Source organism: Condylostylus longicornis, unplaced genomic scaffold (genome assembly GCF_029603195.1).
Source record: "Condylostylus longicornis isolate FDR11 unplaced genomic scaffold, ASM2960319v2 ptg000009l, whole genome shotgun sequence".
Lineage (NCBI taxonomy): Eukaryota > Metazoa > Arthropoda > Insecta > Diptera > Dolichopodidae > Condylostylus > Condylostylus longicornis.
In genome coordinates, this window is record NW_026577978.1 from 2528612 (window position 1) to 2672790 (window position 144179).

A 144179-nucleotide genomic window follows, 5' to 3' on the forward strand; every position below is an offset into this window, starting at 1 on the left:
TTAATTAACTATTACAAACGTATTTACTAATATCCAATTAATTTCTAACAAATTTCTAAATTTTATAGCTAAAAAAAAACTCGAACGTTAATTAACCTAATAAAAATTATTATTTTTTCCTCGTAACAATAATTAAAAATACCGAAGTCTATTTGGTATTTTTTATTTCTCTTTATAAGTCACATTAATCTTAGCTAATTATTATTTACTTAGCAGTATACAATCAACAACACCACGATATTATTACATACATCTTGATTAATTCAAAATAAATCATTGTAAATGATCATCGATTCACCTAATCATCTGATCAAATAGTAAAAGTGTTAACAATTGAGACTATCTCAGATAATTCAAAAAACATTTCCAATTACAATAAAGAAGAGATGAGTGAAGTGTAGGCATATATATATATTTTCCAAAGATAGTCAACCATATGGCTATTGTACGTCTTTAATTAGTCCTACAAAAAAGAAAAAAGGTAAGTTGTTAGAAGCTTGTAAACTAAATTTTTTTATATACAAATAAGATAATCAAGCAATAACTTGAAGCATTCATTTTATTTCATCTTATTAATTGTAGTTCATCCCTATTTTTCATTAAAAATTTCAACTATAATTCAAAAGATAATAATTATGATCGGAACTAATTGGGTAAATAAAGATTTTATTGCGTGTTTCTCATATATTAGAGTCAAGTTTTTTTTTGAAATTCAAAGAATAAGAAAAAAAAACAAAGAAATTTGAAAGTTGATCCAAGCCAATTATGGCATTCATGCTATACAGCAAACTTTTTTAATATTAATTTAATTTCATGAATTTATTTCCAAGTTAAGCAAATGCTTTTGAATAAAAATTGGAATTCAAATTAACCTTATTTCATTACTCTAGTTATTTGATCCTAAGAGAAAAAAGATGGGAAAAAATATTGTGTCGAAGAGCCGCGACTTTTAATTTAGAATGTAGAGTCAAAGCAGAGGAATGAGAAAATTAAAGTTTCTTTCATAACTGGATTTATAAACGAAATTCAATTCAGAGTCAGAGCAAGAGTCAGAGTTGAAACCAGAATGATAGTCACAATCAGAGTTAATGTAAGAGTTAAAATCAGAATAGGAATTATATTCAAAATTGATGTTTGACTCAAAGTCGAAATCAGAGTCAGTACAGAGTAAGAATCAGATTCAAAGCAAACAAACAGAGATAGAATCACTGTAAGAGTCAGATTAAGAATATAAAAAATTATAATTAGAATAAGAAACGAAGACACTGTTAGTACCAAATATACAGAGTCGGAGTCAGAGCAAAAGTGAGATTCATAGTCAGAAATTAGAAGATGAAACAGATTTAAAGTGAAAACTATATTCAGAGTTGAAATCACAACCAAATTTAGAACAAGAGTAGATTTAGAGTAAAGATCAGACCGGAGCTCTCAGAATTAGAAACGAAGTTACTTTCAGAATTAGATTCAGATTCGTAGTCAGAGTCAGAATCAGATATAGAATCAGAATCAAAACAGAAACAAAATTAGAGTCGAAATCAAAGTTACCAGAATAATGGTCAGAGTCAGAATTCAAAACTAGAATCAGAATTAGCAGAGTTGGGTAAAATTTTTTCTAATATACTTTTTTTTTCATTATAATACGATTGCCAAGCTTACAGCCTTATGAATGGAAAAACAAATTTCGAAATACTCGCAAATAACATTGTACTACAATATAAATAAGCGTACAATACTCAACTAAATATATACAAAAGAGTTAAATTAAAAGTGTCTAGCGTACTTATATAAAATGACATTGTGGTCAAATTCTATTTAAGTTGCTTTTGATCTTCTTTTCTTCCTTATACACTATAGTCATTTAGAATTTCTAATCAGTTGAACAATAGAATTGAATCTTGTTTGATAGAAAAAATGTCTTTTTTTTTCACTTCATAGTGGATGAAAGAACGTTTCCTTTTTTTTTAACTCAATCACAATAACTTGAATTGTTAGTTTCTTTTTGTTCTCCTTTTCTTTTATTATTTTATAGAAACTGTTTCTTTATTCTGTTTAAATGACTAATATTATACCCAATCGTCATTTAAACGTTCTATTGAAATGCTAGTTATAAAAATATCAAAAAAAGTTTTTTGTTGGGTTTTGTTATTTTTGGTTTTTTCTAGGTGTCAGAATTCATTTGTCTAATTTTAATAGCAATTAAATATTTATTATACGATATAGTTAACTATATGGTGTGACCCTTTTCTCTAAAAAGATTTTTGATTTCATAGTTTAAAATCATAGTTAGAAGAAAAAACAGTTAATGATGAACAAATAATGTAACAAATTTTTTTATAAATAGAACTGATTAGATAATTATAGTTATAAATCTTTGTCAAAGAGTTTTTTTTATATATAATATTTAAATTTAGATTTGAAATAAGATTCCCGCATTCATTATGAGAATAGTTAAATTAACTTATATTAAATATGTTATTCTAAAGCATAAGTGATAAAATTAACAATCGTTTTTAATATTAAATTTGTACACAATGATAGTTAATAATTAAGAAATGAAAAATTTCTATAGAGGAACAAGATTAAATAAATTATTTTTGACTATAATAAGTATAAAGCATAATTATTAGAGTCAGGGTTTGAGTTAAAAGTCAAGGCTTGAGTCAGAAATATATAACTTTAAAATTTGAAGCAATTTGCGCGACCTATTAATTTATTTTTAGATTAAGTTCTCCGTTAACTGTTTCTCAACTGTGTATGTACTTTAAAATGACTTAAATAACTTCTGTGAATGGTGTTCTTACAACAATTTAAAGTTAAATCTAAGAAAATGTGCTCACGTCGAAAATACCCTTTTCTTGCGGATTCTTTTAATGGTGATGGTCTAAAAAAAAAAATTATTTAATTAGTAAGCTTTATGAGTTTACTTCGACTCTAAATAATAATCTTTGTGCAATTACAATTATATTATAAACAAGGCAAGCTTCTAATTGGGGTTAATTAAACGATAGTCAAAATATTTTAATAATTTGTAACTCAATAAGCAGTTGCCTTAATTCCTGCGGCGTTATATACGTATGTACCTAGTTATCAAGAAAAATTTCAAGAAGAACTTCTGAAATACAAAATGATAATTTAGAAATTATTTTGGCACGAAATTCATATTTGTAATTGAAAATATTAATAAAAAAAAATAAATAATAGATTTTAATTAATTAAAATTTTTGATTCGAAATCATGGAAATATTTTTTTATAGTATTTGCTAATATTTAATTATTTTTGTCAAAAAACATCAAAAATAATTGATAAAAATTAGATAAATTAGATAAACGTCATATGTGTTTATCTATTAAATTTCAAAAAAATTTTATAATTAATTCGGTGAAAAATAATAGAAGCAATTAATTATAACTTATAAACTATAAATAAAAATAAATAAAAGCGTGGCGGAATATTAAGAAATAATTTTAAAAAAAAATTTAAAATTGTGATAAAAATTTTTATTTTAATTAAAAATTAATAATATTTATTAAGTACTTAAGTAATTTGAATAAGGTAGAAAATTGTACTAGGAAAATAAAACCAAAAACAAAACGCTTAAGAAAAAATTCTTAATGAATTCTTTCCAAAATGCGATTTCTATAGAACTTCTTAATCAGTCGATCAGATAGAGAATCGGTCGATCACTCCTATACATAATCATACAAGAGAACCAAATGTTATTCTTACACAAACTCGTAAACTTTTTGTTAAATTACTTGCATAATCTTAATTCGAATTTCGAAAAATTAATTATTACTCGCTTATATTCTAGAAATTAATTCCGGAAAGCTTAGATTATGTAATAGAATAAGACAAATGAACAAGGTTTTCTTTGGATTAAAACCGAAATCAATAGTTTGCGTTATAACTAAAACAAATCTACTCTTTCTTAAAATTAAAAACTTATTCACAGATTTTATCAATTACTTAATTTAAAACTGAGGCATCTACTTTTTTCCAAAATAAATTTTATCTTATCACGCCTTATCTTTTTATATCTGATATTACTTTTACAATTTCCGCCAATCTACCGAATTTGTTTATATAACACACTTTCTGCTTCTTAATTTTATTTCGTTTATCTATATTAACAAATATTATTAATTTAGTTGCTTTTTTACTGATAACATAAATTTTTTTTTATTCTAACATCTAATATTGTTGCAATGGAAGTAATACTATGTTTATAGAAAATCAGAAAAATTTCTATTACTTATTGCTCTTTAGGTTCTTTATAAGAAATTTCATGCCTTTAAGAAGCTTCCGAAATTAATCAGTTAGGATTGGTTATATTAAAATAGTGTTGACTAGAACTATTTTATTATTAATTTCTTTCAAATTTACGAGAAAGTTATTACTAAATTTGATGTTGATATTTTGAGATTTGAACCCCGAGGTATGTAATTGCAAGCTATGCATTATTCATAAAATTGAAACAGTATAAAGAACTGCAATTAAAAAATTATTTTTAAAGTTGGAATAAAAATAGAATGAAATTAGATTTTATATACATATATAGCGATTTATGGAACAGAAATGCACCCCTGCATATTAAAGAATTTAAGAGAAAAGAAATATTTTTAACGAAATTTAAATTTGCCTGCTAGAGTGACGCTTTATTAGGTCTTAAATTTAAATTTGGGTTAAGCCAGTTTTTACAAAACAAAGATTTATTGGTTTCTTGACATTGGACTAAATGCCTATAATATTTACTGAGGCTCAGTTTTGCATTTTTCACCATGTCTATTTGTGAAATTTAAAATTTGTAAGAAATGAAGTATGACACAAATTTGTAAATTTTTCTGGCAAATCGGCTTCTTAGAACTGATTTCCTAATAAATACCCATTTTACACTTGTATAAAGAGATATCTAAGTTCTTTATATACAATATTTGTTCAATGAAAATTTCCTCCATTTTATGCAATTCTTTTACTTAACTAAACGCAACAGATTATATCATTTTGCAAACTCCAAAAACTCACAATATCCCGAACACATTGATGACGATATGTTATCTACATATTACATTGAGCAATTCTATTCAAAATTATATAGTTCAACATTCTCACTACAGAGGTCAATAATCTTACGAGCGACTATAATTAAATAATTATCAAAATAATCACTTTAATTTACTATCATAATAGTAGTGAATCACAAAAATAATATTAAAAAATAATTACCTACTTATTATGATTATATTAAATTAAAATACTTTATTAGATAGTTGAAAAGAGAAAGAAATAATAAAATAAAATAACAAAAAAAAATAATTATTTACAATTTTACTTTTTAGTTTTTTTTTTGCCGGCGTTTTCAATTACGCAATTTTCGCCTCTTTTCGCTGTATAACGTTTTTGTTTTACTAATTTTTTTTTTTATTTTTAATACCGTTGAAAATACTTTTTTTTAATATTTGTTTATAAACAAATAAAACCTTCAACTTTACCCTCATATAAACAAAGTAGCATAGTCAGTTTATAAAACAATAACAATAAATAAATATAAAATTAAATAATAGTTACAAATAGCTATATAATATAATATATAAGATACTATCAACAAATTAACATATGGTAAAGAGAGCCGCCGAAAAACAAACACAAAAAAAAATCGGAAAAAAAACGCAAAACATGAGAGCGATAATAATGACAAGAAAAAAGAACAACAGAGAGAAGAAATCAAAAACTGTAAAAAAAACACTAAAAGTAAACCTGATTTTAATTTTTGAGGTTATGTTCGAAATTATAAGGATAATATGTAAAATTTTTAAAAATAAATAAAATATATTCAATTAAAAAATTACCTAATAATCGCATTACTTCATGAAGATTTAAATAAACATTTAAATGGCAATTAATTGCCAATGTAAATAAAGTTAATGTTAATCCAAATATTAAAATCCAATTAGATGTCATTTTTGAAAATTTTTTACTCTATTTTATTCTCTCAGACACACAAAATTTCTATATTTATGCTCTTTTTTTTATCTCTTTTTATTCAATAATAGCACTTTTTTTTTATTTTTGACAGTTCACGTAAACAACTCACTCCAAAGTAATGAAAAAACTGAAATGTTCTTGTGCCTAAACAATATATTTTAATTGAATATTTTACACTTTTTATTTATTAAAACATTATCAATTTATATTAAATAATCAAATTAAATTATTAAATATTTTATTTCAAAATCAATTTAATTATTTTATAATCTAAATTATACAAAATCCTTTGATTTTATATTTTGTTGAATTGAATCAAGAATATTTTAAGTTAAATACAATTATTTAAATACAAATTAACTAATTTATTATAAATTTTTTTTCAAAATTAATTAGAAAATAATTTAAATTTTTTAATTTTAATTAATAATTATATAGTTTTAATATAAAATTCTCTTATAAAATATACGTAAATTTGAGATGATTTACAAAAGATTCTAATTTGGAATTAAAATGCTTTTAAAAATTAGCGAAAAAATTTCTTTAATACATCTACACCGTTCCACGATTTTAAGAAGACTGTCAATTTTAATTTCTGACATTCTTACATTTTTTTGATTTTTCTTTTTCTATTTCTATCACACTTTTTTATTTTCTTATATGCATTCACTCTTCACTCCATTAAACCATTTCTTTTACATGTTTATAGAGCGGTTTAATGTTCTTGTTTTTTTGTTTTTATTTTTTCTGAAATTTTATTTTTCATTGTTTGTTATTTTTTCTCTTATTTTTATTCTATTTATTTTTATATACATATTATTTTTTATGAGATTGTACTAAAATGTCAAATTCAATATGTCAAAATCATATGGAAAAAAAGTACTGTTAGAGCGCTATATTCAATAAAATTAATTAAAATTTACTGTGTACAGAGCATTCTTGTGGTCAATGTTAAAAATTTAAGAGTTTTATTTGGATGAATTTTTGTATAACAGTTTTAAAGTGGAGAAAATTAAGGGGAAATATAATGAAAATTCATCGTTGTTGAGTTTTTTTTACAATATTTTGACAATTCAGAATTTTTACGTTATTCATTTGAATTTTAAAATGACAGTGTATTTTGAAATGGTAGTTAATTTTAAAATGAAAGTTAAGGATTTTTTAATTGTTAAAGAGAATTACGAGTGTTTATTGTTTCTAAATAATTTGTATAAAAATTATTTAAAAAATATAAACTCTATATTTTTAATTTTAAAAATAATATTAATATTTTTCAATGTTAAGCTTTCAACATTATCTTGTTTAATAAGAACACGCACATTATAGATTTTCTACACACCCGAACCGTTATAAATATAATGTACTATTTATTTCTCTTACCATGTCAAATGAGATCATATCTCGATTTAATTTATATTAAATTTTATATTTTACAGTAAATTATAAGAAGTATTTATTAAAATAGCTAAAATATGCTCAAAAATCTTAGTATTAGTAAATATACATAAGTATTAAGACTTTTAAGTCAACTTTTCAATTGTTTAATTTACATTTCAGCCACTAAAATCATTAAAAAATTATTTTTAGATTTTTTCAAAGTGTCTTGATATAAAAAATATATCAATTTCCGTCCTTTAAAATCTCCTTCTTAAGATGTTTACAAAACTGTTTTTAGCCATAAAAAAAATTCTTGTAGGTGCGGCTCTTAATATTTTCAATATTCAATTATGATTCGATTTGATTCTGGTCATGGACAAGATTTTAAATTTAGTAGGAAACCTCAAGCAAAATTACATTTTGGAATAAATCATTTTGACGATTTTGAAAATCCAATTGAGATTTTGAAAATCTAATTACTATTCGTATTTCGAAAAAAGTGAAAAAGAGTAAACTTGGTCTATTTTTGAAATCTTTTCAAAATTTGAATCAATCCCAACTGTAAATCGTTACATTTAATAATCATTGTGTCCAATAATATTAAAATATAGAATAAAATTCATTTAAAAATTTTCTAATATTCTACAATAATTGATTTACAAACAAAATTTTTCATCCCCTAAAATATTCACTTGTATAGAGACAAAACAACTAAAATTATAAATAAATAATCAGGATTTCTAAATAAATAATCAGGTGTTCTATAAATATATCTTCTATAAAAAAAATAGACCTAAATAATATTATATACATTTACATATACATATACGGATCTATACACAATGCACAGCACATTTTAGCACCTCATCAATTTAAATATTGATTATACACACACAATATTTTCACAATCACCGCGTTTTTATACACTTCTCGCATATCAAATCTAAAAAGTATACAGACGTCTAATATAGGATTATGAACAAATAAAACTAAAGTATAATTTCAATCAAAACTAATATACATTCACACATATAACACAATAAATTTACATTAATGTAAGTAATGGGTAATAATAAGTATATCGCATTATCACGTAATCAGAGGAAAAGACACTATATACACGTTATAAATTCAGGGTTAAAGGAAAGATTGGTTACAAAACAAATTTACTTAGAATGCCGTATGTGCCACCTTTTTTATAAAAGTTAACTACTGCACAATATACAAATTATGGACAGGTGATAATATTTACAATATCATATATATTTACCTCTTGTATTTTAATAATAAGAGGATATCTAACAACAAAATAAAAAGGACAATGCGTGTCTGAATTCAATATAAACATAAAAAATTTTTATACTTATTATATTGGGGAAGGATAATTATGTCAGTAAATAACTACTTTTGTATTTGATATACTTACAAATTAAAAGTAAACGTAGTAATATTGAATATATTTTGAATTTGGTATTGTACAAATGCATTTAAAAAGGGGTAAAACTCAAAGTATTGCATTCAAGAAATCATAAAAAATGTGTAATTTGTTTTTAGAAATCGGAAATGAACGAAAGAGAAAAAAATTCAAAAGTCATGAATCATGATAAATCATTAAAGTGTAATTAAAGTTTCCTTTAAAAGGATACAAAAAAGGATATACAAAATTCTGGAATTCTTGTGGTATTGAAATGTTAGTGCAAGAAATGCATAAAATAACTCTTTTACTTTATGAGAAATAACTTTTAAAAGTTAATGTTGAAAGGGTTAAATAGATGTATAATACTGTGCATAATTTGGAATACCTTTAATAGGCAACAAATTGGCCCTTACTAATTATGTTCATGAGTTTGACTTTTGATTAAATGCAACTGTTGTTTTAAATATTTCAAAGTGAATTTTACTTTTTCAAATAGTATGCAATTGTGCTAAGGGTAGCAGCAACTTGTTTGTTTTACCATTTAGAGCAAAAATTTCTAAATAGAAATTTTTTTCACTTGAATTTTGTTCAAGCACATTGTTATAAATTTGATTTTTAAGAATAAGTTGAAAGAAGAAATACAAGAATGCTAAAGACAAGATATACAAAACTTTTAATAATTTTTAAAGTTCAAAATTCAAAGCAACTGTAGTTTGCATACAATTACATAAATATGAATCTTGTTGAAAATTTAATGACTATGAAATTTATCAAATTTTTATCGTTCAACAATTATCATACATATATCAAAACATTCTATCCAATAGTTCAAAGAAATTGAGCCAGAAATATAATAAAAAAAAAAAGTTGAGTACAAATCGAATCCTTGCTGTCTCATAGGATAGATACTTTATTCTTAGTTATGGCCTTCTTTTTCCAAAACATGTTGACATTCTTAAATTTTTTCTACAAAAAAAATAAATAATATAAGTATTTTCTTTAAGAATTGTATTTTATTAAAATATTAGAATTTTAAAAAAACTACAAAATTATTTCAAATTTATGGTCAAATTAAAGATTCCACAATTCAAACTTTAAAGAGAATCGCATTCTCACTGATTCGTATTTTAGTGTCATTAAGAAACAGTCAAAATAACATATTAAATGTGAATTACAATCAAAATCTCGAACATTTCTATATTAACAAGCTCTAAAACTTCTATTATAAACCGTATTGGAATCAAATCTGAAAAATTAAGTTCAGAAAGGATTTTCGATTGTTATCATGAAATAAAACCTATCACATATTTTTGAATGTTTCGATAAATTAAAGTGATTAAAAATTTCTTAGATAATACTTTAGTGTAACCCACCCTGACCACTCTCTACAGGCTTTGAATGGAAGCATCAAATGAAAATTACTTTCCCAACAATTTTACACTTAAGCAGTAATCTTAATATATTAAAATAATTATCAAAGTTTAAAACTTTACTCAGTTACTTAAATTTTGCTATGATGCTATTGGATCCATCCGTATTATTTATACCTTTACAACAAAAACTAATAGAAATTTTCTTATAAAAACTTTTTAATACTTATATAAAATTTTAATTCATTTCTTTAACCAAAGTTACTCTGAAATAATTTTCGAACGTAAGAGTAATAATCGATTTATTGATATTGCAATTAAGGAAATTTCTATGATTTTAATATCAACTTGTTAATAACCTCACTTCATCATCGCGCATAATAAACTTTCAATAACTTCAAATAAAGAATTAAAAGAAAATTTTTAAGAAATGCTTCTTAAAATTCTTCCAAGAAAACTTTATATCAGTAATTAATATAGCTAAATACCGTGATAGTAACTCGCTGAACAACCATTATGTACATAAGATTTAAGAATCATTATTCATGATTATTTACAAAATATTTATCAAAGGAACTTAAGGAAAATTTCAAAACGGAAATTAATCATGCATTTCATCTTCTCTTTATCCCCATCCACAAATATACGCACACATACATTTATAACAATAATGGTAATATTTTATAAAAGTATGTTTTTTTTTTTAGTATAACACAAGAATAATAGTTAATTTAAGAAGTAATGAGCCATTTAAACAATTTGTCTTGACATTTTATTTACTCAATAAGCACACGATCAATCAATAAAATTTATCACAAAATAATTTACTATATGTGCGGTAATATTATGCTCCCTTACAAATTATATACGTTTCTTATAACATAATATAAAAATCTTTAACAGACCCACCGCAATGAATTTTAAAGTAGGTACAGTATGTGTAAAGTAAATGTATTGTTGCATAACAGTATTAATAATATAAATTATTACTGTTACCATTCAATAAAATAACTTTTTAAATTATAATTTGTTAAAATGTCAATATAATGACAAATAAACTGTCATTAAAAATATTTGAAATGTAATAAATTTCTATAGATTTCTAAGAAATAGGGAATTTTGTTCATTCGTGGAAAATTATTTACTATACAGCTGTTATACTATATAATTTATTTTTAGGAATAAAATTTAAGTGAATAGCATGACTATATAAAATTAAGAGAGAATGACGTTAATGATTGGCTACCAAAATTATTACTATTTAACCAACCGAAATTTTAGTTCAGTTAAAAAATTTTACTAAATTTTTCATTACAATTTTAATGTTTCTCTATAGGAATATCAATGAGAGTTCTGGATTTTCTGGATATGTGCACATGTAAATGGGAAAGCAAAAATAAACATTAAAACCGAAATGTTGTAGAAATGAGGTGCATCTAGCTTAAACGACTGTAACATACCGAGTAAACAAAATTAAGCTAAAAGTGAAAATCGACTAGATAAGTTAATTTCTATCTTTCTAAGTATACTCAACTTCTATCTTTTCCTTAACATTTCTAATAAAACTTAATAAAATGATGACACGTTTGGAAAACTTCTAAGATGATATTCATGTGAGTCAAATTTTGACAAAGATTTTTTTGCACTTAATTTATAAACAAAATACAAAACTGCCACGGAACGCTCCAGGAATTTCAGAAATGTCCTTTGTACTTCGGCGAGGCACACAGGGGCACACACAACTTAGAAAACGAAGTTATAGAAATTTCTGTTATGAACTTTGGAAGATCCTCACGCCTGCTCAAAGATTTGTTAAAATTATTTTGGGAATTTTATATTACTAACTTACTATGCAGGTACGTACATAAATTTACTATTTTTGTGTAAAGTTTCAGTTAAATCTTTACGTTTTTTCTAATTCCTAATATTTGTTATTATATTAACCTCTAACGATTATCAAGCTTTAAATATAAAAGAAAGATATAATTAAAAAAGAGACTATAGAAAAATTATTAGGGGATACAAAAGCAGATTAACAATCAACAATAACAGCTACTACGAAATGCATTACTCCAAATAAAGTACGAAAAATACATAGTTTTGCACATAAATCGAACAACTTTATTAGATAATATAAAAAATATTAATCAAACGTATATTAGCGGATCTCAATATTCAAATTCAAGTTAAATTTTAATTCATTTAACAATAAAATCCATAAAAATCAATCGAAAATCTTCTAAATTAATCTTGCAAATATCACAATATCATACAAAGAATACACCATGCTATACAATATTCTTACAATACAATCCTTTCTCTTAACAAGACCTTTTACCTCACCTCCCCCAATATTTCTTTACGAGACTATATGAACTCTTTTACTACAATATTTTATTAGTTAATAATGTCCTTCTATATATACAACAAAAATATTATAATCCTTTTTTTGTGTATACATTGAATAGAGGTGAATAGAATTAAAATAGGAAAAGGCTCAATTAAAAGGATATTTATATTTTCTCATATATGCATGCACTCAATATAACTCTTTCTAACCCTTAATATGTTTGTTTAACTATATAATATATTTTCTTTAAATTTCTAATGAATTTTATTAAGAGTTGATGAGAAACCAAAAAGTTGAATAATAAATAAAAGTAAAAGGGGTAAATTACAAAAATATTTATTATTTAAACTTATGTTTTAAATAAAACATGGACTCATGTTAAAATTAATATACAAATATGTAGATAATGGGTCAGAGTAAATATAAAATAGAAAGTGGGGTTCCATTATTAAGCCATAAAACTGTCAAATTGGCAAATTAATGACTCTCTACATAATATCTACTAAACAACCATGTTAACTCAACAATATCTTATTTATATTGTTGGCTATGCTAATCTAAAACTGCATTCAATAGAAGTTTTTTAGAAAAATTAAACAAATTTTTCCTTTTCTTTTCATTAGAAAATTTTCTAATATTGCAATGGATGTGTGATGAATTAATAGATTTTTAGCCGACGATAAGAAAACGAATGTAATTACGGACAAAAACAAAAACCAGTTTAAAGGAGTAAAAGGATTTCTTATTTAACTTTTGTCTCATTTTATTTTATTATGAAATCAGAAAAAAACTGGAATTGAAATATCATAAATTTTATAATAATAATAGTAATGTTTTCGACAAGGGTCTTTTTTGTTTCTTACAACCTTTTATATTTACAATATTTCGAGAATGGGCGCCCAAATTTATTATGCAGCTTTTATGCTTTTATTCGATAGCATTAATAAATTCTAATGTAAAATAAGAAAAATTTGAACAGAGTCAAAAGTATTTATGATTAAATAATTCTTTCAAATTCTTTGATACTATTAATAAATTTCTTTATCTGAATGTCCTTAATTATGGGGTGAATTATAACATTATAGCCATAGTAATATTATATGAAATATTAAAACGGACAACTTGCAATCTATGAATAAAAATTGTATTAATATTATCACTGATAACTAATAAGTTAAAAGTTATGTACCTATAAAAATGTTATGCTAAGGGAAATAGAAACTTTTGTCATTTTCCCAAATCTTTACCACAAAACAATCGGATTTCATTTAAACAGAAAGGGAAAAAAAAACACCAAAAACGAGGCAATAACATAGAAGCATCTAGAATTCTATAATATATTATTCAAATTCTTAAGTGCCACAGAAAAACTACAAAATCTCAATAATTTCTTAAGAATACCTTCAATTAATTTAGGAAATTCTTTTTGAAACACATTGCGATAAGTTTTTATTTAAAACTTGTGTGCGTATAAGTCTATATAAGTTTCTATTTCAATACGTTTATCCCGAAGATACCCAAATATTTTGGCGCAAAAGGCATTAGGCATTTACACACAACTTAAGGTTAAGGTAACAATGCCCTAAACCTCAATAATATCAATATTTTAAATATTTTCTTGTGAGATAAACTTGGAATCTATAAGCGAAAAATAGCTACTAAAATGGTTAGTTTTGTATTTTTGCTGGATATTTGAGAAAAGTATGAAAGTTTAAGGAAATATTATCACATGTTATTCAAATAAAAAATGATAGTACAAAAGCAGTAATAAATGTTATCGGAACTACCTACAAATATTAATAAAAAGCTTTTAAATTCATATATTTTCACAAAATATTGCAAAAGTTAAAACTGACCACAAAATCCTGACCTAAAGATATTTCCTTTTTATCTAAAGGTCCTAAATTTCATATTGTAAAACTAATTTAAATTTTATTAATTCAATATTTTTAATTACTGCTTTCTCAAAAATAATTGTTTATAGTTATAGCTAAGATGCCAACAAAAACAAAAGGTATACCTAAATTACATGAAATTTTACAAAGGTATTAAATTATTAATCAGCCTAAACATATGCAAAATATTTTTATTTTAAAATAACCATAAACCAAACGATACCGTAATTTTAGAAGAAAAAAATCCAAGTAAAAAAAATTAAGCATTATCCTAAATTTATGCAAATATTTTTATATTGAATTTTTTTTGGAAAAGCAATGTTCTAGAAGTAATGAAAATTATTTTCATAGAAAAATACAGAATTTTGTACTATTATTACAAAAATACTTGGATTTAATGCTAATGAGCTTAATAAATAACATAATATTAAATTCATTATTAATATGAACATACCATATTTTTGGAAATAACAATGTAATGAACCTATAATAGTCCTTTAAACAACTTTTTACACACTTTCGTTTATTTCATTTCTTCATGCAATTATTACTGATTTTCGCTTGTTATTACCTTATCACTTAATCAAAAATAATGTCAACTAAAACCCTATAATTTATAGTTAACAACAATTCTTCTTCAATTTCGTGAACAATTGCATGATTATAATATAATAATTCAGTCTTTTTCAAGAATGAGATGTTTAAAGACCTTAAAGTCCTTTAAGGTTTTAAAATCCTTTAAGACATTAAAGAACTTAAGGGATGTTATCGCAAAATTTAAAATAAGAAAAAAACCTAAAAGTAAAAGAATAAAAAAATTTAAAATTAGTAATTTAAAACGTTTAAAATTCAATTTTAAAAATAAATTAAAAAAAAGGAATAAAATTTCCGATGAACAAAAGGATAATGAAAATCAAGAGCAGAATGAACGTGATTATATAATAAATGAAATGAAATCATTACAACGTAAACCAAAATGGTATCATCCGTTCTTAGATTGTGTAATTGTATTTTGTGATGTAACTGGTATACACGGGGCATGTCATATTACAAATAAATCATTACCTAGAAGTGAGAATATTGCATGGTTTGTTATTGTTCTGACAGCTCTAACAATTAGTTCAATATTATTGTATGTAAGTTGGAAATGGAATGATGAAACACCAACAAAACAACTAATTGATAGTATGCATGCTCCAGTTTGGAGAATACCATTCCCAGCTGTTACAATTTGTAGTAATAATCGAATATCTAAGGAAAAAGTTACAAAATTAGCAAATGAAATGTAAGTACATATATGTGTTAGGGAATAAATTTGTACAGTCAACTGTTTTCAAATTTTTAATTATAATGAATTATTAGTCAGGTTTAATTTATTAAACGTATTTTTTATATAGGCTTCGTATAATTCTTGAATTTTATTAATAAAATAGGAAAAAAAGTACATAAACAATATATACATAAACGCCTATATTTAATCATTAAAAAAAAAATAATTTTCTTTTACAGGAAATTCACCAATTACACTCCTCCCGACTTCTTGAAATTATTTAAGTTAACAATGGGTGTTAAAGGTGGTCTAGCTGAAAATAATGATAAATATTTACTTTTTGATCGTATATTAAGAAGTAATAATCATACATTTTATACATTAATGGATTTATTAACACCAAAATGTACAGATTTAATAAGACGTTGTATGTGGAAAGGTGAAACACGTAAATGTGAGGCGATTTTTCAAGAAATTGAAACATCATCAGGAAAATGTTGTGCATTCAATTATTTTGCAATAAATACAACAACATTTCCACAACGTGTTATATTACGTAATGAAATATTTAAAGTACCACAAAGAGTAACAAGTTGTGGTTCAAAAACTGGTTTAACATTATTAATTGAACCCAAAACAACTGATTATTTTGGAACACATTTTAGTTTTCCAGGTTTAAAAATTTATTTACATGATTCATATGATTTTCCAGATGAAAATTCAATAATAACATTAATACCGGCACGTACAGAAGCTCATGTACAAATAACATCAAAACAAACATTTGCAACAAGTGATGTTAGAGAAATTAAACCAAAAATTCGTAATTGTTTATTTGCTGATGAAAAAAAATTAAATTTTACACAAAAATATTCATTAATTAATTGTTTAGCTGAATGTCGTAGTACATTCATTTATAGTTTATGTAATTGTATACCAGATTCATTACCACGAAATGATTCAATGAGATTATGTCAAATTGCTGATACACCTTGTATATTAAAACATCGTTGTAAGTACAATATTGATTAAATTAGGAATTTTCTTTTATTGGCTATTTTTAAATTAAATTTTAAATTAATTACTGTTTAGCTCGTTATATTTCATCAGCATTACCCAGTTTCATTCTATCAAATAAAACTAATGAAACAAAATCAAATTTAAATGAACATCCTTGTGATTGTCTACCAGATTGCCAAATAAATCAATATTCAGTGCTATCGTATGCAAATTATTTGGATAGAAATTTTTCATATTCATTAATGAATTTATTGTAAGTATTAGAGAGCGAAATGAGTGTACATTAAATAAAGTTGCGTTTTTCTGATCATTTGAATATAAATTGAAATTTAGAATTCTTTTACAATTTATTTATAAAATGTAAAAAATATTATTAAATAATTATTAATTAAATATTAACTTAAGTATAAATTTTCAATTTGGACAATTTGACATTGTTTTATATTCTCTAAATTACTCATAACTATTTTTGAAATACAACCCAAAAATAAGGTGGGCAAAAAAATTGTGTTTTTTTACAAAATCTAATTAATATTTTAGCATTAGAAAACTTAAACTAAATCTCTGTCTCTTTTTAACATTTCTACTTTATATTTACAGCAAAGGAGTTGAAATCACGGATCAAATTTTATTACATGTTTATAAATCTGATATACTTGTAACACGATATAGAACAACAGCTTTTCAAACATGGTTTGAAATTTTAGGTAAAACAAAAAATTTCTTATTATTACCGTAAGATTTAAATGAGAAAAATTTAAAAAACATTCTCCTTACAGCATCATTTGGAGGACTTTTAGGATTTGTAATTGGTTTTAGTATAGTAACTGTTGGTGAATTTATATTTGCAGTAATATTAAGTCCAATTTTGAATAAATTTAATGTTTGAATTGGAAATAACGTATATGTATAACATTAAAAGAATGGAGCGGAAAATTAAGAATCTAAAATTATTTTTTGTATTTTTGGTTTTGCTTGTTGTGTGAAATAGAATTTTCAATTAGATTTATTAATAATTATTCAAATTTTGCTTTTAATTATATTTGAAATTGTATTATTTTGCTTTTAATTATTAAAAGTTTTTGCTAAATAAAATTAAATGCAATATTGTATTCATCGCAGTCACAAAATTTTAATTTTAAGTATGTATAGAATTTACAAATGTTTATTTGACAGTATTTAAATAATGTTGCCGCATAATAAAAGCCTAATCCCTAACTTGAATAGATACCTACCTAAAATTAAAGCAGTATTAAAATAGTGTACAAAAATGATAAATTTTCAGTCACTTTTGCTGCCTGAATCAATAAATATTTAACAGAAAAGTATGTTAAATGAATACAAAACAAAATAATCACTAAATTTTAATTTTTATAACTCATAAAATTTAATATTAAACATATTTTTTATAATACGTTAATTAAAACTACGATTAAGTGACAAAAATTAAATTTCAAACTTAATTTTCGAAATACTAGCCGTCATTAATAATAGAAAATTGTGTAAATATCACCTGCATAAGCGTAAGTTACTTACTTATGTATGTATGTATGTCTAAATGAATAAATATTTGCAAATTTTCCATATTAAATTATACAACAAGTTGTAACGGTAATTCACACAAATTGTGTAACTGAAAACGTATGATCTAAAGAGCAAATATTATTAAAAATAAAAGCAGAAAATAATAAAAAATAAAAAACGCTGTAGTAAAATGAAGTGACCGTTACAGATTGAAAGAGATAGATAGAGAGAGAGATGATAGAGCAAAAACTTCTTCTGACGTCAATTAATTGAAATTGAGATGATTAACGAGATGACTCGGCTTTTATTTGTTGTTTTTTTATTGTCTGCTTTTTACTATTTTGAAGAGGAGAGAAAAAGACATAAAAGTATGACAAACAAACACATACGTTCATTTACTAACACAATAAAATATAAGAATGTTCGGTTTTACTGTTTTCTTATTTTATTTTTTCTTTTTTCTTGCTCCGGTTTCCTTTAACGGAAATATTCAATTAGTCTCCCGCAAAAATAGCAATAATGAAAGTTTTTTAAATTAACTTTCTTGTATAAACAAACAATTATGATGCCAGAATAAAATTTAATATTATTTAAAATTTTAAACAGTTATTCATATTTAATTTAATTATTCATGCAATTACATTTATGTATTGTGTAATTATAAATGACTCTTACTATAGATAGGGAAATAAAAACTCGAAAGTGAAAATTCTTAAAGAAAATTGTAAATGAAATAATGAGGATCTTCAATAGAATTTAACCAACTAAAAAATAGGAATTAAAAAGGCTAGAAGCTATCATTAGAAAATTAAGTTTCGAGTAAATTGGAGTAAAACTTTTGAATTATTCAAAACAATTTTTATGGCAACAATATTTAAAATTACTTTTACCTGTCAAATCAGTATTAAAATAAAATTAATTTCACATGAGCAGTCGGTATGGCAACACTTTTTCAGTTATACACTTTATGTACATACACTTATGTTAATAACAATATTGCTAATCAAAGGAAATTACAAATCAAGAGAACAATCTAGATTATTTTCCTAAAATTTTTGAAATTTTTCAATTACCGGTTGAAAATAATTATTTTATATTTATAATATTACAATAACTATCTTTAAATATGATGCAAATGTTATTAAAAAAACTAGGTACTAACTATAATTTCATTTAATAACTTTTTTTATATTATAAATTTAATGGTAACTTTCAAAACTTAGATTGTGTGTCATTTAAAATTGTAAACGTGTTTTTTTGCACGAAGTATTCATATGAAATCATATGAAATATTTGCAATGGATTATAAGTGATTGACAGACAATTATTAGAATTGGAGTTTAAACATTATGGAAAGGAAAAGTGAAAGACAGTATGTCTAGATTGAAATTGAAATTGTATTAATCTTATGGATAATTGAAATATAATTATAGGAAATTTATTATCAGCGGTTAGCAGATTAATATGACTTATTATTGCAATTTATTGAAAAATTAACAAAAGATTTGGATTCATTTGGAATTTGAATAATAATATATTGAAATCTACACATATAATTTAAATATTATTAATTGCACTAATAAATTTTGTATAGAAAGTAGAATATAGTTTTGTATTTTTCTAGAATAATCTATGTATATATAACAAAGAAATTCAATCGTAAAGAGTTATAAATGGGGACCAAGCATTTTCAAAAAAGGCCAATTGGCTTAGTATTCAGTTATTAATTTAGTAAGTAATTTAAAAGATAATTATTACATCATTGTTATGGTTTGTAACAAATTTTTTAATATTCTATCTTACTCATCATAAAGTACCTATATTATGGCGGTGATAACGAACAGCAATGGGAGATGAAACCAAATTTACCAAAGAATTCATATTTTATTATAAATTTTTCAAACACTTTTTTGGTTCGCACCTTACCCGTAACATTAATAAGTTTTTTAATATTCTTGATTTTGGCCCACATTTTTCGTTGCATTTAATGCGAAAAAAGAACATAAACACATTATGTATTCAAACTTTCTTATTGACATTTTAAAAAACGTGCCAAACATAATCAATCTTAAAAAAGACACTCAAAATTCTTCAACAATGATGTCACGTCAGTGTATTTTATAGAAAATTTCATTATTGTTGCAGATACATCCAAATATCAGTAATATAGAATTCAAATTACGGCTATTGTTATTCATATCACGATTACAATAAATATAAAAAACTTATTGATCTAATGATATTAATTAATTCTAAGAATTTAAAATCTTACGATACATACTTTCAACATGTTTATCATAAATTCCATTCGGCACGTGTTAAAATTTATGAATGAAAACATTTAGTTTTAAAAAACAATAATAAGATTTCGAAAATATTTTCTCATAATACGTTAATCAATAATTAATTAATATTATTGAAATATATCGATTAAATGCGTCAATTGAAAATTCCAAAACACAAAACAAAAATTAACGTTAACGCACTTAAAAATTAACACTAATAAAAACAATATCACAGACCAAGTAAATCCGGAAATTTCATTCCAAATTTTCACACTTCTTACTTTTTTTCTCTCCATCTAAATTTTTTTTATATTTTTCTAGGTAAAAAAAAACGTCAGTGTTATTACCACCATCATAATTAGATTTAGCAATAATAGTGAAAGGTAAAACTTTTCCCACTATTAAAAATGATACCAAATAACTTTGACGTATCTCCTATCTACTTCGCTATACTGGAATATTCAAAAATTTTCGGATTTTTCTTGAATTTAAGTGAAAATTCAAAGAATTATTTAATTTCATCTGAAAAAAAATGGTTGGAGGTTAATTAAAATTTTTCAAAGTAATAAATTTTATGTCATTTGACAATTGTAAATTATAAATGCGCAAGCAAACATGAATAACAAAAATCCGAAGAAACGAACTTAATTTTCTGTCTTAGGTACGCATCAACAATAACCCAAATTTTCAATTTCGTTAAAACACATCAATGAAATAATTTGATAATTGAATTATTTTTTAAACTATTTTGCACCACACTGACAAGTGATTGGAGATTAATTAGCGAAATTATAAACCGGAGGTTGCCATACATTTAGAATATTGTCTAATTTAACAAAATTTTAAGTTATGCTATTTTACACTAGTGTAATTTTAAACTTTTCAAAAAATCAATAAATAACAATTTTGCTGCATCTCTATTTTTGAAAAACGAATACTTTTACTTTTAACTTCCAAACACACTGAAATCAAATTTATATCGATCAAATTTTCTTAAAATACATACATACATGTGAAAATGAAATTATAGGCAATTGAAATTCAAAGTAAACTTAAAAATTCAAAAACTCGACTTAATCAATTTTCGCTACAACAATCCCTAAAATTGTGTGCATGAATTTGTAATTGTAACAGCTAAGCCATAATTATGTGTAAATAAAATTTTTTTTATTATAGCGAACTGGGTGGTTCTAGTGAATTTCTTATTAGGAATATTCAACTTATTTACAACCATTTTGATCTATTATTGATTTTGATTGATAATTCTAAAAATAAAATAAGAATTTAATTCTTAATTTGGAATATAATTAAACTATTATTGATATTAAGGTGCGTATATATGTAGCTCTGGATATTAACATTTTCAATTTATAGCTTCATTTGTCAACGATAATTATTATTTCCTAATTATTACAATACAATTCAATTAAAATACTTTAGAAATAGAAAAATACAATTTTGCTTTTAATATTTTGATAATTTACAATTACACATTACCTTATAAAGGATCCCCTTAAGATTAAATTAATTCTGAGAAAATAAATAAGATTTTGAGAAAGTTAATTAAAATTCCCAAAGTGATTCACTTTTAAATTTTATTTTGACAGTAAAATGTTGTCAAATAAAATGTTACAATTCTTGTCAAAGTCTATTATCGTTGATGTAAAAGTCGTCGTGTAAACACAGGTATTCACAAATCACAATGTGTCACTAAAGAACAATAGCACAACTATGTGAATGCAATTCCCTTATATATTAAGTGTAATACATACAATATGTTTTGAGGGTGAAATTTATAACTATTTCAATATTTATCCGGTTTAAAACTTTTTCTTAGCCCATATTCAAAACCATTATTTCAAAAAGACCATTTGTGCAACTGAAACCTTCAAAACATTTGAAACACAAAATACGAGTACATTGTTGTAGTTGTACTATTTATATAGTACACTGTTTTGCGTTATACGAACGTGCATTGTGCAAAAGTTCCCATTTTAAAAATAATTTAAAAAAAACCAAACATTTTTTAGAATTCTATAAAAATTAATTAATTTTTTTATTTATTTGCTGATTACCTATAAATAGTACAAAACAGTTTTCGCTTTCCCTTTTATTTTCTTTATTTTTTTTCTATATTATTTAATTGTACTCGCAACTTCAATATAAAAATTATCAATTACGAAAAATAATGACTGACACAATCATTCGTTTAATGTTACACAAGACGTGTAAGAGTATATTATGCCTGCGTCAGTGGTTAACTTTGTATAAAAAAAAACGTATACTCGTACTGCGTTGAAATCAATCATTGAGATTGAATCATTATAGATGATATAGAATGTATCTTTGACATGTTATAATAAATTTATTCCTTTATTTATAATGTAAAATAAAAGAAATGATTTCAAGTGGATCGTGAATAGGTTTTTATGAATTACAGCAAACTTTGTGGGTTTCTTTAAGCAATTTAAGATAAAGTAACAAATATTTAACTTTGCTCTTAAAATTCTTAAAAAGTCAAAATTTCCGAACATGACATTTACCTAAAAATTTAGATATTTCTATAATCTCTATACAACGGTATTTGAAAAATATTTCAAAATATTTCAATTAAGTATCTTAAATGGACATGTGAAATTTTTAATAGAAGATAGAGAATGATGTAACTTCAAAATTTGTTAGGAAATTTTAAAAATTAGGCAAAATAAATATTTTAATACGCTTTCGAGGAAATTAATAATTAATGAATCAGCGGTACCAATTACCAATAAATGGTTCAACTAAGACAACATTCACTTCTTTTCAAAAAAGTATAGTATAATTTTGTCAAGCAAAAAAAAAAGCTTTTTAGCACATTCATATCTTACAGTTTCAGGGAATACCTCCAAAAAATTTACTAATTTTAATGTTATTATTTATGTTTTGATTCTTTCGTACACATATGTATGTATATAACAATGAAAATATTATAATTTTAATTATATTTTAATATATTCGACACTAAAGGTTCATAATTATATTTTGAAATTCAAGTAGGTATAATAAAAAAAAATTAAGTTGGATTATTTTGAAATTTACTCATTAAATAAACAAAAATAGGTCGAAATTGCCGTCATAGATGAACGAATATGATTATTATAGTGTAAGAAAGAATAATAATAATAATAACTATTATTATTGCATACTAATAAAAAGATAATCTTTAATCTCCTTGAAAAATATGAGATTACAAAATGTGGGGTACTTTGGAAACATGACATTAAACTTTGATTTTGACACTTTCTGTCTTCTTAATGTCAAATGTAAATACAAAACACTGCATATTGCTTGCATGGATTTTGAATTAATGAAAAATAAATATATAAACGCAATAATAATAATATTTCAGTGAAGCATCAACTATTCCCTACAAAGCAAAATTAGCCATATCAATTGAGCTTACTATTTCACTTGCAGTACACAAAATAACACAATATCGACCATTTAATATCATCACTAGCGTGGACAATAGTGTTGACGATCATTGTATCTTACCTATAATTATCAATGTATTTTGCAATCATTTCGTTTACCCATCATTATTTAACAAATCTCGCGTGACTGCGAAATAGACCTCAAATTTAATTCTTTAGTTAAGATCTATTGTATTCTATTGTACCGTTTTTTTTAATAATATTTTTCAATTTTCTAAAAAACGAATATTTACTTATTCTTAAAAGCAAACGCAATATTTATTTACTCCTAATTTACACTATTCTTATATGTATATACATATGTAGGCTTGTAACATAATTTTTAATAATTATTATGAAACAAAAAAATATGAATTCAAAGAACTTTTTGAGTCAAAATAAAAAATAACAAAAATATTTACTTTTCATTTTTTTTTGTTTTCTTAAATCGAATGCGTTTTTTTTTTTTTAGAATTAGAATTTCAAATGAATTTTTCGTAAATAGGTAATTATTTTTAATGGAAAAATTTCAAACTGGTGCGAGCATTTCCTAGCAAGCAAATGTGATTTCAACGTAATACTGAAAAATAAGTTTAGCGTAATCCATAAATTGAGTGCGATATAGTAACCTACAAATAAACACAGACTTGCTAATAGAGGCAAAATAGCAAAGATGTGTAATAGTATGCTTAAACATAATTTATTTTCTATTATTATGTAGGAGGCAAATATTTAAAAAAATACCTACCCCAAATTATTCTATATACAGGATGATTTAGAAAGGTATGCAATTATGTATTATTTTGAGTACCAATAAACGGTAACATTTTAGTGCCGGAGTGAGTATCAAATTTCTACGGCTTTTAAGATATAAGTATTTTAAGAAAATATCAGAAAATTTTTACATACTTAAGTTTTTTGCTTATTCCGCTTAAAAAAAGATGATATCTTCAAACAAACATTTTTGAAGGGATTAATAAAGTTCCCACGCCCATATTATTATTGCTTATTCATATTCTTTCGGAAAGACAAGCATTCATAATTCCATTTTACCAAAAATGTTTTGCTTTTATCTTGGAAATTTAATAAGAAATTCTTCGAAACTTCCAAAAATTTTTAACGAATTTTTCCGTTATATGTACTTTAACTCACAAACAACGAAATATATGAATGCACATTTTAAGCAATTACATATACATACATATACATAGTATGTATGTATGTACATATGTACGCACTTACAATGTACTAAGGTTAAAAAGAGCTACACTAAACACTACGTACGCTATATAAGAAATTTGTATGCACTTACCTTACGTAAGATTTATTAATGCATAGATCCACCTTGCTCGAACTCATATTTATTGTAAATCTTGCTGGATCCATTTAGTTATTTAGGTCGGTTCCAGTTTTTGAATCGTTGAGGGGATCCACCTAGCTCGAATCCACTCGTTGTAAATCTTGTTAGATCCACTTATGTAGCTGGGATATTCTTATTTAATCAGTTGAAGGGATCCACCTAGCTCGGATCCACTCGTTGTAAATCTTGTTAGATCCACCTATGTAGCTGAGACCCTCTTATTTAATCAGTTAAAGGGATCCACCTAGCTCGGATTCCTGTTCTCTATCCAATTCACAAAATAAAAAATTTGAGCTCATTTTAAAATTTTATAATTTTTTAATTGTAAAAAAATTTGAAAATTATCTTGGCTTGCTTTAAAAAAGCGCCTAAAAGAAATTAATACAATGGGCTAGTGTTTACATAGGCAAGTAATTAGCAAACAAACTGCTAGTGCTGCCGTAGTGCTAATTCTCTTTAACGTATACGTTCAACCAGTTCATTTTTAAAATATCTAAGAATTTTTTCATTTTTTTGCTCAAAAGTTGAATCAGATCAGATTCAGTTATCAGGTACGTTCTGATGAAATAACAAAACAAACCTTGAATTCTGACTTTCGAGACTATTTATACATTCGACGAAATCTGTTTTTTCTATTAAAATAAGTGAATAATGTGAAAGTTGTATTTGTCAACAATGTTTTATTTTAACCTAGTTTCACGGCAATTACTAGGAAGTAGGTGCTATTGATTCATAAATCTCAGAACATACTTTATTTTTTTTTTTAGATAAACCGGCAGCACCATTATTTAGAAAGTTGAAAAGAAATTAAAACTAAATATTATTGTAATTTGCTTTAAGCTCGCTATCTACTGCTGCGTCTTAAACACAGTTAATTTTATTATAGCTGTCAAAGTAAATAACCCTTAAACATTTTTCATTGGTACGGTTCATTGGTTTAAAATGATTTTAAAAAAAATTTAATTCTAATATCTCGTTTTTTTATTGTTGTAATGTTGAAATAATTTTTTTTCTTAATTCATAGTTACAATTTTGTAGTTTAATTTAAATTAAACTCGAGTCCAAAAACATCAGCTATTTTACTTAGTCAAATAACTTTTTTAGCATTTATAACATGGCTAGAGAATGAAGTCGAAGCCTAAAATAACTACATTTCAAACGCGGCATATCATGTATGATAATATGGTCTGATGCCTAAGAAATACCCATAATTAGAAAAAAAATAATAATTAGAAAAGAAAATCTGATTTTAGCTATTGGGCCTATATCTCATTTCAGTATTTAATGTCACTTTTGACATAAAATGTCTTTCTACACCTTGCCGAGCGTTTACTTGGGCAGGTTTATGGCAAAAAAAATTGTGATACTGAATTCATACCTAAACTAAAATATTTCAATTTACCAGACTATTACTGGTTCATAATAAAATATTAAACTTACTGTCGAACTTCTGCAAGTATTTCAACAAAATATTTTCTAGTAAGCAGTGTTGACATATAAGACTTGCACCACGTTTAGATTGAAAGAGATTTTGTTGCTTATGTATTTATTCCAATCAGATTCAGTCTCTGAGGTAAAAAGCGAAAACAACTGCAGATATTCTTAAAACAAACTGGTTAAACGCTTACGTTATTATAGCCATCAATTTGCCGTTTCTTAAAACTAAATGACAATTAGATAAATAGTACTACACCAACACTGGCAATTTCTTTGCCAATAAATTGCCTATGTAAACACTGGGTATCGCATTTCATTATTTTAAGCGCTCTTTTTAAAGCAAGCCAGAATAATTTTCAAAAATTAAATTTTATGATTTCAAATTACTCATTTTGTTGATTTAATTCAGAATAGGGATCCGAGCTAGGTGGATCCCTTTAACAGACTTCATAACAGGATCCGAGCTAGGTGGATCTTGCAACATTTACAGCGAGTGGATCCGAGCAGGGTGGATCCCTTCAACGATTCAACAACCGAATCCGAGTTAAATGGATCCTGCAACATTAACAACCAGTATGAATCCGAGCAAGATGGATCTAGATATCATAATGTATGTTTCGTAAGGTAAGTGCATACAAATTTGTTACTGCAGTGTTGTGTTTTTTTTTTACTACGTACATACATACATGCATATGTACATAAGAAGTATGTACGTTGTATGTATTTATACTTAAGTATGTATCTATGTATATTAGATATGAAAAAAATTCCTTCGGAAAGCCGCGACATCGAAATAATGTGATATATTAGTTTATAAAACTTTAATGACAACCCTTTAGAATATGTACATATACATATGTACATTTTCACAGACAAATAAGTATGCGCGTATGCGATGGCATATCTACTTATGTATGTTAAATTAAAACAACGGGAAAAAAAATCTAAGAGTTTCAGAAAACTTCCTATAAAATTGCTATAATTTAATTATGCTATTAGTTCTAACATACTTGTATTTCTTAAAGAACATGACAACCAAGTAATATGGTTGTTAGCTCTTTATTAATTCGTTTAAAAATTCGGCGTTCACCCTGTAGAACAATAGTGTGTGGAAATATTGCTTTGTAGGTACTACTCGGAAATTAAATATTTGAATAGTTGATAATCTTTTAACTATAAAATTTTCGCTTTCGATAATAAATATTTGATTAGGTACATTTTTCTTAAATTATTTTTCTAAGATTTTGTTTTTGAGCAAAAATTTTAGAATAAGTATGTATGTAGTTACATTCATACCCTTTATGCACCTACATAGACTTAATGTATAATATATACCTATGTAATAAGTGTTATAGTAAGAAAGAATAATTTAATATAAATTAGTCATTATGATTTTTGAGGTAATCTAGGTCATTATGATTTTTCAGGTAATTTTTTGATTTCACCCAACCATGGCAGTTTTTTTGTTTTATTTAAATGTAGTAGAAAACGAGAGATATAGTAGATAAAAATAGTACATTAATTAGTTATATTTAGGTATATTTTAAATCGTTATCAACATGCTACCTTATACTATGGAAGTATAATAATCCTGACGAGATTTCCTATCTATATTCTCTAATAATATAACATAAATTTCCTTTTGTCTTATAATTCATATTAGGAGTAATAAAGCAAGTCCTTTGTCATTAATTTATAAATTAAACTATTGCGTCTACAAGTTCACCCGCTGTAATGACTCAGTAGATTTTTTATAGAACAATATTGTACTTTAGTTGAGTTGATTTACCATTATTTCTTTTAACTTTTAATTGTTGAAGTAAATTTAAAAAGTTTTCAGTGAATTATTCTACAAATTAATTTAATTTGTTTGACCCTCAACTCCCTTAATTTTAATGCTTTTTTTTTGTGTTCAAAAGAATGTTTATTTTATTTTTCATGTACAATATAGTCAAATTAATGGCAGCTCTTAAATTAATACTTAAATGCACTTAAATCATTTTCATTTTTAAATTTATTATTTATTTAAATAATTTTTTTAAAAAGTTTGTTTTTTAAATCGTTTGCCTTCATCATTTCTTAAATCTATAATAAATACAGAAACCATATGGAATTTTTCCTATCATAATAATATCGCACATGAATTTTCAAAAGCAGATGAAAAATTAATTTATTTATTCAAAAAATTTTAAGAAGTCTCTACTATTATATTTTTAAATGCGGGAGCAGTTCTTTAAAATTTTCATGTTTTGATTTTTTAATATTATTTTAAAACACCAATCATTATTGTGAATTATAAATAAATCTTCCCATATAATCGAAGGATTTCCTTGTACTGATTGTTTCATCTATAAAGCAAATACTGGCATATAACAATATATTGTTATATTACATTATACAATATATTATTATATTTATGTTCAACAAAATGTATATATTCTTGTCATATTTATGATGATGAGATGATTTCAAGGAGCCCACTTTAAAAAAAAGTCAATGAAATGATTCTACAAAAGAAAAGGAATAATAATAATAAAATGCTAAAATAAAAGAAAATTTTTATGAATATTTGACCGTAGCAAGGTTAAAAAATAAAATAAAATAAATGAAATCGAAATTGTTTTGATTCATAAAAGGAAAGAAAATAAAATATTGTACTAAAAGAAAATATCGAAAAAAATTATTGGTGATAGATACTTCCGATACTGAACGAATTTTGAACTCCAGCTTTTTTAAAAACACGACGAGCATGTTCCATTTTTGAAGGCACTATTTTTTTGAATTTATTGATGTATTGTTTGATATACTGGTAAATTTAGTTGATATACTGCCATTGTCGAACCGATTCAGAGTTGGCACCAACATGAAAAACACCTTAACTCACTGAAATTTCTTTATACACAATTCTAAATGGATATATTTTATTCATAAATTTGCAATATAACAAACCTAAATACCTTTAGACTTATTTCTTTACTTTGTTTTGAATAAGAACTTGAATATAAATTCCTCTTAACAAAAAAAAAATAAATTTGACCTTAACATTTCTAAACTTATATTTGTGTATAACTAAAATTACCCAACAAAATTTGAATAAAATATCCTTGAGTTCTTACTCATCTTTTGAAAAATTTTAAATATTCGTGTATGTACATAATAAAGCAATAAAATGTCTGTCAAAATAAGAAAATATTTCTTTTTTCCGTAATTTAAAATTTATCAAGACGTACGTAAGCATTTCCATTAAATATAAATAATATCTAAGGTTTAAAATTTCGATAGTTCAACATTTTGCAATCTAAAAGGAAATTTTTTAAAAATATTATTAAACTAAAAAAATTATATTAGTTTAGAATAAGTTCAAGATTTGAAAATTTTTTTATGATTTAATAAGATAATTTTGCAGTATTTGGATATTTTAAATTATGGCCTATTAGATATTAATTAGGGTCTATTGAAGTACCTACAAAGTACATGCAATTACTATATACCAGAAATTGTACTTTAATAAGAAATTGCCTCATTAATATTTTCTTAGTAAATGCAAATGTTGAGTGCACTGTTTCAATCTCCTGTATACATATAAGTTATAAATTAATTTTTTCAATAATATACTGACGCATTCTGGAATTTTTTATGATTTATGTAAATTTACGTTATACTTAAAACAATATGTTATTAAAAATTTATATATAGGATTAGTTCATTAATTAGTTCACACTAAAATTTCAAATTCTCAGAAATTCTATTTAGGAATGTGCCTGTATGAAATTTGCGCATTTTGCAATTGAATTTTTGAAATTTCGTTTATATTTATTATTAAGGCGTAGTTATCGAGTAAATGGAATGAAATCAGAAAATATAACCGATCTTGACAAAGAAAATGCCATACAATTTTCGATGGAGAAAATTCTCGATTTTCTAAATCGAAAATTGTGCGGTGTTGGCAGTAGATGTCGATTTTTAATTTTGAATTTTTATATTTACTTTAATTAATTAGTTATGTATCCACCCATTTTGTATTGAGTTATTGACCAATAATTTGGATCCATTAATTTTTATTTTCGTTTTGCAACAACATAAAGTGAGTGCGCAACTATAGTCAAACAGAAAGAAAAAAACTGAATTGAAAAAAATATGTATGATTATTTAATTTTGACAAACCCGGGTCCTGATAATTATCCGTTCCACATTCCATTCTTTTGGTATTCCATTTTTCTTGCCAACTTAGTTTAGACTTTAAATAAATAAAGTTTTCATGTTTAAACGACAATATTTTTTTATAAAATTAATGTTTGTTTACTATGTGACTGTTTCAAAATAATTTGACAAATAAATACTGCTTAATGTTCATAAAATATTTCTTAAAATGTCAGAAATATTTGAAAATATTTTTTTCATATTTAAAATATTTTTCATTAGAAATATTATTTTTCAAAAGGAAATTTCAATATTGTATTTGCGCTTCTCAATAATTTTAATATTTATTACGAAATTGAAAATATACACATGTGGTATACAGAATGTGGATACATCTCTGTAAATAAAATAATAAACAAAAAATTTTCTATTGAGCAAATAATGAATTGAAAACTTCATTCTTTCTTTTAAAATTATATTAGGCGGTAAGCTTAATAGAAATGCAGTTTACAATGGATTGCCTTTTGTTTGTAATTCAATTCATTGTTAAAATGAAAAAAATAAAATCATAAAAATATTTAAATGGAAAGAAACTTGTCAATTAATTACATACACATTTACATTAGCAGTTAAAACGGATTTGTAACAATTAATGAATCATACATCCTTAAAAAAAAACATGTGCACCTACATACTGATAATTACTGACATTCGAAATTATTGTGTTCTTTTGTTACCGATAAAATAACAAAGAGACTTTCAGACCAGACTTCCATTGTTTCATAAATTAAACAATTTATTTCACATCTTATCTTAATTTTTTATTTACTTTAACAATAGTTATACATATTTTAATAGAATATTTTTTTAATTTTCATGGAAATACACAAGTTATACAATTCAATTTGTTCTAAAATATTTTGTACCTATGTATGTTTTTACTTGTATGTACATATGTATGTAAATTGTAGTTTTATTAAAACACATACCTTTTCTTTGTCAAAGAAATTATCAATTACACAATTCTGTTTTTCTTTTCTTAAATTTTTTGTTTTTTTCTTTTTAGATTAATACCGACTCGACTGACGTCTTTCAATTTCAAATAGAACTGAAATAAAAAAAAAATAAAAACAAGAAAAAAAAACCAATGAATAATATGCAAGAATTTTTTTTTACGTTCTAGTAAAAATTATCTGAAATTCAGTTTAGATTTAAAAAAAAAATTTAGGATCCGCATTCAAAAAAACAAAAAACAGGCAAGTATAGTTTTTAAAATAGAAAATCTTGTCATTTAATTTAGATCCGTATAATAATAAAAATCGAACGTGAAATAAATTATAATGAAATCTAAAATAATTCATTAAAACGGAGCAAAATTGCTTAAGTTGGGTCATCAAAAAGGTATTGCATAGCCAAACAATAATGATCCAAAAAAATTCTGCAATAATAAATTCAAAACAATTTTTCTAAGTTGAAAAAATTAAAATTAAAGAAACGTTTCTCAAAAAAAAAATTGGATAATTTATTCTGGGACACATCATATAATTTCGAAATCTGATACATGCTTATCAAATCCCTAAGAAGAAGTGATTAAAAATGTGCTTGTAAATTAAAAATACTAAGTAATGATTACAGTATACTCACTAGACTTTAGTCAGCATCTTCAAAAAGTTTCTTCAATTAAATTATATTACCTTAAAAAATTTTATGGCATTCATCCGCCTGGTTTGATTCACTACTAATTGCAAAGTACTTATAACTTGCTTAATAAATGTGCTATGTTAATTTTTTTGTATTATAAATGGAAGATTAATTCTTCTATAACCGCTAAATTGTGTTTGTAGGAAGAAATAATTTCAGATATTTAGTCATTTTGAGAATGAAAAATTCGATTTTAAAAAAATTAATTAAATTTCGAGTAAATCAAATTAGATTTTATTATGGTGATATAAGAGAGTTATAAAAAACAATTTGCTGATTTTTAACGCGGCTGTTCTAATTTTTTTTAATTATAATATTAATTACCTTTACAGGAATTTTTTAAATAACTTAAAAACATTATTTAAATAGAAACACAAAATTTTAAATAAAGTATTTTATGTGCATATCAAATTAAAATTCACGTTTCATGTACTTACTTTCTTTTTACATGAAAATTTACAATTTTCATAATTTCAATAATTTTTGTAAAACATATGGAATTAGAAATTTACTTGAGTTTTGTTCTTTTCATTTAATGTGTTTCTAACATTAATTTATTAATTATTTTGTAAATAAGCTGACAAATCCATGAACATACCAGAAACACGAGTTATAGAATCAATTCTAGATTTAAAAAATTATTTCTATTTTCGAATTACAAATTTTAGATTTCTAAAAGGCAACAGTTATATATGATATTTAGTCTGGTAATTGTATATGATATTTAGCTGTAAAAAATTTTATTTTTAAGATATAGAGAGACAGTATTGAAATATAAACAACCCTATAATCTAAAGATAGAATTATTTAATAGAGTTCTTTTCTCTAAATACCTTTTCCAAATAATTTACTTTTTGATTACAAAATCATAGTTTTGCAAATTACAGGTATTTTAAAAAATCATAGAATTTTTTAAGTTACATAATTTTGACAGACGTTAATACTTATTTTATGAAAATAAATTATAAAATGAAATAATTAACTCATATATGTATGTTTGTGTAAATTATGAGAAATAAATAATAGTCAAATAAAAAGTAATTAGGCTTAAACTTTAACATACATACAATAATTTAACTTAAACGAAGTTTAATCTTACTTAATTCACATTTAATAGTTTTAATAATTAATTTAACAGATGTAATAACATTCCGCAATATTATTAATATTTTATATATGATATTCTAAAATTTATTTTAATTATTACAATTAACAGTATATAATAAAAATGTGTTTTATATGTAGTTAACTGTTAACTAATTGAATTGCAAACGAAACTCAATGCTAGTAACTTATAATACTGTCAATCTTTATCAAATACTGTGAAAAGTAATAAATATGGTTGTAGTAAAAAGTGTTATACAATTTTCTCTAATTGTTATTGAAGTATATAATAATATTTTAAAATCATCTACATATTTAATTAATTATAAAACAAATTCATTCTTTAATTTATTTAATTGTTTTTTTTTATTTGTTTTGAATTTTCTCTTCTCGTATTAAAAATTCATTCATTTTACAACTCATATTTTGTATAACATTTACGTCAATGAATACTATTGAATTAATAAAGCGCAATTTGAAAAGAAGGAAAAAATTAAGAGCACGTTAACATTTTTAAATTTTTTTTTATTTTTAATTTTAATTGTTTTAAAAATCTTGGGTTTTTTATAAAAAAAAATGTTACTATATTTATAACAATTTCAGATTAATTTTAATCGCGTATAAAATAAATGCAATTATGTCTACATAATAATATTTGTATTATACAGGGTGAATCATAAATAAATTTATTTAATTAAAAGATATCAAAATTTGAAAAAAATTAAACTTTAATTAAAGCGGACTTGGCTTGAAGGAGAAAAATTATTTCAATAACAAAATATTAAAATGAAATAATTGTTTATTTGAAGTAACTGTTTATTTACGACAAAAAACTAAATAAGTACGTTATCTGGTCACAAATATTCACGACTTTTCAACATTTACGGATGTAAAACTTTTGTTAACATACGAACAGAAATATTGAAAGTAATAAGTACACCATTTTTCCAAAATTTTTTGAAAATGTTCCAAGCAATTTTAGAAAAATTTGTTATTTTTTTTTTATTATTTTTCTTTTAATATAATATTTTCTATTATATATATATATATATATATATATATATATATATATATATATATATATATATATTAATTTTAATGATTCACCCTGTATGCAAATATACAATGTGGGTCCGATTGGAATATTGTGAGATAACAAAAATCTATAAATGATGCCCCCCTTTTCGTAATCATATTCTGGGGTCTTCTTCTTTTTCTTCTAATTGTTGTAATAGTTATTAATATTTTTTGTTATCATGAAATCGAATCAAAATAATCGTAAATTTTAAATTAAACATAAATGTTTTTTCTTCCCTCTTTTTTTGTATAATAATAAACCCTACAAATAATTAAAGTATTATCAGCTATATAAAACTATATTCATTGATATAAGTTAACTTATATATGTAGATAAAGTAATTAAACTAGGATAGACGATTTGAAATAGGTTCTACTATATTAATTAGAAAATATAATTAATAGAGTGAAATCTCAAAAACTCACAATTCTTGCCTCAAAAGCATTGTAACTTCATAACAAATGAAAATTAGACATAACAAACGTTTTCGACTGCAAGAAAACTTTAAGAACCGTTAATAAAAACATATGTCAATTTAGATTTAAAGAAATATTTAAAATATATCTGTGATAATTAAGCAAAACTGCTTAAGTCAAATGAGTAAAAAATTAAGAAATTACCATTCAATCAAATATTGTTTTTATTCCAACATGGAGGTCAAATTTTGACCTAATTAGACAGATATTAACCAATGTTAGATCTTATCAGGCTATATATCAGTTTTGTATAAATTTTCGCGCCATAAATGTTTGTTACTCTTGAAATTCCATATTCTTTTTTAAAATAAATTATAATTTTTCAATTTAGCCTGAAAGTTTGATGTAAATCGAAATCTACGGATATGTCCTAAAGTGTAACTCAAAATAATTTCACATCTGTCAATAAATTCAACGCAAAATAATATTGTTCGAAAAAAATCAATCCCTCATTTGAGGACATTATAACACTTTTACTTTATGTTAATAACGTAAATAAATCATATTCATACATACAAACGCGCAAATTTGAAATAATTGAGGAAATTAAAAATATAATTTCATATTTTAATTACGTTAAAACTTTAATTTTTTTTATTTTTAATTTTTAAAAATAAAATGTATAATTAAATTTTCATTAATAATTAAACGAGATTAAAAAATTTTTAATTAATAACAGCTATGTCCCCAAAATCGATTTAAAAATAGAACAATTTGAGAAAGAAAAAATTTATAAAATAAACGTTGACAAAATTTAAATTTCGAACATTTTTTTGTTTAAGAATTTTGAACTTATTCCTATATTTTACATATGTATATATATTTTTTTACGATATTCTAAATTATGCATAGAAGGCACCGAACTCATTCTTTATTAAAATTAATCTTAATAGAAATTATTAATTACACAAGTTCATACAAGTTTATTTAAGACAAAGTGAAGAGAATTACTTTTCATTTGTCTTAACTACTGTAGGATATTCTTGTTACTTTTCTAAAAATGTTATAATTTTATATTTTTTTTACTTGTTGTTTTTTCTTGATTTTAAATTATTAAAGTAACATTGTAATGTTATTTGCATGATGTTAAGTAAAATGTGTTATGATTATAATTTAAAAATACAGTCGTCAGCCATATTACATCTAAATTTCGTAATTGAAGTATTCCTATCTAAACATATGTAACCAAGAAAACCTGTTCCAACATTTATTCCCATCCTAAGACCTGCAATAAAATGATAAACGTCTTTGATATTTGCCTATAACTAAAGGTAGATTTTGAGGCAAGGATTCTTTAAAAATAAATAAAACCCTCCGATATTTTTATGAAACAGAAGCGCAACAAGTTGCAAAAATCACCAATTAGGCGAATTGTATTCTTTGGAATCCAAAAAATATAAAACTTAATAGATAATAATTTTTTAAGTTCATTATAATTGGAAAAACAATACCATATTGTGAATAAAATATAACAATATAAAGAAACAAGTCTGTCGACAGATTCTAAACAAATATTTTGTCAATTTTTTATACATAATATTGTATATGAACAGTGTTTGGCAATTACTGACGTCAATTTTATTATTATTTTGACAGTTTTGACAAATAAAATATTGTAAATAATTAAATTTAAAAATAAATTCTTCGAAAATTAAATATTGACCTTTAACTACTTTCTGTTTTTTTGTTTTTTTTTTTTTTTTTTGGGAATTCGAATGAAATCGAATTTTTCTGTATATAATTAAGTATCAAATTATTATTTTTTTTTCTTTAAATTTATTTTATGACAAATTTAATTGTTATACAAAGATGCGCAATGATAAATATAAGTTAAATATACAAAATATTGAAGGTTAATTAATCTAAATATAAAATTTTCTGCGCTACAATACATAAATTAATAATTATTTGAAAAGAAATATTAATAAAAATTTTAATTTATTTTATTAATAATTGAAATTCACTCATTCATATACATAAATATCCTCTGGTTGACCAGAATATGAACAATATTTGAACAATTGTGAATATTTCATTAAAATTTTTTGGTAATTTTTGTTACGCACTCACAAGTTTATATATTTTTTTTTAATTGCGCATTATTTATTTTAACTGTTTTTGGTATTCTATATAGACCTATTTTGATCAGTTTCGAAGATGTGATGGGAATTTTTCAGACAGAATGTTTTTTATATGTGATTTTCTTTAGCCATCCCAAACTACTCCTAGAAAGTAATTTTAATTAAAACTATATTATAATTAAGATTATTAAAATTTCATTCACAATTGTAAGGCCATAAAGATTGCAACTCTTTATATAATTTTATTTTTAAACATTTTAAATAACGTAACCTAATTATAAAAGTAGCACGTTAGCTCTTATTTTATATTATGATTCATAACACATAAATAATTGTTGTTTTACTTTTATGGTGTAAAAATTAATAAATAATAAATTTATTATGAATTTTAGATTTAAAAATTTTCAACATTAATCTTACGTACAAATAAACTCTCAAAGAAGAAGGATGTGGTTAAATTCTAAGAAAAATTTTTACTTACACAATACAATTATAAATTGAACCATGAAACTGTAAGGTGAAATGTTGATGTTAATAGAAATGCTTAAACATTTTGATTCCTTAGTGAGAAGCACATAATGCAAATCTGTTTTTCTGAGATATGAGTATGTATATGATTTTAAAATTTTAAAATTTATACCTTCTGCTTAGAAAGACTTCTGTTAATAGCACGATGTCTGCTTAGAAAGTTATATAGAACTTTAATTATAATAACAATGCAAATTTTTATAGCCTTTATTTAAAATGTTTAAATTACTGAAGATATTACGGATTTTCTACTTTCATTTAGTAAAATAATTTTCTTTTTATTTACTCATACATGAATAATTACACAAAAACATAGGTACATAATATTTCTATATACTTAAAATTATTTTTTATTTTATTAGCTTACGTGTATAAAATAACGTAGAGCCTAAATAATATTTGTATTATATTGAAAATTATAATAAATTGCTGATGGCATATTTCTTAGAATACCATAACCTTTATTTAAAATGTTTACCTACGTCATAATGACTGCTGAAAACCGCAAATTAAAAATTCTCTGAATTTATATTTAGAAAATTAAGGTAATGTAAGTAACTATATAACACCATATTATATGTTTGTACATTTGCATACGTTTATTTACTCATATTTATACATACCTATGCATATTAATTGTAGAATTTACAGTTAAAAAAATTAATATTTCAATATAATTATCGCGATAATTAAATAATAAAATCGAAAAATTTTCAACCAATTTTAAATTCACCTACTTTAACGCCTCTTTCTTTTTTTCCAAAGATGCGAATAACATTTTATAACATTGGCACGTTTGGGATTTTCTATATTATCTTGATGCCTAAATTAATAATAAGATTTCTTTGAATAAAAATTGTTTTGTTATTTTTATTTGGTTTTTTGTTCCAGAGTTGGAAATTCCCAAGAAATAATCTAGAATATATAATAAAGGCGAAATAATTTGGATATAGTGACCAATTATATTGTATTATAAATGGTGACACAATATAGAATATTAATAATAAATTATCTTATATTTTTGCTTAAAATGAAAAATTTTGAATTTGATTTAAAATTTGAATTTCTAAAATTTATAATCCTAGTTTATTACAATCTTCACCTAATCATAATTTATATGAGTATGATTATTAAAGCATAATAAACAATTATAATATAGTATAGGAAAATATTTTTTTTATGCAAATATGATCGACTATCGTAGAATATACACTTACTTTTAAAAATCTATTTGTAAATAGTATATATAATGGAGCAGAAAAAGCTCTTGAAACTTTCATTGATAAAATTTTTGGAAATTTACGAATTTTTCTTTATTTTAGAATAAAGTTGTTGAGGGAGCTAATACAAACAGTAAAATGGCAATAAGGGAAACCACCTCTTAAATACAAGAAACTGTAAATATTATAAAACATAAAATTTCTGAAAGAGTCTGAAGCACTCATCAACACTTAGCAAATCGAAGAATGAATTCTTTGGCGAATAACATGATTTTTCCGAAAACTCCAAATGTTCAATCTTTTCTTAGAAGATTCTGTCAATGTAAGCACCGATTTAATCATAATTAGTAAGAAACAAATATATTTTCTTATTATTGCAAATTCTTTTGTTCATCCTATAATTAACAAGAATTTTATATAATAATTAAGTTAATTATTTCGGTTTATAATTAAAATCTTAAAAAAGCTGGGCGCCTTATTCGAATTTTTTTATTTGAATAAGTCTGATAATGATAGTATAGGTCAATTAATACGAAAATTACATTTAATCAAGCCTATCATAAATCTTTCCAATTAAACAAACATTTGTAAAAGTTTTGACAAAGTATTATTGAAAGCAATATTGAAATAACCAACAAAAAAATTCCACTATTACATAGGAAAAATAGTACAAATTTTGGAAAGATTATAACAAAACCAAAATTGGTTTAAAATCAAATTCAATTTATCACACACAAATTTATGTGTGAGGTTTATAATTTACAATAAGAGAAAATTTTATTAATAATGTTGCGGTTTTTGAATACAACATTCCATCACCATTAAGTGATACTTTCTTTGACGTCATTCGCATATCTGAATGTCTTCAATATATTAATATGAAATGGCTAAAGAATGGAAAATACGTTAATATCTACCTACTAATATATATATGATAAAGAAATTTACCTTGCTGAAGTGGGATAAAAACTAAAAAAAATATTTATAAGTTTGTTTTTGTCAATCCTAGGAACCAAAAACTGAATTTTAATTTTAATGGCAACTACACATGTATTTCAACTAAAATTTTTCTTATATTATAACATTCTTGCATTTTAACTTTAGGAGATTTATGTTTAAGAAAATTATTAAAATCATACTTTCAAAGGAATAATAAACGAAAGTTTTTCAATGGAAAATTTTCAAAAATCAATAAAAAAATTTTATAAACCTTTTAGCAACCGCAGTAGGTTAAATTATTTTATTACCCTCCTCTAGAAGTTTGGGAGTTCTTAGTACATAATTAATATTAGGAAATTTATAATTTAAATATAGTTTTCTTTTTAAATATTTGCAAATTTAAATTTGCTCTAATGGTCACGTAAATGTTTTTTTTTTTCACATCTTTTACTCGAATTATAAGCTATATACTAATTTTCTCTTTTGCTAAAAATAGTTGGAAATTCCGCAAAATTTTAAAGTTGCCTATACAAGAACAGCAATTTTTTTAAATTAAAATTTATGAAGATGAATAAAAATCTTATATAATTTTTAATTGATACCAGCAAGAAGTTGAATTCAAAATATAGAAACACATATTATTAACGCATATAGCTATTTATTTTGCTTTAACATGCATTTTCCCAGTAAACGCAATTTATTCATGTAGAAATTAACAAACAAATTATAGTTTGATCAAACAACTTACGTGAAGTAAAAATCATTCGACAACATTATATTCATTTCATATACTTTATCAATCACACTTAAACTTATCTTGTATGCAAACAAACATGTATGATTTATCATAATAATTAATCTTATACCTATTTAAAATATAAATGTACTTGCTCATATTAAACTAGAATTAAAAATTTAATATCATAATAAATTAAAAATTTTCATGCTAATTTTGAAAATGTTACAGTGGTCAGATCAGATTAATACTTAATTTTATTGGGTTATCAAAAAAAAAAATTAACAATAAAAACATAACGAAAAAAACCTTTAATACATGACATACAATTTGTGTATAGGTGAATATTTACACGTACACCATAATTTTAATTCGAAAACTCAAACTATATTGAATAATTCCGAGAAGCGCCACTTAAAAAGCTTTTATTAAATTGTATTTCCCGCATATAAAATAAATGATAGCTTAACAAATTTATTTCTCATCTTGTATGAATAACATTTCGTTATATTAGTTGCTTTAGTATACTCCAAATGAAATTTGATTCTAAGAAAATTATTAAATTTTCTAAGAAAATCTCATATGATTTGTAATAAATGTGCAAATTTTTTTTTCCATACCGAAAAAATTGAAAAATCAAATAAAAATGTCGCTAAATAATTTAGATTAAAAAGGAAATTATTAATTTATTACTCAAAATATAAATATATCACAAATATATCTTAGTAGTATGATTCAAACCAGCAATGGGACGTTATTTTTGGTATTACATACTAGCATTTGTAGATTAATCAAAAGTCTAAATGTCATACCAAAGTAATAAGCGGTAGATTTATACAAAGTTACAGTAAAACTTTTGACTGAGTTTATTTATTTCCATAAGAATTTTGCAGTAGGTTAAGAAAAGTTGAAACAACAAAATTAACTTGCGAGCAGATAAAATGTGTAGCTACAAAACCAATGCAGTGAGTTACATTGCGATAGTTGAATGAACTTTAACGCACGAGATTTCAAGAAGATGAACATATTTTGATTCACCTTGAAAGTTTGATAGCTATAATAGGTATGAAAGTAGTATATATTAATAAATCTTCTAACTTTAGTTGCTGCGTTTCTAAAAAATTACCAAATGACCAAATAAAATATATGCCTTTCAAACTTGATTTAAAATGGCAAAAAATGTAAATTAAAACCAAGATTTAGTAAAAATAAAAAATGATATCATTTTATTAAATTTATAATAAATAATAGAATCTTGCTGAACATCTAGCCCTAACCGATATCTTACTTTGTATTTCTTTTAAACTGCAATAATTATATTTATTTTTATTTAAAATACTCTTGTGAAAAATGCGTCAATTATTTTAACAATTACTGTTATACATTTTTTCAAGTGTTATAAATTATCATAGAAATTTAAATAATTATTAAACAACATTTTATATTAAACATGTGATTTTAATTAAATGAGCACATTATAAAAATAATACACATGTATGTATGTCTTGTTAAACAGGATTTTTACTACTTTTAATATGTCATTTTTAAAATATATGACATAAAATTACGTTGTACTTGGCTAAAGGAAAAAATTTATTATTAATTATGAATTTTATTTGAACCGGTTTAATTTTGTATATGTATATTAAATGTGGTATAGCTACATATATACAAGACTATTAATTTTTTAATAAATAATAATAGAAGTGATAAATTTTAAAATTATTCTTTATTATTTTGTATACTAGTAGTTAATTTTGAAAATCAAATGTTATTACTATTACATTTAAATTTTATTATTAATTTTAATTAACTTAATTGTCTTGTGTCCCATTATTCTTTATATATCGGCAAACCGTTAAGTTTGCTTGCAAGAATACAATAAATCGCCTTCTTAATTTATCTTTTCAAAGTGTATTGCTATAATAATTGTTAATATTTTATTAAAAATTTATTATTGACAGAAAATCGCTTTATAACTCTGCTGTTAGGGAAATTAAATTCTATAAATTGTTATGTATATCATTTTCAGCTCTTTTTCAAAAAAATATTTGAAGATGTGTTCTCATTCTAACCGTATGTCCGTCCATCCACCCGATCCCTTATAAAACTTCGAAATATTGAGCTGATATTTCACAAAAAAATGCAGTTGTTAGTTATAGAAATACATTTTTCTAAAAAAAAAATTTTGACTCATCTTTCATGTACCGGAATAACAGCCTCATACACCCCATATTTCTCAGTTTTTGATTTGATGTTTTTTTACTAAACAGCAAATTTAAGTTTTTTAAAATTTTAATATTAAATTCCATTTAATTATTTATATACATATATGCAGGTAAAATAAATAATGTTAAATAAGACCGAAAATTAATATTAATTCACCATTCAAAAAACAAATTTAAATAAATTAAATAAAAAAGAATTTAAAATATTAAATCTTATTTACTTTACTAAAAGTGACATCTCACGATTTTTTTTAATAAAGCAAGGATTTTCTTTTAATATGAACTTAAAAATGGTATAACAAGGAAAAAAATAATTCAAAAAGGTTGTGTCAACTTATTTAACTTTCGTCACATCATCAGACACTCATCACATCTATAACACAATAACATTTCTTTATACTGAATTTTATATTAAAAGGTCTGCTAGAGAACTTTTCAATATTAAATATCTCGGAATTAAATCTGCCGGAAATACCGTAAATGTGATTAATCATAAGTATTATGCGTATACATGTATGTATAACATTTAACTGTCAGAATTGTCAGTCCTATATTTAACAATATTTACATAATATTATTGTGAATTATATATTTTTTTGCAGTTGTAAAGCCGAATTTCATAACACAATATTATGTACTTAAGAGAATAATATCTTAAAATAAAAATTTTAATTTGTTCTCATTTCTCACCTTTACATTATAATCACTCATTACCTTACCTTATTTACGCATTTTTTCTCAAATCATAAAATTAATTATACAATAATAAAATGAATGCTCCCTTTAAATTTAATCATGCGTTATCTTATCACTAATTAAAATATAAAGCTGAAAACCTGGAAATTTAAATACATCTGTTTTCTAGATCTTTTTTTTTTGAATTTTATTTATTTAACAATTATTTTATTATAAAGTAATAATGACATTGTGCAATTTTTAATTTCTATATTATGATAATCTAGAATAGTACATTATCTTATATATTTAAGCAAGTTATCAAAAAAATATACGATATTTGTTATATCGAACATTAATATTGTGTATATAATGAATTTAATAACGTAATATTTTATTGAATTTATATTTTAATACCGGAAGAATAAAGATTATTTATATTTTTATATGTAAATATATGCATTTATTTTAAAATCAGCTTTTTATTTCATTCAACTTTATTTAACAGTACTGGTATATTTAAAATCGAATAATAATTCATAAAATCACACAATAAATGCGCAATGCATTAAAGTAATCAAAAAAAGGCAAAAAAAAAAAAATTAAAGAAATTGATTTCCTGTATCTTTTTACACCTACCCGACTTTACTTAAATCAATATACATATGCAAATATATATATATATACATATAAATAAATGTGCTTTTACGTTAATGCACAAATAAGCAGCAAGGTTGCCAGACGAACTTGTAACTCGAACAGTTCTATGTAAAGTATGAGTGACTGGAAATTTTTGAAATTAATTTACAATATAAGAAGAAACCACTATACATATATATATATAAATAATATTCTATTTTTTTCACTTTTAGGTAGGAGAAACGAGAAATTCTTACAGTTCCATCCTAGTAGCAGGTGTATGAACTTCCAAAATTTTCGAATAAAAAGCAATAACATATGTAAATGAAATACATTTGAATCCAAACAGTGGCAGTCTTCTTCATGCCAAGGCATAGACAATGTTAAAATAAAGAGCTGAAATTTCACCGACAAATATAGTTATATTTATGTAAAATAAAATATGGTTCAACCAGACGACGTTAAGTAAACTAAGAAATGGCAACCCTTACACAATATCTATATCGCATTGTAAGAGATGGCAACCACTATACTCGTATTATATAAACATAAGAAATATCACAATGGTTAATTAATTAGGTAATTTAAATATTCTTTAAATACGACTTTAAAACACATTCGTCTGCCTTATATACACATTTTTCATATAAATACATTATTTACATGCATACAATTGTTAAATTAAGAATCTTAATTACTTAAATACTCAAAATTACTTGTACGTATATAAATTTTTTTAAAGAGAGAAGGTTACTGATCTAAATTTATTGCATTTCATCATGAATTGTTTGCATTTTGAATAACTCTTTTCTTTAATGTTCTAGATCTTTAATCTACTGATTTCTTAATATTTCACCCAACATGATATCATTATTTTATATCTTATATTTTTTTATTTAATATTGAATTTATTTTATATACCGTGTACATAAGTATGTTGGAATACAGAAGCTATATTTAAAAGTACATTAAATAAATCCTTTCATAAATATTTTTACTAAAATTTACAATATACAAGAAGATAAGAGAAAAGAAATTTTTGAAATTTACTTAGCGCGTCTTTTTGATTTTTGAATTTTTTTTTTAATTAAAGAAAAAAACGAAACGCTAAAATGCTAAATAAATTCAATTAATTTTTTTATTTCTATAGCTTTTATTTTTTCTTTAATTTTATTTGTGGTTTTTTTTAATTGAGTGAATGAACTTGAAATTTTAGAAACCTTTATTTTAAAAATCAATAAAAAAATACTAATGATAATAAACACACAATAATAAATATTATACATATGATTTATAATTTCTAAAAAAAAAAACAAAACTAAATAAACATTTACAAATCATCCAATAACATCTGTTTATAATCTAAATTAAGAACAATGATTAAAACAATTTTATCATAAGATTTCCAAAGTTTATTAATAATCGTATTATAATTAATTTGTACAATTGTAATTTCAAATTGATTTTGAATTTTAGAAATCATATCATTGTTGAATGGCGACAAATAATTTTGAAATTTAGTTTATACTGTGATTTTAAAGCATAAACTTGTCGAGTCCAAAAACAAATTTCCTTAAAAAATTCGCATACCAAAACATTAAGGATGAATGAGATAAGTTCTTTAGAAGAACGGGGCGGATCTGATAGAAAACCTGTAGTTGAATCGTATAAAGTGGTATTGAAATTATTCTATTTATGCTATTTTTTAGACATAGGTATAAAATAAATTTAAACCTATTACTAAATTGAAAAAAGAAATAACTATATGTAGCTTTTTATACTTCCATCAATTTAAAATTAAATCGTTGGCTAATATAAATTTTATTAAATAATTGTAAAAATCAACTTAAATTATTTGTGTTTCTAAAAACATTAGAAAAATCACATAAAAACTACCAAAATATATTTTTTCTAATTAAAAATTTCACTCATTCATTACTATATTTAAATAAAAAATTTTATTGAGTAAATAATTTCTATTATTAATTACTGCAATAACTTTAACACTAATGTATGTAGAAAAAGTTGAAAAAAATTCTTTGAGCAGGGTAAACATAGATAAAATTAATCAAACAATACCTATTTTAATTACAAATTTTATAGATTCAAGTACATATCTAGTTTATATATTATGAACATGTGTCTGATAACTTTTTAATTGATTTTCATATGATAAAATATAAATAAAACCCAAGTAAAATTAATTTATTGACTGATAAAAATATAATTGGTAAATTTAGTGAAAAAATACCAAATAAGCATGTACTTATTTGTATATTTTTGTAAAAAGGAGATTTAAACCAAATCAAAATCTCTTAAATATGAAAATATTTTTAATTCATCATGACTATTTCTAAGATTTTTAACGGGAATTCTGTTATACTAGTATACAAACTCCATAAATTTGTACATTATTTGTACATTATTTTCCGCATAAGAATTTAAAGTCTTCTACCACATTGACAATGTGTAATTTACGGTTCTTCTTAAGTACTAAGCCCAATATTGGCTGAAATAGCTTTAAATCCTAATAAAACCGGATTTTAATAAAGAAATAGATATCACTTCCGTATCAGGAATTCAAATTACCATACTTTATTAATTTGCTTAAAGTAATATATTAAAATGCAAAAAACTAGATACAATAACTTAATAATATACTTTTCATTTGTGATTAATTTTTATAACATTGTAAATAATAAATTATAAAATCAAATAATTCATATATTACTTTCAATTATATAATTTTGACAAATTCATGTCAACTTACACGTTAAACTTTAACCACAAATAATAATTTATTAAATACCATAGAGTTTAATTATATTTTTTTCAAGAACCTAGTCTCATTAAGTACAGTATAATTTATAGAGCTTTTAGTAAATTTTACTAGTAATAAATATTATTTAAAATTTTAACCCGGAATTTATTTCATTACTCTTCATTCAAAAAAATTACAATTAAATTTTCATTTTTTTTTTTTTTAAACGTTAATATTGAAAGTGAATCATTCAGAAAGGTTAACCCTATTTTTTGAAGAAAAAGTTAAACTGTTTAATAAGGTGATTTATAGTTTTATTTTTAGTTCAGTTTATGAAAAAATATTTTAATGTTAAATAAATTTCATTTTCTTTATCAAAAAAATTAATAAAAGTTTATCAAATAAAATCTTTTATGTGTCAAAATATTTACTGAAATGTCAATAAAAAATACTTCGGGTAATATGAAGAAAATGTACAGTTCTGTGTACTATGTACACTTCTAATGCATAATGAACTATAATACCATAGAGCTATTGTAGAAAATGAAAATTTACTAGATATTTTGGAATTCAAATTTGCAGGTGAATTAGAGCTATTAACACGAACCAGATCATATGCTTAACTTACTCACTACATCTGTCACCATATTCTTTCTTCTCTTACTTATGAAAGTGTGTGTAAAATAAGTATTTCTGTGTGAAAACAGATATCGTTTTTTTAAACTAAATTAGGAGCGCTTCATCTGCATTATTGTTTTTTACTGAAATTTAATCAAAAGTATTTGGATTTCGTAATTTTTTCCTCATTTTTACATTCTCGTAACTGCTCAATTTACACGATTTTTGCTATAAGAAACATGGTTTTAAAAAAATTATTCATAGTAATTAAAATATTATATAATTTTCATATCATTAAAATTTATTTATTTTAGTGTTATATAAATTTCATATCATTAAAAAAGAAGCCATTTCGTTACATGAAGTCTCCTCACAATTACTTTTTCTAAAAATAATTGTAATCAACTAAAAAATATTTGATCAAATACGCTCCACATATTCAAAAACAAATTGTTAGTTTAGTTTAGTAGATAAACGCAAATATTTTCATATTTTTAAAATTATAAAAATTGCAATTTTTATCTTACATATGTCAAGATTAAAAAAAAATATTTACGGTATGTTACATTTAAAAGTAATTTATTTTCTTTGTACATATGTAGTTTTATTTGCTTAACCACATGATTTACTGATCTGCAAAATAATATTTCATTAAAGATGTAAATTGTTATATGTATGTATTTAATTAAAGGCGCAATAATACAAACTTGCTTCTATTTTGTGTTCTCTTCTTGTAGTATGTACAAATAGAAGAAAATAAATAAATTATAATATGATGTTGTCAACTCCATGTCATTTTTGGCAAATATTTTCAAAATGAAAGAAAAAAAACGAATAGTATTTTAACTATTCACCTAAGTATACATATTTGGATAGCTAGTATTGTGATTAACTAATTCTGTCTAGAATTTTGAAGAATTTACTAGTGTAAAAAGTCAAGTCACCATATTTTAACCGAATTATCTAGATTTAACTTGAATATATTAAATAATGAAATTAACATTTATTATTCTTTTTCTCTTTTTTTTATAAGTACTAATTGTTTTAGTTGTCAATGACTTTAAGTTTTCTACGTCAATATTCAATACGAATAGAAAAAATATTTTAAAATGTCACGATTTTCCAAAAAAAAAGAAATCTTGATACCTTACAAATTTTAATAAAAATTATTTCATCATTATTAATTTCAAATCAAATGTTCACAATTCGATTACATTCTTATTAATAATTTTGCGATTTATTTTGCACATGTGTACAGTATGGTATATAATTTTACAAACAAAAAAATATTAAAGAATAAATTTCAATGAAATTCTTACTAAACATTATCTAAAATCATTTCTTGCAATACTAATCCTTTTGTATTTCCAAAATATGCATATTATAAGAAGATGTTAATACAAGAGAATAATTCTGCTAGACCCTATTGTTGAAACCCATCCATTTACAAGGTAATTACAATTTTTTCAAATATGTCTGGAAAGCCTAATAGAAAGCGATCAGTAGGAGAAAGTTAGTTAAGCCATTCATTTGAAAGACCGAAAAAATATTTGATAGATGGACGCAACGTCGTTAGTATTATTATTTCCAATAAAATTTTTTGATAAAATTTAATATTTATTCATAATTATTTAAAATTTTAACACTCACAATTTTTGTTATTTTTTAGTCTTCTTTTTCAACTGATGCCAACTAATGCCACCACATATTCTACCTAGATCACACGGAGAGTAATTTGATGGCCTATAATACACAATGGCACAAGATATGACTACGCCGTGTGGTCGCTACATAAAATAAGTCAACTAAAAATGGAAAATGCTCTGTTTAGTATTGAAGTAATCAAAAATTTATTCAAGTGGTTAATTGCTTTCTGGAATACATACTTATTTTTCTATCCGACTACAAGAGTTTCAATTCCAACTATTGACATTATCATTGCTTTGGAAATAGAGAAGTCTTGAAATTGCAAATGGACTTAGGTTGCTAACAAGTTCAACATTCCAAATAGACAGAGGAAAGAAAATCAAAATTCATATTAATATCAAATTTATTTATTGTCACATCAAAATTAACACTTTAATATGTTAATATAATATACACTAGGATAATGTAGACAGTATGACCGCGACAATAATTAAAAGTTATGTTAATCTATTGTCACAAAAATCCGCATATTAACTAAAACTGAAATCTGCCACGCAGCTCAGCTACTTATACTACTAAAGCATCTACAAAAATTAAGGTAATATGCATACATGATATAATATATAAGTAGGTAAATACATGTTGTTAGTATGTAAGTTCAAACGTGTTTTTGATTACGTATTCGAGAAGATACGAAAGTTAAGACATTATGATTTCCAAAAATATTTTTCGCTAAATTGTCATTAAATTTTATGCAAAAATTTTAATTCAAAAAATAACGAAACCGAAAATGAATTATAAAAAAGAAAAGTAAAAAAAAAAGCAATTTTAAAAAGTAATCTTCATAATGTCGTCTTAACTATTATCGAATACCAAATGCATGAAGCAATATATATATTATCTGCAAACATATGTACATATTATGTCCATACACAATTAACATTTGAATAATATTTAAGTAAGTTACGTTAAACAATTTTCGATTTTGAAAATAAACCGGTTTTTAAATAGCAAATTGATCGTGACTTATAAATTTTTAATTATTAATGTATTAGTTTTGTTTTTATTAAATCAAACATCTATGTTATTCTATTGTAATTGTAGATATACATTGTATTAAAAATTTTATTGCTATAACCCAGGCCTGCTCGACCGTTTTGTACTATACATCGGCTTTTTTAACAGATTTCTCCATCTAAAAAAATTTAGATATTTAAATTAATTCGATTTCACTTTCATTTTTGAAAAAAGAACAAAGCAAATAAAAATCTGAAATTTGACAAGGCATTATAAGTGACAGCACGTCAAAGAAACTACAACGAATATTAAATGTCGCGTCAATTTAAAAATGTGGCGATGTCATCAATCAGTTACTTAATTCCAATATAACGAATTGCGATAAAATAATTTAATTCCAAGTATTTTAATTCCAATTTAATATTGCTAGCTTCTTAGGGTTTCGTTCGTTTTCATATTTTACGATTTTGTTATAGATCGACTGAAAATCAATGTGAATACGCCTAGTTGGACAGGCCTGATAGTCTATGGCTACTATTAACTACTGTTTATGTTTGTATCATAAAACAAACTTAAAAAAAAAAAATTAAAAAATAATAAAAATTCGATGGTATTTTTTTTATAAAAAATGACAAGTGCGTTTATTATACTAAGCGCAACAAAACAACTTAAAAGTAATTTTTCATTTCCGTTTTGAAAATATTCATTCATTGGCTAACCAACCCATAAGAAATCGTCATCATTAAAATTGTTGTAGTTATGCTTGATTCTATAATATGAGAATATATGTACATATGTATGGGTTTAAATTCAATAACATTCTTCCAATATTTTAAAATTTTTTATACATCTTTTATAGAAATTTTTTAAAAACATTATGAAGTCCAAAATGTGCGCACCTTTAATAAAGTCAAAAAATCACTGATAGTGACTATACATACTTAAACAAGCAGTTGTGCAAATATTTATCCAAAATAGGAAATATTTTAATTCCAATTTAATATCGCTAACTTCTTAGGGTTTCGTTCGTTTACTAACTCATGTTTGGTGCTGTGGAATTCATTAATTTTTAAAAACAATTTTTATATACCCGATCCCAGCCTCAATATATATTGTTGTAACTTCACTTGCTTATTGGTGTAGTGTACAAAAATGTATAATTATAATACCCTTCTTAATATTTCATTATGAAGGCATTTGTATGTATAGCAATCTTTGTTTATATTATTTCAGTACAATTTAAGTGCAAAAAATACTTCAAATGTTTAGAAAAGCTAAAAAAAAATTTTGGTATAAGAATAATAAATTTTTCCTATTGCTTTTTATTTTATTTACTGATAAAAACATTTGCAATAAAAACCACCTATTCGAAATATTCTTCTATTGAAATAAAACAATCTACTACTACCGTAGCACACTTATACACCTAGAAAAATTTATGACCTTAATTTTGTTTGTATTAAAAATTTTTCGCAATTATTTTTCTATGGTAAACTTTAACCCGATTTACCGGTTTTTTCTTTCATTTTTCACAAAAATGTTCTTATTTATTTAATTTATATTAAAAATTTACTTAAGATTTAATTTATTTTATCATAATTCGTTATATTGGAATTAAGTTTTAATTCATAATAAGTAATTTAAATTTAGGATAGGATTTATTTGAAAAAAACATACATAATTAAAAAATGAACATGTTTTTCTTTTTGTGAGCTTCCAACCTAGCATGAAAAAAACAAATAATTAGAGGCCTTAACCTGCTTCCATGTGTGATTCATATGAAAATGGAGATATAAAATTCGAGCCAAAACAGAAGTTCGAGATAGAAAACCAGATCTATTTGACCTTAGTGTAACTTATAGCGGCTTCTATTAATAACTTTAGTATTTATAGAAAGTACATTCAGCAAGTCTAAAATCATAAGCTCTCAACATATGGACATAAAAAATATGAGACTATAAAACTAATTTTATCTGAAAAATAGATTAAAGCATAAGCTGTTTAGATCGATTGCCTCTGATTTAATATTATGTCATGATATAATTATGTTAATTTTAAGTTTTTATATTAAAAGTTTATGTTTAGAATTCATGTTTTACATTATTTTGATAAATACATATGTATGTTAGTTTTCGATTTCGTTTTGTTCGCTCACACTTTGATAGAATGTTACCTTCACTTTATAACACATAATTCTATTATTGAATAAAAAGCATAGAACATATATTGAATATACAATGTAATATTGTTATATCACACCTATACATTTATAAAAATTCAATGATAAGAAAAAAAAATTGAATATCATTTTTAATTATTGTTTATTTTAGTTTATTGAAAAAGTAGGGTAGACAAACTGTCTACTATTATAAAAATGTTTATAACATATTATAAAATAAACACATAGATAATATTAAAAAAGGTATTTATTACATTTGATAATTAAATTTATTGTCATATAAGGAAAAAACATAATTATAAATATGTTAAAATTATTAACCAAATATACTTGAGCTCATAAATAAATTAAATAATAAAACATTTTTATGCAGCCTTTGTTTGTAAATAATGAACAAACTAAACAAATTAAAATCTGTTTTCGTAATTATAAATTCTGTGCTGAAAAATCGGGCCACGGACATGCATAAATATTCGTTAATAATTCAATATTTTTATTTGAATTAGCACACGTAAAAATAGCTCGGATAGTTTGAAAATTGTCACAACTGTGTTACTTAACAAAAATAATGAAATTACTTAGTATTTATACTTTAACGTGTTACTTAAATTATTTTAATTGTTATATGTACCAACATAATATGTGCACAGTAGTTCCCTATTTAAAAGTAAAATTGGCTGGCAAAATTATTTTAATTGTTATATCTACCTAAAATTGGCCCCAACCAATTTTACTTTTGCTTCTATATTTTAAGTTTTTTTTATTAGGAAAATTACTAAGAACTTTTATTCTGGTTGCAAAAGAAACTTTACAAATTTTTTGATTAAAAAATTAAAGTTTTTAATGCAATGGGACCCTGATTCTTATTATTTAGTAATTAATTATTCCATATTTTTAGGATGATAACAGAAACTGAAAGAAGCGTTCACATGGTCATCGAATTTGCCAACTAATTGGATCAGTTAGATTGAAATTACATTATTATAATTTGTGATAACAAGATATTTACATCTAGTTTCGTACACCTATGTATATAGAAATTTAAAATTGCACACCTATTTGGAAATATGTATAAGGAACTGCAAATTTTAGAGGTAATAACTTGAAATGGCAAATAAACGTAAGGAGTAAAGCTGACGAGCACATTTTTTTCATATCAAAAAAGTATTCATTCGTGGAAAAGAACCGAAAGGTACTACACAGATATCGAAATATCAAAACTTTTCTAAATTGAAACCATACACTCCCACATAATTCTCACTAGAAAATCAAACAAAATATTTATGTGTTTATAAAAGCTAAAAAAATTCATACATACATACAACTTAAAAAAGATCCAGACAGAAATTATTGTGAAGAATAAATTTATATTATTATTATTATGGAAAAGTTGTTTTGTCAAAAAAGCAAAATAATAGTTAAAAAAACCAGTTAACAAAAGTGTTAACACTAATTTAAACATTAATGTTTACTTTCTTCTCATACATTATTTAATATTTATATAATAAATAAATAAAATTATCTTTTCATCTTAAATCCTTAGCACTTATCGCAATCTACATATAAATTAAATGAGCATTGTAGGCGAAAGATTTTTAAAATTCCCTGACACATATAAAATGTTTAATATTTTTGAAGATAATTTTAGGTAGAATTCAGCACATTAAAAAAAAATTATAATTTTTATAACCTTAAATTAATATTCTTATTCACATAGTTTGAAAGCGAGTTAAATTTAAAGTTCTTTACAATATAAAACAGAATATTATAAAGTGTATGGGAACTACTAATTTTCAAAAATTCCATTATTATAAGACGTCATAATTCAAAAGTCCGATTTATAATGTTAATTCCTAAAGTTTTTGGTAATTCACCTTGTAAAAAAACCTTATAAAGTTTACTATAACAATAATCAATATTATTACGTTTCTAACGATAATTATTACGTCATAATTATTATAAATTTTATGACGTCTTAAGAAGCTTTACGATGACAAATCAACAGATATATTTGCTTATAAGTAATAATAACATGAATATGTGTATATAAAAATTATAATATAAAAATAAGAAAATCTAGCCGTATACAATAATGTTTTATTAATGTTATATTAATTTATTTTGATTACTATTTGATATGATAGTAGCTTTTTAAATGACAATCGAATAGTAAATGCATAATATTAAAGAATATTTCAATTGCCATTCGTTCATATATATGTATGTCTCCAATGAGAAATTGAAAAGACAAAATATATGGTATACAGGAATTTATACATTGAATATCATTATTAATAGTCCATTATTAATGTTAATTGTTATATAATATTAAAAGTCATCATTTTTGTGCTGTTCTTAAATTATATCATTGAATTCATAATGGTGGGTGATTGGCATAAATTCTTTCAAATGGAAATAGCTCATTCAGCATAATAATAACAAAATTCTTAAATAATAAAATGAAAATTATTAATGAATATTTAAGTTAATAATTAATATATAAAGCAAAGAATTAAATGCTACTTGAATACAAGCAATTGATGTGTCGTAAATTTTTATATTGAAATGGCCTTGCATTTAAAATCAAGATTTAAATTAGATCTGAACAAATTAAAAAAAATATACATTTTTTGGAATAACCATAATCAACTCTTATAATAAATTTTATTACATATTTAATAGAACTTTCTGTGTGTTGGGAATAATTAAATAATTGAAGTATGCATGAATGAAAAAATATGTGTATATTGTATATTGGCCTCTCAATAAATATAGGATATCTAATAAAGAGGTATATTTTTAAGCTATAGTTTTATTTACAGCAAAATCTTCATTTTATTATGATATTTATATTTCAGAAATCTCTACTCATTTGGATAATTCTTTGGTAATTTCTGAAAACTATTCTTTTTCCTGGAAAATATTTCTTTTTCCTGGACATGTTTATGGCAGCTGACACCCAGGCTCAAGAAATCTCTAGATGGTAGTGAAGAAACTCAAAATGTAATTTTAATTATTTAGTAATTATTCATTACTCATCACTAATGACGTATCTTTCATCAAATGACGTACTTACATTCATACATTTACATGTGTAAGCTTAATGCAGTTCTCATTTACAGTTTACCAAAAGGGAATTGTTAATTGGACTATTAAAACTAATATATAGGGCTATTAATTACAAATATTACAGTTCCCATATCGATTACTCAACTTTTAAAGAATAGTAATTACTAAAATTCTAGCCTAATAATTATTATATTAACATTATTAAATTATTTTTTTAAGTTGCATCATACAAAATTTTCATTAAAATATATTAAATTTATTATATGTACATATGTACATCATGTCGCATACCCTCTATATAATATTAATTTTTTTGAAAAAGTATAAATTAATCCCATCTTACGGTATATTTTACTACAAATAAAATTATTTGTAATATATGTATATTTTGTATATGTATACATTTATATACATATACGACTAGACAAATACATTCATAAATTATATGCATTAAAAAATTTTTTTGATTTTAAAACACACCGTTTGCTAGCCTAAATCTAATAACTAAAACCTTTTCCTGAGTTCATATCATATTTTTCTGTTTTTAAAATATAAAATTATATACATAAATATGTGTGTATTACAATTTATTATACATGTATTCATATAATTTTCAATGATATATGATTGAGTATAAATTTTTTTCGCTACAAAGCTGATTGCGTCGTCTCTACGCGCCTCCATATTTTCTTTTCTAGTCAATTCATTTCACTAAACTATATTTTATATTTATGTATATAAATTTTATATTGTGAATTGTTGTGAATTGTGATGCCTGATGCGATGATAATGCGATCTTTAGTGCTAGTCTTTTATTACAATAACATTAAAATTTTTTAATTTTTTTTTTATTATTTACTACTACAATGGAAATTAATTTCACACACATTTAAAAAACTTACCACTACATTATTAATATTAAATATTCCTTTATGGTAAAAACTGGTATTCACATTTGTAAAGCAATTCAGTTTTTCTGGGACTGCTTAACAGTTAAGAAGACTTTGTTTTAATAAATGTTGATTAGTAAATAAAATTAATTAAAAATAATAAGGAAAATTGAAAGAAAAAAATTTTTTAAAATAGAAAATTTATAATTAAGCGTGTAATAATTTTTATTTGTTCCGTAAATAAGTTTTTAAAGGAAAAATTTAGTAAAATAGAAAAAAAAAGAAAGTTATTTAAGTTTTAATCTAATTTATTTATTTTTTTTTAAATAAATAATACAAAAAATTCATGTTTTGTTTGTTTTGTAAATAAAAATAAAATAAAGAAATAGAAAGTTAGATTATTTTGACAAAAAATAAATGAAAAATTTATTTTAATAATTTTTGAAAATTTTACAAATTATGTAAAATACGATCGGAAACTAGAGAGTTGTTTTTTAAAAAATTACCTATGTACATTGTACGTTTGTAAGAACAGAACATAGCGTTTTTGCTTATATTGAAAAATAACATTTAACTGGAGATACTTAAACGTAATAAAACAAGTTTTGTTAGTTAAAAGAAATTTAAGACAAATAATAAATATATTCAAAAAATTATTATAAAATTTAAAGAAAAAAACTCAAAAGTGAATCATAATTTAAGTTTAAAAGTTTTTTAAACGCATAAAAATATTTAAAAACAAAAAGGAATATAATGTTACTTTGCATATACTAGAAAGTTTATGACGAGAATTTATTTAAAATATTCGAAATAAAATTTAATCATAGTGTTTAATTTGATTTTTCAATCAAATTTTTGTATTTTATTATAATCGAAAAATTAAATTAAAAAAGAATTCATTAACAAAATTTCAAGATTTTAAGAATATTAAAAAAAAACAAAGAGAGAATACAAAAATAGTTTAAACTTAAAAAACAAAAAAACTGTAAATAATAATTAAAATACAACATTATTAATAATAACGGTATTAAATTACCGGAATACATACATTTGGATAATATAAAAATATAAAATAAAAATTTTATTTTATTTTAAAATAAAATAATTATTGTATACTTGAAATACATAACAATTTCTGGATAATAATATTAATCAAGTATGTCTTCAAAAGTTTTACCACCAGCTGCATCAATTATTTTACCACCATCATCAAAAAAATCAACAACAACTACAACAAGTACAACAAAATCAACCACATTTAATATTATTAAGAATTCAACAATTAAATTACAAGAATCAAATAATTTAAAATCAACAACAAGATCATTATCATCTAATACAGCTAATAAAACTATTACAACGACAACAGCAACAGCAACAATGGATTGGTCTAATGAGAAAATACGTTTAAATTGTGGTATTGATAATATTAGTTTAAGACAATTATGGAAATTAATTGTATTAAATAGTAATAGCAATAATAATAATAATAGTAATAGCAATAATGATGATAGTAATCATAATATGGATAACAATGATAATAATGATCATTTAAAACAACAACAACAACAGCAACAATTAAATATTGAACAATATCAACAACAAAAGGATAATTTAAATAATAAAAAGAATAATGTAAGTATTTTTGTTTTAATTTATACTTAAGTATTGTCTATTTCTTATATCTTTTCATAAAAATATTAAATTACAACAAGTTTCTTTTGGAATATCATAATAGGTTAGGAAACTAAACAGTTTTTTTTTTGTTTTTTTATCATTATTATAATTTTCTGTTTTGTCTGTTTTCTACTCAAAACTCCAATATCAATATTTAAAATGTACAGCAAAGCAATTTTTGACTTGGATATGACATAAGCGGTGAAGTAGTTTTATATTAGCATATTTGAGCTATATGAATAGCTGTTCAAAATATGTATGTGAATTTATATTCAAGTATAATCAAATTTTATCAGTATAAACAAATAAACAAACAGATAAACAAATATTTTATAAGGATAAACAAAGAAATTATAAAAATTGAGATCAAAATTCAATCGTATAATTTTTTTTTGTTTTTAACTTTAACGCCTTCAATACAATATTAGATAAATAGCGATTTCGATCGTGATCGCGATAATTCTTCCTCAAACAGTGTTCAATATGAATTGATCTTGATTACTAAATTTTTAGTCTCATTCTACATTTATATTGAGCATAACATAAGTTGTAGCAACTTAAAATTTTGTAGCATTATTGTAAAATCTAATTGGAAAAATTTGTACTCTTATAAAAATTGGAATAAGTACAATTATAATGCATCTCTTTTACTATTATATGTATCATATAACAAGAGAACTAGTTATACCTCTTTAAATACCTGTACCTATATTTATATTAAAAAAAAAATATTCAACTTGACAAAAAAACTATTATAAAATTAGAAAAAAATTTATCTAAAATGGGGAAAAACTGTTCGAACTTCTATTCATCATGGCCAGATAAAAGAATATATGACGCAAATTCCAATTACCAATTCCAAGTAGTTATGACTGGATCGTGATCCAAGTATTTCGTAATGGTACTCAAGTTTTGCCAACATTCTTATTATTTTGGGGGATTACTTGCGCTTATTTTCATTATGATCTGGTAAAAATAATAAAATTGTAGTAATCAAACACAAAATTAATAATTTTTGATAACATGATAAATAAGGTAAATAACTTGATAATCTACTTTTAACAAATTTTTAACAGGACGCCTTCAATTTCAACACCACAAATAAAACAAAATCTTTTGATTTACTTATTTTCATTTTGGAAATAAAAAAAATCAATGATCTAAGTCACGTATTCCAGACACTAGATATGACCATTTTTGAGGGAAATTCATTTATTCCAGATTATTCTATTGTGCTCATAAGTATTTATATGCTTATGAATACTTTTTATTCATATACTTATATATTTACAAATTATAACACTCACAAAAAATTAAAGTGGTATAAGTAACAAAATCTTGATATTCCATTTGTTTTTTTATTAAATATTTTTTCCACCCACTTACAAAAATTAAAATAATTAAAAACAATTTATTGAATTAAAGTACAATAATTAAATAAGAAAAATAAATAAAATACTTAATACACAGAGAAAAACATTCACATATGAAAATTTTAATTTTCGAATTCGAGGTTAAAAAGAATCTTGAATGTGAAAACAATTTTTTGATTTTTATTTTTTCTTTGATCAATTTTGGTGTGATGGCAATGAATGTGGTGAATCTTTCTTGTTTTTTTGGAAATTTAGTTATACTTTCACTGAAAGAAAGTTTTCATGTTAAAAAATTGTTGCTTGTTATTAAAAATGAAAAAGAAAAAAAAAATAAATTCACTTTTATATTTTAATTTGTTTTTTTTGTAGATTTTATTGATATAACCTGTATAAAAACCAAAAACAGAAGAAATATTATACTGAAGCGGTTTTATTACATACTTACAAACTTATAGTTTGTTTCTTAACAAAAAAATATTGTAAATTTTTGTTTTTGTATTTCGATTGTAAAATTTTTCCGTTAAAAAACCACAAGAATTTTTTTTTTAAAATTCCACAACACATGCATGAAAAAATGTAGTAGATTATAAAATTCCCAAATGGTTATTATTTATATTTTTATAAATACAATCAAAATATTTTTTTAAGGAGGAGAGAGGGGTTTGGTTATTTACACCGCACTCAAAGTTCTATACATTAGGACTTAAATTTCTTAAGTTTTTTTAAGTTTACGCAGTCTGCAAATAATCAGTCGTTCGAAAATGACATATGTACTAAAATGACATTGGTATGAAAATTAAAATTTTTATTAAAATTAGATTGATTGTACGTAGACATACTTATGTAATTGAAAAGATTTAAAGAATCCTTCAATATCTGAATCTGACACTTAGAAATTTCAAGTGAAAAATTTAAACTAAATGTCTACACTACATTTCTGACATTTCTTTAAACTACAAAATTATTTTCGGAGCGTAAATTCGCATTTACTTACAAAATTACTCATTACCTGAACGAATTATATTTTCAGTGTGCAAAGCATACAATTCTGGAATATATGCTAAAAATTAGGATTACTCTAGAACTGAATTAACGAAAACCCTCCAAGTATATTAAATAAATTATTACAATATTTATACATTACATATTTATTCACATACTTTCTACCTATCTCTGTTGTGTTAAAAATACTCTCGGTTCTTTACCTTATCTTAAACTCCCATGGGCAATTTCAAATATTAATAAAAAAAATTTCATTTTATATATGTAATTGTACATACACATTTAAGTATACATTTGAAAATATTTAATTAACTGATCACTTGGGTAAGCACTTATGTATGAAAATAATAAAGTTAATTATTTCACTCTACAATGTTTACTCTATTTAAGAGTAAGAGCTCTTCTCTCCATGGGTTCTAAAATTTGATAATTTATTGTATTTAAGTTGAATAATTATTATTGTAATAACAACAGGAAAAAAACATTCTATGTACATACTATATTTTGCTTTTAGAATAATTTATTGATGCCTACATTTAAGTATTCAAAACATAATCATTTTAAATATTTTCAACTTGGAAACAAAAATTTATGCATTGCTAGTGCTTACATTTTGCACGTATTCACCATTTTTTTTTTTTTAATTCAGAAATTTATTGACGTAACTCAAAAACTTTTACAAAACAAAAAAAAATTGATATCATTTTATAAATTTTCAATTTGCCGGTCCTTTATATAAGCTTATTTTTATTTCTTATGCTTATTTATTATTTATAATAATAATAATGATTGTATATAAAAATGATAATTAGCAAAATGACCCCCCATAGACACTATTAAATTCTAATCAAAATTTTAATTTTTTTTTTTTTACTTTGTTTTCTATAAATAAAATTATTTCAAAATATTTTGATAAAATTTACAATAATATGAAATTGAAGAGAAATTTGAAACAAAAATTAAATAATGAGATATTTTTGAATAAAAACTTCCGATTTTAATAATGAAATTAAAATAACTTGAAAAAAAAAATCAATTATTATCGCGAAAAGAACAATTAATTAATTATATTAAAATAAATGTAGGTGCTTTTATATACACAAAATTTAGGTTTAGAATCATTCCATACACTTATTTATTTGATATTTAATTTTTGGTTTGATAACCTTTTTGTTTAAAATATTTTAATGAGAAATTTTTGATTTTTTAATTACAAAGGTTAATTAAATGTCTTCAATTTTTAAATTATAAGTATATTATTACTCTTCAAAAATATTTTGGACTTTTGGTTCGAAATTAATGTTATTGTATTTTGAAAAAAAATTTTAATTTGAGATTTTTAATAAGCATTCTTGAAAATGGCAAGAAATATTGAGAATCTTATCAAAAACAAATATGTAAATTTTGTAAATTTTACCAAATATATTTTTCTAGAGGGCTCTATTTTCTTAAAATAGCGGAACAGCCTAAGACGGTGGTCACATTCTCTAAATACTTTCAAACTTAATTTAACAAAAGTAATCAACTACATATTCTGGTGTTACAATTTATGATATTCGGCTGCATTTTGCGGTCAGAATGTATACTTCAGTGCAACCAACATTAAAATGACGCTTTCGATTACTGAAAATGTTTTCGAGAACTTCAATATCATAATAATTATTGTGTCGAACATAATTAAAATACCTTCTAAATAATTCGTAATTTTTGTTATTTCGGGAATTAAAGTATTAATCAAAATATATTTTTAGTAAATAAATAATTGCATTAATTAATTTTATACTTACATAAGCTTCATAACTTTAATTTTAATTCTGGCAATGAGATTATTAAATTAAATATATACCCACTTCTAATCTTAACATTAATATGAAATGCGTGTTTAAAATCAGAGTACTTATTTTATTTAATAAAATTACATCATCTCTATAATATTTTGGGTTTAACCAGACAACTTATTATTAAATAAATTGCTAAATTACTTATACATACATATATAAAATAATACTTACTTATTATACAAGTGAGTATTTATAATATAATAAATTTTAAATTAATTAGATAATTATACTTAATAAGTATCATATATTTAAAGAATAAATACAATTTTTTTTTGTAAAATAACCTTAATTATACATAAAAACAATGAAATAAACTTAATAAAATAAAATTGTTTTAAATGAGAAAATGTCAAAAATAAAAAAAAAAATATAATTTAGCTTTAAATTTTATTAATTTTATTTGATTTTGACCTTTAATGTATCATCCTGTATATTATGTATTGGTCATTGAACTACGCTCCTAAGTATGTATACGATTTATTAGATTAAATATTGTTATCTTAGAACAACCACTTTGAAATATAAGCAAGTCGAAAAAATATTTTTATAATATTTAAACATGATCTCGATTTTCCGGCAAAATTATTATTATCTGGTACTAACTTTGATTATTAATTACGTTCATATATATAAATATTGTAAATCTTATATATTTTTGTGTTAAGATGGCGCTGATTTCAATTTATAATTTACTTATAGCTTGCCTTTTTTAACAGTTAAAAATTTGAAAATTTGACAACGATTTATCAAATCTCATATACATATATAAATATATATGTGTTTATTGAAAATTATTGAAAAATTTTATTTAAAAAACAGTCTTGTGTACTGCGTATATTTAAATTTTGTCTCAGATTTTATTGAAAATAAATATCAATAAAATGAATGAAAAAGCTCTTAAATTCAAATAATATTTTACTTACTTAGTAATCAAAAAAAAATTTTTTTTTACTTAACCACATTATATTTCCATTTTTATATAAAGTGAGTACCATATTTTTCTTAAAAATAAAGAAAAGTTGTTTTAATTCTTATTGATTTTTAAAATTATGCAATCAATCAAAATATTGAAATTTTTAATATTCAAGTTGACAAATACATGACTACATAATATGCTATACAAACTGTGTAAACATATTGACATTTAAATGACATTTTATTTCAATATATGTTTAAGTATTTTCAGTTACATAATTTACATATCAACAAAATATCCTAAAATTTATTGTTTATATTAAAAAATGTGTTTTATTAAACTTATTAAACTGATTATCTAATTATTTAATTTTTCATATTTTTCTTATACGAGTATATGTATATATATTAAGTAGTAAATAAATATACATATATTTACTTAATATGAAATTTAATTTCGAAAACAGTTTAAATTGCAAAATTATTCTATGTCATTAAATTGTTAAACTGGGGATGCGATTTTAGGTGTAAGTATAGTTAAGCAATATATTAGGCATTCAAGAATACAAAATGTTTCTTACTCATTTGCAATGTTAAGATATTGTAGAGAAGCTATGTTATATTTCTATAAATAATTGATAGCGGCAACACTTTATATTTAAGTCATAAATTGTTAACAATAACAATACATAATTTTTGCATATTATATATAAAAAACAATATTGTAACTATTGTAGTTACAAACAAAATCTTAATATACGTAAACACTATTAATTAATAAATAAATAATAATTATTAAAATTTTATTATTATTAACGATTAATTAGTAATTTATTATTCAAAAATCATACGTACCAAAGTATATTATGCATTTATTCTTGCTGATTCACTCAAAAAAAAAAAAATTAAACTTTTTGCCTTTTGTTTATTAAAAAAACAAAAAAAACTCATGCACGTGTGAACCTATTGAATAATTACAATATATTAAAGTATTTATATGTTTAATTTTATTTAATTTAAAATTTAATGACGCCATATAAAAATTTTTTGAAATGTCAGCAATTTGCGTTTTTCCAATATCCATAAATACGTACATTACGTCTTCAAAAATAGCAGTATTTCTAAAAATTTATTTTCTTAAGAATTACTTTATTTGATTTAACAATATTATACGTCATTTCTTATTTGTAGATGATCGAATATACGCTTATTTTTTCATCAGCAATTGAGGGCCTGTCCCAACTTATATAATATAAATTATATATAACTATAATATTGATTAATTAAATTTCGTATTAAAATAAAAGCTGATAATTTAGATTAAAATTTTATTTTTGAATTTAGAGGTCAAAATAGAATTATATTTAGATTTTGTTTTATTATACAAAAATTATTAATTAACACTCAAGTAAAGCATAAAAACAAAAGCTAAATCCATATTAATTCTGTATTTTGTATACTCAGTTGTTTATTTCAATAACAATTTTTTAAAATCAATTTAATACTTAAATTTTGGTAAAATTGCGAATCATTTCTAAATAAAATATTTAAAAATAAAATAAAATACATAATCTAAACTTCGATTTCTGGGTTTTTTTTTTTATTTGGTTGTAAATATAAGAAATCTTTGAACTTAAATATTATGACATTTTATATATTAAAAATACGAGAAAAAACGCAAATAATTTAATGATTAATACAAAATTAATTATAAATTTTTTACTTAATTATCAAAAAAAATATCGTTTCAATATAAAATAATTTCTAGTTACATTCAGAATATGAATTCTATGGAAACCTTTTAATATATTTATAAATTAAAAAAAAGGTTAAACGATCGAACTAGTTTCGATCTTTATTATGAGTGTTAATTACAAAATTTTTATTGTATAACAGTTTTCAATTATGTATGTATTGCGTACATGACAAACAGTTTAAAGACTATGACACCAATATCTTTCAAGGCGCATCACATTATATGGTAGAACATTGTTCAATAATATTGTGATTTTAGTAAAAAAAAATGGCAAATTTCAATATGGAATTCAATATTCATCTATGGTTCGATACCAAAAATATACGTATTGGACTTAATTTAAAAAAAAAAATCTATATTTTCGCTACCAATAACGAAAAATTAATCAGAAACACCAAAATCGAATTACCAAATACAGAACAATTTAATAAAAATATTTTATATAAATGACCTTATAAATTACATTCAAGATTTTTGTTATCCTAAAAATAAAATTTATTTCCATAACTAACTTGAAACTTAAATTTTATATACACGTAACGTATGTATATATACAATTTGATTTAATTAAAAAAATTCTGTTCTTGATATTTTAATTTATATTTAGTACTTTTTAAAAGAAAATAAAATTATTTTATCACATAAATTTCATATAACACAAAATTAATTGATTTTATTGTTTAATTACTTCTTTAAATAAATATAGAATAAATTAATTGAAATATTTTAAAACACACTTACAATCTTAAAACATATTTACAAACACACACGTACATAATATACTCGAATATTACACTCCTATAACCTTATACTATAAGTATAAGGTTATAGAAGGAGAGCACATTGTACTTCGAACATTGAAGAATTTCATACGTTAATCAAAAATATTATTTAATTAAATTTCATATATACGCATATTTAAAAATATATATACATATATATATATTTTAAAAATAGAATTTTAAAATAAACAATTTATTTAATAATTAATTAATTAATGGAATTTCATTTTTGAATACATAATTTGTGACGAATGAAATTGGAAAAATAAATGAAAATAAAATTGTACCTTAATTGTACTATAGTACTATTTAAAAATTGTACTAAAAAAAATTGGTTTTACATTTCTAATACAAAATTAATTAATTTTCTTTGTTTACTGGAACATAGCAAAAATCATTTTAAAAACACATGTTTTTTTAATGTTTTATTAAAATACTTGAATACCTATACAAACTTGATTTTGTTCCCATGAGGAAAATGGAATTTTTTCAATTTTATTTTTTTTATAATAAAAAAATTTTTTTAAATACATTGAGATTACACATTTTCTGTTCATTTACTTTATTCCCCCATATTTCAACACTATTTTTAACACTATAGTTTTAATGAGTATGTTTGGTGGAATAATTAAATCCTCTCTATATATTTTCAACATTTGTGTCAGATCAATTAAAATAATTTACACATAATAAAATGTAAATATGTACTTAAGTGCTCAATCAATTTTGCGGATTTTCCCCAAATCTATAATTTTTTTTTTTCATTGTTTTTCTATTAATTCTTCTATATATAAGAAAATAATTCCTATATACATTTTTTAGTTTATAGTTCATTAGCATTGAAATGGAAATTTTGTATATGCAATGAAATCCACGTATATGTGTGTATGTATATGTATATAAGCAATGGTAATTAACAAAAACTGAAAAAAACAATCAATGAAACAAATAATTGGTAATTAAAATAACGTTTTGTTATAGGAAATTTAATAGAATAACTGTGTTTTACGATAAAAATCACGTTCTTTGAAATTAAAATTAAAAAACAAGAAAAAAACTTTTATATATTTTAAAAAGGAAGTACTTGAGTACTAAATAAAATAAAAAATTAATTTCATAAAACCCTGTATGTACTTACTTACTTCAAGTACAATAGAACAAGTATAAATGTTATATTGTTTGGACGTTTGTATTTAGTAATATATATACGAGTACATTCCAAAAAAAAAATGCTGGTGTCTCAAGGAAAATGTTTAGATATGTTTGGGAATTTCCGTCACTTTTATTATAGATTACAACTAGCTATATTGGAACAAAATTTATTTTTATATTATAATTAAATTTTCCTTTTTCTTTTCAATTCAATTGAAAATCTTGAAATTTGGGAATATACAAACAAATATATTGTATATTATCCGGTTTGATCTCAAACTTGTTGTCTTTACTATACTAATTAATTATTAGACTAGTAGAGGATTAAAATATGTTTAAAAAACCAGTTTATATTTAAAATTTTTGCAATTTATTATAAATTTATAATATTTAATATAAAAAATAATATGGATATACTTAATTAATAAATTCTATTAAATGAAATTCTAAGAATTACTTATCAAAAGCGAAAATAGGGGATGAACTAAAATTTTAATATTAGCTATTTTTGATAATATTAGAATATTCGTATTAAAATATTTGAAATATTTTAAGTGAAATTATAATTTTCACTTGTTCACTTTTATTAACACTTTAAATTGATTTGATTTATTAGTTAGTTTAAACAACTAAATTAGGGTATAACGTATAACATAAATTTTCTTTAAAATTTTTAAAATTTCTCTTTAACGTGTCATACACAGACCTCCCCGTATATGTATATGTATATGATAGAACAATGTGTTATGAATACGGTTTGAAAATACTCGAAAGTTTAAATTATTTTTTGAAATTCATTTAACATAACTGTAGTGAAGTTAATTGACATCATTCAAATTCTGAACAGCAAACATTTGCACTACATTCATATGGAGAATATCTGCTAACAATTTGAATTTGACAAAAAAAAAAAACTGTTAAAATGTAATTAACACATTTGCTTTGTATATGTATGTAAAAAAAATTAGACACTCACAAATACAATATACATTTATTGTTTCGCCCAAAGCTTATGCAAAACCTTATTATTTATTAATAATATTTTGTCAAACAAACCTATATATAATAACTAAATAAAATTAATTTACAATTTAATAGTGTCTTTCTTCAATACCAATAAATTCCAATTCATTTTATAATTCTTATGTGTGTATGTATGTATAATGTATGTGACATCTTCATATATAAAGTGTTGAAATTTTTATAATTTTATTATAAATTATTAAGCGAAAAACATCATGGTTTTCTCCCCTTATTATGCTTAACAATAATTTTATTCTAAAATCTAAACATCTTTTGTGTTAAATACACGCAAAACTTGCATAACACAAATTCAATTTACAATTAATATTTTGTTTATTTGTTTGTTTACCTAATGAAAGGTCATAATCATAATTTGAATGCTTTTTATATTACCTCTTAAAAATAATAAAAGGAATTCCTGCTACATATAGCTACTTACAAGAACAAACAGCAAATTTTTTTTATTATACATTACTTACTTAAGAAGTATCTGCTGTTACGCATAAAATGTGACGTGTTACAAATATTTATAGTTGTAGACGTGTTGTATATTAAAAATTATCGAAATATTTATTCACACACACATTACAGAAACAGAAGTTCAATACTATAGAAAGAAGATTTCAATCTAGATAATAAGTTTAAAATTTTCTATTTTGCTTAGAATTTTATTCAGTATGCATGCTTATATTGAATTTTTAATATTTAAATTTGAGTACGTAGGCACTATTGTAAATAATAATACAAAATTTTAAATTCGTAGTATGAAATTTTTATTTTCTTTTAAAATTTCGTAAAATTGTTATTGTTATATACACGATTTATATAACGAAATATTTATAATAAAAACAAAAAAACAACGATTAAAAATAAGATTATATTTTGTAAAAGGGTATGATTTTTGTGGTTACTAAATTGTTGCAGGGGCACCCGGGCAATACCATTTTTTTTTTGTTTTTGTAATAATTGTGGAAAACAAAAAATTCGTTGTGGTTTGAAACAAATTCATTGAATCATGTGTTTTTTCCGCATATTATTTATGAATGGATTACTTTATATTATGATATTCAATGAGAATTTTGAAAGTAATAATGAACTTTGAATTATCATTAGACTATCCCGCTATATTCAACCACTAATAAGAAATATTTATTAAAGATTCTTATAAATTATTAATTATTTAATGAGAATAATTCCAACTAACATTACAAATTCAGTAAAATATTATTTAATACTTAAAATAATAATTACTTATTACTTAAAAATTATATTTCTTTTGTAAAAATACAATTTGTTTAAAATATGATATTCAATATCAAAATTTTGAACTATAATTATATGTTCATGATATTATTTATTGACATAATTACAATGTATGTATGTGTATTACAGTCAAAAGAAATTAATTAATTGCAATAGATAATTCATACTCAATGATGAATTCATACTCAATTACATGATCGCAAAATGTGGTTAATTATTTTGTTTCCAAAAAAATTAAAAATTAATTATTAAAAAAAAATATAATATCGTGCTTATAAGGGCTCCTATGTCATATTTCGATTATTTTTTATATTGACGTAAATTTGTAATTATTAAATATTTTAAATACATACATATATTTCTAATGATTAATACTACAATTACTAGTTTAATGAACTTGAATAAAAAAAGCCAATGTTATTATAATTATAATTATATAATTCTTATTAAGTATATTATAATTATTATTGGAAATTTATTTAAATAATTAAATTTATTAAGATAAATAAGTAAAATGTTTTACGTATTTCAGTGATTACATTTACAACACATATGATATATTAATTAAATATTTATTAGTAATTAATTTAATTAATAACTATTTAAAATAATTATTCAATATTTAATTATCAGGATTCGAACAAAAAAAATCAATATTTAATTAAAAGCAACATATGATACTCATATATTTGCCTTAATTATGAATTCGCCGCGAAATAATTTTCATAAAATAATAAAAATTATTTAATAATTCTTCAAGTATATTGTTATAAAATCGAAATTTTACTAAAACTATTAAGATTTTTGATGTTTAATTTGATTTTTATTATAATTTTTCTAATTCGCCGTAAAATAATATTTTTTTGTTTGTAAAATTTTCACGAAAATATAATATATTCTTATTGAATGCATGTGTGTACATATACAAATTTTCTTTCTATGCTTGTGGTTAAGCTCTTTAAAATTCATAGCGCACATCAAACGCATTATCACTTTTGTAAATTATGGCATGATCATTATGAGTGATAATCTACATATGTATGAATACTGTGTATACATATAACCTCATTTTCTCTCTATTTATGAGCATAGAAGCATAAAAACTAATCAAAATAAAAAAATGTAAGAAATTTAACAAACATTGCCTAGTATAATGCATTTACAAAAAACAAATGTATACATTATACGGAAAATATATGATATTGTAAACTGTAATACGCCGCGAATTTTAATACCTATACAGTGAAATAACATACACAATTAGTATTAAATGTAATTTGCTATTTAGTTCATTGACATGTTTGGCTTGTGTTTTTATTTCTTTCTATCTGCTTTTAAAATGAATAAAAATGTATATATGTATGTACAGTCTTATGAAGACATTTTATATTTCAAATCGCATGTTAAGTCGGTATATAATTTATTATACATAAATTCATATATAAGTATTATATGAAATTTGTTGCGCTGTATATTTTTTCAATAAACAATGGGTTTGTTTCATATTTATTTTTTCTTCTTTTACTCAATTTTTATTTCTTTCCAACTCGAATGACGTCAAAAGAAACGATTTTACTATTGTAAAATTTATAACTATATATTCGTGTATACATACGCACATGTATAATTTGTATAATAAAACAAAAAATGCCTACGTTTGAAAATAAAGAAAGTATTATACAAAAGTAAATTTTTAATATGCACAGCAATTTCTCATTTAAAAAAAAAATCACAAATTATAATGCTAATAGATGAAATTTCTGTTATACTATTTTGCTTAATCTTTACTCTTTGTTTACTCTTATCATTTAGAAATCATAGCATTTTTATTGAAGGTACATGCTTAAACAATTAGCAAACAAAATATTCATATTGAATTTCACGTGAAAGTTTTTCAATTAGGTAAAAGCGGCAAGAGTCATACATATTGCATGTCCTACGTAATTTGTCACATATACATGCATACTAAAAGTAAATTCTGTGTTTGCAATGAAAACGAACAAAATTTCTTATTTTTCTTTTTATTTTTCTTTAATTAATTTATTTTGGAATTGAAATTTTTATTGAAAAATCCCATGTATACTTTTATTTTATTTCTTTTTATTCTTTTTGTGTAATATTATAAGTTCCTTTTTGTTATACTCTTTTGTTTATAATATATTTATTATATTGTTATTATTATATTTTTATTATATTATATTGTCGTTTTACTTTTTATGGTATAAAAATAATGAATTTGGGTCAATGTACACATCGGATGATCGTCGATCGATGATAATCCATCATATCATCAGCTACATTATACATGTTTGGATGTATATACAACATGTTGTTACGTACATGCATTATTTGCATGTTCAACATTAGTTGCAATAGAAATTGGTTATGGAAATGGAATTCAACGCAACTGTACAAAAGAAATACAATTTGTTTGGATTTTAGCGTCGTTTTCATTAATACATATTTACATTATGTACAATCATACATATGTATATATGTGCATGTGTATCTAGTTTAGCAAAAATTTGTCGTTACATGATCATAAAATTTATTTTGCTGCCATAAAATGTGAAAAAAATTCAAGTCTACGATAACATAACCTAATATGGAAGAAAAGCAAAAAAAAAAACTGTATGCTGTTATAAAATGTATGTGATACATGATGTATGAATGAATGTTAGGTGTAGATCCATATATGTATGTACATACACAGTTATACATACATGCATAAAATTAATATATTTGTTTGACGTCAATGCAGACATATTTTCTTTTTGTTTTGTTGCGTTTTCTTTATATTTTTTGTTGTTTTCTTAACAATTTTAACGTCTTTTTAAAAACTTTTCTGTTATATTTTCTTATTTTTTTTTTATATTTTATTGGTTATATGATTATATTTTTATAATAAATACATTTTATAATATGCGAATGCGAATATAATGTTCATGACAAGAAATATAAAATAAAGATAAATAATATTATAAAATTATTTAAAAAACAAAATATAAATATAATTTTACGAGAGGTATTAGAAAAGTTTAATATTAATATTGTTAATTAATAAAAACTAATTGTAAATTAAATAATGATTAGATTTTGTAGTTATTTTATAATTCACTATTAATTAATTCTCTTTCATCCAATTCGGTCATATAAAATTTTGAATCAATTCTTGCTAAAAATATCATTTAATTTAATAATGAATTGAGACAGTTGAAAAATTTAATTTGATTTAATTTTTATTAATTCGACTTGAATATTTGTTCATAAAGTCAACTTAAGTTCAAATTTCTATGGAAAATATGATAGTTTCGATTATTTAATCATTTTTTGTCGGATAATTGGCAATTTTTTGATAAAAACTTGAATAATGATTCTATTTGCAAAAAAAATCAATTAAATTAGCATAAAATTAATATAGAACAAATAATTTATGATATAATATTAAAATCCAATTTTTTCCTATATTATTTTCACATTAATTAAATAATTATTTTTATGATGTTGGCAATCGAACATGTTCTTGCTCTAATGAACAATCAAACATGTTTCGCTTCAAAGATTAGTCAATTTCAATGATATTAATAATTATGACATTTTCTATATGCTAAAGAGAATTTTTAACGTCTTATATATAAAAAATGCTAGTGTTACGTAATTTATACGATAATTAAAAAAATTATTATTTAATATGATATGATAATTTATCATATTTTTTTTTTAAATTATATACTTAGGTTCTATTAACTTGTTTGATGCGTTTTATCTTAAAACAATTTTTAAAATTAATATTCATAAATTATAGACGTTTAGAATATTATTAATTAATTTTTCATTAATAACATTTTAAAAGTTACACTCGTTTTAAACAATTTGAACTATTATCCTTTCTATATGACCATAAATAAATATTGGTGTTTTTGCGTAATTTTTAATTTATAATGTGTATATTTATTTTCAATAAAATATAAAACTTATTGTTGTCAGCGTAGTTTTTTTAAATCAAGTAAAACGTCATATTTAACCTTGTTTTAAGCATTATTTTTTTGCTGTTTTATATTATTTTATAATATACAAGTACGTAATCAAATTTTTTAGTGAAACTAACTAATTTAAATTATTCATTAATATGTAGTTAGTATAGGATATGAATTTTTGTAGGTGGCCCATTACTGATACTTGTATTGTCAATAATTACTTTCAACTCTCTTTTCATTTACATGTGAATACAACTGGTATACAAGATTTAATTAAAATTATAAATTGAGAATTTAATAATTTTTATGTAGTTCATTCCAAAATTATCTAGGTAATTAAATCAAGTATTAAAAATCTGTGACTATTTGAGATTATGTACAAATATGCTGATTTTATAATACTGTTATAATTATTGTTTTGTTATAACAATTAATATTTTTCATTCTGTATAGCATTTAAATACATTATAAGATGAAAAAACTCGATAATTATTTTGTAATAATTTTTATGTCACGGTTTAATAATTTAAAATTTTCCCTTAATATTTTATTTTCATAATTTTTATAAATATTCTTACGCTTGAACAACATTATTTTCTTTTAATTTTTAATAATTTACTATTTATACATATGTATATATGTACACAGAGTGATGCCGCATCGAATTTCATGACTCACGATCTTTTATACATCATTCGTTTCAATTGAAATTCTTTTACCCAGTTTCCTTAAACATATAAAAAGATAGAAGGTATTCATATACCTATGAGTTTCATGGTCGCAATAATATAATCAATATAAAGAAAATTTTCATTAAAACTTTATGTTTAATAATACTGTAAGTATTATTATACAATAACGGTATTATAGTTAGATTTTAAACTATAAATAAAAGTGTTATAATGTTAAATTATTGTAAGAAAATTTAATACTTTTAAATATATTTATATACTTATAAAATTGAAATCAAATTCTTTTAAAACAAATTGATTGAAAAAATCTGATATATAGTAATTTGATATATATGTAATTTAATATGCTATTAATAATTATAAATATTTTAAGCTCATTTTACTTAAATATGCTAAATGTGATCATGATTATCGATGCGAAAATATTAAGAGTAAGGCTATAAAGAAGAGCACTACAACAATTTTAAATAATTATGAAAATATTAAGTTTTATTTTTTTTTTGAAAATATTAATATAAAACTTAAAATTTTTAAACAAATAATTAAATTTTCAATATTTAGTAAAATTTGTGTATATATTATATATACCATTTGTAATCAAATATTTCCAATATTTCAATAGTATACCAATTTGTTTTATATTTTTATTGAAAATATTAATTAATGAAAATATTCTATTAAAAAAACTTAAAGCTTATAAATATTCCAATATTAATTTAAGTATTTTTAAAAATATTTCTGATGCTACTAAGCTAATAACCTATAATATTACTTATAAGGTTAACATTGAAAATATTAATAAATAAAGTTTTAAAATTGGAACTGATACAATACAACATATTACACTGTATAACATTTATATGTGTTTTCAAGTAATATCACCTGCACTTGTTATGTTCATGGCAATAGCACAATATTTAATACTCTATACATAATATACATCTGAATAGTCGAGTATATATATTAATTATGTATAAATATTTATAACACTTATATTATAGTTTTTTTATTATTATTATACATTAACATTTTTATTCCGATTTCAATTAATTTTGTTATTGAAATGTACAATATATATATTAATGAAGGAAATATTAATTTTTTTTTGTTAATTTAACATAATAAATTTATGTATATAAAGAATGTAAGAATTTGTTTGACGTCAAAATTTACCTTAACTTTAACTCATTCATTACATTTTTATTATAATATGTTATACGTATCATGAATACAAAAACGAATATAAAATGATAGTAAAAGAAAAAATGTAATATCGTATTATAAGTATAGGTAATATAGAATATTGAAATTTTAATGTAATAAATATTAAAATAAATTAAAATATTTACTCGGGGGAAATGTGAAATATTGCATAAATTTTTGAAAGGAAATTATGTTTTAACATTTCTAACAGATTTTCAATAGAAAAATTGAAAGAAAAAACTGAGTAATAACACTTTTAAATTATAATAAATTTCAAATAAGTTTTGTATAACACTTTCAAATGATTGATAAACTCTAATTTAATTTGTATAATACTATTGAATTTCAAATATTAACTCAAATAGAATTTTGATAAACACTTTCAAAAATGTAAATAAAAAAATTTTAATTTAATTTGTATAAGACTTAATAATAAAATTAATATAATTTATATAAAACTTTAAAATTATAATATAATAATTAACTGTTGTATCTTTTGTACAAGATTTTAATTAAATTCTAATAAAATTATCTAAAATTTCCTTTGTATAACAGTTTTAAGTTATAATATAAATGCCTAATTAAGTATGTATAACACTTTTCAATAAAAATATAACAAAATCTATAACATTGCATTTACGAATTAGTGATATTTAAATACATTTTCTCGATGTATGATTCATACAACTTTCATACCTTTAATTCAAATCTTTTTTAATTATGCTAATTAACTCATTAATATATCAATCATTTCTTTACAATTGTAATTATCTGTATAATTATACAAAAAAATCTAAATTTTATTTTGACACACCTACATGCTTTATAGCGTAATAAATGATTATTACACGTGATTAAATTGAATTATTGAATACCAATCATTATAACAATTTTTATTTTACTATTCTTATTCAATTATAATTATTATACCATTAACTAAAGGTATAACAATATAAGACAACAAAAAAAAATAAATGAAAAATATATAAATATTATGAGAATAAAATATAGCTACAAAGTAAAAAACACATATATTTTTAAGTGCTAGCAAACTTAAAAAATATTATAGATTGAATTTTAAATTTTAATAAGAAATCAAAAATAAAAACAATATTAGAACTAGTTAGTATTTCGAAGTACTAATTAATTTTCAAATAAATTATAAAAGCAAAAATAAAAAAAAAATAAATAAATAAATAAATAAAAAACAAAATGAATTACAAAATAAAAAAATAATAAAGATAAAAGAAAAAAATCCTCCATTGACGTCAATCCAACACTCATTTGGTATCCAAAGTTTTGCTGTTCCCCATTTTTATTTTTCTTATACTTAAGTATTAATCTCTTTAAATTCGAATGTATATGTATATATGTACCTGCCTGATTTCTTGTTTTTGTTTTCTTTTAAAGCATAATATGGTTATTTAACCTCAAAAGTAAAAATATTTCACAGTCTTCTAGAAAAGGAGTTAATGTTAACTGAAAATAATTTTATTTTCTTTTTAAGTTAATTAAGTTTTTTTTCTTGAAATTTTTATATTTTTTTTTGTATTTCATTTCATTAAATTTCCAGACAAAATAATAATAAAAATTCTCTAGACAATAGTAAATTTAAACCGTTAATTATATTGTTATACAAATAAAATATATTCATATGATATTAATTTTAAAAAAGAGTTATATTAATAACCTTTAAAACTTAATTATTAATATAAATTATTAATAAATTAATGTATAAAAAAGCGATTCAGTGTAAAGGGAAATAACATCATATGGGAAAATCATTTAACTATCTTATATAATAAATAATATATAATTATAAATAAATAAGAATACTTTAAATCGGACAGGGTGAAAATTACTGCATGTCAGTCGTACTTATCTATAATTAAAAATTTCATAATTAATATAAATTCCATTAAAAAAGAAACCGATTGATTAAACTAAAAGAAAGTGATTGAAAAAATAACTATAATTTAAATTAATAAATAAATGAAATTAAAATAAGAAAATTCGTGATAAAAAGAGGTTTTGTATAATAGTTGGCATAACAGTAAAAAAATTTTAAAAATGAATTTAACCAAAAAAAAAAGAAATTAAATATTGTTTTTTATAATATATAACAGTCAGTTAAATAAGTAAATAGTGATCTTGATTTAATTTATGTTATAATAAAACTGTTATATGATAATTGTATTTAGTACTTAAATGAAAAGAGCAGATTATGATTATAATTATAATATTGAATTTACTCTCAACAATATATCGAGTGTATAACAGTTATACAACTTAGTATAACAAATTGAAAACTGTTATACATGCAGTTTTTTCTTTAAATTTATTTAAAGTTTCTAATTTTATTTGAAATATATGTTTTCATTTTTAATAAACGGTAATAAATAAATTTGAAGCAATCATCGGCCTTTTAAAAGACCTATAGTGTTGTTAAAAGACCTATAGTAAAAGACTTATTCTACTAAAATATTGATTAATAATTAGTAAAAAAGCAAATTTATCCTAATATATATCTAATTTTTTTGAACTTTTATTTGGGAAGTCAATTGTCAAATATCTGATAATAATCTAAATGTATATATATAACAGTCTTAATTACACCATCTATGAAAAAATGTTGTTTATAAATAAATTCGACATATTATAACAAATAATTTTGCTTTGTTCTTTAAATAATTTATATTGCAACAGCTATAAATGTTTTTAGTATTTTTTAAAATTTACGTATATAAATCGCTGAATCTTCTTAAGTAAATAGTAAATAAATAAATGTTATACAAACAAAAACATTTTTATCCTTAATTAGTTTCATTCAGTTAATTTTATTTAATGTTTTTTGTTTTTTTGAATTTCTTAAAATTTTATAACTTATTGATCTGCAAATATAATATATAAAACTAAGTACATACTGTATTGTGCTATTGAACTATTGAAGAGAAACTTTATGTATATACACGTGTTATTCAATTTTCAAAATAGCACAGTATAAAAGAAAAATATTTAGGCTTTTCTAATTCATATTCAAGTATTTTACATTCATGTACATAAAATATTTCATATACGTTAAGCATTCGTATATATGTACTCGTATATATTAAATGTATGCCATTTGAAATATTGTAAAAAAATTTTGTTTAATGAATGGAAAATTCCACAAACAAAATATTTAGTTTACATACCTTTAAAAAATTTAAAAAAAAAAAATTTAAATATTTCTTAATTTGAATAAACTTGTCTCGTCAATATTTAATTTTTTATTTTTTTTTTTATTCAATTTTTATTTCATTTTCAAATAAGATAATTTGAAAAACAAAAATGTAAGTTAAATATTTCAGGTAAAAATTCAACTTTAACTCACCTTACCGACTCATACATGTACAAATACGTATATAGATGTGCATATAATTGTGTTATACTTGAATTTGTTATACAGTTTGTTGAAGGTTATTATCTTACTATCTTAATATTTTCATGTACATATATTTGCCTACGTATAACGCAATTATTCTGTTTATGTACGTACATAGACATTTTTGTAAATAAGATTTTCTGTTATCAGTTATATTTAACATTAAAAGTTCATAAAATGCGTATATATTATAACATTCATATTCTTGTATAAATTACAATTTTTAAAATATCAATATTTTAATGGCAGTGTTATAAAGAATTCTCGTTTAGAATGAAATTTTTTATGAAAAACAAAAATATTAGCACGTATATAAACATATATTTCTTTGTACGCAATTTAAAATTAATTTTTTTTTGTTTTTAATTTCATTAGAACTCATAAAATTCTATTTTTAATATTCTAATTTTTGGGTATTGTATGTACATACGTCCAATATCAAATTTTGTTCTTAAAAATTATATTACGAATTTAAATTTATTTATTACGTATATTTATATAAAATAAATTATAAATGGTAAAATAACTGATATCTCGTACTCTGATTTTAACTTACGTTCTTATGAAAATCATACTAAAATATACAAACGATTTATCTTTTATAATATAATCGTAATACTCGCTGATCATTAACATATTTCAAAAAAATTTTATTCATAATATTGATTTTTTTTTTTTGCTTGTCTTAAGTTTATAATTTTAAAATTTAATTATTTTCTAAACGAGTTCTTTGACGTCAATGAATGAAACCTTTTGCAAAAAAACAAAAAAAAAAAAAAACAAAAAAGGAAAAATTGAAAAAAAAAGAAAAGAATAAGAAACAAAAATTTAATCAAAGAAAATTTGTGTAGTTTTTTTTTTACCGTTTTTATGAATTCAAAATTTTAAAGTGTTATACTTTCAAAAATATTTGTAAGTGTTGTAATACGTATGAGTTTTTGTAAGATAGACTAAATATATGGTTAACTATAGCAAAATTTTTACTATTAGAACCGTAAAATATGCAATAGTCATATACTCGAAACACAACTAATAACCTGACTTATAGCTAATAAAACGATTAATTCTGATATACATATGTAAATATGTAATATGTAATAAAAAAATTCTTAATACAACATAAAAAAAATTCTTAAACAAAAAAATTTAAATAAATTTACCATGCAATTCTATTTTTCTAGTCTAGAGTTAATTAATTAATTTATTATAGTTAAAATGTACAAATGAATTTTTCATTCCTAAAGTATGCATTTAAACAATTATTTGACAAATTAACTACAATTATAATAAATTTCGTTATAAATTTTTAAAACTATATAATATAACAAATATGATTTTCATAAATTATTTCCGCTTGAGCGGAAAAGTCTTAAATCAAAATTTCGGTCGGTTTCCTCACAGTTCCGACCTCCTTTTCTCAGTTTCTTTCCTAAACTTTTCCCAGATAAATAAAAATTCCAATTCGTGTAAGAAGAGTATTAAATCGAATCTTTATTAAAATATCCTTAAAAATTCAATTTTTTCTGTTCATCACTATTATGACTCACAAAATGATTGTATAATTTTGTAAATGTTAAATATTTTGTTTATACATCTTATTTACTTATACTTAATGTACGTATCTTTGTCTTTTATTTTATACGAACTGTTTAAACCAAATTCTTCTCTAACTTATACCTTTGTTGAGCTAAAATAATATTTTCAGAATTAACTTTAAGTATAATATTTTTACGCATCATTAACAGAAAGTACAAACTCTTCAAAAACAAATTCAATGAAAATGCTTGAACACTTTGAAGAACAAGAACAAGATCATGTGGGTACTATGAATGTATGGTATATGAAAATTTTGGGTATACAATACTTATGCATTATGTTGAAATGAAGTTAATCGTATAATTTAAATTGTATATTTTTTTTATTTGAAATTCTTTTTTCTTTTGATTATATTTTGATCATTTTTAAGCGATTTTATGCGTATAAACAAAAAAATTTTCAAAAAAAAATATTTATTACAGACATCTCTCTTTAATAATCTAAATTTAGGTATAATCGAATGAAAGAAATCGCAATTGACTGACTACAATTCATTAACATTCAATAATTTTGTAAATATTTTTTTCCCTTCTCCGAGTTTTTTTTATTTTTAATTTATGTTGTAAATTCTCTTTAAAAGTGTGTCTGTGCTGATTCGAAAAATGAAATTATTTACAAACAACTTTTACTCACGTATTTGAATTTCTTTCCGGCATATAAAAAGAAAAATATAATTATCCTGTTCTAATTTTCTTACTACATGCTTTCGGGTTAAATTAATTAATTTTTCAAATAAAAATCGTAGAAAATGAAATAATAATAAACAAATTTTAATATATAGAGGAAAATTTAATTTATAATCCAAATTTTTAATCTATCTAAACAGGTAATATGCGAAAAATTTTAAAAAATTTTTTAATTTTATATGAAATATTATTTAGCTTGATTAATTTAGCAATATTCTTTAACTCTAAAATTAAATTTGAATTATAATAAATTGAGGAATTTTATTACTCGTAACAACTAGTTGATAATTGGATTATAACCTTAAAAATTTATGATTGTTAAAAGTGTTATAAATTTTACTTCAAATTAAAATTTCAAATTCTCGCACACAAATTAATTTTATTTCATTAATATAAAAATTTTAAACCACGTTTCTGTCAAAATAACCATTTAATAAAACATGACAATTTGACATCAGCCGATATTTAATACAAAAGCTGAATAAAAAGCTGAAAAATATTCAGTATTCGCTATGAGTAATAAAAATATAAGTTCAAGTATAGTAATTAAATATATTTAATACAAATACATATACTTATACATATAGATGTATGTACATAAAAATTTCTAATGAAAATACAATGAGTGTTAATTATGAATCATGTAATAAGTACCATAATAATTCAATATCAAATCCAAAAAAATTTCTATATACATATATAACACATAGCTTTAAATAGAATTTTATTATAAAATCCATATAATATTATTTAAATATAGATATAGATAATTGAATTAATCATTCCGACTTTTTTTTTTTTTACAATGAACTTTATTACAGAAATTTTAAAACCATAATGTTTAATTTTATATTTATAAGAAAATCAATTTCCTTAATTAGATATCTATTTCAGATTATTATTAGTATTTAAATTATGAGTAAATTTCTTTTAGTATATCTACGTAAATTTATTAATATAGTTATTTATATAGTATAGTGTATAGGGCAGTAAGGTTTACGGTTGTTTTCATAATTAATTATGATTTTAAATTTTGAAAATAATAATAAAATGAGTTGAGTAAATTAATATCAAAAATATGAAAAAGAAAATTTTGATTTATTACAATTATTAAAATACAAAAAAAATAAATACCTATATGTGAATAAAATTTAAAATTATATTATAAAAGCAATAATTGTTAAAGATATTAAGTGTTTTATAAAATTAGTGCTGTTAAATATTTAAAGTTATGTTTACAATTTCTGATTATATTAAAAGAGATTTATAATTAAATTAATAATGATGCGGAGATAAGCTGTCTTCTATTAAATTCTAATAAAATATTAAATTATTAAATATTATATTAAATTTCTAATAAAATATAACAAGTAAATTAAACAAGAAATAAATAAAAATATGGGTACCTTCTTAAATACAGCCCTAATGTCAAATTTGAATTACAATAACGTCAAAGAGAGTATTGCTTAATAAGTCAATTTGACGTTAGATCTACATTTTGGTAGACGCCTTATTACAACTAAAATAATTATCAAGAAATAATATTTTTTGATTAAAATAGAAATTTAATATTCATTTAAAGCAAAAAATGAATGCTTTCAAAATTTTCAATTACAATATTTTAATTTTACAAAAAAAAAAAAACAAGAATTTATATTCAAAAATTTTTATTCCATTTTTTTTTATCATTTCAGAACTATAATAATTCAAATAATGAAAATAATGTTATTAGTAATAATAATATTGCTGAATATAATAGAGAATTTATGCCACAACAATTACATAATAAAATGTCATTATTAAAATTTTTTGCAATTGTAAGTATTTTTTTTTTTTTTTTATTAATTATTATTATTTTACATACATTTAATTTTAATATTAAAAATTTATACAAACATATACATACTCCCATACATACATATATATAACAGAATTCGAAATTATTATATGTATTTATTTTTTCTTAATAATAATTTATTTGTAATGCTATTCATTTATGATTATGACATTAATAATTACTGATTAAATTTAGATTACAATTTCTATGATTACAATTAGATTATTGCCACCTGTTCAATTCAAATATTTTAATTATTAGAGTAGTTTTTAAATACTTTATGAGTAAGGGGGGGTACATTATAAATTTCAAAAGTAAAAAATTGGTACAATAAATTTACAATTGCAAATTTTCAAATAACAAAATTATTTGTATACTTAAGTAATTTTGATTGTATTGTAATTTTATATATTGCGCATATGCTAAAGTCTCTGACTTTAAAATTATAGCATAATCTACGATTTGTTATTGCAAATGAATTCAGCTAATGACTTATTATTGCTGAATTATGTATCAGAAAGTCTTGTTATTAATTTTAATAACTAGCCACTTAATATACTTTAAAGAAATTACAATTTCAATTAAGTTAAATGTAGGCCATTTTTTATAATAAATTCTGAAAATCTTAATTATTTTTTAAACATAATAAAATTTTAATAACAATGACATTACATTAGTTATTATTATACATTTACAAAATTAATTTTTCATTCATAAAAATATTGAATTTGGAGCATTCAAAAAATGAATATTTAATGAAATTTTAAAATAGAACCTTATACTCTTCATTAAATATCATTTACTGCCCTATATTCTATATTATATTTTTTTTTGCCCTGTATTATTCTTCTTCTTAACTCAAAAATAAATCATTTATTCATCCAATTATGTCAAATCATATTGTATGTATGGTATAAAAATATTCACCTTAAAAAGAAATAAAAGAATTTTAATAAAAAACTATGAAAGAACCACCACTCAAAAACAAACTCTTCCTTTCGACGGTACGCACTTTGTATACAATTTAGTATTTACACAATGTAAAATCAAAGAAAAGTTCTGAATTCAAGATAAAAATTAGGTTACATCCCCTATTACAAAATTTTGTGAATATTTCAATTATTATGACATTAAATATTTGCATTATTTTACATTATATTGGAAATGTCAAAAAAAAATTTTTTTCGATTTTTACTTTTAAATTTTCGGTGATGACAAAATTGGGCTATTTTCTGTTGAATTACCAAAAGTAGCTCATATTATTTTTTACAACAATTACAATATTTATGCATGTTTGATTTTATGATTTTTTTCGGCCAATTACTATTCAATAGCAATGTGCTCCTTTGTTATAGAAAACGTGTCATATTTTTTACTTTTGTAAATTCCAAATGTTTACATTAGTACGAGTGTTTGTTTATCTGAAAAAAAAATAAATTCATTTTTTAACTCTTATTAAAAATTCTGTTTACATACATTACTTTTTAAGGTTGCAAAAAAAATAAAAGGTTATGTGCACACACCATAAATTGAAATTTGCAACGCAAAAATTTTACAAAATACAAAAATTTTAGATTACAAATACAAAAATTGTAAAATTTACAATTGAATTCATTGTTATTTGTTTTCTTTGCTTCTATAGTTTGCGTTCTAATCAGACGCGCAGTACTTGCTTTTCTGTAATTTCTCATTCATTTGAATTAATGTGATGTGATGATATTTTTTCAAATATTTTCTTAGTAATAAATTCATATACGACTCCTAATTCATATGTATACATAAGTGTGCGATTAATACTAGCGGTCACCTAATAACAAAAAGATTATAAATGGTGATTAAAGTAGCGATAAGATTCGCAACAATAAAAATTAGCGCTTATATAGTCATAAAATGAAGCTTGTTTCCATTAAATCGATTTCATTTTTAAATATTTCTTACGATTAATTCGAAAATTAAAGATTGCAATTTTCTAAATTCCTAATTTTCAATTCGAGCAAATTTTTCAACAATACATTTTTAAAAGGTCTGCAAAAAAAATGGCATTCGGTATATGCACTGAAAATATTATATTAAAAAATCGTGTGATTTTTTTTTTCTGCTGATTTCTGCTTTTAAAAAATTAATTGGGTTACTGACATTTTTATATGTAAAAAATTTAATTATTTAGCATTTATTCTATCTGGTTTTTGCAAAAATAATTCATTCACAATAAACACTGAATTTAACACTGAATTTGTTTTTTAGAGCAGTCACTTACCTTACTTATATTATTTTAATGATATGATAAAATTTAATTGAAATAATTGAGAGTATGCTATTATTAAAGTAAATAAACTATGGAAAAAGTTAATCTCAATGGGGTATAACATTAACAGTTTTTATTTATTATTAACTAATAATGATTATATGCATTATATAGAATCATTATGAAGTAATTCTATAATTAATTATTTTTTTTTATATTAACACAATATTTAATAATATAATGGATTGCCGCTAGAGTTTTCTTCCAATTTCTTACTCGTAATTGTTACCATAACCATTACCATAATTATTGTCATGATTATTACCATAATATTATATAACTTCTTAATTTGGGGAATCCTTTCAAATTGTACATGCCGCCGAAATCTTAATTATCTCTCGCCATAAGACTATTCAAAATGTAGTAAAAAAAATTTATTACGGCTTATATTATAACTATGTATTTATTTTAGAAAATTATTTATACGAACACGATTTAAATATACCCAAAATATTTAACTCCAATTATTATAATTTTTAAGTTCGGGTATTAAAATTTAAGTCGTAATCGCTTCTCATTCAATATCACGTGATATTTTTTGCCTTGAATTTTACGATCTTCTTATTTAATGTTCTATACCATGTATAGTTTACATTTTTATAACTGATATTATTTAGATAAGGTTATAGATGTGATATTTAATTTAATTCTAATCAAACCGGTTATTTTTATAATTTTTATTTGTTCTCTATTGTTTTCTATGGTTTTTTTATATATGTACATACTACATACATATGTACATTTATGTGAATATTTTAATATAAAAGTATTACATTCGCATATACTTATAAGTATATATTATTAATGTTTATGACAGTGATAAGAAAAACTACCTATATTATTTACAGTAATTTAACAAATACAATTAAATGCTATATATGTATGTATATGTATGCATATATGGGAAAAATAATATCATAGATTATAAATATAATAGATTATAAAAGTACACATGTACCCAAAGTTTATGAAAAATGAAAGTAAAAGTTAAAAAAAAAAAAAGAAATGTTAAGGGGAAGATAATATAAGGGTAATTTATAGAGGCAATAGAACATATTTTGATTAGCATAGTAAAATTTCCTTATATTAGGCACATATGTACTTTATATATAGAAAATTCTTAACTATCTGCTAAAGTTATAGCACTAGTATTGTTAATAAGAAGAAATCTTCATTTTTAACTTTGAATTCTTTTCATTTAATATTTTCCGTACTTAACTTAAATACATAATAAGTAAGCCCTTCATAATGATCTCATCGCCACGATCATAACCTTATATATGCTATTGTGTATAGTACCCATTTATACTTAAAAACGCCATACATGCACATTAATATAAAAGTATAAAACGTCCGGAAAAAATTAAAATATTAAATTTCGACATCTGCTTGTCTGCTTTTCAATGTTTATTTTTAATTTTTTTTTTTTTTAATTTTATTAATTTTACACTTTACTTAAAATTAGCATTGAAAAATTCTGTTATATTTTTTTTTACACTTCATAAAATTTAAATATATGAAATTTTTATTTACAAAGATAATTAAATATTTTATGACTATTTTCAATAATCTATATTTTGCTGTCTGTAATAATAATATAAATAGCAGAGAAAGATTATCCAAACATTTTTAGACTGAAAGAGAGAGTTTCTTATATGAGAAATGAAAATGCCATGCAAAATGGTATATTATAAACAAAACAATTGAGTTTACACCACGCGTTATTCCCAAACTGTCAATAGTATAACAGTTTTATTGCAATGTTGAAATCACGGAATTATATTAATATTAAATTCAGCAATTACATTTTATTAGCTGAATTTTTTTAAGCACCGTAAAATTGACAATTATCTCCAGTAATTATAAAACAAGAGCAAATTACATAAAATATAAACGTCATACGAGTAATAATAGGTGAAATTAAATATCCAAAATTGAGATTATTTTACAGAATTCAGCTCAATATTTGATACGCTGAATGCGGAATATAGGTATGCTAAATTGAATTTTTGATTTTAACCATACTTTTATAATAAGGACACTTTCTGCGTATTTCAAATTTTTAAAATAAAATATAACAGTTTAATTTTTGTTTAGAATAATTAATTTAAATTATATTTTAATAATAAACATATTTTGTATATTTGTTATACAAATTTGTATAAATATTTTACATTTTAGGGTCAAAAATTTCATTAATGCATTTTACAAAATGTATAACAATTATATAGCATTCCCAAATTTAAATGATAATTTAGAGTATATATAAATAATTAATAAAACTAATTAATAATGTAAAATCAAATATTCAAAAGCTCTTCTTAAAAGTCATTCTCCTCCTGAATTCATTTTGTTATATTTTCTCTTTATACTTTGCCATAAATTTTTAATTTAAATATATAAAAAAAAAAGTAATGTTTACATAACGTGATCTTTAAATTATTATACTTACTCAAGTTTCCTATATAAGGTCTTATACCTACTTATATACGTACTTGGTATTTAAAAAGAAAAAAAACAAATGTATGTATAACAGAAATTATTTGCAGTGTTGTCACGTGTTTTAACACACAGAATATGTTTTATCATTATTTTATCTAAGAAAAAAAAAACTATAAATGTACTTATATTTTAATTATAAGTTGGCATAATATTTATACAACAATTTCACATGTGATATTAATAAATAATAATTTTTATAACAATTTAATTCAAACTTTTTTTTTAAAGAGCATATGGACATGACATTAAAAATATTAAATATACATTTTTTTTTTGACGTACAAAACCATTCATAAGTGTGTGGTAGTTTAATGTCGTTGTACGAAATTATTATACTTAGGTATACACAGATTGTATAACAGTTAAGTAATTAATTAACTGAATTATTTTTTGATTATAATCATATTTTATAAACAATAAATTTAATTCAATATTATTTTTAAAATATTTAAATTAAACAAAAAAATACCTACGTCAATTTTCAATTTGTAAATAAAAAAATATAAAATTCTAAATAAGGAAAATGTTTTTGTTTACGATTTTTAAGATTCACTCCTTAATATTTAAATTATAAAACAAGTTATTTTTGATTTAATTAAATTCGGAAAAAGTTGCAAAAGCCTTATTTGATATCAATTAATATATTACACTTTTACATTGCTATATGCACCTATATACTAAAATGTAATGCTGAAATATGTAAATTAAATCTGAAAAATGTAAACAATAATAATAATTGTAAACAATGTGCTTTATTATTTTAAAAAATAAAATTTTTTAATAAAAAGCACGTAAATTTTTTGAAATTACAATTTATAATAGACAAATCATTAATAAGTGTGCGTACTGCCAGTATAAAAAATATTTCTGAGGAGTGTCAAGATTTCTATTTTTATTTAAAAACAAATCAATTGATTAATAAGATTTTAAATAGGATTTAAATAATAATAATAACAGGCAGATTGAAAATATTTGCTTTGATAATAAACAAAATTAAAGTAAAAAGTAAATTATTTAACTCAAAAAATTCATTTAAAGTAGAAGGTTTTTGAAAAATTGTAAAAACTCCTTGAGTTTTACATATTGCAGTAAAATGGTTTTTATGTCAGATTCAGCTTTCGCATATAAATTGCTGAATAGACCATAAAAGCAATATCTTAAGAATACAGGAACTAGAACAGAGGGATTTTTTTTAGAGTCTGGATTGATTTTTGATCATGAATTTGCTCTTCAAATTGATAATTACCTTATTAATTTACTTCAAAATTGCAATATTATTTATATATAATTATAAATCAACAAAAATAATCTCGTAAACTGAATTTGCAGCTATACTAATTAAAATTTTTGAAATGCTCTTGAAATTTTGCAATAGCACAAATTTTATAACTTATCATGAAATAGAATAGTCCTTTTTTCATAAAATTGAATTTTATTATGAAATATAACAGTTCAAAGTCAAGAATAATTTTGTTTTAGATAGAATAATTATAAAATTTAATTTATTTAACTTACTGTTTTAACTCATCTTTATTTACCCATATGATTTAATTTATTATAATATTTTATAACTGTATTATTATATATAAGAGTATATAAGTAATAAACTGTTATATTAAAAATAAAAGTAAACATATTTAAATAAAAAACGAAAAATTGTTTTAAAACTTTTTCTTATACATTGTCTATGTCAATATTTCTGTATACATAAACTTAAAAAAAAAACTTGAAATAAATTAAAAATATAAATTATTTACACAAAAACTTAATAAATATTTTAGTTATACAAAAATACAAAGAAACTGAAAAATATCATAGGACTTTTTTTCTTTTGACAAGTTTGTGGCTCTTAAAATGTCATTTTGTTTTCTCTTCCCAAGTTTTTATAGGTGTTAATTTAAAAAAGAAGGTTTTCATTTTTAATTATAAAAATTTCTTATTTATTTTTATAATTTTTTAAAATATTTTTTACACATTTATATATTTACTTATATTGTTTACAAGTGTAATAATTTTAAATGTTTTTTTTTTTAATTTATTAAAAAAAAACTATTGAAAATTATAAAATAAATATTATTTAAAATAATATTCGCTAATAGTTAGAATAAATTTTAATTAATTTTTTTGTACATTTCATATTTGTTTTAATGCACATGTGAATTTAGTTCAAACATAAACTGAAAACTTAGTAATAAGCACGAGGTACATAAGAGAAGATTACACATGAGGTACACAATATTGAATTCAATTAAGTAATAATTTACCTAATCATTTAATTTACTATTTAAAAAATATTACTTAATTTTTATCTAATTAATTGAGAATTGTATAATATTTAAAAAAAAAACTAGGAAATTTCATTTATACAATATAGTTGTATGTATGTGGAAAAAATTCTTGTATATTTTTAGTTAAAATCATCGGACTTGCCCTAAGAAATTGAATTTGAAAGTTTAATTTAATTTTGTATGATAAAAAAAACTTGAAATTTTTTTTCTCGCAGAACTTTCAAACTTATTAATATACAAAGACCAATTATCTACAATTCTAGTTTATAACACTATTTTAAGAAACAACAAATTCAACTTACACTATTTTTGTTTGTAACTACAAAATTTAGAATAGAGTTAACAATATTTTCTTATTAAATTTTATTTATTCCTCCAGATGGCTTCAAATATTATTGTGTCAGAATAAACGTCAAATCTTCAATATTACGATTTCCATACAAAACCGGTTTCTATATTTTGTAACTGCTGTCTTAAACTCAAATGTAGTTTAAAGCTTTACTATATACATACCTTCTAAACATATATTAATTCATAATTTTAGAATAACTTTGAATCTACACAATATTCTAAGCATTTCATTAAACAATATCATGTACACATAATAGCAACATGAATCATTTTAGTACAAGGTTAACAAAATATTGTGCAGCTATTATAGAGTGTAACTAAATATTATTGTTCCATATTGTTTAACTTCTCATGGTTGATATACTTTTACATACATTCATACATACATTTATGAATTACCATTCTTAATACTTCTATTATTTAATTTGCAATAAAAAACACAAAGCGTAAAACAAATATTTTTTTGTTTTCAAAATTAAATTAGTGCAAAAATTTAAAATTGCATAAATAAAAAAATTATAAAATAAGTAAATAAATAAAATTAAATTTTTTTTTTTATTTTATTTACCTACATGGTTACTGTACCCTCATTAAAATTTTTTTTATTTCATATTGTTATTCTCGAGTTTTCTTTCATATTTTTCTATTATAAGTGGGTTTTCAAAATTAAAAATGAATTCATAATAACGACAATAGAATAAAAATTATTGTACTTTGACAAAAGTACTATATGTAAACAAAGATTAAAGTGAGACAACGAAACTTAAAATAATTGAAAATTTTTAAATTTAAATCTTTGATAATTATTTTTAAAGTAATAGAAAAAATATTTAATTAATTAATTATATACAACAAGATCACCATTTAAGATAAAAAATATTTTTAAAAAATTCATTCAAAAAACCATAAAGAAGAAGAATGCAATAGAGCATAATTTTATACGCATTTGATCTTATTCACAATAGATTCTAATTATTATTCTTTTAAATAAATATTTATGCATTTTCCAATTAAATTTTATATTTATAGTACTTGATAAATTTCTTGAAAAATAACCTAGTTTTTCTTATATTTATGTGCTTATAAAACAAATCCATTCACAATATTAAAATTTTTTAAAATTAATTCAATTATAAAAAATTTAATCTAATTGTAAATTTGCCTTTTAAATGAAATTAATCCGGTAGAATTATTATAAATACATATATAGGAGAAAAAAAATATGCATTATTTTTCTTAGTTTTAATTATTACTATTTACAAATTTTATAATTAAAAATCTTAAAATAGAAAATATTAGGGAAAATAAAATGAAAATGATATTATTATGCAGAAATAATAACCATATTTGTTTAGTAAATTAGATGGGCCTCCCGAATAATAGACACTTAAACCATTTTGGGCTCGTTATAGTACTTAAACCGGCTACCATTATGAAGTCTATCCGTTTTACATCTTGTTAATTTTGAAGACAATTAAATCAGCAAAAACAAAGCTATATTTATTTAGTATATCTTCTTAATTCGAAATTGCAATATATTTAGGTATTTAAATGCAAAATTCAGCTTATAAATTATATAGTGGCTGAATTGAGTAATAATATCGTATTTTTACAATTTTGAAAAATTCTCAATATAAATCAGAAACTACTTATAAATTCCGTAATTAAATTGGTTTCTTATATGAAACAAATTTTTATTTACTAGTTTTATTCTATAATTAGTAAAATTACAACACCAAAGACAGTTACGTAGGCGAAAACACATTGACCATTTAATTAAGAGGAAATTAAATACAAATTCTAAAATATTATTGAAAGGAAATGATTACATTTATACCATAATAAAATTATTTAACACTTGCAGGAAGTTATATAAATAAATATCTGTTAAGCCATTAACATTATATTATACCATTAAAATCCGTATTATACCAGTAAAACATGTAAAATCCATTACACTGTGTTTTAATATCAATATTAAATTAAAAAATATATACATATATATCTTAAAAATATAAAAATAAAAATACAATAATCATTATTTTATTTTTAAACATTTCAAAATTAATAATATTTTACATTATTCATAATTATATATCCTGACTTAAGAATTGCAATAATTCAGTATTAATATACAATTCAGCTTATAAATTGTAATTGCTGAATTGTGTAGCAATTTATTTTTTAAGCATTACTGCAATTTTAAACTCATGGATAGCTACAATTTTAATACAATACAAATGTTAAGTAATTACCAATAATTTAATATTCAATAATGATGGCTTTCTACTCCTCCTACATATACTCTTGATTTTTTATTTCTATTTTGTATACCCAATGTTTTTCATATGTATATAAAAGTTCTAAAAGGTATACTTGCATTATTTTATTATTTTTATAACAATTTCCTTATTATTATAATTTATTAAATATTTCTTTTTAAAAAAAAAATTAAAACTCAGATGCATAAGTTGATTAATAAATCTCATAATATAATAATAGTGAAAAGGCAATAACAGTGTATTTATAAATGTTAATAAAATATGTTTATTGTTATCTTATATATTTTCAGTGGGTGTGTATTTTAATATATATACATATATATACTTAATTATAACCATATTTTAAAACATCACAAAATACCATATTTCTTATTATAGAAAATGGAAATATATGCGATATATTGAAATTAAGAAAATAACCTTACATACATAATGTTTTGTTAAATTTAATTTTTATAAATATAATAAAAAAAGCTCATATTATTATAGTTGTAGTTGTTGACAAGTTGAACTTCTCGAATATTTTTATATGAATGTCATCATAAAAAAAAAAAAATAAATGTATTAAATTTTTTTTAATCATCATCATTTTTATTATTTGAAAATATAAAATTTTACTCAAAATTTTATTGATTTTTTTTTTATTTTCAGAATGCTTTAGATTTAAGTGCCCCAGCATCACCTGTATTATTACAACATGGTAATAATAATAAACCGAATGGTTGGGTTCAATTATCAGGACATCCGGAAAGGTAAATTTATATACATTTATAAATACATAAATATATAAATTTAAAATACATATTTTTTATTTTTTAGTTTATGAAAATTTTTTTGGTGTTTAATTTCAAATACATAATGCAATAAATATATTTGATGTTAATGTGAACGAATTGTCAATATTTATGTCATTATTTTAACTATCAAGAGAGAGAGAGAGAGAGAGAGAGAAAATATTGAATTAAAACTCAATTTTCAATTAGATTTCATATTGTTTTCAAATTAAGATTAGCAATTTCCTTTCATTTTTTGTGAAAATTTTTGAAATATTTTACTAAAAAGTAGAATTAAAATAAAACTTGTAGATTTTAAGTGAAACTAAAATTTCAAATATAATAGTAAGTGGACAAAGGGGTTAACTTACATTTGCATCTTGACACTTTTTTTTCATCATTAGCAAATTGTAAAAATATTAATTTTTTTTTGTTACTTAACTCTTATGTACACTGTCAATATTATCTTTTATTAAGTTTCTAGCTATAAAAGTAATCACAGTTGAAAATATTTGGAGTTTAATAATGTATGAAAAGCTCAATTTAATCCCTTCAATTTAATCCCTTTGTCTGTCCACTTACCTCTTCAATTGTTTATTTTTCAAAATTAAACAATTTTTAAAGATTCATATTGTATTAAATTACATTTTCTAATTACAAAAGTATTTGGTGTGTATTTTGAAAAACAAATGTATAAGTGTTACCGTTATGCGATAATTCACATTTAAATATTTTTCAATCTGCCTATTCTAATTTTGTGTATAGCGCTATCGGTTTGAAATATGGGAAACCAATAATCTATTGATAAAACAATTATACTAAAATTAATTACTAGCTGTACAGATAGCTACAAAATGCTAAAATAAAATTGAATAATTACAATTTAATTTAAAAAATCTAACACAATGTTATTTATTTAATTAGTTGTTTATTACTCACTTAAAATTGTAACAAAAGTTAGTTTTTTTTTTATTCTTATGCTTAAAATACTCACTTCTTTTTTCAAATAATCATTTATAATTTATTTACTTAAATCAATTGATGTGTTGAAATTATGTATATATATAGTTATACATACTTATACCTACTCATTATCCATTATGGAAAATTACTGTTTATAAATATATGAAAAAAAAATAAAATAAATTTTTATCGTATATTCTATTATTAATTTATAAACAACATTTTATTTTTTTTTTTATCAAAATATGGTATTAATTATTGTTAAAAAGAAAACCATATTCTATGTACATATGACATGTACTCATGTATATGTACTCATAATAAAAAGAAGTAGGTAAATATTATGTGTATGTACTTTATTTTTGATAAAAATAAATTCTATCATTCCAAATAAATATTCTAGGTTATTGAAATTAAAAGAAAATATTATTTTTTTTTTTTATCAGAGGCATAACATTGTACTATTATATTCACATAAGGTTTTAGTACTATTACAAAAATGTAAAATATAAATTTTCAGTACTTTTGTGTTGTCAAAGTTTCTTTTTAAATTTTCTATATTTAAAAAATTTTTTATTCATATTGCATAATTAAATCTGGATTTAATAGAAAATAAACTACTTATTATTAGAGCTAAAAAAATTTTAACTAAAATTAAGACAAGGAAATTATTAAGGATAATAGCAATGACAATTAATAAAGTATGTACTGAATATGATACTGCAGTACTTTGTTATTTCAGTACTACTTAAATTTCGTTATTAAAAGCAAGTTAACAGCGCATGTAGTTTATAAAATTTATTAAAAAAATATTATTAAACATCTTAAAGGAAAAAAATTTAATTCAAGAACAATTTAAAATATTTTCAAAAATTTTTTAATTCAATTAAAATTTAAAATCACAAAATCTTTCAAATAAGGTTATAAATCATGTCCTCTACTCCATATATCCATAAATATATACATATAAAATTACACATTAGAAAATCAAAAAAATTTTAAATGATTTTCATTGTTGTTTGTTATGAATTTTAATTATTTTATATTAGTATAAATTTTTCAAGAGAAACACTATCACCATGTTATTGAAAAAATTTAAAATTAAATTATACTATGAAACGACAATACTACTTTGTATACCCATATTTATATAGTGTATATCAAAATATTGTTCTCTGTGACACATCACACATCGTCACTGGATGATGAAAGAACATGTGTTTTTTAGTATATGTAGTGCTTATTATTATTGTATACATATAACTCTAAAAATATCATACAGATTTTAATTTTGACTATAAAATAGATAAGAACCAAGAATGGTTTTGTAATTATAACTAGTAAAAAATAAATAAAATTCGATATAAATATTATTACATTTTGTACATGGCAACCAATATTAATTTCTAAAATATAGTAAATATTAGGAACATACGTACATATATAATATATAAAGTGTTGAGATGGTGAATGTACAGTGAATTTGTTGTGTTCATAATTTTAAGTATATACGTATAGTTTGAGATAATTCTGACTTGTTTTCATATTGTAGAACTATAAATAATTTTGAGATATAAGAAACCGGCTTAAAATAATTTATTGGGGTTAGATAAACTTTGTCTATATGTAGGTTCGTAGTTTAACTTTTTGTTTTTTAAATTAAGGTTATTTTTAGTAAAATGTAGGCTTGTTTATGTTATGTATTTGAAATCATTCTAAATTCTGATAAAGAAAACACCAATTACATAATATTGAAAAAAAAATTTATACAAAATTTATTTAAAAATTAATTTATTAATTTTTATTTTCTCTTTTTTATATTTACAGTATTGTACCAACAGCAACTGGTATTGTACGTAAACGTATACCATCATTAGATGATAATGAATTAAAATCATATCAATCAATTGAATCAGATCCATATGCATCAAATTTAATACCAGAATTTTATGGTGTACATAAAATTAATGGTGAATATTATATTGAATTACAAGATTTATTAGCTGGTTATAAAGATCCAAATGTTATGGATATTAAAATGGGTTGTAGAACATTCTCAGAGACTGAAGTATCAAATCATACATTACGTTCAGATTTATATAAAAAAATGATATCAATTGATATGAATGCACCAACAGATGAAGAACATAATAATAAAGCTATTACAAAATTACGTTATATGCTATTTCGTGAACAAATATCATCATCACATACAAAAGGTTTTCGTATTGAAGCATTAAGAATGCGCGGTAATAAACCAATTAAAGATTTAAAGACTGTACATAGTTCAAGTCAAATTGAAATAACAATAAGTAATTTTTTAAATGGTAAAAAATCAGTATGCCGTGATATATTAAAACGTTTAAAACAGATGCGTTCATCAATTGAAAAATCGGAATTTTTTCGAACACATGAAATTGTTGGTTCAAGTATATTTATTGTTTATGATGATAATAAAACAAATGTATGGTTAATTGATTTTGCTAAAGCAAAACAATTACCAAAAGGTTTTAAAATTGATCATCGTAAACCATGGTCACCGGGTAATAAAGAAGATGGTCTATTAAAAGGAATGGATGAATTAATAAAAATTTTTGATGATATTTATGAAAGTATGATTATTTGAAATAATTAATAATTATTGTAATAAATATAAAGAGAATTGAATTAGAAATGTTGAATGAAAATGGTTAATACCCACGAATATGAATTGTTAAAAGAACATTTTTTGAAGAAAATGCAATCAGGAAAAAAAAAAAACATTGAGTATTTGAAGAGGGAGAAAAGCAAGGAAAAAGACTTTCAGTGTATAAATAAAACTCCACTTAATTAGAAATTTGTACGATGAAGAAGTACAATAATATTTTTTTTTTTATAATAATATTATGTAGAGCAAGAATTATGCTGCCTTATAAGATAATAAGATGAAGATTTTATGATAAAAGTCTTTTTATTGTTTTTTTTTTTTTCTTATTTTTTTATATAATAATTATATTTTGAAAAGAATAAGTTTTTGTTCTTCAAATATATTTTTTGTTTGAAAATGGAATTATAGTACTTAATTCCTTAATATTTTAATATTGCTAAAAAAATATACATATATATATTTTCATATTCCTTATGCAAAAATATAAATTATATGTACATAAAAGAAAATATAATACTTATATAATTATAAATGTAAAATCTAATCAACGAAGACTTAAAACATTATTATGTTAAATACAACAATTGTACATTATTATAAAACTGTGTAAAAACAAAAACTAATAAATAAAATTAATTAAAATATCAAAAAAAAAAAATAATTAAATAAAATTATTATTAGATTTAAGTAAATTTAAATTTAAAGTAGAATTTCATAAATGAGCATATCCTGAGTGTCATTTATCAAAGATTACATTAAATTTAGTATTTGTCAGAGATCGCATGTAAATTAAATTCACAATTTTTGACTGTCAAATTAATTTGGACTTAAATTTTAATAAATTCTTAAGCAGTTTGTAATAAATTAATATAAAATGCCTCATAAGTGACACTCTCAATATAAGCTCATTTAATTAAAAAATTTAATAATTTATTTTTAACTTTCTTGTACATAATAATAATATCATATTAAAAACAAAAATCTTATTTATTAAAACAAAACAAAAACAACAAAAAAAAAGTAAAACTTAAAAATTATTTATTTTTTTTTTCTTTTAAATTAAAACAAAATGTTACCAGAAGATGTTACTTAAAATAATTTTTTCTCTTATATATGGTTCTTTTTTTTTTCAAAAAACTGCCAAATAAAGTTACAATTTCTTAATTAAAATTATTTCAAAAAAAAAATTTACTTTAAATTTATAAAAAAATTAAAAAAAATATGTAAAATTTTGTTAATTATTTTTTTAAAAAAAAAGTCATGTATTTTCAAAATTTTGCAAGTTTTGTTTTTTTGTGTTTTTGCATTTCTGTCATTATTCAATTTTGACAATAGCTGGAGCTGTATTCTGAATGTCAAAATAAGAATTTTGACATTAGCTGTAGCTAAATTCTGGCATTATCAATTTATTTGAAATTAGTTCAATTTTAAATTTTCGGTTTTAGTTGTTAGTTAATTCAAGTACACATTAAATTAAATCTAGTTTTGTTTAAATAAAACAATTTAGAGATAATTAACATTTATAATAAAAAATTAATTTATTTTTACAATTAAGAACTTGCCCAATTTTCAAAATAAATGACTTTTATTTTAATAATGAAATTCGCAAACTAAAAAAAAATTTGTTCATTTTGACTAAAGTAATTAAAATTCAATAGTGACAATGAAAAAATTTTTTTTTTTTATAATTAATTTAAACTTGCTTTAAATTTAAAGAAATTGTAATTATATAATAATATGCAATATAAACTTTAAATTTTCATAAAAATCTTAAAAAAAAAAATAACAATTTTAAATTCATTTACATTATATTTCATAAAATTTCAGTAAAATTATGTCAATTATAAAACTATAAAATGCATTTAATTATTAATAAAACTTAATTTTTAAAAAATCTTAATAAATATTATAATATATTTTATTGTATTTCATTATTATAGATAAAATTACATTATAATTATTATAAACATTAAATTTTTTTTTTTTCGACCTTAATAATTATTATTAAATATTTTTAATTTTTAAATCTATTTAAAATTAATTTATTATTTTTTTTTTCCATATTGGAATTTTCATTATAATCATAAACAAAAAAAAAAAAAACATAAAAGAAACCTCAAATAAAATATTAATTTACTATAATTTAAATTAATTTGTTTTTATTTAATTGGATTATATAAATTAAAATATTTATTAATTGTAAGAAATAAGAAGAGTAAAATATTTCAATAGCAATCAGAGCCCATTATTTAGTTCTTTATGACAATGATGCTAGTGCACTGTGAGAACACTGCATACACCAGAAGTACTAAACTTCTTTTAAGGCTCGGCTCATATTGTTAAAAAGTAAGTTCTGAAGTTAAGCTAAAAGTTCAAGTTTGGATTCGCAAAAAAAGACTGGATAAATCCAAAGTTTATTTGTCGTTTGGTTAGGTTATAGTAATTTTGTTTGACTAAATTCTATAGATGACAATGACATTTTAAAAACAAAATTTTGTAAGATCCAATGAGATTTTGATGTACACTTGAAATTATGATGTAGGTAGAAACTTGTAAGAATTATTAATAGTTTTTAGATTGGAAAAATTATGAGATATATGGTATGGGGATTTTTGATAATTCAGATATGCAATTAAAAGTTCTGACTGAAGTTCTAAAATCTTAAAAATTTTTTTGCATCATTATAGATCTACAGGATTTATCTAGTTTATTTTTAATCAAATTTTTAATATCTTACACTTTTCTATGGGATTTTTTTTCAAACTTAAAATACTTGCTTTGAAACTTTAAGCATGCCTCGTTTCTCGACCGTGGTTCTTTTTTATATTGAACATACTTCATTTGGAGATTTTGTAATATTGATTTAAGGTACATGCTTTATATTAAGACCTAAGTTAAAACTGAATTATCGAAAATCCCTAGTATTAGACTCTTACATTTTCATTATCATAATTATCGATTTTAAAAGAAAAAGAAAATAGGATTCTGAATTTGAGAATCCTATTTAATGAAACATATTCGTTTTTGACAAGTATTATTTTAATTTTCATTTTTCCATTTCATAAAATTTAATTCAAATAAAAATTTATTTTGAACCTCTTTTTTTTTAAATTTATGTGGAACTTTTAACAATTAATAATCTATTAGTAAATGAAATTCACAAAAGAAATGAAATTGTGAATTTAGTCAACTGAGTTTTTATATTCATTCATAGATGTCGCATTACAGAATATGAAAGTGCTGCCATAGGGATAAATAAATGTATATGGAATTTGGTTTTGACTTTTGGGACATAAAATGGAAAAAAAAATTTTTTTGGGACATACAAATTAATTAATGGGAAAGAAAATCTAGTAAATTTTAACAAATTCATGATGTAATTTTATTTTTACAATGTTGAGTCTGTATTAAAAAAAATTTTTAGATCAAATTTGTATAATAAAATTAGATCTTAAGCTATTTTTTAAACATAACACCTTCCTGTTTTTATTACACTTCACACTAAAACCCTATTTCAGACAATTCAATGACAGCTGGCATCTTGATAATGCGTTTGTTCTTATTCTCGAACTGATGTAAATAAATAACATATGTGCGATATTGTGGTAAGATTAAGAAAAAACTTTTTAATTAGAAAATTATTAATGATATTTTTTCCAGTCTGTGATTATAACAATTTTTAACGGTGAAAAATGGGTTGAAAGTTGTTTTAAATCTATTCTAAGTCAAAAAATTTCACTTGATTCCTCAGAAGATTATAATCATAATTGTGACTGTAATTCCCATGAAATTTCATATCAAAAATTAAATCATAAAAAATGTAATACATATTTTTATACAATTCCATTAATAAAAATTGAATTGTGTATTTTTGACGATGCAAGCACGGATAATACTCTTAAACTTCTTAATCAATGGGAAGAAATTTTTAAAAATCATAATATAGATGTAAAAATATTTCGAAATACAACCGGTAAACCAAAAGGTGTTGGCTACGGTAGAAATGTTGCAATTAAAAAATCAATAGGAGAATATTTATGTTTTCAAGACATTGATGATATTATGTTTCCTAATCGGATAATTAATCAATACATTTTAGCTAAAGAAAATAAAAATTCTGTAAGTATTAGAAGCCCTTTATTTAAAGACAAAATATATTCTAGTCATTTTAATTAAATAAAATTTTATTTTAAGATAATTGGCAGTAAATTTATTCGTATACCTGAAAATTCAACAAATCGTTTTCAACGTTGGGCAAATAATTTACCTGAAAGTAAATTAAATTTACAAGTTTATACTTCGAATGGTCCAACTATTATTATGCCAACATGGTTTTGTCATCGATATGTTTATGATGCTGTACCTGATGGATTCTCTGAGAATGGTAAAGGTACTCCAGAAGATTTAATATTCTTTTATAAACATTTAGATAATGGTGGAAATGTTATACGTTCAAATGAAATTCTCTTAATATATCGTTATCATCTGAGTGCAACAACATTTTCTGTATCAGAAGAAACAATATGGCAAATTCGTTTAAAAAGACTGATTAATAATGTTTTATGCACAAAAGAATGGTTAAATGGTTTTACAATATGGAATGCCGGTAAACAGGGTAGAAAACTGTTTCGTGATATTCCTGATGAATTTAAAAGAATCGTTAGAGCTTTCTGTGATGTTGATCAAAGTAAGTTTTATTTCTTAGAGATCTGTTATCAATCACTTATTTTTTATTTAATTTATTTTTAGAAAAAATTGATCAAAAATATAATTATTTTGATAAAAATAAGCGTCAAGTAACATACTCAATACCAATAATTCATTTTGAAAAAATTAAGCCACCAATTATAATATGCATGAAACTAGATCTAACGAATGGAATCTTTGAGAAAAATCTTAAAAGTCTTAATTTAAATGAAGGAAAAGATTATATCATTTTCTCATAAATTAATTTTATATTGAAGCAGTAATGTTTAAGAGTGAATTTCTGCTGCCTTCTCATTTAATTCTAAATTATTGAAGGTAATATAACAAAATACGAATTATGTTATTGATTCTGATAGATTTTATTATTTATTAAAGATAAAAAATGGATTTTAATTTAAAAAAATAAAGCCCAACTTTTTAAAGTATAAAACTTTCCAAAATTTTCTTAATTAAATTAAACAGCTTCAAATGTAATACTTAACAATTTGAATGCTATTATAAATTTTTTTTTATATCTAGATAATTAAAAAAAAAATTGTTGATGTAGTCATTAAATATACAATTTTTGATCTTTGGCTTCTAAAAAAGATCTCAAAATGGCAAATGCTTTAGATTTTTATACAAAATTAAATTGCAAACATTTCTTTTAGAATAGCTTTTGTATCATGCGGTGTAGTTACTTTATGTCCAATAACTCTTTTATCAACAAAAATTTCATAATCATTACCACCTGGTTCTGTTTTGTCACCGAAAAAATGAATTTCTTTAAAATTTCCAACTTTTTCAATATGCCGTAAGCAATATGTTTTATCCCAACCTTTTGGGAAAACATCAAAACTAATTTGTCCTCCGATACTGTATGTTAAATCAACATCATGAAATTCTTTTCTAAGAGTATCAATCATTTTTTGTCTAATATGATGTTCATTATCGTATTCATTGAATAAATTTCGCTCTTCTCGACTACATTGTCTTCCAACTGGACAAATATTCATCATACCATTTCTAAATTCTAAAAATGTTCCACGTTTAAATGGTAAATCCAATTCTGATAAATATCTTAAAACAAAATTGATAAATCTTTGTAATGTAGCTTCTCCTAAATGTTGTTTTATATTAGCACTTCCAACTTCTTTTCCTTTTTCTATTTGAACCAGACCATTTTCTGGGAATATAAAATCAAATTCTTGTAAAATTCTCTTTCCATTGATCTGTTCAAACATTTTCTCTAAATCAGAACCTCCTACGATAGCAATTGTTGCTTTTGGTTTAATTTTTTCATAAAGAAATTTTTCCATTTCTGGTTCAATTACCGTTCTAGGGAATGTAAGTGTTCCATCAACATCGAAAAGAAGTAAAATTTCATCTCGTTCCAATTGGACTACCATTGTTAGATATTGTTTATTTAAATAATTTCCTAAATTAATGAAATATTATGTGAAATGAGATTAACTTTTTAACCTCTGCTGTTTCTTAAGAATTTTTGAAGGTCCTAATCAAAATTTGTGCATCACGAAGCAAATTTGATAAAAAAATTGCACTTTTTAAGCACTTGCATTCTCTCTACTTCCACGTAAGTATTTTTAATTATCGAATGTAAACAAAATCACATGACATTTAAAACAGTATTTCATAAACAGCATATAAAATGACGTTAAACTTCTAAAGCGATTTAGCAAAAGAAATACATTGTGTTTATTGATAATTAAAATTTGATTTCTTTTTTGTGTGTCAACTAGAAATCGTTTCTGAATTGAAAAATTAGTTAATAAACGACTACCACATACAAGGAATTTTTGTTTTGGAAATAAATGAATTATAATCTATTATAAAAATTCGTGATAAATTTAGTAGAAGCTTTACAAAACCGATTTTGCAGAAAATCGCGTAGAAATTTTCTTGTGGGAACAATAAAGCGTCATATATTAAATTTTACCACACCTAAGGTCACACAATGATTGACATTGACATACGTGAATTTTATAAACAAAATTTGGTGTAGTTAAAAAAAAATTTCAACACTTTCTTTAATAAAAGAAATCCAAATCAAAACAACCTTAAATAAAGAAAAATGAACCAAATTCGATCATGTGGATGTAAAGGTAAATGTTAATCCAGAATAAGTTTAAAAAAATGAACTAACTACCCTAACATGTAGGATGCCGCACGTGCCTTCTTTGCGAAAAAGAATACAATTTAAATAAAAAAGGATTTTTTGAACAATTTCAAGATTTAAATCCATATAGTTTTTGTCCAAAATGTAATAAACTTTATCCAGGCTGGAATTGCTTTAAAATTCTCGAAGATCATCCAAATCATTCAAATGATGGAATAGATTTTCCAGGAATGCTTGTGCAATTGAATTTTTTATCTGTAAACGAAGGAGAAGAATTAACCAAATCTCTGGATGAGTTACCATGGTGCGATTCTCAAAGTGGCAGGAGGAAACAAAATTTTGGTCCAAAAACAAATTTTAAAAAACGTAAATTACAAAATGGAAATTTTAATGGATTTCCAATATCAACAAAATTTTGTCAAGATAGATTTAAAGAAATAGAATTATTGAAAGAATTTCAAACAATTGAACAATGTACTCTAGAATATAATCCTGACAAAGGTGCCAGTATTGATCCACATATTGATGGTAATTTTGTTCCTGCTTTTTCTTACAGCGAATATCAAATTCTTTTTTTAAGATTGCTGGGTATGGGGAGAGCGTGTAGTTACTGTGAATTGTTTAGGAGATAGTGTGTTAACTTTAACAAAATATAATGGTGATAATTCAAAATATAATTTGAGATTAGTTGAAAATTATCAAGATCAATTAATATGTAATTTGGATAAGGCAGAAAAGCTAGATTTATATGAAAATATGGTTATAAGAATACCGATGCCCAAGTAAGTTTTCTAACATCGTGATTACGATTACCTTTAAGAAAATTATTATTGTAGTTTATCCTTGATTGTAATGTATGGACCACCAAGATACCAATTTGAACATTGTGTGTTGCGTGAAGATATTAATGAAAGACGTGTTTGTATAGCATACCGAGAATTTACACCAATGTACTTAGAAAATGGAATAGATTCTGATAAAGGAATAACTATAATAAATAATGCAAATGAATTTTGGAATCAAATTGATACTACATAAATTCTAGCATTATTATTTAAATTTACATTTGTACATAATATTAAATATTTAATAAATTATTTAAGTAAAAAAAATTGTCTAAATTAAATTATTTCGTTACGAAATTTTATTGCCTTCTATTTTTTTCCGAAGTTCTTCCATAGCTTCTTCGTCCGACTTAGTTTTATTTGGTTTTGGTGTAAGAAAATTAAAACCAATATGTAAAGCTCCAATTGCACCTCCAATCAGCAGCAGGGCTCTTAACTTTGAACTTTGCATTTTCATAAAAAATGTATACAAGAATTAGAATTTACACTGAACTAACATATGGGATTTGTTTACAATTAAATTGTCAACATAATATATTGACATTTATAATTTTTTGACAACAAAATATTCACAATAGATTATTATTTTATACATGCAATTATATTATTTCTAATTTTAGGCAACAGAGTGTACTATTAGCTGTCATTCCGTTTTGGAATAAAATTATTTAATTCTACACTTCTACTAAATTTTATTCATGTACAAATTTTGAGAAAAGGATTATGCTAGCGCATTTTAACCATTAGGATTATGCTGACGCATTAAATTAATGGAAAATGCAAATAAATTTAAATATAAGCAATAATCCCACTTGAGGCTATGAAAATTTTCAAATATCTTACCAAAAGAAAAAATTCATTCTACTGCATTACAATTTAGCTCACGGTAGCCCTTCAAAATAAGTTTATCAGATGCTAATTAAATAAATAAAAAAAACTAAACAAATTTCTAACCTAAAAGTTTGTTGTTAATTTTAGGTGCAGAAATATTATTTTGGTTTTTAGCAACTTATAAACATCCTTTCCTACAAAAATCCTTCAATTACATTGTGTAAGTAATTACATACCAATTCAAATATTTAAATATTTATTATTTCTCGAAATTAATTTTAGTTATTGAATTCTACCAAAAATTATGCCTGGATACTTTACTGATTCAGTTTTCAGTTCTACATCAATAAAATCAAAAGATAAAAAGTAGCTGGAATCAATATTAATAGCAAAATATAAATTCAATAAAAAGATGAGAAGACTTGGAAATTTACTAGCCTTTTTCAGTGCCATTGTTGGATTCTTTTTTGGATCATTTTTAACAGCAACCATAAGTAATTTTGAAACAATTGAAATTTGCAACGAAAAATATTCCAATAAATTGAGAGAAAGCAGTAATGATCTATTTATTGTTGTTTTAATATTAAGTGCACCAAATTATGAAGAGAAAAGAGATACCATGCGTAATACTTGGTTAAAATTATCATTAACAAAATCTTATTATCCTGAAGAATATTTAAATATACCAGGATATGATGATGATGGATTTTTGGAAGTTGAAACTATACCAAGTCAAATGCAACAATTTAATTATTTTCTTGATTGGAAAATAGATCATGGAGCTTCCTATATACCATCACGTGATATTAAAATTAAGCATTTTTTTGCTATTGGTACCAAAGATATGGATGTTACATTAAAAAACAAATTGGATAATGAAAACTCAAAATATCATGATTTATTATTTATTGAAGATTTAGTTGATAGTTATTCTAATTTAACGAAAAAACTATTAAAAAGTATAGAAATACTTTCAAATACCCAAAATTTTGATTATATTCTTAAAGTAGATGATGATACTTATGTAAAATTAGATTATCTAGCAAATGAATTAGTATCATATGATAGAAAATTATTACGAATCGCAAATGTTGAACAAGATAAATTATTACCAGAATTGTATTGGGGTTATTTCAATGGAAAAGCAAATATTAAAACGAAAGGTATATGGAAAGAAACTCATTATAATTTATGTAATCATTATATACCATATGCTTTGGGTGGTGGTTACGTTATTAGTAGAAATATAGCTTTATATATAAAGAATAACGGAAAATATTTTAATACATATTTGAGTGAAGATGTTTCAATGGGTATATGGTTAGCTCCATTAAAAAATATATATAGAAAACATGATATACGATTTGATACAGCTTATATACCAAGACAATATAAAGATTATCATTTAGTTTTACATAAACGTTCACCAGCTCAAATGATAATTTTATATAAAAATGATGAAAGTTTAAAAGATAGTAATTCTATTAAAGGATTAAATATTATGCGTGAATATTTCTATGATTGGAAAAAACCTCCAACAAATTGTTGTGATCAGAGCTCGACTGTTTAAAATATTTAAAAAATAAAAATTTCTTTTAAAGACCAATTTTTTAAAATATTTTAAATGTGCAAAAAGAATATAAACATAATCAATGTAGTAGTTATCATAATTTTTTTTTAAATTTTAAAATAAATTTTAATTTAGGTAATTGAAAATTGTGTGATTTATTAATAAGCTATGTATATACATTGTACATTCTGTGATATCGCAATTGTAATAATATCGTATCGATACAGTTGGCACTTATGAGCCGAATTATGCATTTTAACAGTATTATTACAATTCCGATCTTAGGAATAGTCTGTCCAACAATAGTTACAGATAATGAACTACGGGAAAGAGGAAGTCTGCTACAATACTAATTTTTTTTTCAAATATGAATTTTCAAAAATTTACATATTCCTTGTATATTTTTCAATAGTTAATTTCGTTTCTCATTAATTATATACACATACTATCAATTATTCCATCATGTTTCTTTATCTTTCACAAATTTGGTTATAACTAATTTATATTTTGAATGATTTTTCTTTTTAAAAACCTTAACTTCCAAAATACAGTAATACGGTATTAATACATAATTCATTACTTATAAGCTGAACAAATCCAATTTCATTCTCCAAGTTCTCATTTTCTAATTTTATTTTTTATTGATATCATATAGAAATTGTTATAAAATCAAAATCTTCTTATTTCTAGTATAATGCTATTTAAAATATTTAATACCTAGCTATTATCAAATTAATGTCAATCAAATAGTAGTTTTGTTAAAAAAGCTTTGACTCTGATTTTAAAACAATATCAATAAAGTACAAGTAAAATTTGTTTATGTGAAATTAAATTAATAGCTCATCTTATTTTTCATACTCTGGATTTAATATTTATTTATTAATCTATTAAATTTAATCTTCAAAAATTGTTTTTGATTTTTAATTCATGTTCTCCAGTAGTTTTAAGATTAGAAAAATTGCACTAACATGGTATTAATAAATGAGTTTGTCAGTTTATGATTTCTAATTGTTGATTAGTGTGTACCCATACAGTTTTGCTGTAATTTTGAAGTCCTGGATTACCATATCCTCTGATTTTAAAATTGCAGTAATGCTGCATTAATAAACATTTCAGCTTACTGCATTAATAAGCATCAATTGCTAAATAGGGTATGAATACCGTGATATCATGCATAAATTTTAAAGAAACAAAAATATTTGAAAATTTCTTTTAATTTAAATGCTTTAATTGCAATATTAATTATTTAATATCTATCATAATAAAAAATTCACTAAAATTCGCATTATTTTCAAACTTCTATAAGTAGACACAATATACATATACTATATACAATTAATTTATTAATCCAGTTGTGCATATACACTTGTTTATTAGTGATTAGTAACGATGTGTAGCCACTATCTTATGCACATTAATTAAAAAATAACAAGAAAGAAAAATTAATCGAAAATTCAAAAAAAAAAAAAACTATTACCAATCATATTTAATTAACCTTGACTACCTTACTGATCATAAAACAAACACATACGCACAAGTATAATTAAAAATGTAGGTTAAAAATAAATTTTTGCAGATTTGGTTACTCCAATTAAATTCATATTAAATTATATACGTATAACAATTTATAATTCATAATTGTTGCTTTATTAATGTTAAAATATACATCTATATATAAATACATATATGTATAACATTCTAAATATTTGTGTTATTTGTAATGATTATATAAAAATAATTAAATAATAATAATGAATTAGAAATATGAATGTCATATGTCATTTATTTTATACTTTATTAATTTTTGATATTAAATTTTTACGGGTCATACAAATAATTGCATGTAAATATAAATTGAAAATTTGTAAGGTATGTATGTATATGGGTATGTAGATCTAGTAAAATAGTTAAGATGACTTTATCACAATTTCTAATATAAATTTAATGAATGTTCATCAAAAAACAAAAAAAAAATCATGATTTTAAAAATCTCTGAAAAATAAAATAAACCAAAAACTCTTGAACTTCAATTATTTGAAAAAAAAAAATATTATTTTACATACATACATACATTTGTTACAGAACGAACATATAAAGAACTTAATATACAAAAACAAAAAAAAAAAAAACAAACTACAACTTGTTTGTAATTTTAGCATTGACACCGATATTGACTTATTCTAGAATGTACATAGGAGCACATACAAGCATGTTGTATGTTCTATATTCTATAATTTATTTAAATATACAGTGAGATCGAGTTAATTATGAACAATTAATAACATATGAGAAATTTTTTTTTTCCCTTCTTCACTCCTAGGAGCAGTATAGGGCTGGTGCATGATATCATGCCCTAGTTTCTATAGTCATAGAGAGTTAGCTAGGTAGTTGACTAGCCTACCGTAGTTTTTATTTATATTAAATATTTCAGTTTATTAATATTTACTGTTTATTTTTTTTAGTCTTTAGTATCGAATATTGTGAATATTTGAAAATTACTTGTATAATATTTATTAATACCCTTCGGTTAAAGGTGCCATAACCACTGCACCAATGGTCATATGAGACATACTTCACTATATATTCTATAATAATTCGGAGCGACAGTAAAATCGGAAAATTTATTTTAATATATCAAAAACTGGAAACTTGATAGTAAATGATATAAGATGTAAATTTGATATAAGGCTAAAAATTTAAAATTTTTTAAAATAGGTACTTCTAACAAACTATGTAATTTCATTTATAAAATTAAATATTAAAAATAAATATTAATATTTAACGGATTATGTACTTGGATAACACTATTAATTTTTGACAACTTCAATTTGTTATTTAAAAATTTTATTTAAAATTTTGACGCAGTTAAATTATTTTAAGCCGACTGCTGTTTTGTCTCTAATTCATTATTACTTTTTAGAAAAACTATTAACCGAAGGCATTTTTAAAACTATTATCACTGTAAATCTATAATGTTCTGTATTGCAGCAGCTAGTTCTTGCTTTCATATTTTAGTAATCTCCTAGAATGACTACATAATAATTAATTATGTTTTTGTATTATTTAATCAAAAAATTCGTTTTTAAATTATAAAAAAATGTATATTTTTTTTTCATGTGATATTGTGGGGAAAATTTTATTAAGCATTCCAAATAGATGGCAGAACGTTTTGAATATAACCTTGGATGTGCAAATTGAATAAGACTGATATTTTTATTTTATTCTTTATTCTTTGGTAATTTTTTTTAAACTATCTAATTAAAATAAACAATATCTTATATATTCTAAAATTTATTGAGATAAATTAGATAACAAGATAATTCTCATATTTATGTTTTGATAAAATTACGTGATTTCTTGTGTTATCTTACGTGATATTGTTATAAAGTAATAAAATGTGAACACAAAACTTCACAATAAACATAATTAAAAATTTGCATATTGGCGTCCATATTTTTTGCAAGAACTCAGCAAGTACAATAATTAGCTGAATAATGTATTACTACGATTTTGAAGGCAAGGTACTACAATGCATTTTTAAAGAGAGTATATTTTAACGACTGTCCAATATTACAGCTTCGTTACTGTATATATATATATGAAGTGTTTGTTTTTTTTTTAAATTTATAATACTAGTTTAGTATATGAAATATGGTATAGCACGTTTTCAATATGAAAATTATATTTAAAAAATAATATTTAGAATTTAAAAGCTCTCACGTAATTGGAAAAATTAATTTGTATTTTCCAGTTTTTTCGTTTTTTTTTTTTTTTTGTAATTTTCTTATGCTGCACAATTTCTTTTTTGTTTGTGTATTTATTATTAATTTTTTTTTTTAAATCAAAATTCACATATGAATAATTTAAATTTTTTTTTTTTTTTAGATTAACAAATCTATTTTGAAGAACCGAGATGAAATTTATTCTATTACAAACTCTCGTTAGAACTTGTAGTGTTTGAAAATTGTTTTGTTTAATAATAAAAGTTTAATTTTAATTGTTGAAAATAAAAAAGCAGGTGAGATTTGTTACTATTTTTTTGTTAATTCTTGTTATTTTTATTAGTATTTTCTATTAAGCGGCAATAAGGGTTTAGTGGTTTTTTTTTTTTTATATATAAAACATGTTTTATTTTGTGATTTAATTGAAGAAATATGAAAGTTTTGCGGTTTGCGAAAAAAAAAAAACTTATTTTGCAACAATACGGTGTTTAAATACAATTCAGCTTAAGAGTTGTTATTGCTGAATTGTTTAACAATACAATATAAATTAAATTTCAAAATAATAGGGAAATTTTGAAACACCTAAATGCAGATCTAAAGCCATTTTGGTGTTTAATTCAATAATTAAGATTTTAAAAATTTATGTTAAATTTGAATTTAAGAATAATCGTTCAAAATGGTGGAATATAAATAAATTAAGATAGAATTTAAATACAAGAATTTTTAAATTGAAAAAAAACAAAAAAAAAAAATTTTCATAATTTAATTTGATATAATCGGTTAATGTATGTTTGTTGTAAAATTAAAAGGCTTTTATTGTTTATGGTTGTGCAGTTCAATTTGTTGATTTTTACCTAAACGCAAAAAGGCAGATCAAATTTAAAATTGATTTATTCAACAATACAATTTTAATTGCTGAATAAGTCATTTTAATATTTTATTTGCTTCTAAGTGTGAGCTCGATAGAATACTTAAAAAGTTGTAACTCTTTCGTTATTATGCTTATTAGATTTTTTTGTTTGAAATTCGCCCTGACTTCAAGATTGAATTAATATTAAAGAAATGCAATATTTTTAAGACGTTGTCAATTACTTTTTTTTTTTTTAAATTTAATAATGTTGGTGTAAATGTTGTAAACGTTCCGCTGTTGTTCTGTTTCTGTTCACTGCTTTGGTTCTGGTTATTTACACATATACTAAGAAAGTTATCGTCTTTATAGTTTGCAATTTGCGTACCGTATATTAGATTCAGCGATTATTACATTGTATTGCTGAATAAAATAAACTAACGGAATATTAGATTTCAATTATAGTTTTCAATTTTATTCTCAATTAACTGAGTTGATTGCCATATATTTTTTTTTTTTCAAATTATATGGGCATAACAATTTTGTTTACGTATTCGCAATTTTTATAGTAAATTTACTTTTGTTTATTTTTAAATTATTGGTGATTCACACATGAATAAATAAATGTATATACAAACAAAATGTATAATGACGCTCTCGTGCGTACATAAAACAAATTGATTAAAACATAAACTTACTGTTTACAAATTCACAAAATTCTAGTTGTTTTATAACAATTTTACATACTAGGAAAGTTGTTCTCTTTCTTATAATTCCATTTTTAATCTTAAAGAAAAAATGAGGAAATTATTTTGATGATTTTTTTAAATATACCTATATAAAGTTAAGTAAATTAAATTTAGTTGTTTGTAGGTACACACGTATAACAAATTTATAGTTCACAATTGCCTTGACCCCTAGTTTATAGTTGTTAATTTTGCATATAATATAACAAAAGCTTTAATTTAAGTAAATATTATAAAAAGAATTGTTAAGTTCTATTTTAATTACTGTAAGTAATAGTAAAAATGAATGAAATTGAAATTAATAAAATGTTTTTAATTACAAGAATTTTTATTTTTATTAATAGTTTACTTTTGTTTTATTGCCCTATGATCACGATTCACGATTATTTTAATTTTTGTTATACACATACACACTAAGTATACTAGAATTTAAAAATTTTAAATTTTATAGTCTAATTTCGAAATAATTAATTATAATTAATAAAAAAAATAATTACTATAAATAAATTCAAATGAGTATTAATTATATTTTAATATGTTAATAATTAAAACTTGTAAAATAATGATAAATTTTGGTATTTATCCTAAAGATTTCAAAGAAACTAGAAAGCTTCAACTCCACAATTTCAGAATTGCAGTAGTATAATTTATTGCTGCATAATTCAGCGATTACAACTCATAAGCTGAATCATGTATTAAGCAATTTTGAAATCAAAATACAACTTGACTTACTTTTTACGGAGGTAGTCCTCCCCAATTGTAATAATTTTAAAAATATATTATGTATAATAATTTTTAAAATAATAATTAACAATTAATTTAAGTTTATTTATTTTTAAGATTCTTCTTTAGTTGAACACAAACTACAATATGCCTACTCCAGTTATAAATCCTAATTTAGATTTGGAACCATTAAATAATGAGGAAATATTAAAAATAGCACGTAAACAAGGTGAAGATCCAGATAGAATTTGTTCAATAATTGATGAATTTCGGAATATTATTTATGGTAAATTATTGTATTTGTATTATAATACAAAATTTAAACTAGATTTTTAAATAATTATAAATTTATAGAAAGAGAAGACTGTACACCACATAGAACTGATACTGAATTTTTAATAAAATTTTTAAGAGCTAGATTTTGGAGAATAGAATCAAGTTATAAATTGGTATAAAAATAATTATTAAATTAATTGCTAATATTATTAAAAATTTTAATTTTTTTAGTTATGCAATTATTGTAATTTTCGTAATGCAAATCGTGATTTATATGAAAAATTACATCCACTTGATTTAAAAGATATTGGTGAAGCTGATGTTGTTACAGTAACACCATATAAAGATCAATTGGGTCGTCGTATTATGATATATCGTTTTGGTAATTGGATACCATCAAAAGTACCAGTTGATGATATCTTAAAAACAACATTATTACTATTAGAAATGGGTGCATTAGAACCATCTTTTCAAGTATTAGGTGGTGTTGGTATAATTGATTTAACAAATTTATCATTACGTCAGGTATTTCATTTAACACCATCAGTAGCACAAAAAATGTTAGCTTTAATAGTGGTTAGTATATATTATTTTACTTATATTATTTTTAAATAAATTTATTTTAAATAAGTAATTTTTAGACATCATTACCAATACGAACAAATGCAATACATATTGTATTTCAAAATTGGGTATTTAATACAGCATTCAGTATATTTAAACCATTTTTAAGTTCTAGAATGAGAGAAAGAATATATATACATGGAGATGATATGTCATCATTACATAAGCATATATTACCAGAAAATTTACCAAAACGTTATGGTGGAATACATGATGATTGTCCATATACAATTTGGGTTGAAAATTTATTAAAAAATGAAAAAATTTTAAGAGAATTAGAATCATTAGGATATGTTGTTCATTCAAGAAATTTATTATTAAATAAAAATTAGAATTTATTAAATTTTAACTTAAAATGTAAATTTTTTTAAATAATATTCTCTATGAAATATTAAAGCTAAAAATACTTTATTTCTATTTTTTATATTGTAATAGAAAATTAAGCAGTACACAAGAAATTAACTATAATTATTATTGATTATTAAATTTTTTTTTTTATAAAAATTTAATTTTTTACTCAAGCTTTTAAAATTACATGAATTTATTCAATTACAAATTCCACCCCATACACAAAGTATAAAAGAAAAAAAATTATTAAAAAAGCTCGGGGGCATGAAACTTTGTACCGAAATTTTGATATTTAGAACAAAATATCTATATAAAATATGAGTTTAATTAGTGTATATATATATTTCATTAAGTTTTTTATAAAGTTATTAAATTTATATTTTTTTAAAATGTAAAAGAAAATAAAAAAAATTTTGTGATAATAAAAAAAATTGAATTTTCGCTAGTCCGAATTTTGTACGTAGTATAGATGGGGATTCAAAGCAAAATATTCTATTCTCAAACTTTTATATTCACTCTGGTGCAAATTTCAATAACATTTTGATACGAGTAGTTTTTCAAGAACGTAAAGAATGTATGGCATAATCCTAATATGGATAATTTAGTTTATGCGATTGCCTTGGTATTCATCATTGTTAAATATCGTTAATTTTCATTATCACCGACAATTTTATGCATTCAATCCTTTCTGAACGGCAGAATATGGCAATTGGTCTTCAAATAAATGAGATTTTTTGGCTATAAAACTGAGTAAGTAATGGGTAGTAATCGTATGTTGTACCTAAATACATATTACATACCTAAGCTCACTCCAACAATTTTTTCTATATTTTTCTGCACATAAAAATTGTAAACAAGTAAATAAAATTAAATTTCATTATATCATTATTTAATTAACAGGGCTCTTGACTAAATAAAAGATCAGTCTTACATTTTAATATTAAATTTTTAAATTTATATTGGAATTTTTTTCCCATGTGCTCTACTATTTTAAGTCAGGTCATTTTGAATTGTACAATTGAAATTTGGGTTTCATGTAAATTATTTTGAAACAATTTAATGGATTCTTGAAAGGTTAGAGTTCGAAACGAATAGGTAGGTACTTATTTCCATTTACATTTTTTAATTTTTTTATTTTGTAGATTGCATGTTTATTATTTTCAATTCATCAATCATCACATTTCTGTTTTGAATACCAAATACTTATAGCCTAAAGAGAGGTCTGTGTCTCTATGTTTGAAAACTAATTCTTTTATTCTTCTTGAGTGTAAAGCCTTGATATGTACATCCAAAATTATTTCTTTGAAGTACTTAATATATTTAGGATTTTCTTCTTCAACTGCAACATACATATATTTTTGTTTTCAACTTGGATTTTGGAGTTTAAAATTTAATCACGTTCGCAATATAAACAGAAATGTTTCATGTCGTTTTATTAGAAATAAAATAAAAATTTTTATTAAATTTTTTATTATAGAAAAATGTTTTATATGACGAAATTTTAAAATACAAAGATTGCAAAATGTAAGTTAATGCTATGTACCTACTTATTTTAAAATAGATACCTTAATTGATCAACCTATCACTAAATAGCCTAATCAACATCACTATCACTTTCTTCTTCATTTTGATTCATTGCTTTTTCTTGTTCTATATTAAAAAGTTCGATAAAAGTTTCGAACTCAATTAAGGATATTCCACATATTTTCTTACAAAATTCTTTGTCAGATGTATCAATGATTTTATACAGCATAGGATTTTTTGTTTGTATATTTGGATCACTTTTAGGAGATCGTGGTTTAAAAAGTCCTAATCTTTCCAAAAAGATATGCCGGCATTTTAATTCATTCAGAGGTTTTGAAAAAACCTTTGATTTAACTATTTCGGGAGTAGATAATCGCATTCGTTCTTCTAAATATAAAAAGTAATTTTTAATTATCTCTTCTCTTCGTGTTAAAATTTCAGGTGAATTCAATAATAGCAGCCATACGTTCTTAGGAGTTTTTACAAAATATTTCAAATAGGATATTTTGTTGGCAATATGTTTATAATCTTTTACATCTAAAATTTCTGGGTGCACTAAAATTAATTCTTGAAATTGCCTCTGGCCAAATTCAAAACCTCGCCAAAATTCAATATTATGGTTCAAGAAATTTGCTGGATGTTTGAGAATAGATTTATTTTTTTCTACAATTTTCAAAACTTCATCGTTTTTGAACCCATATTTTTGGAAAATTTCACAAGTAGTTTCCCATTTTTCTTTCGTGATATCTGATAATAAAGGTGTTTTATTTACATCGTTTTTTAATTGATCTCCAGCTAATTGTTGAAACTTTAAAAACGTACTCTGTTTAAATAAACAAAAAAACTTTATTCAATTGTTGATTTAAGATACGAAGAAATCTTACCGCACTAAAAGATCTCCTGCCAAGAATTGTAGAGGTCTTGAACATGATTTTCTATTTATTTCATAAATTCATTGAGAAATAAAGAAATTTTAATATTTTATGAAGCAACTTTCCTTTAAAATTACTTTGGATAAAAACAAAAATATAAACATAACCTATAATTGAAATGTCATTTCTCTTTATTTTCAAATATAGGTCTGTTCGCTTTGTGTACAAATTTTCGATTTTATTCCGGAGAGTCAACCATTAAGCAAAGAAATAATACAAGTACGAGTATAAATGACTTCAACAAAGTGATATTAATTTAAATTGATTTTGGCCATAAATTTAATAAAATTGTAAATAAAAATACACAAATACCGAAATTAAAAACTGTATTGTTCACATATACTGAACTAAAAACAGATATAGAATATTAACGATATTACGATCTGTTATTGCTACATTGTGTTTTTACTATTTCAGATTGAAAGCCCTAAAATGTCTTCATAACATTTCAAATGAAATAAGCAAAATTTTTTTATTGACTGATTGATTGAGTGAAGCCGGCTTTTCCTCAAATGACGCTTATATGGATGTAAAATAGGTTTAAAGTTTGCTTGAAGCTGTATTAAATGCTTTTTTTGTATTACTTATCTTATATTTACATTAGAAGTTAGATTATACTAGATTATGCATTAAATAAAATAGATATTTTTGACACCTTTTATTTTAATTTTTTTTAATCAGGTTGAAAAATTCGGCGTTCTTTAAAAAACAATAAAAAAATGAAAAATTGAAAAAATTAAAAATTTTAACTCCTTAACAATTTCAAAGTTTTAAATTATAATATTTTGTGTCCATAATTTAATATATAGTTTATATTGTGATATTTTATTAGTCACACTTTATTTAAATTATTTAGTGGAACAGTGCTAAACAACAGAAAAATACAATATTATTATAATAATTAATACGGTTTTATTGAATAGTAAAATTACTATATTTCCATTTAAATGGTAACTCGTAAGAGGTTAATTTGACAATTTGTTTTTTTTTTCTTTTCGTCCACCATACCGGCAATTTTTGTTATTGTTATTGTTTTGATTGGCTTTTATCAATATTTTGATAAGAAAACTCTAATCCAAGGGAAATTCAGTTTTTTAACTAAGTATACAAAAAGTAAAATTTAAGTTTCAAATAAATATAAACAGAAAAATGCGGGAAATGAAGTACTGGATAGCGAAATGGAGCTTTTTAAGAAATCCTATTCATATTTTATACTTTAGTTATCTACCTAATTTAACAATTGAAAAATCGGTCAATAGAGATTGCGTTTAATAACCAAGTGTAAGTACAATACTAAAATTAATATTAATCTAAGAATTTATTTAAAATAAAATACATAAATAGCTTATCAATATATTCAAGTACTTCTGGTCATAGTTGTATCGATTAGATAAAAATTTTTAGTATACTAACTTCGATTGGAGAGTGAACTTTAAAAATTATAATACTTGGTCAGCGAATTTAAAAATTATATGAAATTTTGAAATGATTCCATTTTATTTGGAAATATTATTAGCTCTATGTTTAATATTTTTCTTGTATGCAAAAAGACCAGAAGTATATGACAGTACACTGGGAATATACAGAGTTAAACCAGGAAGATTTTATTATTTGAAATATTACGCAGCTTTGATTGTACTGAAGGTAAAACAAATTGATTTTATTCAATATCAACGCATTTATTACATGTTACGTAAGTATAACTTATTCAATTGTTTTTTAGTTAAGACGTTTGTTCGGTTTGTCGAATAGGTCACCTGGAATTTTATCAACATATCAAGGTTGTAGCCGCCAAGAGGGTTATCATATATATAGTTCTTCGTCAGATCGACAAACCTTAATATTAGAAAATGGAAATAAATTGCTATTAAAAATACCAAAATTCGCTGATTGCCTTCTCGTAAGTGAAATAGCAAATAATCCCAAAGAAATTGGTCCTATAATTGTCGAACATTATCCAGTCAATTCTAATATTTATAGAGAGAAAGCAATATTAACATATAATGGCTTGATGAAGTAATTTGTTTTTTTTTTTTAATTGTAGATAACAGACATTTATATTCTTATCTGTAACATCTTTTAAGGTCAAATGAACGTGATAGTAAACATTTTTTAGTTAATATAAAAGCTGAGTGGAATGTAATTTTACCTTACTTTAATATGTATTGGGAATTAAGTGATGAAAATTTTGCTAATTCGATATCAAAGGAGTTATGGAGCAAAGATTATTTTGAAAATTTTAAATTATTTCAACATATAGATTTTTGGGGTGGATCCGGTGAAATGAAAGGCAATGTCACAATCGATGGACAACGTTTTGATTTGTTTGTGAACTTTACTCAATTATTTTCAAATGGTAATTTAAACATATTTTGGAACAGAATAATTTCGAAATTTTTGATTATTACATATTTTATATTAGGAGATTTATCATTATCACATCTTGTACACCGTTATGTATTACATTATATTACTATACCAAGTGGTCCAAGATTTTGTGTTGGTGTTGCTAGTTTAACTCAACAGTTTTCAATGTACAATTAATTATTTTCTCTTTTTTAACTTTTTATATGTATTATGTATTTAATTTTCATTTGTAGTTTACCAATTGGTTGGGTAACATCAAAATGCAAAAATTATCCGATAAAATCTTGTGACTTTCAAATACATAAATATGGTGAAGGTAATTCTGAACCACCAAAGGCTTATCATTTTCTGATCAATACAGGTTTAAATAATTTTTAATTTTTATATTCAATATTTTATTTAATCAATTTTTAGATGGTGGTGATATGTACAATATTATTGTACGTGTTAGATCTAATTTTAGATTTTATCATAGAAGTGAAAAATTTAAAAAAGTAATTGATTCAGATTGTAATTTCATAGTAAATGGAGAAGAAGGATGGGGTCATGTACAATGGTATTATCGAAGATAGTTATATAGAAAAGCTCATAATATTGAATAATATTTTGTAAATAGTATTTTTACTTTTACAAGTGTGTTTGAAAATTTTTAATGAATAAAAAAGTTATTTTGTTTATTTTTCAATTATCATTTGTTGTTTTTTTTATTTATATATTTCTACATATAATATTTTCATATTCCATTAATAATAATAATTTTTTAATTAATAATTCTACAATAATACAGAATGAATTTTTTCTTGTTTTTCTTTGACTAGGTATATATATATATATATATTTTTCAATATAATAATTATTTTGATAGGGAGCTAATTGAACGGCAAAATATTTTGCTGTTTTTTAACAAAACTAATGTGAAACTAGATAGTGATAAAGTGCTAAAATAAAGTTTTCTGTTGAAATTGTTATTCTGATTTAAATATTATTTCTAATGGTGTTAATTGGCTCCAAATTAATTTCGCATATATTTACATATTATACATACGTAATATTATTCGTATCATCACAAAGTTTTGTAACATTTGCCGTTTTTGATATTATATTTTATATTCAGACTTTTTCAATGTGCCTTTCCTTGAGTAGTGTTAATTTCAATAGTGTTTTTTTTAAATTGCAAACGAATGAAGAAAAAAGGCACAAATCAATAAATCAAAAGATACTTCACACCTAATGCATTCTATATTTTTTCTTTCATTATTTCTTTAGTATATTATTTTTCTTTTTTACAAATATAATATTTATGAAGTTTTTATAAAAAGGGAAGAAATTCTTTATTAACGATATGTCTACGATGGTAAGGAGTTTATTTTAATAAATCATTACAATTGCTTTATATTAAAATTTATTTTAAATATAAAATTAAAATTTAAATCAATCATACTTCTAAGCTAACGCGCTAGAATTTAAATAATAAAAATATGATAATGTATGTAGCATATTATTTTGAATTTTTTAATATAAAATATTATAAATCATTTACATAATATAGCTATTGTTTTTATGTATATTTTTTTTCATTAATATATCAATTTTAATAATTCTTTTTTTAGTGCAGTCACCTCATTAGATAAGAAAATGAGTAGACGGAGTGCGATAAATAATAAACAATATAATGAAGCTTAATGATGTCTACTTACGTATAGATGGGTACATCAACATTAATGAAGAAATTTCATCGTTAAAATAGAGATAAGCTAGCTAATAGAACATTGTATTAATTAGAGAATAGCACATTGAATTATTTTGTGTTACACAAGAGGAAATCAAAATTTTAATTTTGTGCTTTTGGTTACGATACTTTAACATATTATGAAGTATGAGCTGAACTTTGCATCATAATTGCGGAATTGAATTTTTGATTTCACGTATTGTTTATTTAATAACAATGATTAAATTATGTTATACGCAAATTATTAATTTATTGCTCAAAATTTCAAATATTAAGAATTTATATGTTAAACTAAAAATATTTGGAATTATAAATATAAATTCCAAATATATAATATAAATTTAATTTAGGTTTTTGATATTTTGAATTTCATTATTATTTTTAATATTTAGCGTAAATATATATTTAGAGGGTTAGAATGTTTTATTGCTTTAGATGATGCATAAATTATTTTCGTATAATGCTGTAGCTGAATTAAACCATATTTCAAAATAACTCCTAGCACGCCGCTAATATTAAAGAAAACAAAATTTTTAATCTGATATTATTTAATAAATAGATTTTAGTTTTAATTAAAAATAATTTAACCATAAAATGTAATGATTTAATTGTTAAACAGAGCGAAGAATTTTAATATCAAATATTTAATTATACTTATATATTGGCATTAGTTAAATTAAAATTTTTTCTACATTTTAAATTTGATTTTTTAATATTAAATGAAATTTTAAAAACTATAAAATATTACAAATTATTGTACTTATAAATTAAATGTTTATATAAATTAAGCTTATATTCAAAAGTAAATAATGTTTTTGTATTAAAAAAAAGCAATATTTTAATTATAGATCCTCACAAAATTTTTATGTTCTTATTTTTATTAATTTATTGCAAAAATATTATTTATTTTATTAATAATATTACGATAAATTTTAATTGTTTTTAATTTTTAATTGAACGACACTACATTTTGTTCTTAATATGTTTGTAAATTAATAATTTTTTTATTGTATTTTTTTGTGTTATTGAGATTTTAATTTTAATTTTCAGCTTTTGTTTTCTTATTTTAATTCTATATATTTTGTATTGTTCACCTAGGCACTTTACAACTTTTATTTTTTATTAGGTAGTGTTTTTTAATTTTTTTTTTTTAATAATTGGTTTATTTAAATTTTTTTCGTTTTGATATTAAAAATTAAATTTATTTAATTTTAAATAAATATTTGATTTGCTTTGTTTTTTAAGTTTTAATTCCAATAATTATTGTTATTAAAATTTTTATATTCTTTCTTAATTTATCCAATAAATTACATTTATTTCAAAAATGAATAATATTACAAATAATAATTGAAATTATAAAAATAAAAATACATGTATTTATTTCTAAATTTATAATAATTTATGATAATATTATTGTAGGTGTATTCATTTTAATTGTTGTAATAAGTCAAGTAAGTTTTTAATTTTTTAATATTTTGTAACATTTTTAACAAATATGTTATTTTTATTAGATCTTAAGAGACTTAGATTTTAGAAAATAAAAATTTAAGTAACAAATTATTTAAAAATTTTTGTAGGAATAAAAATTTAAATTTTCTTACATAAAATTTCATATAGAATAGATTATTTTTATATTTTCTATTAGATTACAATAAAACAATAGACGGTTTTAGTTCTTTTTTTTATAGTTATTTATATCGAAGTATTAGATCATGTTAATTCTAGGGTAACTTTAATTAGCATGTATGTATTTAAAATTTTTTAAAACATTGTGAGATGATTTAGAGATTTTTGAATTTGTATTCTGATTTTTCTTTGAATTCATTATAGTTCCAGTAGTAAAACTTGGAATTTAGAACACCAGACGTAAAAGACTTGGTTTATTTATTTTATTTGATGAAATTTGCTATAATTATTTTAATTGTTTAAATATTCCATTTTGAGCAAAAATTGTTTAATAATTTTAAGGTATTTGTAATTTAATTTTCTATTTTCATTAACTGTAACTATTTCGATATCTTGCAAGGAATTTCAGATGTAGGTGGAATTTTGAATAAAGTACATACATTTTCTATAATTAAATTAATTTATAAAATAAAATTTTTTTATGGTCTCAGGCAGTCTCGAAATATGAAACATATGAATTGTGCATTAAATTTTTAAATATTAAGAATTATAATTTTTAAATAAAACTAAATAATGTAAATAGGTATTACTTTTTCTGATTCATTTACTTTAGTTTAATAAATTTTGAAAAATTTACAATTCAATCAAATTGTGGTTGTAAATTTATTCAAATTTTAATTTGTAATCATTTGATTTCTGTAATAAAAATTCAATATGTAAAATATTTTACAATATTTTAGAGAATTTTATAAAGTTACCATTTTATATACTAAATTTTAATATTAAATATTGGATTTTTCTTTCTTTTTTTTTACAAAAATTTTTAAGATTATTATTACATATTCAATTCAAATTAGCAAAATGTTTTAATTTTAAAATATAATATATTCGTAGCAATTATTTTTATATTTATTCTTTAATATAAAATTTTTCTTTTAATAACATATTTAAATTGTTTTATTAAATAATATTATTTAAATTCGTTAGACGATTAGACGGAATTTTAATTGAAATAGAAATAATTTAATATAATAACAATAGTAAATCTATTCGGCTCTTAAAAATAATATTTTTTATATATAAAATATTAATAGTTTATGAAAGACAAATTATAAATTTTTAATTTTAGAATATATTAACATTTTTTATATTTCAAAATTTCTAAATAGAATTAGATTTTATTATAATAATGTACAATTAAAGCCAAATATTTGATATTTTTCTGTAATAATTTTGATTTGAAAAAAAAAAAGGTGGTTAATTCGCATTTCTTTTACAATACTCCAGCATACGCTATACAATTTTTAATTAATAGAAACCATAAAAATAAATATGTAAAATATGAAAAAAATATTTTTTCGTTTTATAATGAAAATTATGTAACAATAATAATTTATTATACAATTCATTCGAAATATTTTATGATTTCACATTAAAAAAAATGTAAAATTTAATTTAAATTAAAAAAAAAATTTATGTAACAAATATGTAAGTAAAAATTTCAATTTCTGTGAAAATAGAAATCGTAACAATTATCGGCTATATACACAGAAAGAATTTCGAATTATGATAATTAATTAATTATAATGAATTAATTGTATAAATTAAATTAAAAAATGTGCAACCTTCATAAATTAATTTGTTTTTTAATTGTCTTTTACATAATTTTTGTGTCGTAACATGTAATCGGTGTAAATTTTACAAAAAATTCTCAAAGAAATGAAGGAAATTTTTGATTAATATTGAAAAATAATATAAAATGATTAATAAAATTCAATATAAATATGAGAAATAAAAAAAAATTATTAAAAATATCCTCATTTTTCAATATCGTTCCGTTGCTTTTGGAATAAGAAGTCAGAGAGCCGATATCATTTATTTTTATATTGTGATTTTAAATGTAATCAGATGTTAGTCATCATTTAGTTACTTGGAATTGTAATGTAACAAATTTAGTCGAAATTTTAAGATTTTTAAAATATATATTAAAAAAACACGAGAATATTTTTGATTCTGATTTAAAATTATTAAAAAATGTGACTGAAAATGGTAGAGAGAATGGGGTTAATTATTATGCATTTTCAAATGAATGCTTTATCTTGAAATTTATTACAATTTCTGATTTAAGTACATAATTAATATAAATTATTAATATTAAAATATAAATCATTCAAAGCTTCCATTTTTTTTATGAAATTTAGTACACATTTTATTTTTAAACTTAAAAATCTTAATGTGAATGAATTTCTAAAATAAAAATAATATTCAAAATAATGAATTTAATTTATTTTAAAAATGGAGACGTACTCAATTATTTTTTTACTGAAACTAAAATTTAATTAAAAAATAAAACTAAACTAAAATTTAATTGCTGACAATATTGTTGAATATAATTACACAGTCAATTTTCTGTACAAAATTGTTAAAGTCAACAATATAACAGAAATAGGTTTTATATAAGTGAATGTACTAATCGAAAGTACTTAAGTAATTAATGTAATCAGTTTAAACGAAAAGTTTAAAGTGTACAGAAATTTCTGTTAATACTTGTATAATTTTTAATACAGGTAATTTTGAATAAACCAAAAAAAAAAAAACAATTTTAATTTTTTAAAAAAACAACCTAAAATCAACTACTATCATTTTTCCAATTCATTTCGAATTTATCATCTATTAGACCGCTACCAGTTTCATTTAAAACTTTATTTTTTAATAATTCAATTTCATGTAATAATTCTAATGTTTCATGATCTAAATTATCATCTTCGACACGTAATTGTTTTTGTTGTTCTTCATCAATATCCCATTCAAGTGATTCTGGTGTTGATATATGAGACCAACTTGTACGTGATGGTGTTCTTGTAAATGTAATCTGTTGTTGTTGTTGTTGCTGTTGCTGCTGTTGTTTCTGTTGTTGTTGTTGCTGTTGTAACAGTTGATTCTGTTGTTGATTTTCAATTTTACATTGTTGTAATGATATACTTTTATTATTACATTGTAATGTATTAAAATTATTAATTGATGATGGTGAATCAAAATTAATTGATGATGGTGATGATGTCATTGATGGACATTTATTTGATGAATTTTTTATATAAAAATTATTTTTAATATCTAATAAATTATTTGTTGAATTATTAAATTTTATAAATTTTTTCTTTGTATTTTTATAATTAACAATATCAATAGCATCTTCATCATCATCATCATCATCATAATCATCATAATCGTTATCATCATCATAATTATTTAAATCATTATCATCACATATATTTAATAATAATTGTTGTTTACTATTAATATTATATTTTTTAATTTTTTTCGAATTTTTTTTTATAATATTTTCATCATCTGATGATGGTATAAAATACCATGATTGTGTATTAATATTTTGTATTTCATCAGATGATGTATTTGTTATATTAATAATACGACGTTCTTGTATAATATTATTTGTATATTCATGTTCCCATTCTAAATCTAATGATGAACTAGCTCTTGATGAATTAACATTATTATTATAATAATAATTACTATTATTACAACAATTTATATTTGTATTATCAATATTAAAAATTTGATTTTTATAACAATTTTCATGATGATATAAATTTTGTTGATGATTTAATTGATTACAATTATTATTATTATTTAAATTTTGTTGATTAAATTTCATTGTTGCTGCTGTTGTTGTTGTTGCTGTTGTTATTGGTAAATCATGTGCAGTTGTAGCAATTGAATTATTTATTAATAAGCTATTTGCATCTAAACATTGTAATTGAATTTCAGAACTGTTATATAATAAAAATAATATAATACAAAGAAATTAGTGTATTTATTATGAAAAATAATTATAAATAAAAGTTATTTTATTTTAAAACGACTTTCATTATAGCAAATATGAAAATTTAAAAAAATTTTGAAAGAAAATAATAAAAATCATATTATACTTTTTGTGTACATTTCAGATAAAATCAAATACGAATGCCAAATAAAATAATTTAAATTTAAAATTTTGCTTATGTAAATATTTATTTACCATTGATAATTGAATATTTTTTAATATTGTGAAATTTGTTTTTAATTACCATTCAACAGATTTATCCTGTATATTTAATCTTTTATAATTTGATTCCTTTTGTTCCCAAAATTTTTCAATAAATTGTGGCCGGTTCTAGAAAAAAGAAAAATAATATTAAAAATTTTGAAGTATAAAATTATTTAAAATTTTCTATTTAGAGTTTTCCCCAAAATTCCTTATAATTTTAGCTATTATAGAATTTTTTTAACCAATTTACTTATGTATACATTTACACAAGATTATTTTAAAAATTTTCTTAAATGAAATTGAAAAAAATTCTGAACTTAATAATTAATGAAGCTTTAAATCCTATTCATATGAGCTCATTAATATTTAAGAGTGTTTACCTAATTAAGTGGCACAAGTAATAACATACATAGCTTTCGTTTTTTAACCCTTTTACCGTAATTTAATTTAAACTATTTTAATATTATTCGAAATATAGCTAATATACACAATCAGCTATATTACAATTAAATAAAAATAAGAGACTTCTGAAATTACTACTGTGTAAATATTGCATACTTTTAGGTTCGATTAAATTTAATGCTGAGCTAGGTTGAACCAGCTATAGCTACTTCGGAACTTCTTATAAAAAAACCAAAAATGACTAACGAAATTTTTGAAAAAAAAATTTTTTAAATTGATTGAAATTTTGAAATAATTTTATTCAATAAAAAGTCCACCCCTATAAATATGCAATTTTTTAATATTTTTTCAAAACTTTAAAGGTACTTATGTAACCTGAATTCTTTTTATTTATGACATACTAATTTATATTTATTTTTTTCAATTATACTTAATTTATGTATTTTTCATTATTTTAAAAATAATAACAATTATAAATTTCAACATTTTTTCATTTTCATATCAAATAATTTTATAAAATACTTTCAATAAATTTTTTTTTGTTTTTTAATTTTAAACTCTGCCAAAAACAATAATAAAAAAAAAAAATTTAGAAAAAAAAATAATCCTAAATTGCCAAATGTTTTGTTTTGCCAAGTTTTAATCTGTTTTTCATTACTATCAGGCAGGCATCAGATACCAAAAAGAAACCCATCCAAAACTTCAAATACAAGAAAAAACTTTTTAACAAAAAAAAAAAAAAATGAACTTTTTTGAACTCTCAAAATTTGTCAAAATTTTTTTGTTTTTGTTTTTTTTTTTTAATTTTCTCTATTGTTTATTGTTTTCTCACAAGAGTGCTTCTTTCTCATTTTTATTTGGTAAATTAGCCAAAAAATTTTTCATAATGAAAATTGTTGTTATACAAATATGCCAATTGGTAAAGAGTATATGTACATGGGAATTTATCCTCGACCGACAACATATTTATCAAGGTTATTAAATTCTAGGGTAAAATTTATTCAATTTTATTTTATTATTATTCTTCCCTTTTTTTTTTTTTGCTATCAATTTGAATTGTTTTATTTATTTATGTACATATATAATTGTTACTGTTATATAAGTATGTATTTTATATATGTATTTTTAATTTTTACCTATTATATAGAAATAATAATTTATTTTAATAATAAAATGCTTTTAAAATTACCTTTTTCTTTTTAAATTTAATTATTTTAAATATAAAATTATCCTCTTTTGTTTCGTCTTCTTGTACCAACTCATCAGCCTCTTGTTCATCTGTTGAGTGCCTATTCAAAACAAAAAAAAAAAAAAAATACAAAAGTAAAATATTTTGAGGAGATGAAAATTTTCTAAATTAACAATAATTATTTTAAAGTATACATTCTATATATACACACAATGATTATCTGTATATAAATCATATATAAATATGAGTATATGAGTATAATGTATGTATGTTTATATAATATATAAGTGATTATATTCATTAGGATACATCTTATATCCAAGTTATATAATCACTTTTTTATCATCAACTTTGTGTATGAAATTTTGTGTATCATGTACCACAATTATTTTTAGTTTTGTGTATGCCTACGCAGTGTGTAAAAAAGAACATTTGCAAGTAAAAATAATTCTTTTCATAGTGGCTCTTTCATTCTTTGACTCAGAAAAGTGTTTTTTTTTTTCTACTATAGAAGTATTTACATAGGGAATAAAATATTAAAAGATTCAAGTTAATTACTGTAGAATTGTTTACTGAAATAGAATGTACCACATATTGTGCTTGAGGATGAACTAAAATTCATAATACAATTTGATGAGAATTGTTTAGGTACACTTTCAGAAGCCCGACTGGAATTAAAAAGATATTTTATATTAGTAGTTGTAGATATAGGCTTTCTAACCCTCTTGTATGGTCTCTTCACTTTTAATTGAATTAAATAGCAATTATACTCAAAAGCCTAAAATTTCAAATATTTTTTAGATACACGAATTATTTTTATTAGCATCAATGAATTCATATTCCCAATTCTGTTAGAGATTTCTTCGGGTTTTTACTTAGAACTAAAGTGCTATTTCACTTTCGTCAGTGTAGAGGAGTTAAAATAACTCACAAATATTTTTGCAGTGCCCAAATAGGCTAATTTTTTTTTTACTATATTCGCGACTCATTTTAAAATCTTCAATTTATACAGCATTCATTTATTGGTTTAATTTGCCGCCATATGCCGCCGTTTCGTATACAAAATTACATAAGCTTATGAAATTTAAAACAAAAAATCTATTTAACCTTTGTTATTAAAAAATTTATTTAAAATTTAAAAGTTACTGGAAACACTCTGTATCTTATATGTACAGAAGCTATATAAATTAATTGAGATATGCCTAATTAATTAAAATTTATGTTGATAGGTTTATAATCGGTTTTAAAATAATTTTTCTAGATTAATTGTATAATCTCATCTTTAACTAAATTAAGAATTTCAATTAAGAAGAACAAAAAGAACAAGAACATTTACCTTTACCAATGTCAAAGTTATAATATTTAATCCTTTTAGTTCTTGTTCATTTCAGGCATACTAAAAATTTTTCTTTAAATATTATAATTTATTTTTATATCTAGCTTATTCTTTTAATTTTGCTCCTACTCTACATATTTTTCTAAGAAGACTAGTTTAATATTATAGTTTGCCTGTCTGTTCGTCTGCCTAAAATTTTTCATTTGACGAAATTTAGAAGAAATGTTTAAGAAGAATCTTTACAAGAAGGGGATTGAAAAGAATTACGTTGAGAAACATCTTTACTTAAAGCACACGTGTTAGACCCTTAGTGGAATAGATTTGTCAGGTTTGATATTTTGAAGAACGAGTAAAACAAGAAGAAATGTTTCCATTTCGTATTGTGCTGTTTAGGTTGGTTAAATCGTCTTACGCTGCCACCTTATAAATATAGGCTATAATTGATAGACTTGGAAAGGTTTTGCTCTCGTTGGGTAATTGCTTTAAGCTTGGTTTTATTCACTAACTTGTTTCTGGTAATGTTTTTTCATTTGTTTTGTTGAGTTAAGTTGTTTAAGGAAAAATTTGAATTAATAAAGATCGGTAGAATTTTTCAATATTCGTGATCACAATGCGAATTATGGGTAGGAATGAATCAATGACTATAAAATGTTGCGTACCGCCAATTCTTAATCTGATTGTTTCGATCTTAGCGTTCTTCTGGTAATTAATTTCTGGTAATTAAAATTTTTTCAGGCTAAGACAGTAGTAATTTGTGTTGTAACACATCTTTTTGAAATTGGAACAAACATTTTATGTCTCTCATACCAATAAACTTTAATTCCCTTTAATTCTCAAACATTTTCTTTACCTTCCGCATTAATAGATCAAAATTCTAAAATTCATATATTTTTTTGCCTAGTTGTAGAGAATTGCATATATTTCGGAGAGACGGTGAAAAATTTTGTTTCCTGAATAATATTTAAGATTAGCAGAGATTCGACTGGAACACGGTATACATACGTCAAAATCCCGTCAAATTCTTCGTATTCGTAACAGTAAACTACATGTAAACATATAAATTAATATTTTAATCTCGTTTTACAAACATGTGCCTAAAATCAATGAAAAAAATTAAAAAGTTTTTATTTTATTTTTTTTAATTTTTTATACACGTACATAAGTATTGTATGTATTAAAAAGGATAAATATTTGAAAATTTCGTTGCACATTACACGTTCTACAGATATACAAAGAGAAGAGATGATAAATTTAATTATCTTAATGAAATTTTGTTTAAACAATTTTCATTAAATGTATATATACATGTACATATATATATATGTACACATAATATACATAAATATGTAATAAAATTATTTATATTGAAATATTTATTTTGTACAGTATGTTTAAATAATTTGATCTTGACACTACACTACATTGTCAATATAATAAAAATTTAATAATGGTGTGTAGGTGAATGTTTATACTTAATGAGTTTGTATAATTATATATTTTCTTTTATGTTTTTCTTCTTTTAATTGCTTTATATAACAATATAAAAAATTTATTATAAAATAAAAGTAAACTAATTGATTTTTAAGTGGCAGTCTGCCGATTCCATTATAATGTTTACTTATTAAATAATTGATGCTCATGAACGCAAAATTTCGCAAAGAAAAATGAGCATATTTTAAAGAATTTTTCAAGATTTTTCAAGAGTTTTCTTTTTGATATTATAAAAAGTTTCAAGTGTATTAATTTATAAATTTAAATTTTTTATCATTTTATTTATATAAAACTTATTGTAAACGCCGCCGCTTTAACAATAATATAAGGATAAAATTGAAAGGTATTGAAATATAATATTAATAAAATAAAAAATTTATAGTATTGCAGAAAAAATAGTTTAAAAATATTTTGCAATTTGTTGAAAAAATCTTTCTAGATTCATAAATTATTTGTAATTATTTTTAAAATATTGAATGAAATTAATTGGTTTCTTCTTAATTTATGAGTCACTGGACGAAAAATTGAGATTGTCCAATATTTTTCAAATTTTTTCAAATGAAATTAAAATTTTTATAAGTTTTCCTAATAATTATTCGATAATAATTATTTTTTTTTAACCAATTCCAAAAAAATTCATGATGTTATTGCTATAGTCTTGAATTTGGTTTGCTTAAAGCTAAAACCGTGTATGTACAAAAATGGTTTTTTATAATATATTACTCAAACAAAAATTAAGAATTTCGCCTCTTTAATATTAATACCATTATACTTCCGATTATAGGAAAAATTTCCATTTTGTTAATTGTTATACATATCTAACTTCAATTTAGTAAAGAGTAAATCATTTAAAATGCGTTTATTACATTCGTAGGTTACCGTTCATATATAAAGAAGTAAATTGATTTTACTGTTAAACCTAATAATAAATTTGCTATAAACAATTAAAATGAAAATTATACAAAAATTTAGAAAATAAGAGGGTAGCGGAGCGCCTAATTCAGAGGACTTTTTTAACGGTTTTTGTTCTAAATTGTAAAATATAATATTTTCTGTTTTTCTTTTTTTCTTAAATTAAAAATTATTAGCAATTCATGCAACGGTAATATTTTATAATTTAGTATTTTTACAAAAAAATTTTATAATTTTTGCACATTTTATGTATACAGGGTGTTTTGTATACAGTGGTGCATTGATGTATCATGTATAATGAAAAAAAAAAATTGTTCTACACTTTGGATTGCATCGCAACCAGTTTAGAAGAAGTGAATTTATTGAAAGTACATAGTATAACTTTGTCTGTGTTAAGTATAACAATACTTTAGCTGCTACAATACGCTTTTAAACAAGTATATTTATAACACTTTTAGTTTAGATACCACAATCATTTATAAAATGGATTCTTAACAATTTTCTCATTTATTTACTCAAGATATAACAGTATTTTTTCGGTCACGTTATATGGCAACTATAAAAAATTTTCGGAAACTTTGACTTCCAGATCTCCTAGTCCAAATCTTTTACTACCAAATTTTAAGCCCGTTGTATTCTTTTTAACGAAATGCATCACTACATGCAGTACCCTGTATGAATTTATGGATGTACATATATAAATATATTCCTTATATATTTTATATATGGGTGAATGTTTATATTTTATAATTTGAAGTGAAAGTAGAATATCTAGAACAAAACTATATTTTCAGTATACAAAAAAGAAAAAAGTTAGTTTGTATTTTTTGTTGGCGTTTTTTTTTCTTGTATATTGTTTATTTTTTTTTTTTTTGAAAAAAAAAGAAGAAGAGTGAGTCTCTTATAAAAAGTTCATACTGCATTAGAAAGGAAAAAAAAATTTATTTATTAAATACATACAAACATATATGTATATACAAATGTAGATAATGAAAAATAGAATGAAATTTAATAGGGGTCTTTACTATAATGTTATTATTTGAGCTTATTGCTGCCTATATACGTATATATGTATATAACATACTCATACTCTCTACAGTATTCATTTTATACCCATATTGTTTAATATTATGTGCATACTAATAAATTTTATTATTTTATTTTTTATTTTCTCTTATAATTTATTTTGTATATTTAAATAGTGTATTTAACTATTTAACATACATACATACACTGTTATACAGTATAGAAGAAAAAAAAAACAAATAGTCTTTTATAACCTCCCTCATAATTTTGTATACATGTTGTTGACTTTAAAATAGACACTATAACGAAAAACTATAAAATATACTTGAGAAGAAAATAAAGAGAAAAAAGGAAAGAAAAAAAAAAGAGAATTCGTCCTTCTATTTTAGCATACTAACGTATGTGTGTGTATAAGTATGTAGAGAAGTGTAAATATAACATGTGCATCAATATAGAGGTAGATTTAAGTACCGAGGTTATGTAAATATTATATATACACGTAGGTTCTCGTATAGAATATTCAAGTCGTATATATAGCCATTATACATTCACGATTCGGGTGGAACGTTCTTATTTGAAAATTTTTGTACTGTAGTTATTCATTTCCGAAATGTTATGGTATCCGGAATTTCCGCAAAATTGACATCAAAATATTAACTGTAAAATTTTATTTCATTCGGGGGAAATCTTTTGTTTCCATTGAATTGAAAATTTTCATTATTTTTAATTTTCGATACGTGATAGTTGGAATTTTTCTCAGACTATGGTATATAAAATGCAATAAACATGCTAAATTGTATAATTTATTTTAGTAGAAATCTTTTACTTCCATTTTGTGTTCCACAAATATTTTTTTAAAATAATTTTCATAACACTTCGTATAACAAGTACTTATGTCAAATACACAAAACTTTTCTTATATAATAGTCAATTTTTAGAAATTCATTCGCAAATCAATATTAGTGATGCCAGTATGTATAACACTCAAAATAAGAATAGCTAAAAGGTTTACTAAGGTCATAAATTTTCAATTAGATTTTAAAATCAGAAAAATTAATGGATTTAAGCTGCCTCATTAAGGTTGTGGTAGTTAATGAAAAAAATATTTTTTGGTATTTTTGTAAATAAAGTTCCAGAAAAATGAAGACAATCTGCGTTCTGAGATCGTACCAAATCTCCCATGCAGACAATAATTTGCAAGTTTTACCACAATGTTTGTTACTACCGAAAATTGCGGAAAAAAAAATTACTTCGTTCCATCCTAATGTTCATAAATGCAATGTATTAAAATTAATATGTAATGCAAATATACATATATATATACAAAGATACTAATTCAAATTTAAAACAAAAGGAATACTTTATACTTAAAAATGGTATAATATATAATTATATATATATATTACATATATGTATATATATATATATGTATATATATATATATGTATATATATATATATATGTAGAAAATATATACAAAAGTGAGAGAACTTAACTTGAGCATTCAGCAGCATTGAGACTCCATACAAATATAATATGAACTGAACCTTTTAAATCCTCTAAAATATAAGATTTAAGTATATACGTATATTATGCATATATGTATATGTATATTTAGTGGAAAATATATATGTATGTCTATATATACATACTTAGATATAATTATTGCGTATATTAGAAAATATGAAAATATTAAGAAGCGACAATCATAATCAAGAAGTATACTATAGTAGTATTATGATAGCAATAGTACTGTAATGATAAAAAAAAAAAAACAAAAAATTAAAAGAGAAAAATGAAGATGGCATTATTACAGAGAAATAAAGAAAAGATGAAAAAAAAAATGGTATTTTTCTTTTATACAAAAATGCTAATTGTGGTTTTTTATGATTTTTTTTTTTTTTTAATTTTCCATTTTCTGTTCTTATGATTGTGTCTTGTTTTTTCTTTTTTTATTTTTAGTTCCAGTTCAGTAACTTTTCATTATTTACATATTTGTACAGTATAAATGTCGACTTTTAATGCATCACTACAATGAATGTGAAGACTAAACTTATATCTACATACATACATACGAGTATATGAGGAATGAGATTTATGATGGTAGTTTATATAATATACAAGTAGAATTTGCTTAATATTTTCAATTGTATTGTATATGTATGTATTTAATCATATACTGCATGTGCGTATGTATATTTGATTTTAATAATATTTCTTATTGTAATCCTATATCAATGTCTTATTACTATGCTCATTTTTATAATTACAGTAGATCTTTCATTTAATATAACAGATTGTATATGTATAATTCATTAAACAGTTTATGTATTGTAAAATTAATATTACGTTTATAAAAATTTACAATATATGATTTAAGTTAATTATATATATTTATACATATATATACATAATATGTATAAATAAAATTTTATTAATTTATTTAGAATTTATTAAGCAATTATTAATGAATTAATTTAATGAAGTAGCTAGTGACAAATTTAAGAGAAAGGTATATATGTAATTGAATGAAAATAATGTGAAAAGTGTTTTTTGTAATTAATTTTCATAATGTTCATTGAATATAGAAAATGTTTTTGTTATTCGAATTTATTATACAATCATTTTCAGTTAATTAATCCTATTTGTGTAGTTGTATTTGTTATACGTTTGATTTAATTCTCAATTTTGTTTTATTCAAGCAACTGATTGTAATTTTGTTAGAATTTATGAAGTAATTTAAAAAATTTGCTAATTTTATACTCTTGCAATCATAATCAATTAAAAAAGCAAAATTTCTAATGTATAATACGTAAATTCGAAAGCTTATGTAAATCAGACATTATGTAAAACCCAGTTTGCTCCGAAAAAATCATATTTGTTATACAAATTTTTCTGAACTCTTTTTGCCTGAATTCATTCTTGATGTATTTTTCCTTTCTAATTTTATATGAAATTCTTCTTTTAAATTTATAAGAAAAATGTAAACGAAACAGGCATTTTAGAGTCTAACGCACTCGAGATTAAAAAATTCCTAAAAGAAGACAAAATATTTTTAAATCTTAAAAGACAAATCAAATGTATTGAACTTTCATTTTCCATATTCGATCGCAATTGAATTTCACGAACAAAGACAACTTTTGTAACCAAAATAACGCCTTTCAAGAAAATTTCCATATAAAATAATTTTTTTTTGCTATTTATTCAAAATTTTTTAATTTTGAAATATTTTTACGTCTAATATTTATAATTGACTAAAAAAAAAAATTCAAAAATTTTGTAACTGGATAATTGTTTTTCTATGGGTAAACTAAGCGATATGATTAAGATTATTGACAAATCAAAAATATTTCTGTTTCGAAATGCTACCGTAATATCAAATGTAATATTTTCCCATTAGGTGTATCCCATTAGATCTATAAAATTCGCCTTTTGCTACAATAAATTAAAAATAATTTGTGAAGAAATTATAATTGTGGTAGTTCGGAACCCGGTAAAATTGCGACATCTTTTGTGCTTCTTCTATGATTTAATTACAAAAAAAAAAAAATCTGATGTGGTCAGCACATAACCGACCGCATTGTGTATTGTCTAGTTAAATGAAAGTGTTACAGAATATTATAAAAATGTCTGTTAAATACTTCTTTCCAATTTTTAGGACATTAGTAAGCTTATAGTTAACATACTTAGAAAAATGTAAATTTGGCTCTTAGTAGAGTTTCGCTTTGTGCTACCCGAATTCCCTGAAATGCTCGCCAGTTAGTTTCGGCAACAACCAGAACTCAAATATCAAATTTCAAGAAATTCCATCAATTTGTTCTGTAGATATGGTGAAAAATGTAAAATCGGCCCGCAAATCAGTTCTCGAGCCCTGATCTTTCCAAAAAAGTTATGTGTTCATTGCTTTAATATGGGGAGTTCATATATTAAATTTCAATGAAATCGGTTGATTATTTCTCTTTATATACACAAAAATGTATGTTTGGCCCGTAGTAAACGTCCAGTTGCCGATGCCTGATCTTTCGAAAAAATTTAAATGTTCATTGTTTTAATACGGGGAATTTATATATTAAATTTCAATGAAATCGGTTGATTATTTCTCTTTATATACACAAAAATGTATATTTGGCCCGTAGTAAACGCCCAGTTGCTGATGCCTGATTTCTTCCAAAAGTTAGGAATTTTTGCGTATGATCGAGCAAAGCTTATATATGAAATTTCAAGTAAATTGGTTGAATACTTTCTTCAAAATGGTGAAAAATGTAAAATCGGCCCGCAAATCCGTTTTCGAGCCCTGATCTTTCCAAAAAATTTATATGTTCATTGTTTTAATACGAGGAGTTCATATATTAAATTTCAATGAAATCGGTTGATTATTTCTCTTTATATACACAAAAATGTATATTTGGCCCGTAGTAAACGTCTAGTTGCCAATGCCTGATTTCTTCCAAAACATACGAATTTTTGCGGACGGTCGAGCTGAGCTTATATATAAAATTTCAAGTAAATCGGTTGAATATTTTCTTCAAAATGTTCAAAAATGTAAAACAGGCCCGCTAAAAAGTGCAGTTCCCGAGGCCTGATATATACCAAAAGTTGATCGATCCGTGCCATGGTGGAAAAAAACTTACATATAAAATTTCATCAAAATCGGTTCAGCCGAACTTGAGATACACGCGTGCACACACAGACCGACAGACGGACAGACCGACAGACCGACAGACCGACAGACCGACAGACCGACAGACCGACAGACCGACAGGTTGCTAAAAATAGTTTATTTACACTTCCCTACTATGGAGAAGTACGTTCCCACCGAAAACTCGATATGCAAAATTTGTTGCCATCACATAACCTACCTATTGTTTACACAATACGGTCGGTAATAAACATGTTATATAAAGAAATACTGTGATTTCACTCATCAATTCATGAAACGGTAAAATTTTATATTCTTTACACATTTTGCACATGTAGTGTATTGCCGAATTTGATGTTTTGATATATACGTCTTACTAAATTTACATAGATATTTTAGAATTTTTCCCCCGAACTCTTGAAAATAGAAATGGATTTAAACTCCATATAGCGGAAAATAATTGTAATTTAAATAATTGGCGAAAATTAAATTTAAAATATAAAATATTGGAGAAAAATGATTGTAAATTTATTTTGGTTATTGATTTAATTACGATTCTATAGAGTGTAGAAGTATAGGTTTTATATTTATTCGTTTTATTTTATAGAGTTATTCGAACTATAAGAATCATTTACTGGAAAATTTTAAGATTAAATGATTTTTGTAAAATATCGTTTTGTGAGATTGATTTAGTTTCTCTGTTCAGCTACACACATTTTCATTTTAAAGTAATATATTTTTACATAATTCGTGGTTTTCTATAAAATAATGGGAGACTAAATCTCTACTTTACCGGTGTAATAAACTTAAAATTTTACATTTTTGCATTAGAAATCGATAAGATTACTTTTTTTTTAATAATTTTTTTTTCTTTTAATATTTCTCACATAATCATATGTATTATGTAAAGCTACACGATTATTATGTATAGATATTATTGGGGTCATAACTGTAATAATATTTGTTAAGACCGATTCTAATTTTTACTACTTATTTTATATTATATTTTAATTCCTTTTCATACAATAGTTCTGTATTATGTTTTAATTTTCATTATTATTTGTTTGTTTTTTTTTTTGTGTAATTTCTTAGCTTTTGTTATATATACAAGTATTTTTTCGAAACATATGTACATATATATATCTACCTATGAATTGAAAGTGCGATTTAACCTGAATAGAAATAAAGATTTAGGTCTTTTTGTTTTTACTTAATTTTCATTTCATAGTTACATTTTATTTTTCATATTTTGAAAAATGAAACAATGAAAACATAATTTTGAAAATAAAAGTGGTAGTTTTGTTGTTATTTTTTTGGGTTTTTTTTTTAATGAAAATTACCACCACACTAAACAGAAATAACACCCACTTAATAAAGAAATCAAAAGAATGTAGGTAATATTTTTTCTAATTTTTCTTTTATATTGTAATGTTCTAGTCACTAGTGTATATATAGTTAAGGGGTAATAGAATTTTAAATGTTATGTAAATAACTGGGTCTAATTTTTCTTGTTTTATTTTAAATATTTTAAATTTTTATAATTTCTCTACATTATATTTATAGTGTATACATATCAACGTGTATATATTTATGTGTGTATAAAGATTTAATGTTGTGGTTTTCTTGATTTAAGCCTCAATAGACTGAGTAAAAAAGAAAGAATAATAATATGCATTATGTATAAGTATATTTAGAAAAATGTTAAAGGAAAATTAAGTTTTCATAAAAAAAAGTATAAACGAATGGTGAATAGAGAAAAAGAGAGAAGGAGAAGGAGGTTTTTAACCATTCTTTCTTTAGGTTTTAAATTTTTTTTTAACATTTTAAATATTAAGTTCAATTCTAATACTTTCATGTTCTTTTGTTGTGTCTTTTTTTTTTTTCTGTGTAAAAAAAAGATTTTAATAATTTCATTGTGGAAAATTTTTGTGTGTTTTTGTTTTTCTTTTGGGGGTTTTTTTGTGTTCTCTTTTTTTTTTTTTTTTTTTGGTTATTTATTGTTAGAGTAACAAAGAAATTTTCTTTGTCGTACGAATTTTAATTAATGCTCTTTTTTTTTTTTTTCTTCACAATAGTGTCATGAAGGTAATTATAGTTACAGGCGGAATATAATTAGAAAAAGAAAAAAATTTCTTTTGTATTTGATTTTTAATACAGAGAAATTAGAATGGTAAATTATTAAAAATGATAAAATGTTAAAGGAATTAAAATTAAATTTTCAAATGTTTTTCTTTTAAGTTTATTCTTGAATCAAATTAATTCATTGTTCTTATGTGTGTATGTACGTATACATATGGGTATATATTTGCATAGGATTAAATATGCGAACTAAAGGTAAATATAGATGAATTTTAGAATTTAATTAAAAAACAAAATCAATATGTGGTGAGGAGGGTGGGAGAGAAGATTTAAGGTATAAGAATTATGGTGTAAATTAGAAAAATAAAATTCTAATTGAATACAATATAAACTTGTTCTTTTTTTCATTTTATATTATGTATTTAACTTGAACTACATTTAGATAATGCATGTTCATTTGATATTGGAAACTAAACTACTAGAGTATACATATATACTAATTTGTAAAATCTTAGTTTTTATTAAATCAATAGTATAATAGTGTAAATAGTATTAATTATAAAAGTTGGAAAATATATACTTAAATCTGATGGAATGTATACGTGCAGTGAAAATTTTAAAATTTAAGATGATGCACGGATATGTATGAGGATTGGAGAGAAGGAGAAAATTTTTTTCCTGAAAATTTTTAAATGAAATTAAAATTAAATTAAAAGTTCCTTCTAACCCAACAATTTATGCTCAAGTATTTTCTCTATACTTAAATTATTGCTATGAATTTTTTAATCTCAGATTACAAATATTGATATTATTTTTTTGTATATTATTTAAAACAAGAATTCAGAACACAAGTCTATTTCACAAGAATTTTTTTCAAACTGTTATACTGTATAACATTTTTAATTATTTTTATTATACGGATTTGTCTTTTACAGATTATTGTATAATACTCTTGAAATTATATTATGTTTCTAACTTTATCAACAAAATACGATATATTTAATATCGTATTTATTATCTATACATAATAAATACGATATTAAATATATTTTTTTAAAACTTTTATATTGTATAACATTTTTGATAATTTTTATATTACAGATATTTCTTTACAGTTTTTTGCATAATATTCTTATAATTATTTTATATTTCTAACTTTATCTGTAAAATTAAACTACATTTATATATTTTAAACCGTTATACTGTATAAGAATTATCATATCGTATATCTTTCAAAGTACATATATTTAAATTCGGTGCACAAATTGCTTTGTTATATTCAACTTTTATATTCAACTACATAATATATAATAAACAAAGAACTCTTATCCTGATTATAAGGTTGGCTTTAATATTTTTGTTATAAATAATTGAAATATTGAAATATGCGGCAGACTGATTATTTTTATAAAATAAAGTGAATTGAAAAATTCTTGCAATTAATAAAATAACATTAATATTATAATAATTAATTGCATACATTAAAATTTTTAAAAATTACTAACACCACAAGAGTATAAATATTTTTTTGAGGGCAGTATTGTAATCCGACATATAAGCAATTTTACTTTTAAAAAAAATTTTATATTCATAGACTTAATTAGCTCATATTTTTTATAATGAAATTTTTTTTTCTTAAAATGTCAATTCAAATTATATTTGTAGTTTTAATTTTTTCAATAATAATTCAAAGTTTTTGTATTTTTATAGCTAGAATTGCACTAATTTTAAATGAAATCCTAAGTGATGATGTCAATGATTTTGAAATATCAACCTTGAATCAACCATATTGAATGCAGTTTTTGAATTCACTTCAATTTTATTAAGAAATTAATCGATACTAAAAAAAAATTTATTTGAAAAAATTATTTGAAAATATTTTTTTTTTCCAATGTTTTTGGTTTTGTGTTTTTTGGCTATTAAAATTCTAGTCAGTGACAACAAAGACAAAAAAAAAAGAGCATATAAGTTTACTTAAAATGATACAAGGTGAGGTTGTGTAACAGAAAATCACACACATGTAGATTTAAAAAAAATTAAATATTTTTTTCTTGTATATTTTTGAAGGACTCAATCGTGCTTGATTTGGTATTTTAAAGGATAAAGAAGAAAATATTATAAAATATAATAAAAATAAAGAGAAAATAACTTTTATTTTATTGATTTATGTATTTTATAAAAAAAAAAGAATTAATATCAAAAATTATGTGGACATGAAGAAAATAAATTTTAGAAAATTAAAATAAAAACTAAAGAAGAAAGAAAATTTTTTGTATTGTCATCCTAAATTTGAGATTTTTTAAAAAGTTTACAAAAAAATTGGTGTAAATTGGGACGTATTGTAGGAGAATAAAGGATATTCAAAAGAGTAAAGGTACTTTTAAATTTTTTCCAACTCATTTTGAGATATTGAGTTTGAGAATTGTGATTTTTGTCGTAGACAAAATAGTTTTACATAATAATTAAGCGCAGAATAATTAAATCAATTGTATCGATTTGTTGTATTAGACTAAAATGAGTTAGACTGTATATGAGTTATAATCGTCCTGATCATAAATATTTTCGACTTCATCATTTGTACACAACTATCTGGATTCTACGTAAATAAATGTGAATTAGAAACTCATTTTGAATTTTTATCTTTAGGGAGTTTTTTTATGGACAGTTTAGTACATGAAATATATTACCGTTATATTAACTGTTATACTGGTATGTCTATTTAAATAAATCAAATATTATTAATACATTTAAGTATTTAAGTATTTTAAAACATTTATACAAAGAACCAGTTATACAAAGAAGGATATAAATTATTAATAAGAAGTTTTCGAAAACCTAAGAAGACTTGGAATTTCAAAATTACAGCAATAAAATTAGGTTTATTTGCTAGAATTTTATAATCATAACTAGTAATTAGTACATAGTTTTTTGCGAAAACATTAGATTTTCTTGTAGTGGTTACAGTAATTAGCAATTTTTCTTTTGTGAAGTTTTCAATTGTATTTTTGTATATAGGGTATTCTTTAATGGTGTTCTCAAAAGTTGAGGATTTTTTTTGTTTTTTCTGTGCGTATTCTTTGTAAAAGTTCATGAAATTCTGTTTTTTTATAAGATTTTCTCTTATAATTTAATGCAATTTTTAAGTAAGATTTCTCTTATATTTTCTCTTATAGTTTTACGAAATATTTAAGTGCCAATCAAATTCATAATTTCTTAGAATTTCTTCAAAAAAATTTTATTTTAATTTTTATTAATAACAATATTAACTTTATTTTTATTGCTATTTTTAGATAAGGTAAGAGCTGCTTCGATAACTTTTGTATTGATACCAAAAATGTACTAAAAATTTTTTCGTATAACATATGAATAATATGAAGATCTCAGAGCAAGTCAACTACAAAATCAACAAGAAGACAGTATTTTCAAAATTTTAAACCATGTCCGGCGCATATTTCATACAATTTGAGAATTTAAGAGGTTTGAATCTTATTAAATTTTTTATTAAAAATAATTTTAAATTAATTTCTAATATTTGCTTTGACAAATATGTATACATATGCATATCAATTGATTCGTTCCAATTTTTAATATTTTATATTGTCTTCTATTAATTAAACACAAGGTTTGTTATATCTGAAATTCAGCTGAAATCCATAATTACTCTTGATTTTCAATATATTGTATTAATAATCAGTACTTATATTCAATATAACTATTATATTTTTATATAATATAAAAATATACTCGTATTTTAGATTCTAATGTATTTCTTTATAATTAAATTAATTATGATATGCAAGTAATATATGTGGATTTGCTTTTAATCTAATTATTAATAATAATATTGGATTATTTTATAATATTTTATATGATATATGATTAAGAGAGGGAAAAAATTGATATTCTGCTAATTATATTGAACACTAATAATGAGGAAATTTTAATATTTTAATTAAAGTTGAGTGCTCTGCTGTATATCAACAAAAATATTATATTTTTAAATAACTCCCAATTGGATATACATAGGTACTGAATAGGATATAGAATATGTAGAAATATATAGTGCATTAAAATGCGAAATGATTTTTTTAATAAAAAGTGGATTTTGCAGTTGAATTTATGATGTTGATGCAATGGATACCGGTAAATTTCTATACAAGACTTGTATATCTATGTGTATATTTTGCGAGTACTATGTGTAAATTTTGTAAGTATATTTGTATGTCTTGTTGTCCTTTTATGAAATTTATTATGTGGCTTTCAAATAAATATTATAATAAATAGATAAACAACAGAAATAAAACAAGAAAACAGCAGTAGAAAGGATAAAGGATAAAAAAACAAATTGTCATCTGACCACAAGTTCTCAATGCACCACAATTTTATTTTCTTTTGTATTTCCTTCTAATAACATATTATATACCAAATAATTTCAATAGAAAATTATTTTTTTGATTATATGCAATTTTTTCAATGATATATACGTAAATTTATTATATAAGATAAAAAGAGAATAGAGTGAGAAAGCATTAACATTTTAAACAAAAGGAAAAAAAAAGAATAACAAATAAGAATAAATTTTTATAAATAAATTTTCCCTATATTATATAACACCTTTGTTTACTTTTTAAATATTTTTAATTTAGAGAAAAGCACATATAACTGCAAAAAATTGTTTTTAAAGGATTTTCGATGATCCTGCATAATTTTAGTTTTTGTTTGGCATATATTATATACATAGATCAACT

The 144179-nt window shown here is 22.3% G+C and overlaps 10 protein-coding genes across 14 annotated transcripts; 7 read left to right on the forward strand and 3 right to left on the reverse strand.

Moving 5' to 3' along the window:
• Positions 1–11590: 11590 nt before the first annotated feature.
• Positions 11591–17581, forward strand: LOC129618616 (pickpocket protein 11-like). The gene is made up of 6 exons (XM_055533466.1): positions 11591–12003; positions 15270–15677; positions 15902–16674; positions 16755–16935; positions 17283–17389; positions 17462–17581. Exons 1-6 carry the CDS (start codon positions 11921–11923, stop codon positions 17569–17571), a joined length of 1662 nt encoding a protein of 553 aa, XP_055389441.1. The 5' UTR covers positions 11591–11920; the 3' UTR covers positions 17572–17581.
• A 39774-nt stretch (positions 17582–57355) lies between these two features.
• On the forward strand, positions 57356–97153 carry LOC129618596 (inositol-trisphosphate 3-kinase homolog). 2 transcript variants are annotated; one of them, XM_055533438.1, is made up of 4 exons: positions 57356–58101; positions 82523–82645; positions 93045–93145; positions 95957–97153. In XM_055533438.1, exons 1-4 carry the CDS (start codon positions 57625–57627, stop codon positions 96753–96755), a joined length of 1500 nt encoding a protein of 499 aa, XP_055389413.1. In that variant the 5' UTR covers positions 57356–57624; the 3' UTR covers positions 96756–97153. The 2 variants fall into 2 exon arrangements, with proteins under 2 accessions (XP_055389413.1, XP_055389414.1); XM_055533439.1 differs by lacking the exon at positions 82523–82645.
• Positions 97154–100271: 3118 nt separating this feature from the next.
• On the forward strand, positions 100272–101732 carry LOC129618590 (UDP-GlcNAc:betaGal beta-1,3-N-acetylglucosaminyltransferase-like protein 1). The gene is made up of 4 exons (XM_055533429.1): positions 100272–100381; positions 100437–100895; positions 100971–101463; positions 101526–101732. The coding sequence occupies exons 1-4, from the start codon at positions 100367–100369 to the stop codon at positions 101720–101722; spliced, it is 1164 nt and encodes a 387-aa protein (XP_055389404.1). The 5' UTR covers positions 100272–100366; the 3' UTR covers positions 101723–101732.
• Positions 101733–101973: 241 nt separating this feature from the next.
• LOC129618591 (phosphomannomutase) lies at positions 101974–103040 on the reverse strand. The gene has a single exon (XM_055533430.1). The coding sequence runs from the start codon at positions 102869–102871 to the stop codon at positions 102110–102112; it is 762 nt and encodes a 253-aa protein (XP_055389405.1). The 5' UTR covers positions 102872–103040; the 3' UTR covers positions 101974–102109.
• Positions 103041–103478: 438 nt separating this feature from the next.
• LOC129618619 (alpha-ketoglutarate-dependent dioxygenase alkB homolog 4) lies at positions 103479–104931 on the forward strand. Its single transcript, XM_055533467.1, has 4 exons — positions 103479–103585; positions 103642–104127; positions 104180–104381; positions 104436–104931. Exons 1-4 carry the CDS (start codon positions 103555–103557, stop codon positions 104635–104637), a joined length of 921 nt encoding a protein of 306 aa, XP_055389442.1. The 5' UTR covers positions 103479–103554; the 3' UTR covers positions 104638–104931.
• A 447-nt stretch (positions 104932–105378) lies between these two features.
• Positions 105379–106981, forward strand: LOC129618606 (beta-1,3-galactosyltransferase 6). The gene is made up of 2 exons (XM_055533450.1): positions 105379–105495; positions 105558–106981. The coding sequence occupies exon 2, from the start codon at positions 105688–105690 to the stop codon at positions 106843–106845; it is 1158 nt and encodes a 385-aa protein (XP_055389425.1). The 5' UTR covers positions 105379–105495; positions 105558–105687; the 3' UTR covers positions 106846–106981.
• Positions 106982–110753: 3772 nt separating this feature from the next.
• LOC129618570 (clavesin-2-like) lies at positions 110754–114562 on the forward strand. 4 transcript variants are annotated; one of them, XM_055533396.1, is made up of 5 exons: positions 110754–110863; positions 113001–113169; positions 113238–113332; positions 113391–113735; positions 113801–114562. In XM_055533396.1, the coding sequence occupies exons 2-5, from the start codon at positions 113031–113033 to the stop codon at positions 114113–114115; spliced, it is 894 nt and encodes a 297-aa protein (XP_055389371.1). In that variant the 5' UTR covers positions 110754–110863; positions 113001–113030; the 3' UTR covers positions 114116–114562. The 4 variants fall into 4 exon arrangements, with proteins under 4 accessions (XP_055389371.1, XP_055389373.1, XP_055389372.1 ...); XM_055533398.1 differs by having other exon boundaries at positions 110783–110863; positions 112985–113169; XM_055533397.1 differs by lacking the exon at positions 110754–110863 and adding an exon at positions 112748–112919.
• Positions 114563–114667: 105 nt separating this feature from the next.
• On the reverse strand, positions 114668–116680 carry LOC129618571 (transcription termination factor 4, mitochondrial). The gene is made up of 2 exons (XM_055533400.1): positions 116540–116680; positions 114668–116478 (listed from the first exon to the last, which is right to left on the reverse strand). Exons 1-2 carry the CDS (start codon positions 116582–116584, stop codon positions 115726–115728), a joined length of 798 nt encoding a protein of 265 aa, XP_055389375.1. The 5' UTR covers positions 116585–116680; the 3' UTR covers positions 114668–115725.
• A 1307-nt stretch (positions 116681–117987) lies between these two features.
• LOC129618599 (uncharacterized) lies at positions 117988–119645 on the forward strand. Its single transcript, XM_055533442.1, has 6 exons — positions 117988–118231; positions 118311–118603; positions 118672–118943; positions 119010–119121; positions 119188–119315; positions 119369–119645. The coding sequence occupies exons 1-6, from the start codon at positions 118073–118075 to the stop codon at positions 119524–119526; spliced, it is 1122 nt and encodes a 373-aa protein (XP_055389417.1). The 5' UTR covers positions 117988–118072; the 3' UTR covers positions 119527–119645.
• A 5066-nt stretch (positions 119646–124711) lies between these two features.
• On the reverse strand, positions 124712–125499 carry LOC129618609 (probable serine/threonine-protein kinase dyrk1). The gene has a single exon (XM_055533454.1). It carries the CDS (start codon positions 125371–125373, stop codon positions 124939–124941), a length of 435 nt encoding a protein of 144 aa, XP_055389429.1. The 5' UTR covers positions 125374–125499; the 3' UTR covers positions 124712–124938.
• Positions 125500–144179: the final 18680 nt, after the last annotated feature.

Bases quoted from the DNA above. Each gene is read 5' to 3' on its own strand.
- LOC129618590 (XM_055533429.1), top strand. The intron at 100,896-100,970 runs GTAAGTATTAGA...TTTTATTTTAAG, and splicing joins CTAAAGAAAATAAAAATTCT to ATAATTGGCAGTAAATTTAT. The intron at 101,464-101,525 runs GTAAGTTTTATT...ATTTATTTTTAG, and splicing joins TTTCTGTGATGTTGATCAAA to AAAAAATTGATCAAAAATAT.
- LOC129618619 (XM_055533467.1), top strand. From the start codon at position 103,555: ATGAACCAAATTCGATCATGTGGATGTAAAG. The intron at 103,586-103,641 runs GTAAATGTTAAT...CCTAACATGTAG, and splicing joins TCGATCATGTGGATGTAAAG to GATGCCGCACGTGCCTTCTT. The intron at 104,128-104,179 runs GTAATTTTGTTC...TCTTTTTTTAAG, and splicing joins TATTGATCCACATATTGATG to ATTGCTGGGTATGGGGAGAG.
- LOC129618591 (XM_055533430.1), bottom strand. From the start codon at position 102,871: ATGGTAGTCCAATTGGAACGAGATGAAATTTTACTTCTTTTCGATGTT.
- LOC129618596 (XM_055533438.1), top strand. From the start codon at position 57,625: ATGTCTTCAAAAGTTTTACCACCAGCTGCATCAATTATTTTACCACCA. The intron at 58,102-82,522 runs GTAAGTATTTTT...TTATCATTTCAG, and splicing joins TAAATAATAAAAAGAATAAT to AACTATAATAATTCAAATAA. The intron at 82,646-93,044 runs GTAAGTATTTTT...TTTTATTTTCAG, and splicing joins TATTAAAATTTTTTGCAATT to AATGCTTTAGATTTAAGTGC.
- LOC129618609 (XM_055533454.1), bottom strand. From the start codon at position 125,373: ATGACATCATCACCATCATCAATTAATTTTGATTCACCATCATCAATT.
- LOC129618616 (XM_055533466.1), top strand. From the start codon at position 11,921: ATGAACTTTGGAAGATCCTCACGCCTGCTCAAAGATTTGTTAAAATTA. The intron at 15,678-15,901 runs GTAAGTACATAT...TTTCTTTTACAG, and splicing joins ACAAAATTAGCAAATGAAAT to GAAATTCACCAATTACACTC. The intron at 16,675-16,754 runs GTAAGTACAATA...ATTACTGTTTAG, and splicing joins TTGTATATTAAAACATCGTT to CTCGTTATATTTCATCAGCA.
- LOC129618571 (XM_055533400.1), bottom strand. From the start codon at position 116,584: ATGTTCAAGACCTCTACAATTCTTGGCAGGAGATCTTTTAGTGCG. The intron at 116,479-116,539 runs GTAAGATTTCTT...TTATTTAAACAG, and splicing joins GCAGGAGATCTTTTAGTGCG to AGTACGTTTTTAAAGTTTCA.
- LOC129618606 (XM_055533450.1), top strand. From the start codon at position 105,688: ATGAGAAGACTTGGAAATTTACTAGCCTTTTTCAGTGCCATTGTTGGA.
- LOC129618599 (XM_055533442.1), top strand. From the start codon at position 118,073: ATGATTCCATTTTATTTGGAAATATTATTAGCTCTATGTTTAATATTT. The intron at 118,232-118,310 runs GTAAAACAAATT...ATTGTTTTTTAG, and splicing joins CAGCTTTGATTGTACTGAAG to TTAAGACGTTTGTTCGGTTT. The intron at 118,944-119,009 runs GTAATTTAAACA...ATTTTATATTAG, and splicing joins TACTCAATTATTTTCAAATG to GAGATTTATCATTATCACAT.
- LOC129618570 (XM_055533396.1), top strand. From the start codon at position 113,031: ATGCCTACTCCAGTTATAAATCCTAATTTAGATTTGGAACCATTAAAT. The intron at 113,333-113,390 runs GTATAAAAATAA...TAATTTTTTTAG, and splicing joins TAGAATCAAGTTATAAATTG to TTATGCAATTATTGTAATTT. The intron at 113,736-113,800 runs GTTAGTATATAT...AGTAATTTTTAG, and splicing joins AAATGTTAGCTTTAATAGTG to ACATCATTACCAATACGAAC.